At 43.5% G+C, this 107,539-nt stretch overlaps 1 long non-coding RNA gene across 1 annotated transcript; it reads right to left on the reverse strand.

The window, feature by feature from the left end:
* Window positions 1–5,885: 5,885 nt before the first annotated feature.
* Window positions 5,886–84,715, reverse strand: LOC112819885 (uncharacterized). Its single transcript, XR_003206988.2, has 4 exons — window positions 84,594–84,715; window positions 80,910–81,068; window positions 68,068–68,148; window positions 5,886–6,075 (listed from the first exon to the last, which is right to left on the reverse strand). It is a non-coding gene; the product is annotated as an uncharacterized lncRNA (long non-coding RNA).
* Window positions 84,716–107,539: the final 22,824 nt, after the last annotated feature.

A 107,539-nucleotide genomic window follows, 5' to 3' on the forward strand; every position in this document is an offset into this window, starting at 1 on the left:
TCTGTTCCATTGATCTATGTGTCTGTTTTTCTGCCAGTACCATACTGTCTTGATGATTACAGCTTTGTAATAGAACTTGAAGTCTGGAATTGGGATGCCACTTGCTTTTCTTTTTCAACATTCCTCTGGCTATTCGGAGTCTCTTCTGGTTCCATACAAATTTTAGGATTATTTGTTCCATTTCTTTGAAAAAAGAGGATGGTATTTTGATAGGGATTGCATTAAATGTGTGGATTGCTCTAGGTAGCATTGACATCTTCACAGTATTTGTTCTTCCAATCCATGAGCATGGAACCTTTTTCCATTTCTTTGTGTCTTCCTCAATTTCTTTCATGAGTATTTTATAGTTTTCTGAGTACAGATTCTTTGCCTCTTTGGTTAGATTTATTCCTAGGTATCTTATGGTTTTGGGTGCAATTGTAAATGGGATCGACTCCTTAATTTCTCTTCTGTCTTGTTGTTGGTGTATAGGAATGCCACTGATTTCTGTGCATTGATTTTATATCCTGCCACTTTACTGAATTCTCTAGTGTATTTTTAATTTCATTTATTGATTTCTTTGTCTCTGATTGGTTTTTCTATCTCTGTTTAAGGATCTCACTGAGGTCCTCCACTCTTCCCAAGTCCAGTGAGTATCTTTATGACCATTACTTTAAATTCTCTATCAGGCATATTATCTCCATTTTGTTTAGTTCTCTTGCTGTAAGTTTGTCCTGTTCTTTCATTTAGAATATAGTTCTCTGTCTTCTCATTCTGTCTAATTCTCTGCAAATGCTTTTATGTGTTAGGAAAGTCGGCTGAGTCTCCTGCTCTTGCTAGTAGTGGCATTATGAAGAAGTGGTCCTATAGTGCCCTGCAGTGCATTATTCCCTGTTCACCAGAATCTGGCACTTCAGCGGTGTCTCCTATATGTGTTGCAATGTGCCCTGTTCTTGTGGCTGAGCTGCTTTTGCCTTCATTGTCTGCAATGGCTCTCTTTGCCTGTTGTGGACAGAGTTTGGTCCCTGTGTTGTTAGTGGGCCAGTCTGGGGCCACCTTGGGCTTTTGTTTTGTGTCACACGAAGAATTTTCCAGAGATGTAATAGCACCAAACTGCAGGCCATTTTCCCTGTCTTGTCCCCTGAGCAGCTTTTGTTGGTAGGCGGGGCCTGCAGTCACACCAGATGTCCTCCCCCAGCCCACTGGTAGGGCTACAGTCTGACAGTGTGTGTGGTTGTCTTCCCCACTTCCTTGGGCAGAAGTCACTTTGCAGTGGTGCTATCCCTTCGGGGCTAGGGCTACTTGCACATTGCCAGGCTTGTGGCACTGCTTTGGATAGGCTCTGGCCAAGGGTGTATTGGAAGGGGCAGGACTCACAGTGTTAGCAAGGTTTGCATGGGCCTGCTGGGAAGGGGACCTGGAACCAAGGCCTGACTGGAGGGGACATGTCTGCTGAATGCAGGGACAAGGTGCACTGTTAGCAAGCTAGGTGAAGTGTGTTGTGCTATGCTGGCTCCCACAGGTATCTGTGTATCTAGGCTGGGGTGTGGGGGAGGGAAATGGCACCTGCCAGGTCCTTTGTTCCTGGCTTAGTCTCCCAATGACCCCTGCCCCTTCAGCACACCTCTGTGATCAGTAAACAAATCTCCCTCCTGTATACTCCAGGCATTTTTTAAACTGCTGTTTCTATGCTGTATCTCTGAGGGGCGATTTGCTGTGCTGTCTCTTTGAGGGTGGGGACTCAATTTCTTCTTGCCTCCCTGGCTCTCCCAGAGTTGAGCCCACTGATTTTTAAAGTTTCAGGTGGTAAACTGAAACCAGTTGCTGGGTCCCTCTGGTTTTCAAAGCCAAATGTTATGAGGATTTGTCTTCCCCATTCAGGCTCCCTGGTGTGAGAGCCTGTTTCTTTCCCCTCTGTGTCCAGGGCAACCCTCCCTCCTGTGGACAATCCCGTGTGTCATATAGCTTTCAACCGTGTCTCCGCTCTTCATACCCTCTTCGATATGGCCTCTTTTCTACATTTAACTGTGGAGACTCCACCAGTCTTCAGGTCATTTCCTGGATTATTTACACTGATGTGGGTGTTATCTAGTTGTATCCACGTGACATGGTGAGCTTTGGATTCTCCTACTCTGCCATCTTCCCAATTTTTCAGATATTTTTAACAAAAATTGAGATTATTGTCTAATACATGCATAATTCTTATATTGCCCTGCTCACTTCTCACTATATCATAAGCACTTAAGCAAATATTCTCATTTGTTTAATCATTGCATAATACTCCATTTTTCAGTCTATGAAAAATTGATTTATCCAAGCCCTCATTGCTGGATGTTTAGTTTGAATCCAATTTGTCAACTTCTACAGAAATTTCTTGAATCTCTGATAGATTCAAAAAAAAAAAACCAAAATCATTGGGTAGTTTTTAATGCTTCTTGAAGTCATTAATTATTAATTTCCTCAAGGGAGTCCTCAACAGCCATGAAATCCTTGTGGTCTTGAAGAGACCACAGACACAGAATAAAATACTGTGTATATTTGAAAATCATTAAGTGTTTTTTTAGATGTAAAGAATTATTTTCATCACCTGAGTAAAGTCATTCATGCTAATATGAATGAGATAATACTCTCAGAGGGCATTTTAATTTTATCATCAAATTAAGTACTCTGAAATCGGTGAGCTGACATGTGGGGGAAAAGAACTTTTAGAGAGGAGGGTTTTTTCCTGGTCCACACCTCCCTTGGTTCCCTTGCCCAAAGAATAAGGTATATGTCATCAGGCCACTCAGACTCTAGTTTTAGAATCTAAAATGCTAAATACAAGATTACCTGGCACACACTTTGGCAAGTTCACTAGTTTCTGGGCTTAATTTTTCACCTATAAAATGAGACTTGGTTCTCCCTGAGCAAGGCCAATGCATATGGTTGGGAGGGTTGCTCACTGCACAAGGACACCTGGCTCAAGTGTCTAGTGAGGGATGACATTAGTGCTCACAAGGTTACACATCCTCACTAGGGGCTGTATCTGCTCAAAGGAAGAAGGACCATTTTCCTAATTTAGACAAAGATGCCAAAGGGGCTACTAGAGGTTCTGTTTCTGAATGACCCTCACCTTAATCTGTGATTCAGGCATAGGAATCTGCCACCTCACATATTCCATCTCCCATGCTCTACCTCCCCCACTTTCAGGCCAGGTCCTGTGAATTGACTAGGTTGATCCACCATGATATACAGTCTGTATTATTTGTCTAGAGGTCACAAGCAGGGTAGATTCCCACAACCACACAACATGGATTTGACATTAGTTCTAAGGTAAGGCCTGTCAGCCTTCTGCTCTGGGCATGACCCCCAGAAACCCCCAGGTTCTAGACATTTGTGATGGCTGACTATGTGTGTCAACAAAGCTATAATGCCCAATTTTCACTGGTTTCCAAATAAAAGTATTTCTAGAAGAGACCCAGTTTCAAGATCAGTGGGTAATAGCGACTTTACAATTGTTTAGTGACTAAACAATTTCCAATGGTTTAAACACTAGTTTAGACATTGCTACGGAGGTATTTTTAAGATGTGATTAACATTTACAATCTGTAGACTTTATGTAAAGCAGATTGCCCTCGATAACGTAGGTGGACCTCATCCAATCTATTGAGGGGCTTAGACTTTAGAGCAAAGACTGAGGTTCCCTGAAGAAGGAGGAATTTGGTCTCCAGACTGCAACACATAAACCCTGCCTGAGTTTTCAGGCTGCTGGCCTGCACTACAGATTTCAGACTTGCTAGACACCACAATCTCAGGAGCCAATTCCTAAATAAATTTCTCTCTCTCTGCACACACACACACACACACACACACACACACACACAATCACACATATCAATAGGATACATTATATATCCTACTGATTCTGTTCTCTGGAGAACATTGACTAATACAGCATCTGAACACTGTGCCTTTCCACTGCTAAGAAACCCCCATGTTCTCACGAGGCCCCTCAGTGGAAGAAGCAAGCAGGAGCACAGTGATTCATGGCAGTCCAAAAAAGCAGAAACCTACATATGCAGAAACCCAACTTTAGCACTCATTTGAGAGGACTAATGATGAATACAAGCTCTGAACAGATCATTTTAAGAAAATATCAAAACAGAAAGGGTAAAGCTTTAAGAGTCAGGATCTTAAGGTAATTTCATGATCATTTTTAATGATTCAGAAACTGTTTTACATGCTTGACTTTCCTTGATCTGGCAGTATCTCTCAGGAATATAGTCTTAAACTCAATTCTCATTAAATTCTGGTCCTTTGAGATAAATGGAATAAAACATTGGGAGAAGCACATTGTATTCTTCCACTAAGACTATATGATTTCATAGGAGTTTCTTTAGATCCCTGGGCAGTGGGCATTTTAAATAATCCATGTCATTTAGTTGATATTAAAAGCAAAGTGAACATCTAAAAAATAGTCCAAACCAGAACATCTTCCCTTGGTTTTCATGAGCAGGCCCAGAGTTTGAAATGGCATGTAAAGTTTACCACAAAAAAAAAAAATCTATTTAGGAATTGCAATCAATCATTTTCTTTTCTCCCCTCCCTGTCCCCCTTAATCTTTCTGGCAGATTAATCTGAAGAACTCTGCCCAATCATCTCATTTCCTGTGTGCACACACCCTGTAGACACATACAAGCAGATCATTATCATTTAGGGAGTGATCACGGACCGAATGTTATTTTCATCTTCTCCAGCTTTGCACAGTCTCATTCTGAAGACTCTGGCTGTCAGTCTGTCCTTCACATCTTGGTGGTATTTTTAGCACCATTTCCTTTCAGGTGTGCCTTTCTTCTGTCAGAATTCCCTTGCAAAGAGATAGCTGCCTTCTAGCTTTTTCTACCTTCAGCAGTCAATGCGGAGAGGGAAAATTCTTAAGTCTTAGTAGAGTAGCCTCAGTTATCTGCTGTGTCCGCCTATGATGATGAAGATGAGGATGGAGAAAGAGGAGGAGGAGAAAGGGGCAGTAAAGAAACAAAGATAACTGCAAGTTGCAAGTTTCAAGTTTCTTGCAGATATGATCTGAGTCTTGCTATTTGTTGAATTCTTGCCTCTTAACATCATGCCTAGCACAGAGCATATATTTATTCAGTGTTTGAATAATTAAATAACATAAAGAAAATGAGCATAAATGGAAAATAATGAAGTCTGCAGAGAGAGGGGGAGAGAAGGAGAGAAAGAGGGAGGGAGGGAAGAAAAATTCACTTAAACCTGGAAATAAAAGGAGACAGTAAATAAAGCAGTTTCTAGAGTCAGAAAGATTGGTTTGAATCTCATTTCTGGAATTCACTAGCTGTGTCACCTTAGGCAAGTTTGTTAAGCTTTCTAAGCTCTAATTTCCGTACCAGTAAAATGAGGATTATTATAGCACCTACCTCATTGGGTTGTTCTGAGGACTAAGTGTAGTAATACATGTAAATAACATTCCACAAATATTAATTACTATTATTTCTTCAGCAGCAGCATCAAAGTCACTATTACCCATTGATCTTGAAACTGGGTCTCTTCTAGAAATATTATTTGGAAACCAGTGAAAATTCAGAAGTCCATTTTGTGGATACTCCTAGGTTTACTCAGGAGGAAATTCACCATGTCAGTTTCATGTTCTCACATGGTGGAGTACATTAGGAACTTCTGTTGCATTTTGATATTTTAATCAATTAATTTAACATTTCTTCTGAACGCTCAAGGCACAACCTAGAATGTGAAGCAGATGAATGCTGCGTCACAGTATTAGTCACATTACAGTGAACTTTACTCCCTGGGTTTACAGTGGAATGTTCCCTTACATCCCAGAATACTTCCAACAGCCAAACGTGAACAAGCTTAGCAGGTGGGTGCTCACTCACCTGATAAGCAATCACATTTCATTTGCAACAAGGAGGAACTCCCCTTCTGATGACAAATACACTTCAGGGACCCACCTGCTGGGTGGGCATTGTCTCATAACCACTCAGGGAAACTGACCCGACAAGCTTTCCCAAACAGCCATAAACCTCAGTCCCAGCCTATTCATTCACATCCTCAAGGAAATGAAGGCAGAGGGTAAGGGAGTTTCTAGGGAAGAGCAGAGGTGGGAAAAACCAAAAAGAGTCATTAGGGTCTATGTTTTAATCCCATGTCCATCCACCACTTTTTCCTTCCCACTTACCCATCCAAAAATAAAATATATACTTGCTGAAAAAAATAAAAGACTGATGCTGAATCACCATCTACTCATACACTTATTTTACAAAATCACTACCTAAGGCTATAATTTTTTATAGGTGCTTGGCCCTCCTCTTCCCTCTCCATTCCCATGGAGCAAGTCTAATGATATAATCTTTCACCTAGATCAGAATCATGGGCCTAATGATCAAGAATTTTTTTTAAAGATTTTATTTATCCATTTGGCAGAGAGAAAGAGAAGGAGCGCACAAGCAGGGGGGAACAGCAGGCAGAGGGAGAGGGAGAAGGCTCCCCGCTGAGCAGGGAGCCCAACGTAGGGCTCGATCCAGGACCCTGTGATCATGACCTGAGCCAAAGGCAGACACCTAACTGGTTGACTGAGCCACTCAGGGGCCCCTGATCAAGATTATTTTTCAAGTGAAAGAAAAAAATAATGACCATCTATGTTGTGGTACCACAGGGTTTACAAACTACAGAAAACACATTGCTGTTAGTGTTTGATTTTAACAAACCTTGTTCTGAATCTATGATTCCCATCATTCCAATAGTCTCTTTCTTTGCAACTCCAGGAATGAAGCTGTGAAGATAGCAGCTCATCTCAACTGTACATTAGTAATTATCATGACAGCATTTGTATTTGACAAGTTAAATTCACAAGCAAGGGACTCTATCTTCATTTACAAGAATTAAAAAAAAAAATGCTACCCAATAAAGCGCAGCACAATGAGAGAATTTTCCTTTAATGTAGACTGTCTGGAAAGGAGTTTACAGAGGAAGTCCTGGCCTCAGAAGCTCATCTAAGGTTGAGACGAAGTCAGTCAACCTGGAATTCACTAGCTGTAAGTTTCTGGAAAAATGCCCATCCTTTTTCACAGTGCCAGACAAGCTCAGCTTTGCAGTCCCAGCTTCAGGGACTTGTCTGTTCAGGCTGCCATAACAGAAATATCATAGATTGGTGGTTCACAACAATCATTTATTCCTCACAGCTCTGGAAGCTGGAAGTCCAAGATCAAGGATCCAGCAGATTTGGTGTCTGAGGAAGAATTCCTGGTTCATGGACGGCTGTCTTCTTGCAGGGTCTTCACATGGTGAGAGGAGCCAGGGAACTCTAGGGTGTCTTATATAAGGGCACTAATCCAAATCATGAGGGCTCCACCCTGGGCATCGGGTTTCAACATATGAATTCTGGGGAGACATGAATATTCAGTCTATTGCAGTGACTGAGTCCCACACCTGCAAGTGCTGGCTGAACGTGAGCAGCTCATTTAAACATGATGTCTTTTCTTTCCATCTGTGAAATGGAGATACTACCCACCTTACAGCACTGTCACGGGAACAAATGATTTCATGTGTGAGGGCATCTAGTAAACTAGCAATGATAACTTTCAGCTAGAGCATTGGGAAAGGCTCCATGACAGAGGGAGGCTCCCAACTGAGCCTTAAAAAAGAACAGGGTCTCAATAAGTAAGAGAAGGGGAACGACATGGCAGGTAATGATCATGACAATGGCAAAGACAATACAGGGACAAGGGGTGAATCAGACTAACAGCGGCAGGGGGGAGTGCTGGAGTCATGGGAAACAGGCCTCTGCTTGGTCCTTCTGTCTGAATGTCCACAAGAGTCTTGGGATCAATATTTTACAAAGTTGCATTTTGCATAAAAGTTTGATAAAATCTTAAACCATACAAAATGCTAATTTTCCATAAGAAATGCATTTTCCTGCCCAATTTTATTGACAAGCTGTCTTCCTCATAACTGTGCAGCCTCTAATCAGTCCCTCAAGTCACTAAACCAAAGGTTCTCAAAGTGTGGTCCCCAGGCCCACAGCATCGATCACCTGGTATGGTATGGGAAGAATAAAGGCCCCTCCAAAGATGTCCATATCTTAGTCCCTGAGACCTATGAATATATGTTTCACAGCAAAGAATTAAGTTTCAGGTGAAGTTAAGGCTGCCTATCAGTTCACTTTAGAATAAGGAATTATCCATGTGAGGCCAATGTAATCACAAGGATCATTAAATGCGGAAGATGGAAGCAGAGGAGTTAAGAAACAGAGAACATGGTGAGACTCAACCAGTCATTGCTGGCTTTGAAGATGGAAGACAGCCATGGGTGAAGAAATGCATGCAGCCTCTAGAAGCTAGAAAATGCAAGGAAACAGATTCTTCCCCTAGGACCTCCCCAAACCCTGCCAACACCTTGATTTTAGCCCAGTGAGACCCATTTTGGACTTCTGTCCTGCAGAACTATGGAGTAAAAAATTTGTGCTGCTTTAAGCCCTAAAGTCCTAATAATTTGTTACCGCAACATTAGAAAACTAATACATCTGGAAAGTTGCTAAAAAGGCAAATTCTCTGGCCACAACCCAGACCTACGGAGTCAGAAAATCTAAGGGTGGGGCCCAGAAATCTGCCCTTAAACAAGCCTTTGGGGGTAATTCTGATGCACACTAAAGTTTGAGAGCTACTCACTAGACTAAGCAAACACATTCAGAAACAGATCCCCAAGAAAAGTCAACACTAACAATTAATGACTTGGAATAACAGTGATAAAGTCTACTAGAGCCATGTCCTGCCTTGACAAGCAGAGAATAGGAAACCCAACTAAATCATTGGTGATTCAGATTCCTTCAGGACTCAGGGTCCTCTCTTGGAACAGCAGTGATGAACATACCCTAGTCCAAAACCTACCCAGAAGCTCCTTTTTAAATTCATTTCCGATTCCAAATAGGCTTTTATCAAGGGTGGAGTCATTTGCCTCTCATTTACTAAACTTGAGTAATGGGGGAGGGGTGAAATGTGGGTAGGTGAATGTCCAAGTAAATTGAGGATTTATGATGGCTCATTCCAGGAAGCAGAGGTAGACTTGATATACTCATAGACATGGAGGGGTGGGTGTTCTTATTTTCCATGAAGCCGGTCCTTCCATCTTGAGTGTAGGTTCTGCTCACTCCTCCCACCACAGCACTAATATCCCCAATGACAAGGACCTCACTACCTTCCATGGCAAAGTATTCCATTCAGAGATGGCTCTAACTGTGAGATCTAAATTCCTTTCACCCAGCAGCTGATTGTCTCTGGACCTCATGCTTGATTTCATATTGGCCTACACTGAATTATCTGAAGTCTCAGGTGCACACTCACATGCAAGACTGAAATACAGCTAGGTGGCAACCTCCACTGCATACATTGGCTTGTTTTCTCAGCACTATTAGCCTCTACTGACCTCAAAGGGAGGCATGTGTGTAAGCTAGGCAGGAGACAGACGTGGACCCGGTTAAAGGCAAAGTGCTTTAAAAGCCTTTGATGAAAGGCATTAAGGCTTGAAAGGGTTGTTTCTGAAATACTACACCTCCCTTTTAAGAACTCTTAAGATCTGGAGGGTGATACTCTCTCACCCCAGAAGAATTCAAGCATGAATGTTCTTTGAGCCTCCAATTAAGAGTCCAATTCTACCTCCCCAGATGCTCCTTTCCACCAAAATTACCTACTTGAGTTTTTTTAAAGGAACAGATGAAACCATGCTGAACAATATCTCAAAGCTAAGTAACTATTAGATAGGTGTTAACAAATTAAGGTATAAAAGCCCAATAGCTGTATTTAATACATAGAACTATAAACTAAAAGAAAACCCCAAAATCATTCTTGCATTACTTATTAAATAATCCAACTGCTGTGTGCACCCATTATGTATCAGCCACTAAAATAGGTACTAGAACATGATGATGAACTAGACAGACACAGTGCCTGCCCTCTTAAGGCTTGGAGATTCCATTTAAACATCAGCTCTTCTGTATTCATATGGTCCCGGGGCATTCAAGGTCAGATGTTTCTATCATTTATAATGTAATTTAGGGAAATGTGCCTGTTGGATTGGAATGCACCTAGATCCTTGAATCAGAAGGCTAAATGATGTTATATATTATTTTTAGAGAAGGGAGTTAAAAACCCAAGACAAAATAGTCTTTGGGGGCGCCTGGGTGTCTCAGGCAGTTAAGCGACTGCCTTCAGCTCAGGTCATGAACAAGGAGTCCCGGGATCGAGTCCCACATCGGGCTCCCTGCTCAGCAGGGAGTCTGCTTCTCCTTCTAACCCTACCCCCCTCTCATGCTCTCTCATTCTCTCTCTCAAATAAATAAATAATTTTTTTTTTTAAAAATGGTCTTTGAATTTTCTGGATGCTGCATGTTAAATACATTAGAGGATCTCATTCTTGTTCATTGTTATATTAGTTTCTTTATGGAAATGACGGGTGTCCAAGAGGGGCTTATGCTTTTTTTCTTTCTTACTTTATGTCTTGATCTTGATTCCATATGCACAGAGTCCAAACTTGTTGCTGGATAATCAGCAGTAATTGTGAGCCCACGGTATTCCCTGGGAGCTCTGCCAACCTCTAGGGGCTAGCTCCCCTCAATCTGCTTTTAGCAAAAAATAAGAACTACCAATGGCTGTCACAGTACCAGCTCTTATCACTACCCCAAATGCTAGCATCATCTGTGGATTCTCCTGTAAAACCAATCCTGGGAGACTAGAAGACATTTAAGACATACAAATTCTTCTATAAAAACAAAAGAGCTGCTCTTCTAGATCAAGATACTAATTGTGACAGAGATCCCAAGAAGCATCTTATGGAAGGACACAGTTGTCCTCTTTGATGTGAACTCAAAAAGTTAGATAAAAACCAAAAAAATTAAAGTCTCTGTTCCCTCCACAGCCAACTCCATCAACCATAAACAGAGAACCCTTGTATACTTGTATTTTTGGAGCTTGCTCAATTCTTAAGTAGTGAGAAACAAAAGTAACGTTACCCAATATGAAGTGGGACTTTTTTTTTTAAAGATTTTATTTATTTATTTATTTGAGAGAGAGAGAGAGAGAGAATGAGAGAGAGAGAGAGCACATGAGAAGGGGGAGGGTCAGAGGGAGAAGCAGACTCCCTGCCAAGCAGGGAGCCCGATGCGGGACTCGATCCCGGGACTCCAAGATCATGACCTGAGCCGAAGGCAGTCGCTTAACCAACTGAGCCACCCAGGCGCCCGAAGTGGGACTTTTTTTATATTAGGTTTGCCTTTCAAAGAATACTTCTTTAGAAATTTGGAACTTGTGTCATAGCAGCAATGTCCACAATAGCCAAACTGTGGAAAGAGCTGAGATGCCCTTCAACAGATAAACAGATAAAGCAGATGTGGTCCATATAGACAATGGAATATTACTCAGCCATCAGAAAGGATGAATACCCAACTTTTACATCAACATGGATGGGACTGGAGGAGATGATGCGAAGTGAAATAAGTCAAGCAGAGAAAGTCAATTATCATCTGGTTTCACTTATTTGTGGAACATGAGGAATAGCACGGAGGACATTAGGAGAAGGAAGGGAAACATGAAGGGGGGGAAATGGGAGGGGGAGACAAACCATGAGAGACTATGGACTCCGAGAAACAAACAGGGTTTTAGAGGGGAGGGGAGAGGGGGGATGAGTTAGCCTGGTGATGGGTATTAAGGAGGGCACGTACTGCATGGAGCACTGGGTGTTACACGAAAACAGTGAATCATGGAACACTACATCAAAAACTGATGATGTATTGTATGGTGACTAACATAACATAATAAAATTTAAAAAAAGAAAAGAAATTTGGAACTTATGAACTCTTCATCATTGTATCCTCTCAGCCTTTACTTTCATGGGCTAAATAATGTTGGCCTTTTCACTCGTTTTCATAAATACAGCCCCTGCCTCTCCCTGCCCCCTTCCATCTCCTTACCCTCCTATGTTCATGCTTAGATTTCATCTCCCCATAGCCTTCTATTCTGGCATCTTTTCTTTCTCATGGTGCAGTGCCTGTGTTCAAATATAGCACAAAGTCTGTCAGGGGTGAACCCATCTTTCTCTCCCACAATGGTAAGACAATGCTGTTCAGTTTCCAACATGCCTAATGATGGCCAGAATTTGGTTTTTCTTTTTACTTTGTTGGGGTTTTTGCAGCAAATGTCCTCATTGGCTCCTGTGCCCTTTTCCAGATTGTATTTGGTAATCCAGAACCTATTAATCCACCTAAATAGTTTATTTATTCTCCCACATATTCAAGATCTTTATCTATTTTGAACAAGAAAATGGAAAACGGTTAAGATTTTCATCATGTTATTCCTTGAGATGGCATCAAGCCTAGAAGAAACAATGGCTGGAATCTTCACTAAGGCAAGCTACCCTGTCATGGGGACACTCAACAGTCCTGTGAGGGAGCCCCCAGACATAGAGGCCAAATGGAGAGGAGCCAAACAGCCCCGCCTTGCCAGCCATGGGAGTGAGCCCCTTAGAAGTGGATCCTCCAGCCCCTATCCAGCCTTCAGATGATTCCAGCCCCCCAGGTTTTGAGTCTTTCAGCTGAGACCTCAGACATTCTGGAGCAGAGACAAGCCACCCCCACTGGGCCCTCTCTGAATTCCTGACCCACAGGAACTAGAAGATAATGACAGTTAGTGTTTAAAGACGCAGGCATTTTCGGTAATTTGGTACACCATGATTGGTAACTATCACAGCATATATGTATGCAAAAATAACTTTTCTTAAAAAAGTAAAATATATATATATTTTATATATATATTTTAAAGTAAAATATATATATATATACATATATATATATATATATATATATATATATATATATATAATTCAAAATAGTGATTACCTCTGCATGGGAGGGAAAAGGACAGGGTAGGATAAGAAGATACAAATAATTGCATCCAGGAAGCAGATGAATAGAGAAGACCCTGAATGGTCCAATGATAATAGTATGTCATGAGCAAAGAATTGTATTTAATCCATTTTAAACAGATGTGCAATGATAAGGAATGAAGAAAGGGAAGGAGAGAGAAGGCAAAGAGCAAGAGGTAAGGAAGGGAGGAAAGAAGGGAGGTGAGAAAGAAGGGAGGGAGGGGGGAAGGATGAAGGGAAGGAGAGAAGTTACTAGTTACTACTTGGTAAAATTTGAACATATTTCCATCCTTCACCCAGCACATCTACTCCTTCTCTAAGGAGAAGCTCTTACATTGGAAGACAGGCACAATATTCATGTAAACATTTTGTAAAAGCAAAAAAACTAGAACTATACTAAATATCCAGCAATTGTAAAATGAATAAATACATGGTGGTTATTCAGATAGCAGAACATTACACAGCAATGAATGCTAATGACCAACGTCTTGGATGAATCTCCACTCAACACCATGAATATCTAGAGATGTGCGGTCCAACAGAACTTTCTGCAATGATATAAATCTTCTAGAACATGATGCTGAGCAGAAGACATGACTCCATTTCAATGAAGTTAAAGACAAAAGTAAACAATATACTGATTAGAGATGTTTATATGGTGGTAAAACCAAAGTGAAAGGCAAGAAAATATGCCAAATTCACCCTGGTGGCTAGGGGAGGCAGGGGGATCCAATAGAACAGAGCACACACGGAGAGATTCAATAGTTTTGGAAATATTCTCATTCTTAAGTGGAGATGGAGATCCACGAGTGTTCATATTTTTATTCTTAAACTATACACAGACGTACATTTTTATATGTACTAGAAATTTACAAAATAAAACATATGTGTGCAAAGCAACAAAAGAGGGAGGGAACCACCATTCCGTGGATGGACTTAAGCAGAATTTCCTTCTAGCACAGTGTTACCCTTTATCTTTCCAGTCCCCAGAATCTAATCTGCAAGAAGCCTCACTGATCTAGGTGTCACCTTGTCCTCCTCTGAAGATAAAAAATCCCCACATGCAACACCACATCATGCCTTCCTGCCAACAGATCTCCAACTCAGCTTTGTCGACTATCAGTTTATTTAATGCCACATGGTGCAGTGGACAGGGTATTGGACAATCAGAGACCAAGACTGGGGCCTGCTGAGTCACTCCCCAGCTTCGATGACTTTGGGCAAATCATTTCATCTCTCTGCTCAGCCCCTTCAGAAGACCCCCTGGGGTTAACCAGCGCTGCTCCCTTTTTAAATGGTCTTATTGTTGGACTTCTTGGCTTGGTTTCTTTTGAAGAAAGGATTACACCGTTTTAAAAAAAAGTTCAAAAGCCTCTAGACCAAATGATCACTAAGAATTTTCTTGCTGGAACATTTTAGAATTCTGTGTTTTGTGAAAGCCATGTTGGGCCTGGCACACTGTTAGATAGATAGATGAAAAGGTACTAAAACTAGATCATAAACGTGGCACCTTACAGAAAAAAAGCTAAATGTGTTTTGCCTAGAATGACGGATTATTCCAGAAGTTCTCTCAGACTTGCCTTCTTTGCTCCCACTTCAGGACCCACCTCTTATCCTATGACCCTTACTTCTAGGCATTTGACAGCAAACCTGGCTCACTAGATCAATCACTATCAAAGAGAAATAATGCAAGTGGGACTGTAGATTAGGGGCATTTTCTGCAAGGGGCAGAATTGCATGGGAATTTTCATAGGAGTGCCTGGTGGCCCACAGCACTCTTCTCTGACCCTGTCCATCCTCTTTTGTCTCTAGTGCTCAGGGGACAGCTGCTCAGGCCCCTCAGCCATTCTGTCCTCAGGTCTTCTTCCTCCACCCGTTCTTGGGTTTCTCTTCCACTCTGGTTGGCCAATCATGTGTTAAGTGTTCCAGATTGGACACGGTCATTTAAACCCCTATCTTCTGGGCATGATTAATTTCAGGTACCAGGTAGAGATACAAAGTCAACTCTGCCAAGGACGGCTTGGCCTATAATACTCACCACTGCCTAACAGGACAGCATGGAAGATTTGTCCTCTGGTCAAGATTTCAACATTACTGTCTTCATAAAAGATTACCCTTTGGATCGTCACCCCACTTTGGGCCTCACTCTCTACTTTAACTCATTCTAATTTCCAAACCAAATGTGCCAGTTGTTCTAAAGATTAATAAAAGGAAATAGTAATTTTTAAGATATATGAGCTTGTTATATAGACTTATAACTAGCCTATAGTTCTGAGAAACTTGATTCAGTATCACAAAGATTTCTGCAAGGTGCAATTCTGATATGAAATCATGATACATGCTCTGGAGAAACAAAGGCTGTTGTTCCTTTTTCTCTTTTCCCTCTTGTACTTCACTCAAGGAAGTGGAGCTGAGCTCCCGTGAGAACCACACAGCCACACTGTGTCAATTTCTAGACATTCGCATTCAGTTTAAAATGAGATTTTAAGTGTTGCCAGTAAAGATAAGTAATTTTCTCCTTGGGAGAAAAAGTCAGCATAGGAAGAAACAAACTGTTTCTGCCTCAGCCATCCCAGAAACCAGCAGTTTCCTCAAATCGCAAAAATAAGTTCCCCTCCCTGTCTGCTCCTCTTGCAAAAAGGCATTTTCATTTGTTTATAGGATCACTACTAAACATACTGGCTTCCCCACCCATGGTCTGGAAAATAATTCTCCAGGAGTTTTATAAACAAGTTGAGTGGAGGAGGCTCAAAGTGATCCTCTCTCTAAAGGAAATTATACCCAGCCCCCAAACTCCAGCATGCATGAACTCAGTGCCCAGAGAATTCAAGCTAATACACCCCATTCTCAGTGGCTGGGTCTGGTGGTCCACATGCATATCCTCCAATCCAAGGGAAATGGGCACCGTCTCATTAGTGAGAAGGACTATACAAACTGGCATCCCTTCCATTGATCATATTGCCATTTTGTTTTAAAAAAAAAAAAGGTAACAAGTAACATTTGATGAGTCTCATTTTTTTAAAAATTTAACTCATTCTCCTTTGCCCAGCATTCTACACTATACCAGCAGCCTGTGGATGGCTATCCCAGCCTCATCAACCATTCCTCCCTAAGCCTTCTGCCAGAACCAAGTTATTTATTGATTTATTTATTTTTAAGTAGGCTCCATCCCTAGCATGGAGCACAACATGGGGCTTGAACTCATGACCCTGAGATCAAGACCTGAGCTGAAATCAAGAGTCGGATGCCCAACTGACTAAGCCACCCAGATGTCCCAGAACCATGCTATTTTAACCTCTATGCCCTAGGCTCCCTACACAGTTCCTACCTGGGATGCATTCCCTACCTCTGAAATTGTTTCCAATGTTCAAAGCCCAGCCAAATAAATGCTCACCACCTCCTTAAAGCCTTCTTAAGCATTCTGACCAGAAATCTCTACTTCCTATGAATGTTTATAGATCTTCTAGCTTCTACTCTTAACTTGCCATTTTTATATACTAATTTGCTGGATGAGATTTTGGCTTGTTTTGAACTTTAAAATAGTATCTGCCTGTCCTAGCCTGACATATCTACCTCCACTAGCCTGAAAGCTTCAAAGGCGAAGGGGGTTGTAAGGAAGATACCTTAAACTTTTGCGGGTCTCCTATAGCATCTACCACTTATCTTTACACAGAGTGGGTGATTCAATAAAAGTCTGTTGGTAATGTTTGAGAAGCAAAGATTCCAGACAAAGAAACCCAAAATATGTTGTCAAACATAGGAACAGACTCCTCTTTAGTAAAACAAACATCTGATCTACATATTCACATGGCATCCCTAAGACTGTTTGAGCCAAATCCCCAGAATTCTGTCTACATCAATTTCATACACATTAGCAGTCTCCCAGTTAACCCAAAAATCCAGCCCAAGGTGTCTGCAGAGCTCTAGGTTTACCATTCCAACTATATCATGACTGATCCAGAGGACCCTAAGAAATCCTTGAATTTGAGATTACCCAGGACCTGACTTTGTCCAGGTCAACCCAAAGGGGGTACTAGGAAGCAGATCCATCCCTTCCATCTCCCAGTATCCTCAGAACCCAAAGCCAGACCAGTTCTGACTTGCAGATGTTCAAGGATGGTCCAGTCTCAGACATTTATCTCATTGAATGGCTTCCATATTTGTTGCTTCATTGGCCAAATGAATAAATGAATAACATATCTATTTAATAGTTGGATAATCCATCAGTGGTCCCTATGATTATTACCTAATTTTATCTTTGCTGTTTTAATAAGAAGTAGGGCTTAGCTAAAGACTTTCTTTGAACTCTGAATCTTCAGGACTCAAGTCCTCCAACATCCAATAAAGATATAAATATATACACATCTACCATACAAATATCAATGTATCTATCAATACATATTATCAATAGAAAGTTACTAACTCTAGGTTGCTTGGGTGGATCAGTCAGTTAAGCATCTGACTTTTGATATCAGCGCAGGTCTTGATCTCATGGTCATGAATTCAAGCCCCATGTTGGGCTCCACACTGGATGTGGAGGAAAGGAGAGGAGAGGAGGGGAGGGGAGGGGAGGGAAAGAAAGAAAGAAAGAGAGAGAGAGAGAGAGGGAAAGAATGAAATAGAGAGAAAGAGGAAGGAAGGAAGGAAGGAAGGAAGGAAGGAAGGAAGGAAGGAAGGAAGGAAGGAAGGAAGGAAGATTGATTACCATCTCCTTTCTTGGGATGAACTGTCCATTATTCCTCATTTTTCATGTCAAAATATTTTTCTTAATAAATTATTAGTCTTAGAGACAGCTCTTGACTTTTTTTTTTAGTGGCATTACTTGACAAAATAAGAAGTCTGGCTACCTTGTTTCCTCAAAATTATTCAAAAATTATACCCTTCTATGAAATTCAAAGCTGGGGAACCACTGGCTGGAGAAGGTAGACCTAACTTCAGCATCACATCACGTCTCTTGCCCTTTATTCTCATTTGCAACTTTCTTTAAACCATTATTTATGGAGGCCCCCATTGGGTACCTGGCACTGTACCAGGGGTTGGGATTAGAGACATAGGATACAGATATGGTTATCAGTTTGCCTAAGATCTAGGGAAGAGGCAAGCAGACAAACTGTTATCCTACAAAAAAGTCATTGTTTCTGTGTTTCAACCATGGTGGGTTCTAGAAAAGGAACATCTGGTCCCCCAGAACTCAACCTCTCATTCTTTTGAAGGGCTCTGTCTACATTAAGGCATTTGTCCATTTTTTTCCAGGAACCTAAAAAAATGGAAATGCCCTGGGCCTCTCTCAACTCCGAGATGCTCTCCTTTGTTGCTCCGTCAACAAGTCCCAGGCTCACTTTAAACTTTAAGTTGCTTTCTTCAGCCTCAGTTAACATTCAATAAACCAAAACACATCATCCTTCATGTTCCACTATTTCCCTTTAAATTGTGGTATGTATATTTCTCTTATTACAAAACATCACCTTTCCGAAGGAGATTCCAATCAAGACAAAGAAGAAAACAATTAAGAGGTTATTCAAACAAGAAGTACATGGTGGATCATAATCATAAATCAGGGTAATCAAAAGGGTCATAAAATTTAATGAGGACAAAAGGGAAAAATGATAAAAGGGCTTCTGGTCTACAGAGAAAGTAAGAAGTTCCTCCACTCCAACTTCCAACTTCCATACCCCATACCCTGTGGCTAGGGAGCTTTTTTTTGTGACACATCACTTGGACACCTTCTAGCAAGTGAGGAGGGATAGGTGCAGTGACATGTTAGTAAGCTGGCTCTCTGAAGAAGAAAAAAAAAAATGATTTCTAACATTTACCAGTTTCCAATGAGACAAATACTCTTGCTATGGCCAATCACAAACTACTAACAGTTTACCAGCCAGATCAGAAAATTCCTAAATACTGAACTACTAGTTCTCATGAGCCCCTGTGACTAGCTCCTGCACCCCACCAGATGAGTGTCATTTGAGAAGTGACTGCTCCAATCCTGTATCCTCACTGGATGGTAAGAAGCAAGGCTTTTTAGGGGGGTTGAGCAACTCCCTGAGTTCAGTGAGAGCAAGCTAGCACATGAGCAAGGGTACATTTCTTCACTACTGTTACAGACCTGAAGATGGGAACCAATGGCTTTGGGACTTGAAAGAGGAAATTCCCCTGCCCAGTCAGCCATTGCCCAGTCACTGGTGGGCAGGGAGGGACTGATTACAGGCAAGCTGAGGGCATAAAGGGCCACAGAGAGGAGTTAGGGGAGAGAGAGAGGGAGAACCCAGGGGTGGAGAGGAGATGATGATGATACGCAGAGGTTCCCCCCAAAAAGCAGCCAAGTACAAAACAGGCTCATTTCACTTCACCTTCAACTGATACGTGTTTGCAGAATGGAGTTCCCTGAAAAGTTTCACTTGGTTTCCAAGGAAAACAACCATGAAGACATGGTTTTCTGTCCTGTGGTCTGTCCCCCCGCCCCAGGAACGTGATTGCAGGAATGTGAACTCAAGCTGATAGCTCCTTTCTACACATATGGAACAGCTTTGGGATGGGAAAAGATTTTTTTTAAAGACTGGAAAAAAAAATCCCTGAAGAGCAACTTGGCTTTTGGTTAATAGGTCTGATGAACAATTTGAGGGAAACGAGAACTGGGGCAAAATGGAGTGTTTGAAATTCTGAGTTTCTCCTTAGAACAGGGCTTTACCATTCAGTAGCCAGGCAGTGGGTTTCCTGGGCCCGTTAAGGCTCTTGATTACTTTTAATATAAAAATCTTAAACAAAAAATTTTCATTTTGGTGGGATGGATAGATAGATAGACGATAAATAGATAGAGGTGACTATCAAATACTAGGTTTCCCTCCTCGCTCCTATTGGTACCTTCCTCACCCTTGCTCTAGGGAATCCACATCCGCCCATCCTGAGTATTGAGAACTACTGAGATTCTAATCTGAGACAGATTCAGGCCCATACAGTGGCCAGGTCTGGTGGTATTTTTGCCAGTGTCTCGAAGAACCTGTCTGCAAGTCTTCTCAGTAGAGGTGGTAATTCATGCATTCAAGGTTCAGAGACAGAGACGCAGAGAGAGAAAGACACAGAGATGAGATATATATTTACATAAAGATATTTATATTAAGGACCTAGCTCACACAATTGTGGGGGCTGGCAAGTCTGAAATTTCTAGGGCAGACCAGGAAGCCAGAAGCTCAGCAGGAGTTAACTCTGCAATCCTGAGACAGAATTTCTTCTTCGCTGGAAACCTCAGTTTTTGCTCTTAAGGCATTCAGCTGATTAGATGCGGCCCATCCACATCATCAGGAGGAAATCTCCTTTAAAGTAAACTGACTGTAGATGTTAATCCCTTCCCCACAATATCTTTACAGCAACATCTAGACTGGTGTTCAACCAAACAACTGGGCACCATAGCCAAGTTGACACATAAAGTTAACCATCGCAGGTGGCATCCTAGCCCGCCTAGCTGGAATTTCCTCTCCACTGCTGCTCTAGCACTCTGGGGTCCCACCAACAGCATCTACGGTTGTGTTAACGTGATAGTTACCACAGTGGCCCACATCAGGTCTGTTCTCGGTGACTCCCAGATGCCCCCTACTGCCCTCTCATCCTCTTCTCTCAAATATGTTCTATTGGGAAGGAGGACTCTAGCCTCTTTGGAAGCTCAGGCTCTCCAATTTTTTGTTCTAATATCTGGGCCCACAGAGGCAAAATACCAAAACCCAGAGTGCCTGTCAGCCCCCTGTAAGGACCCACAAGCATATTCCACTTCTTCCGTCAAAGGATAGCATCCATTATAGGTCAGTGTAGGCTCTGGTCTGTGTCATCATTGCCCTAAGACCCAGATGGGTCTGCCATCCTTTGGAACCTTGCCAGTCACTGGGGCAGAGGGAACATGGAAAACCATGCCCTGGCTCTTAGAGCTTCTACCTGAAAATACCACTCATCCCTTTCAGTCACGTTTCATTGGCCAAAAGCATGTCACATGGCCATATGAGCCACAGGGGAGCAGGGCAAGTACCACCCCCTAGGTGCCCGGAAGGAGATCAGCTGGTCAATGTTTGGTGACCAGCGCTGACCATTACCCCAAGTTCTCTCAGCTCACCTGCAGAGCTGATGGGCATGCCTCAAGTGAGTTGTCAAATCTTCTCTGGATCAAATCACCAGTCCCTTCTCCCCACTTCCCCAGGTGCTTGTGGATCTCCATCTACCCAGTGCACACACAGCCTTCCTTCTCCATTCTTCTTTTTCTCTACCTTTCCTATACTGCCCACACTCAGAAATGACCTTCCAAAGTCCATGCTAGAATTCTATCATGGAAACACACTTTGCGCAATATTAATAGACAGTGTCTACCAAAGAGAAAGAGGGTTACTTCCCCAAGATTTCCTGATCCAACACCTTGACTCACTCATTGCAAACCACCCAAGACCAGTGGCTGCCTGGTACTTAAAAGTGTCCATGTGTTTCTAAGAACATACAGTTAATGATGAGAAAGAATTCTTATGATAAAATATGTAAATAAAAGAATTGCTGTAATATAGAATAATCTCAATTTTGTGAAACAAAATATTCATATGTGCAACTTTTAATGGGTCAAAAAAAATACTTCAAAATAATAGAGGATTTTTTTCTGGAAAGTGGAAGGAGAGTTGATTGATATGTTCTTAGGTTTTTGAAAGAAGAACATATGTATATTCTTTTAATTAGGACAACTATCTTTAAGCAGTTTTTAAAGGTTTTGAAGTCCACATGGATGGAAGTTTTTCATCCTCTTTTAATCAGTCTTGTAGGCAAGAATCTCCCCTTACATCTCATTAAACTCTCTTTTACAGTAATATAAATCTGTTTCATCCTGTCTAGGTAACCAAAAAAGGTGGGGATGGGGTTAAGAAGTATGGTGTCTCCTTAGATCACTGGAACATGCTGGAAAACTAACCAGGGTAACTGGCTCAATTCCCCATCCCCTCCTGTGGCTACACAGAACCCTCCCAGAGGAGGTCTTGGGCCCCCCTCCGCCCTGTTGAACTAAGGGCACCTGAACTTAGAGGGAACCCGGAGGTGGGGTGGGGCCGAGGATGGGCAGATGCCCTGCCTAAAGAGAAGGCACTCCTCCTCCAAGCCCTGACACCATCCCAGGTCCAGGCGTGCCAAGTCACGCCAGGGCTCCTCTAAGCAGCGTTATGGATTTATCCCATCATCTTCAAGTCCTCGGGCTGGGCAGAGTGTGTGGCTAGTGAAACTGTGCACGGGGCAGACTTGTGTTGGTTTTAAAACATGGATGCACCACATAAGCTTGAAAGGTGCTGTGTGGCCCCCATCAGAATTTGACCAGAGTCAGAAGGCACAAGGGACAACAGCACATTCATGCAGTTACTGTAAGCTCAAGAGTATTTTTTTCTTTTCTAATTTTATCTAGGAACATAATCCCGCCAGTCTTACCTACTTCCAATGGCCACAAAGAGGGGGCACAGGGAAAGACAGCTGGGAAAAAAAAAATTACTATTACAATGAACAGCAATAAGAACAAACACTTCTTGAGCACTTACTATTGCCAAACTCTGTACAAACATAGCATCTCAATCCCGCAGCAACCTCACACAGCAGGGGTTATGAAAGCACACGTTTTACGGATAAGGAGACAAAAGTTCTGCAAGTTCAAGAGCAATCGTGGAGCATCTGGGTTCAGACCATGGACTAAGGAGCCAGACTGCAAGGATCTGAATCCTGGTTCTGCCGTTTACGGAAGTGTCTGACCTTGGCGCATCACATAACCTCCCTGTGCCTCAGTTTCCTCATTGGCAAAATGGGGACAACATGTGTACCTTCCTCACCAGGTGACTGTGAGGACTAAAAGACACTCTACACAAAGAACTCAGGAAGAGTACCTGGCCCTTGACAAAAGCTGTAAAGCGTTAGCTCTTACTAAGTCATCTGCCCAAGGCCACACAGTTAGGAAGAGGCAGTGCTAAGAACTGAAGGTCAACAGTGTCACTCCAAAGCCCCCACACCTAAAATCTCCTCCACTCTGGACAATGAGCAATCTAGCTCCTAAAGTACAGCTTCCCCCAGCTGGTCCTTGTAATGCACCCAGGGGCATTCTATTTGGAATCTAAAGGGATCCTCTGGGCAAACGTTAAGGCACAACAATCTCCTTTCACATGACGTTCTAAAACAGATAGATGTTGAAGTTTTCAGTCACCACTGTGTCACCAACACACAGCAAGAGTTGGGGACTGTCCTTGCAGGGAAGGAAAGCAGCACAGAGACTCAATCTACGCTCACTCACCCTTGGGCCAAACACCCCACAATGGAGCTGATCCCCCAACCCGGGCCTCTCTCCACTGGGTTTGGGTTGAGTGTGCAGCTGTGGGCCCACTTCAGTGGGGGGCAGCCTGGCCACCTCCCAGCCCTCTCTGCTGCCCTTCAGGCTGCCCCCAAGCAGCTGCAAACATGTTAGATCTGTGGTGCCCCTGGGCTTTTAGGTCTCACCTTGGATTTTGATGCATGTCCAAATTGGAAGCTTAGTTTAAGGAAGAAAAAAAAATCAACTCTTCCAGCTGATACCAAGGCTGAATAAAGGAAGTGCAGGGATGATGAGCCCTAGCCCAGACAAGAACTTCCTTCTCTTTGCTTAGGCCTAATCACTGGGCTGCCTCAGGTGGCACACGGAACAAAAGCGATTCCTCTGTGAGATGCAGTAAACCTCCAGGGAACAATAGTAGAATTTGAGCATAAATCCCAACTCCATCAGTGGCCAGCTGTATGGCCTGGTACAAACTGTTTCAGTTTCTTCATCTGTAAAATGGGGATTATCACCACCACCCATCACTTTGCTGAGAAGAGTAAGGCAGGCATGTTATGGATGAAGAGCCTCTCAGAATTTTCTGTAGTCCAGTCCCTACAGAAATAAGGTCACGTTAATCATGTTTTTTTTTTTTTTTTAGTCTCTATATTTTATAATGCTTTGACATGTTGAGGACCTGGCTAGCTGAGAGAGACTGCCCCTCCAGGGTTAGCTAGTTCCTAGAGATAGCAAACAACTTGCCTGTGATGGTTTTCATATGTAAACCAACTGATCCAGAACCCTGGTCCCCAACCACCTCCACTATCTAACTCACACACACTAAGCCAATTTCCCCCCCACCCCCGCCCTCAATCGCTCCAGGGCCAGGTACTAGACAACTACAGACCACCCCTATAGCCCAGAGCCTGCCAAAATTATTCAAACTAATCAATCTTAAGATATTTATCCCTCCCTGTAAATGTCTCAAGGTAAATCTGATTGGCCAAAGATACTTATGTATTCTGAGTCCTTAATACTCTCAAAATCAAAGATACTGCTGGGAACCAGTAGCTATTTCCTCAAAGAGACAGCGCAAACTAGACAGCCAACAGAGCTACAAATGTGTGAAACCTCATGCTAGATACTCTCATAAAGGCATATAAGCTCTGCTCTTTGACTTTATTTTTTTTAAAGATTTTATTTATTTATTTATTTGAGAGAGAGCAGAAGCAGGGGGAGGGGCAGAGGGAGAGGGAGAAGCAGGCTCCCCGCTGAGCAGGGAGCCCGATGTGGGGCTCAATCCCAGGACCCTGGGACCATGACCTGAGCCAAAGGCAGACGCCCAACTGACTAAGCCACCCAGGCATCCCTCTGCTCTTTGACTTTAAAAAACACGTAAACCGGTTGTACAAATGACATTCAACTTCCCCAAATACATATTTATTATATATATTATATACAGGTGTACATGAGAAACACCACATGAATGTTATTTATGTACACTCAAAATTCAGGGTAGCAAGAAAGCACCAATAATACAAATAAAAATCAATAGTCAAGCATAACAGCTTAAAGAAAACGCGATGTTCTAGGTCCAAGTCCAACTCTGAAGTTCATTTCTATGGTGTTCCTATGCACCTGGGAAAACCCTCCACATGGCAATTACTGGCCTTCAGCCCCTTTGCCTCTCTAGCTGCTACTGCCTTCTCTGGAAAGCTCTCTCTGGCCTGAGCCCAGCCCCTTGGTTGTAGCTATTCCTTCAGTGGGCCATGATGTCACCCATACTTCCATGAAGCTTTGAGCAAGTCTTCCTTCCACCATCCACCTACTTCAAGGCATCACCTAATATGCCTGAATATCCAGCTGATTCATTCTGAGGGAAGGTGTTTCTGAGAACGCCATACCAAGGCCAGAGGCTGGGCCATGTGACCTTGCCTTGTCACTGATCATCAGTACATATTCACGGGGGCCACTAGGGAAACTGGTCCAGAAGTCAGCCCTACCAACCAGAACCAGGCCAAGCAAGCAGTGCTCCGGGCTGGCTTTCACTCTGGACTGTGGATGGAATTTTTGATGAAGGCACAGTATGTGACTGGCTTTTCCTCAAGAACTGTAAAGTTATCTGAAGAATTCCCCATTTCCCATTAATGCTAAAAACATGTTTCTAATTTTGCTTATTTACTTACATGTGTTCAGTGCTTATTTATTTATCCTTTACAAGGCTCATGATAGGAATGTCTGCTTTGACAGGAACCTCCCAGCAAAGCTTTCTTCATCTGTCACTCTTAGGTTTGCATGCGATGGAAAGGACTGAGCTTCAGAATCAGATCCGCTTAGGTTTGACTGCTGGTTCTTCCTCTTCCCAGAGGCTGGACCAGTGAGCAAGTTGCCTAAACCCCTCTGAGCCTCTTTCTCTTCCAAGAAAACTGTAACAGTCATTCCTACCTCACAGGATTGTTGTAAAAGATTAAACGAAATAACATGGGTAAAATCCTTAGCACAGTGCCAAGAACACTGATGCTAAGTGTTTTTTGATGCTCAAAAAAATACAAAGTCTTCTAGTCTAGCACTAGCTAACAAATGTTTTAAGTGCCCACTCATAAAAAGGATGCAATGATATAGTAGTCCTCAAAGAAATGGTAAATTGAGGTTGTTAAAAGAAAAGGTAATGACTATGATAAAAACATAGTAGTCAGGATAGATTAGGTTATGTTGCAGCAACAAACAACCTCAACATCTCAGTGGCTTAAAACAATAAAGGTTTATTTCTTGCTCATATTCTGTGTCCATCATGAGCAAATGCGGCGGGGGGAGGGAGGGGGCTGTGCTCTACTTCACCCTCATTCAGTTACACAGGCTAACAGAGACTCCATTCTTTGGATTATAGCTGGCAGTCTTGACAGATGGAGGAGATGGAGAATCATACTCCAACACTTAAATATACCTCAGCACAACTCCATTCATATATTGACCAGAGAGTCACCTGGCCATACATAATTTCAGAGAAACAGGGAAGTGTAATGTTTCTGAATGCCCAGAAGTAGAGTGGAATCCAAGCCTGAAGTTTCCCACAGAAGGTACAATGTATGATGAAGTCATAAAGAAAGGAAAGCATAAGGTTGCCTTGAGTGTCCAAAAGAACCTCTGTCAGGGAGGTAATTCTTGTGATGAAACTTTAAAAATTAAATTCAACTTGCCAGACAGGCAAAGGAACAGGAGGTGTACCAGACAGAGTGCAAAGAGTCAGAAACCTAAGAGAGCAGGACGCTCTCTGGGACAAGCTATTCAGTGTTATGGGGTGGGGGGGGAGGGGGGGCGATTTGGGAAGAAGTGGGAACTGAGTGCTAGACCAGTGCTAGATCATGTCATGATAAGAAACTCAGATTTTATCACAAGGGTGATGAGCAGCGGGGCATGGCCCTGAAGATCCATGGCAAGAGAGTGACAAAATCAGATTTGCTCACCTATTCAATCAAGAAATATTCATTGAGTGCCTGCTAAGAGCAAGGCACTGTTCAAAGAGTTGGGGATATATTGGTGAACAAAGACAAAAGTTCTTGCCCTCATAGAGTTCAAACCCCAATGTCAGAAAAGGCAGTGTGGCAGCATTATGGGGAATGGATTAGGAGTTGGTTGAGATGAGAAGCAAAGAAGCCAAAGAAGAGGTTACTGCAATATTATAGGTGAATAATAACATGGGCCTCAACTATACATAGCAGCAAGAGTGCTGAGTTGAGGACAGATAAGAGACATTGAAAGAATCAACAGAACTGGCTGGGGATCAATGCAATATAAAAGTAAAGAAGTGGGAGAAATTAAGAATGACTCTGTTTTCCTGCATGGACTAGATAAATGTCAGTGCCATTCACCAAAACAGCGCTGAGAAGGAAGAACAGTTTAGGAAGAGGTGATGGGTGTTGTCATGAGAGCACTGACCTTTGGGTGGAGTCTTTCCCACGCGAATTTGTATATCTGGAACTCAAGAGATGGCTATACACTGAAAAAATATATTGGGGAATAAACAGAAGGGAACAGAAATAATGGGGGAGAATGTAGAGTAATGGCAAATGTAGGTGTCCTCTCATTCCCAAGACCATGCTAGCATGATATTGGGGTACTGAAGAAGATACAAACACACAACAGCACAGTGCACAAGAAAGTGGATAGCACTGAAGAACAGAAAGTGGTTGGAGGAAGGCAAACTGATTTCACAAATGAAAAGGCTCAACTTAAAGCGCTTGCAAAGAGGCTGACCTGCCTTCCAAAAACCACTTAAGAAAATGCTGTTGGAAATAAAAAGGGATAATTAAAACAACCAGAAGTAAAGGAAGACAATGATGTTGAAGAAATCTCAAAACTGTATCAAAAGTCAGAGAGAAAGAAAATAAGAAAGAAAAGATTGAAGACTTAGATAATCAATCTTAGAGGTCCACCTGCTGACTAAAAGGAACTCTAGAAAGAGAATGGAAAGAGAGGATAAAGGAAATTATCAGGAAATCATACCCAGAAAATGTCTCAGAACTGAAAAACAAATTCCCAGTTTGAAAGGGCCCTCCAAGTACATACACAGGGACCAAATACAGGCATACATCAAAGCATGTAACAGTAAAATTTCAAAACACCTAGGTTATAAACATAAAACTAAAATCTCTCAGGGACATAACCATAGTCCATATACAAAGAAATAGGAATCATAATGATATCAGAAGGTAGACCATAGACCTAAATGTGAAATTAAAACAATACAGAATCCAGAAAAATCACAAGGAGAGTATCTTTGTGTCATTGTGATAGGCAAAGATTTCTTAAACAGGACACAGAACATACCACCTATTAAAAAGTGAATAAACTAGACTTTGGTAAAACTAAAACCATTAATAAACTGAACAAGCAAGTCAATGAGAAGATAATCTGATTACGTGTATCTGACAAATGACTTGTATACAGAATACAGAGAGAACTCCTTCAAATCCATAAAGATAAACAAGCTAATTTTTTTTAAATGGGCAAAAGAATTGAACAGACATTTCACCCCCCCCCCAAAAAAAGTATCTAATTGGCTGGTAAATGTATGAAAAAAATATTTAACGTGTGAGATTACTCATTAGGAAAATGCAAATGACAGCTTCAATGAGCTAGCACTACTCACCCACAAAGATGACTAAAGTTTAAAAGGCTGACAACTGCACATGTCAGGGAAGATATGGATCAACTAACTGGCAGTCTTATAATTGGGAAAAGCGGTTCATCTATTTTGGAAAACTGTCACACTGGCTGGTAGAATCTATAACCCCAGTATCCAGCAATTCCATTTCCAGGTATTAAAGTGTGTGTCCTCAAAACAAAATGCACAGAGTGTTCTTAACAGCTTTATTCATAGCAGCCAAACTCTGAAAACCACCAAAAAGTCCAACAACAGGGAAATGGATAGAAGTTGTGGAACACCACCTAGTATAAAAATAAATGAACAGCGGGGCACCTGGGTGGCTCAGTCGTTAAGCGTCTGCTTTTGGCTCAGGTCATGATCCCAGGGTCCTGGGATCGAGCCCCGCATCGGGCTCCCTGCTCAGTCTGCTCAGCAGGAAGCCTGCTTCTCCCTCTCCCACTCCCCCTGCTTGTGTTCCCTCTCTTGCTGTCTCTCTCTCTCTGTCAAATAAATAAATAAAATCTTTAAAAATAAATAAATAAAATAAATGAACAGCTAATAGGCACAACCACATGGATGTATCTCAGATATTTACTGAGCAGAAGCAGCCAGACACAAAGAGTACCACACAAGTCCATATATGAAGCTCAAGAACTAATACAGCTAATCTGTGTGAGAGAAGTCAGGTAAGTGGTTATCTCCGGGGGGGGGGGGGGGGGGGCGGGTGAAGTAGTATTGACAGGAAAGAGGTATCAAGGAACCTTCTCAGTTGGTGATCTGGATAGCATTACACAGGTAGATACATCTGTAAAAATCTATCAAGCTATATATTAAATATTTCTTTATATTTCCATAAGACATCATATTTTATAAGGTTATGCCCATTTTTTAGAAAAGAAAAACAATAGAATGGCATTAGGCTTATCACTTGCAACACAGGAATCTAAAAGACCTTGAAGGAATGTCTTCAAAATTCTGAGAGAAAATCTAGAATTCCAGACCCATCCAAACTTTCAATCAAGTGTGAGGGTAAATTAGAAAAATTTTAGATGAGGATGAGCAAGCACTCAAAAAAAATTTAATTCCCACGCATTCTTTTTAAGATTTTTTTTTTATTTTTTATTAGAGAGAGAGTACAAACAGGGGGAGTGCCAGGCAGAGGGAGAGGGAGAAGCAGGCTCCCCGCTGAGCAGGGAGCCCAATGTGGGGCTCAATCCCAGGACCCCGGGATCATGACCTGAGCTGAAGGCAGATGCTTAACCGTCTGAGCCACTCAGGTGCCCCCCCATGCATTCTTTCTTTGGAAGCTACAGAAGATTTCTCCGCCAAACATGGGAGTTCCCAGTGGATCCAGAGAACAAGGAATGTGACCAGAGTAGAAGGAGGGAGGGCTATGGTGGGAGTTATTCAGGAAAAAGGAAAGGAGAATTGAAATGTAACCGGATACACGTGAACATTTAGAAAAAAAATATGATAGGTTTGTGACAGACAGAATATGGCATTCAGGAACAAAGGAAGAAATGAACAGCGATATTTAAAAATCGACAAGTGAGAATTAGGAGCAGTTACTGACTCTAGTAGAAATAAAAATGATACTAGGAAGCAAATATCAGTAGTCTTCTACGTTGGTCTACAATGAATATTAATATAGTAATATTGTAAATGCTGATCATTGGCTTAATAAGAAATATAACTACCTGAGGAGGATGAGGGAGGGAAGTGTAGGGAGATGCAAGAGAGCTAAATCCTCATCAACACTGGAAGAAATTTGTTATTTTCAAGCACTGTCTGAAATTGATAAATGAAGAGCTAGTGGTATAAAATATTACAGAAATAAGGGGACAACTATGAAAAGAAACTGCCAAAAGAATTAAAAAGCACTGTCTGCACAAAGTGAAAATGGACACAAGATAAAGCTGTGTAGGAGGCGGGTTTGTGCATCTTAAGCCTTTCAAAACTATTTTTAAATAGAATTTTTAAGACACAGGAGAAAATAGAGACATGTATAAGATTACGCCGGGAGAGGAAAATGAATGAGAAGCGAAGGATCCTAAGAATTCTGAGGAACACCCACGTTTAAAAGGAAAACGAGGAGGAGCCCGCGTGACAGACTGAGGAGGCTAACACCAAAGAGGCAGCGAGAGAACCCCAAAAAGGGCTCCAGGGAAACCAGAGGCAGCGGCTGAGTTCTTACTTGCTGGGGAGTCAAAGCCGGGCGGGACTTTTACTGAGCAGCTACACTTGCTTCTATCCATGTACCACTCTCCTCTACATGGGTCAGCCAAGACCCAGCAGCAGTTCTGGAATTGTTGGGCACCAGGCCACAGCATCTGTTGTGGGACCGCCAGAGCAGGTGAATACACACCTGGCCCCAGGAAAGCTGCTTGAGCTGACAAAGTTGCTCAGAAACTGTTCAAGTGCCCCACACCCTCTCTGACCACCTGCTCTCCCCTGCCCCACAGGCTGTGAACTTGGGCCCCTGTTTCAGGGGAAGGGTTCTGGGACTCTCCTTCTCTGGCTCTCCGTGGCTTCCATTCAGATATTCAGATTCCTACTTATGATGAGACTCTGTCCTTTGCTTCTTGCACTGGACCTCACACTCACCAGCTGCCTGTCTAGGTGTCCCCACCTGCTCCCGTGGTCCATAAGGCATGCTGCTCGCACACACGACAGGAATAGCTCGTGAAGGAGACGCAGCTTCACCTTTCCTGAGAGAACACTCGCAGGCCGTGTCAAGGAGCATTCTCCAGTGAAGCTGGGTTCCGGCTGGGTAAGACGGCCACGGCTTCCTTAGAGATACGCTAATTGTCTAACTGGAAACACAAAGCATTAATTCTTTAGGGTAGGAAGGAGGGTGGTGAGAGCAGCGATGCCAGCGCTTCCAGGCCGATAAGTGAATGAGCCAGAAAGTTCTGGAGGTATGAAAAGGAAGGAAGGACACTCAAGGAAAACACCATACATAGCACTTCTGAAGCGAAGGACGTCCCAAAGACACGTGTGGCTGATCCCATCCCAGGGAGGATTTGGACAGACACGCAGTTAACCTGGAGTAGCAAATGGAATGGACAGAGCCACTGATGATGAGGGGAATCTGGTGAAATGTAGGCAAGTTATCGTTATAATAATAATAATGAGAATATATATCGAGTGCTTCCTATGCGTCGGGCTGTGAACACTACCTATATTAGCTTACTCAATCCCTACAAAGCCCTGGGAGGTCAGTATTACTGTTCGTCCCCTTTTACAGATGAGAAACTGAGGTAAAGAGAAGATACGTGACTTGCCCTAGGTCTCACAGCCGATAGCGCTGAGGTTGGAACCCAGGCAATAAGGGTCCAGAAACGCTCTGAGGAGCTTAAACCACAGCGTGAGGAACACACACCACATGATCTGGGTGTATTTCCAGGCTGGAAAGCAGTCCGGCCTCTGTGAGAAATAAGTTATAGTGCCCATAACAGAAAAAAACGGGAGCCTATTAAGGAAATGAACCCATCCACAAGTTCCCAGCTCCTGTGGAAGGTAAAATCCCAACAGGAAATCCTGTAGCCATGGCTACTGAGTAAGACTTACGAAGGGCTACCCTTACCTCAGCTGTAAGCACAGGAGGGGTCCAGCCAACCTTTCCACACTTCAGCAGAGAGAGCCCTGGGGTTTTGGTACCAACAGCCTAAAAGCTTACTTATCCTGACATAAATTATAGTCTCGAAAAGTCCAACGGTACAACATTCAGGGAGATTTGTAAAATATATACCAACAGACTGAGCCTGTCATTTAGGGGACTGTGCATCCATTTTTAAGAAAAATTCTTCACACAAGTACCCAAATCTGAACATGCAAGTCTGTAGCTAAATTTTACTCCAAGGGCAAAGAGCTTTCCTGGTGAACCACATGCATCCTTAGATCATTCCAAGAAATAATTCACATAAGAAGAACTGCAAGCTTTGTTGAAAAGGACTCCTGGTGTTTGTTCAGCATCAGCATGAGAGACCTCATTTCAAATTGTTCTCAAATCCTGATTGTTGAAAATCAATCCAAATGTCTCCTCACCAGCCCCATTTTCTTCTAGTGAGTTTTATTAAGCAATAAATTCACAAACATACATTCGGAAACTTCAGATGACGCTAGTCAAATTCACTATACAGTGAACGCTCCAAAGAAATCAACATTCCTCTTGCACATTTTTTCATAGGGAGGGCCAGAAAGATCTCCCCCGCCACCCCCACCCCGGGCATGAGTCCCAGGAAGGGGACTTGGCACAAATAAGAAGTGAAAGCTTGCAGAGCTGAGACTTGTGCATTAAAAACCCATGAGGCTCCAGCCATGCTGTGTTAGCTCCAGACCTGTGGTTATGTCCAGGCTTCATCACCCACTCCTAAAAGCACCAGCTACCAGCTTTCTTGCCAAAGATCCAAAGCAATGAGTTCAAGGTGCTTCCTGGCCCTGACCCAGCTTATGTGGAAGGACCCCGTGTCCACAGTGGTGCAGGAGCGCCTCTGAGCCTTCTCTATAAGTGCTCTGGAAAGCATTATCCTACCCAAAGGGGATGAAAGTCTCTTTGAAAACTCTTCTCCGAGGCTGCTCAGAGATGAAGACAAAAACCATAACACATGGGAAGGACCAATATCCTGCAAACTGCTGACTGATATTATCGGGGTATTCTGCTTTTGAAAATATTTTGTTTGTAAAAAGAAAAATGCGTTCCCATCACTGACTGTCCCTGGAGCAAGTCATCTGCCCTTGCATGAGCTCAAGGACCTCATCTGTAAAATGAAGAGCTGAATTAAGGGATTGCTGAGTTCCCATCCCATCTAGTAGTCCAGTTAACAACAGTAGTCCAAAGGGGTCCAATATGGCCCATCTCCTAGGGTCCACCATTGACACAGATTACACACACACGCGCACACACACACACACACACACACACACACACACTCACTGGGCATGTACCCTCACAAACATTTACTCATTCATTTGATGAATATTTACTGCCGGCTAGATGCCAAACACTCTTCTAGGCACTGAGGATATGGCAGCAAACAACGCAGCAAAAGCCCTGCTTGCGTGAAGATTACTTGCTAGGGCTGGCCAGATGCAAAATAGTCAACAAATACATGTCAGGCAGGAATAATGCTATGGAAAAAAAGAGACCATTGGTGGTGGGTAGGATGTTTTATGCGTGATTGGGAAAGGCCCCCTTGAATAGGACATTTGGGTAGAGCTCTGAAAGATACGTGGTGAGGAAAGGAGCCACTGGATATTCGTGGCAAGGAAGTTCCTGATAGAAGCATGTGTGAAAGCCCTGAGGGGGAACCATATCAACCTATTCAATATTCAAAAGACTGCAAGGAAATCAGTGGCCAAGAGAGAAGTGGTGCAATGATGGGAGTTCCCATTTCCTGAGCTGGGAGGGATTATGAAAGGGACCTATTTTGGGTGGTGGGAGATAGAAATCTGGATATGTCATTTTGGGCATGAGAAATCTGAGATGCCTTTTAGATATATTATGAAAGCATGATATTAATACCACCAGCTTCTAGAATCTTCTTTGGACAATAATTTAAAATATAATCCCCAGTGACAACACTCACGTCTTCTACTTGGGAACTGTCCAGAGAATACATGCTGGTTAATGTTTAATAATCTGCTCTGAGGGAGGGGTGATTCCCTAATTTGTTGCATTTGCCTATTTCCATGGTGTAAATACTCCCACCATGGCCAACTTCAAGCTACCAATGTGAAGCCACTGAGTGTGGCGAGGGGAGGAGATGGGTGCAACTGGCCCCCATGCCAGCACAAGCAATAGCCCCAGCACACTACTGCAGTGACCCCGCCCCTACCCCCCCCCCACATCCTTCAGAAGAGGAAGAAAGAGGGGAAGCAGGGACAATTTAGATGGCTTTAGGCAGTATCCTTTAAACACCTTTGCCGGCCTTTTGAAAAAACAGGTTCTAAGAAATACTGAGGCATTTGTATTATAACCAGCTGCCTTATTACTGCAACAAACTGATCCAAGATCTGACATTAATTATCTCTAATGCAAAACAAATTTACTCTCAGATTTCTGTGGGGGGGTGTAGAGCAGACAGGGGAAGATGGGGTCCCTGGTCCCCCAAGTCATTGGTGGAGGGAAGGAAGCTCCATCAGCTGTTTCAGTTTCCAAGCCCGTCATCCCTTTCTGAATCAGTCAGGGGCATATCTGGCTCACTTGCAAATCTGGGATGAGAGGAAAAAAAAAAAAAACTGCTCTAGGCTTTAATCTGCTCCTGGAGAGAACTATTTTCTCAGGGCAATAAAAAACATTAGGTTTGTGTTAGCAAACTGTTGTCCAGTCAGCAAATTAAAGATCCTTAAGGCAAAGCTTGCTTTCCTTCTCCACGCTAGAACAGGCGTTCTTTTTTTTTTTTAAGATTTTATTTATTTATTTAAGAGAGAGAATGAAAGAGAGAGAGCACATGAGAGGGGGGAGGGCCAGAGGGAGAAGCAGACTCCCCGCCGAGCAGGGAGCCCGATGCGGGACTCCATCCCGGGACTCCGGGATCATGACCTGAGCCGAAGGCAGTCGCCCAACCAACTGAGCCACCCAGGTGCCCTAGAACAGGCGTTCTTAATCCTCTCTGCTTTTTTAAAATCAGCTGGGGAAAGATGTTAGAGAATTCATGTGGGGGGTGGGCACCCAGAGATTCAGATCCAATTGATGGGTGAGACCTGGGTGTGGGTATTTTTAAATGCTCCCAGCTGATTCTAGTGTAACCAGGGCTAAGAAGCACCCACCCTGGAAGCTTGAGCAATGACTGGTTAGAATCCACCTGATCTAACTGGTTGTTCAAAGAGCACTCACACACAGAGTAGCCGCTAAGTGGGGTAGAAAAGCCTCCGGGCTAGGAACGGGTGAGTCCAGGGGTCCAGTCTTATTCCTGCCATTGGACAAGCTATTGCAGAGTGTGGGGCTCCTGAGGGTTAGGACAGATGGTCTCCAAGCTCACTCCTCCCCCTGACGTTCTGTGCCTGCCGACACGGGGGGTCACACCATAGGAGCTCCACTTTGGCTCCCACGAAGGAAGCCACCTGGATGATGTGAGGTCCTGTTTGTGGAAGAATGGCAGCTAAGGCTGTCGTTGCTTGCAACTATGCCAGAGCTGGCAAAACATCTTGATAAAGAAGGCCCGAGCAGAGCAAGCCTGGACAAAAGATGTGCCCAAAATAAAGCATCTTTGTCTGGGATGGAGACCTTGCCGGGTGGAAGGGCACGCCTAGCCTTTCCCGACTCCCGCACAGAAGTTTCCTGTCCTGGTTTTATTGCTGCACAAGGATGTGGCAGAACAAATGGGACCCAGCACTCTTCAAAACCCTGACATTTCACCACAGGATTCCTGACCAAACAGTAAGTCAATAAAAGTTCAATTAAGAAATCCATTCTAAAATCAAGCAATATTTAATTTTCCTTTGAACACAGGTAATTAATCATCAGCTGCACCAAACTCTCATTATAGTCTGTCTCCCTATTCTCTTTCCTGTCCTGCCGCCCCAATCCAGAACAATCCCACCCTCCCCCACTCACACAGATGCCCAACTGGGACGCAAAGGGACAGAGGGCACACGACAGCAAACAACACAGAGTGGCTGGAGGAGGCACAGCAAGGGCTGGTGGTCCCGTGGAAGGACCACCGCCCAGAAAATGAGCATTTCCAAGGAGATGAGGAAAATCTTCACTGGGGAGCAGAGCCCCGGCCGAGGGAAAGCGCCCCCAGGATATAGGGCCCGATGAGCCTGGAAGGACAGAGCCACAGAGGGAATCAGCACTGGCTCAGGGCCCGCCGCCTCGGCCTCCAGCCCGTCTCCCACCACCACATGCGTCCCTCGGGGAGGCCGGGAAGGAGGAAACACTCAACTGCTAGCGGCTGCACAGGCTTTTGATTAAGGGAAGTAAATGGAACAGAAGCTTTGTCTTTTCAATCCCTCAAAACAGTTTAAAAAAAAAAAAAAACAAAAGCCATGCAGATAGAAGAGGGGCACAAATGTTCAGGACTCCAGGCTGGAAGGCCAGATGGAAGAAGCAAATTCAATGTGTTCAGCAAGAGAACAGGGCGATGCTGCCAAGCTACGCAGGGGAGGGAATTCCCTGTTTTTCTCGCCTCTCTCCTCACTCGAGAACATGGTGATGCATTTCATGGAAATGGTTGGCAGAATGAGTCAGTTAAAGGTACCGGGTCACCCTTTTCCAAATACAACAGCCAGGCTGGCAAATCTGGTCTCTTGCTCATGCTGGTCCTTCATCCTGAGAAGCTCCTTCTTATCCCTCAGGACCCAGCTCAAATGTCACCTCTGCTGGGAAGTCCCCCTAGACTCACTCAGGCAGACCCTAGGGCTCCTCTCCTGTGTTCCTAAGGCCTTCATCCATACTCTCCACAGACACATTGTCATGTTGTCATCTAGTTATGTGTGTGTCTCCCCAAGTAAGCTCCCAGGGGTAAGAGCTAGACCTTGCTCATTTCCTCGTTCCCCAGTTCCTACTAAATGCTTACTAAGGGACCAGACTGGCAGACAGACACAAAGATACCAGGGGGATCCAGAAAGGCCCTGCTCTAAAAAGGAATCTTCATCTACAGGAGACAGAAGAGCTGCCAACCATGAGATAGACTTTTCTATAGGCAACGAGTCATCTTTTCTGGAAGTTTGGAAGGGCTGTCAGCAAGATCTCTGCCAGTCTCCTTTGTGTCTCTCTCTATTTATACCCTGGGGCCAGGAGACAGGAGGCGGCTGTCTGAACCCAGGGACAATGGTCTGCAAGCAATACCTCTTCTGCATTTATTCTTGGCAAGGATTCCCAGAGATTAGATTTCCTCCAGAAAGGAGCCACTAAGACAGGGAAATTCCAGTTTTTAAATTCTCCTGCTAGTCCCAAAGAAATGGACAGAAACTTTAAATATATTTTTGGTAGCCCTTAAGTCGCCAAAATTCACCCTTAAGCAAAAAGACTATCGGCGTTGCAGAAGTTGCGGACTCATATTTCAGGTTACTGGAAAGAGAAAAGCAATCAAGTAAAACTGAAGGGATCACTGAGAGAGCAAAAAAATTGGAGGGGGGTTAGAAAATCACCAGTCTATCCAAGCGTGTTAACTGCAAAATGGGGCAAAAAAAAAAAAAAAAAAGAGTTCAGTAAAATATTTGGGCTTTTACTCAATGGCTCTAGAAACAGGGGTGCCTGGGTGGCTCAGTTGTTGAGCATCTGCCTTCGGCTCAGGTCATGATCCCAGAGTCCTGGGATTGAGCCCCGCATCTGGCTCCCTGCTCCACGGGAAGCCTGCTTCTCCCTCTCCCTCTCCCCCTGCTTGTGTTCCCTCTCTCGCTGTGTCTCTCTCTGTCAAGTAAATAAATTCTTTAAAAAAAAAAAAAAAAGAAACAAATACAAATACACATACACATAGAGTAAAGCCACTATTAACCTAATTTGCTCCCTTTTAGGAAAAGGGGCAAAAGCCCCAGTGATTGAGAGCACACATTCAGATGTCAGACCTGAATGGAATCCCACCCTCCAGCCTTCCAGTTGTGAGACTGGAGCAAGTTACTCAAACTCCCTGAGCTCCAGTGTCTCTAGCTGGGAAATGGGCTGTGGTCAGGCTTCCTGGGGTGCTCTCGGCACAGGGCCAGGCCCAGAGAAAGGGCTCGGGAGTTGGTACACGGCAGTGATGGTAGCAGTCTCCAGAGTCCTGTCATCACAGTAACAAAAAAACAAAAGGACGTCAAGGATTTAGGAAAAAGTCCCAGGTATAGGAAGAATCTCCTGAACTTTCTTCAACAGCTTCCTCTTTTATTTATCAAATGCACTGGTCTCTCTCTAGAATCCTCAACCATGAAAGAAAGATCCAATTATGGTCATGGACTTTATAAGAAGGGTCATAAGACATTTGATCAAGCTTTTCAACCAAAGGGTTGAAACCAAAAAAGTTTTTCTGAACATTCAATTACCAGGAAAACCCCACACCCTAAGAGCTCAGCTCTAAGCTTGAATTGTTTATTACTTTCAGGAGGTCTGAGAGATTGCCTAAATACAGGTTTCTTTCTAGAAGTTACATCAGAGAGTTTCCACTTATTAATGTCCCCAACAGTCTATAGTAATTGAACATGCCTTTTTTTGGCATTAAAAATGTAGTACCAGTGTCAAGCACCAACTCCAAGTTCATGGACTTTGTAATAATACAGCCCATCATTGAGGACAGCACTCTGTCACCAGAGGCTTGAAAAACTCAGCAGGACAAAGTTGTCCTCAATTTTATTATAGCTTTTCAAGGGCTAAAGACCCGACATTTAAACACAAGTGTATGGTGTGTGTGTGTGTGTGTGTGTGTGTGTGTGTGTGTGTGTGTACGCATGCACGCGCGTGCATGAACGCACACACACACCAGAACAGATGTGAGGATTATGAGTCATGCCCTACACCTGGCTCTGCCTATCATGTCAAGGATGCTCCCAACTTGTACAAGTCAGTTCGTCTTGCCAGAAAGGAGGATAAAAAGGAAAAATGACTAAAGCACCAATGAAACCCAACCAACTTATTAACAGAATACCATAGACTGTGGAGATTATGAACAATTTATTTCTCACAGTTCTGGAGGCTGGGAAGTCTAAGATCAAGGCCCTGGCAGATTCCTGGTTCATAGACAGATATCCCCTCCCTGTGTGCTCAGGGGCAAGGGAGTTCGTGAGGGCTCTTTCATAAAGGCACTAATTCCATTCATGAAGGTTCCACTCTCATGACCTAATCACCTACGAAATGCCCCACCTCCTGTCTTACCGTTGCACTGGGGGTTAAGATTTCAACACATGAATTTTGCGGAGGGGGCACAAAACAGTCTATAACAAGTACCAATAATCAAGAAGATGCAAATAAATTCAAGTGACACATTCTACAAATTTCATTTTTATCTGACTTTAGAATAAATAATACAAGTTGGCATTTAGGTTAGGAATTCTGTTGTTCTTTTCTTCTGCAGTTAATCTTTAGCATTTGTGTTGGGGGGGAGTAGCAATTATAATTATATTCCATAAGCCCCCAACCAAGTGATGATTGCAGAATTATACTTGATAAAAGAAAGAAGCCATTCTCGGATGAAAAAGATGCTGGATAAAAGAGTGGATAATGATAGATAATTGGGAGTTGGCTTATTATGTGTGTGTCTCCATCTTATATATCTGAGTATGTATATACATACACATGTAGCAGATCAATGCCAGTATTATGTGGTACATATATATGTGTATATCTGAGTATATGTTCATGCTTCCTATAATGTGAGGTTGATGTGTATACGTTTCTATGTGTAAGGATGTGTATATGTGGACATATGTACATATACAGGCATTGAACAATGCATGTGTGTGAATGATATATGTGTGTGTTCTTATGAAGCTTCATCCTCACAAAAGAATTTGTCTCATGAGCCCCGGCTGTAGCTGACATACAGCCTTGTTTTAGGAAACATGTTTTCCATTTATATGGTTTATTATTCCCTGGTTGTTTCCTTCCTCCAGCAAAGAAATGATGAGACTTCAGCCCCTTCCCTCCTCTCCACAGATCACCTGCCCTTGCTGGGAAAAGCCCCGTCCCTCCCACTTTTGCAGGGCCATGACTCACACCATCCTTCTCTGGGGACAGCCCAAGGCAGCCCTAGCCTGGTCCGATAGGACTGTCTCTATCAGTCCCAACTTGTTCCTTTCGGGGGCCTTTTTCTGCCCAAGTAGAATACAGATTTTGGTGGTAAGTCTCACCCAGACTGCCTCTATCAGACATGTAACATCTGGGTCCAATAACACCTTATAATGAAGGACCTCCTGTAGCTGGGATCAAGTCACATCCCCCCCAGTCACAGTAAAAGTTATCTGTGTCCCTAGGTTACAAATTCTCTTAAGAAGCCATGGATTTAAGCTCTTTTATATACATACGACCCTGCTGGCCTTGAGAAAATGGGGGAAATTCTCTATGTGGTAAAGGGTTTGTGTCCCTGGATGTGCCCACTCTCCTGATGCCAGATGCACATTCCGCCATACCCTCGTTCTCCATCTCTCTAGCCTGGCAGACCTCTCCCGGGCACAGAATGTAGACCATCTCTACCACCCCCCACTTCCTTAGCCTCTTGAGAGACAAAGAGAATGAATTTCCTGCCCATGGCACTACCACCCCATTCAAGGCCATGCTAGGAGTACACAGCAGGGTCCCACGGTTCACCATTGTCATGCCCTAGGCAGCCAGTCCTCAAAATGCCTCCACCACTCCCTCCCCACTTCCACAGCATCTCTTCCAAGACCCTCTCTCCTATCCTCAATTGCCCAGTCTCAGCCCAGAGGCACTCCCCACGCCCAAGGGAGCCCAGTAATCCTGAATTCCCCCTAAACTTTCTTCAGGCTCATCAAAAACATATTGGTCTTCAAGAGTTCTACATCTCTAGAGATGATGGACGAGGGGGTTACTCAGTTCGTTTACTTATCACCTGATGCATTTGCTAGCTAATAGGTTCTCTCTTATCAAGAAGATCCATGGAAGATAAAACTAGAGGTGAGGTTCTAAGAATCCAATGTAGAGGAAAGAGGAGCCCCTGTGGGAGGAGTAAGATTTGGGTCCTCTTATGCCATCCCATACAAACAGTCACCAACTCTGTAGCCAGAGTTGGAGGGATAGATGACCACCAGAGAACAATTCTCCAGAAAGAAGAGGTTCTGTTCCCAGTCCTTAACCCCTAACACCTGACCTCTCTCAGAACCACCCATGGAGTCTCTCTCAGCTCCCACGTGGAGGGTGGGCTTCTTCACCCTGCGGGGGGAGAGTCCAGCAGACAAACAGCACTCGAGAGGCTGGGAAGGCTCCATGTGCTTCCCCAAGGGCACCACGGAAGAGCCGGAATCCATGCAACTGGGAGGCCAAGCAATCGAAAAACACTCTTGGCAGGAATACAAGGGCCATCAAGAAGCTAATTTAGATCCTGCCTGGCTGACTTGGGTCTGGAAGGAAGAGAAAGAACAAGAAAATTATGTAGTGAACTGTCAGAAGGCAGGAGAGACCCAAGGCCTTGGTCTTAATCATGTTCCATGTGAAGTTCTGGCATGGTACAAGCGTGAAACCTGCCAAACCTTGAGTAATGGGAACAAACGAGGGAGGAAAGAGAGAGCGGGCTGAGAGAGACTGGTGGGGAGAGGGAAATCAGGCTGTGTCTAGGTGGTGCCAAACATCTGGGTAAACTGTAAAATGTTTAAGCCAATAGCCAGCCATTTTGTCTACAAAATAACAACCATCGAATCTGAAAATGTCTAGGTCGCACCTTAGTGATTTTATTTTTCATTGTTGGTGCAGATGTCTGAAAGGTCCTTGAGGGCATAACCAAGGCTTATTTTCAGGTACCTCCACCTTCCAGTACTCAGTACATTTCTGGTACCTAGTAGCTATTCTACATGTGTTTAAGAAAGGGAAAGAGGGAAGGCAGAAGGGAGAAAGCCATGTGCAGGACTACCCCTCAACTCCTTAATGACATATAATTTTATTGCCCAAACTGGGACAACTTTGAGAGTAGCTAGAGGGGTGCTAGTACTGGCCCAAGCCAGGTAGCCACCCTACTTAGTGGCCAGTTACATATGGAAGAATGAGGCATTAGAAAGGAACGGCCTTTATTATTTTCCAAAAACTGTAATTTCGACAGGCTTGGAGTACACAAGAAATAGCAAGAAGGTCAATGTGGCTGGAGCAGAGAGAGAAAGAGAGAGAGCAGGGAAATGAGGCAGGAGAAGTCAGGAACTTGGACTTCACCGGAAGTGTGTGACGAGGTGCCACTGGCATGGGGGAGGGGGAGTTACCGGAGGGAATGACAAGATCTGATTTAGGTTTTAAAAGATCTCTATCCCGCTGCAGTATGGAGAATGAATTGTAGGGGGCAAAGGGAGCATCAGGTCACTGTGGTTGTCCAAGTGAGCGGACAGTGGCTCGAGCTAGGAGTGATGACTGCAGATGAGGTGGAAAGAAGGGCACAGTCTGAGGACAATTGGTCTAAGTTGAGTCACTGATGCGATGGACACAGGAGGTGAGTTAAGAGAGGCATCAAGGAGGACTGCTAGGTTTAGAGCTGGGTAGCTGGTAAGGTCCTTTATCTACCTGGGGAATCATAGCCTTTATGGATGTCTCTCTAAAAAAAAAAAAAGGCCCCCCCAAACCCTCAGCTATTCCTTGTCTTTTACCCCTGTTTACCTCCCTCATGGCTCTTATCACCATCTGTAACTTTATTTATGGGTTTATTTGGTTAATGACTTGTCTCCCCCACCAGATTGTTAAGTCCCATGAGGGTAGGGACTTTGCCTTGTTCACCAGTATGCCTAGCACAGCACCTAGCATCGAATACATGCTCAATATCTGCTTAAAGGAAAACCAAGAGGAGTTTTTAAAAATAGTACACTTGAGCCCAAGGACATGTTTTGGGACCAGGGAGCTGCAGAACCTTAGACAAGCCATCGGGCCTCCAGCTCTCATCATTACAATGACAGATTTGGAGGAGATGCTCACCAAGATCCCCTCCAGCTCGAACACTCCAGGACCACGATTGTGTCTCTTGATGCTCCCAGATGAGCTAGAATCAGCAAAACCAGAAAGTGGTATTCACAGCTCTCCAAACCAAGAAAACACTTTGAGCGAGAGCTCGGGAGGGACGTTCTCCCCAGTGCCCAAGCCCTCACACCAGTAAGTGAAGAGACAGCAACATCACAGGGAGGCAGCACAACAGGTAGAACGGGGGTCCCACTCCCTTGGGTCTGTAAGGAAGAGCGTAGCATGGCACCCCCATTACCAGCATGACCAGCACCCCCATGTATCAGACATGCCCATTTTTCCAGGATGATAGGTTGGGGTCCTACCCTTCGGTGAGTCAGTATCCCCTTTTCTTCTTCATGTTTGTTCCCATTATTCAAAGTTTGATGTGTGGTTTACACGCAATGAGTCAGATCCTTTTGCACGATAAAGGATGAAGCCTGCTATCCTCTGACAGTTTATTGCATGATGTTTTCTCCCCCTTCTTCCAGCCCCATGTCCAAGAGGGACCTTTGGAATGAGCCCTGTGAAGGCTATTGCTCTTCCAACAGCTCGGTGATCTTGGAGTCTCCCCGATTCCACATTTGGCATTTCCAGAGCCCAACAATCATGATGACCTTCCCTCCCTCCATGCCAACAGGAAAGAGGGAGCACGGATAAAGGCAACTGACAGATAACCTAAAACGCCATGTTAGTCATTCATTAAAACCTCCGGATCTGCTAACAGGAACCAGGACTCCTAAGAATGTTGAAAATCTGTGCACTTAGGCTGAGCTGGTATAGAGTTGCAACACTCACAGTGCCATGCCGCATGCCAATGGCTGGTTAGCCTGAAGGAAGCCTCCTGAAAATCAGGCCAGAGACCAAAGTAGTGAGTTCAACCATCAGGGCCCAGATGCACTCCTTGGGGGATGCACTCTGTTTCTCCAAACCTGGGACCCCAAGCCCTGTCCCATGTCCAAGCATGAGGACTCTGTTGCTCCGTCTCCATGAGCGGACTGGACCCCTGGCCGCCAGTGTCCGGCCACGCCCCGCCTGTGCCACTGGCCTGAGCACGCCTGCCTCTGGTTCCCTCGGGAGGCAGAGACCCACCCCCCTAAACCTTCACAAGTGTCTGCATAGTTCTCCCCCCCGCCATTTTGCATTTTTCTCCACCTTCCCAATTCGCAGCTGGAAGTCTGTCTCAGGTCCTCTCCTAACCTTTCTTAGGCTCGTCTGAGTCTCGAGTCTCCTGTCACCAAACTCCTGGTTCAAGGTTCCATTGGAAGCATGGTGAGCAGCCACACTGGTGACTGTTTTCTCTGCCAAACACATTCTCTTATTTACTCTGCTGCTTCTAAATCTGTCATTGAAGAGAGACCTGGCCAGGCCCTCCAAGTTACTCAGGCTTTGCCCAATTTGAAGAAAAATTGACATACTTGGTAGCAACTTCTAATGTAACTGCTGGATGCATAGATGCCTTCTGGGTCTGGTCTGAACCACCACCATCTCACCTGCGACAGGGCCTGGTCACATCTGTCTGTAATAATAGATAACTGCCCTTTCTGCTGTACAGTTCTCCTCCGTAACTATGATCCTGTTCAAATAGAAGTCTGATCATGTCACACCTGTGCTCAAAATCCTGCAACTTTTCTCCCACTCATCACAGGGTAAAAGCCAATGTCTTCCCAATGATCTAGAAGTCCCTTCAAAATTGGAGGTGTCCTCAATTGTTTCTCAAACATACCAGGCATGCTCCTGCCTCAGGGCCTTTGCACTGGCTTTTCCTCTGCCTGAAATAGTTACCTCCAGATAACATGGTTCACTCCTTCTACTCCTTCAAATCTTTGTTCAAATGGCTTATGCAGACCAATCCATTTATAATTTCAACTTTCATCCAGCCATCAAATCCCCCTTTCCCTGTTTTCCTAAATCAAATTCTAACATACTATGTAATCTAGTTATCTGCAGGATATTCCTTATTTCTGTCTCCTCTGCCAGAATTTAAACTCCAAGAAGGCAGGGATTTTTGTCTATCTTGTCCAGCAATGAATCCTCGGTGCCTAGAACAGTGCCTACACATATTATGGAACAGATGAAGTAATTAATTAATAAGAAGTGCATTTAGGATGCGTACGTGGCTCAATCAGTTAAGCATCTGACTCTTGATCTCAGCTCAAGTCCTGATCTCAGGGTTGTTGTGAGACTGAGCCCCGGGTCAGGCTCCATGCTGGGTGTGGAGCCCACTTGAGATTCTCTCTCTCCCTCTTCCTCTGCTCCTCCCCCCACCCAGAAAAATAAATAAATAAGAAGTTCATCAGTAAAGAGTCTAGATGCTGGTCTTACTTCTGAGTTCAAATCTCAGATTCAACTTCTACAAGCTGTGTGACTTTGAACAAGCTCTAACTTTTTTATACCTCAATTTACCCCATCTGTAAAAATGGAAGAAAAAAATAACTGCAACCACTTTGTAGGACTTTCATGAGAAAATTCATGTCGCACAGTGCTTAGAACATAGTAAGAACTCTGTGGATGATATCTATTCTCTTCAGCCTTGGTAGATGAATTAGACTTTTGGAAATAACCAAAAAGCCATGTGAACTAAAGCATGCTAAATAAAGTAATCGTATCTCTGCTGCAAAGATGGGAAGATAACACAACATGCACGGTTCTCTTTTCTGGTTCATAAGCCAGCTCTAATTCTGGGGGAAAATAATTCTGGGGGTAGAAAAAAGCAACATTCACGTTGTAAGCAATGGTACTCCCTATGTGGCCACTTGGAAGGGCAATATGTTCTGACATATTTGCTAATGCCCTGGAGTCCCAATAGTAGAAATAGAAATAGAAATAGCAGCCCTTAGAGGTGCTCTGCTATACCTCCCACTTCCCTGACTCACTTTATGTTGCTTTTCTGCCACGGAGAGCCAACTGCTCCGAGTATGTGGGTCAAGAACCTCTGGGGAGAGAGTGCCGAAGAGGCTTTATAGAGAGGATGTCACAGAAAGTGATACCCTGAACCAGGCTGAGACGTAACCTGAGTGTCGTGAAGGTCTAGAAACTCAATCTGGGGGAGAGCGAGCAGAGACGGAACAGCTCATTTGCAGCACAGACTTTCAGGGGCCCAGAGGAGAGGGAGGAGGAAGAGACTGACCCCCAAACGGGCTGACCACCAGCCCGGCTGTTAGAGCTCTGTGGTCTTCCTCCTCTTCCCCTTCCTCCGGCACCTCAGGAAAGAGGGGGTGAGAAGAGAGGGGAAGCTCAGGGCAACACCCTCAACCCTGCCACATGAGAAGATGCAAAGTAGAGGGCTCTCCCATTCCCGGGGTTCCTGCTGTCTGCCTCCAGGGCCAAGCATATTCTTCATATTGTAGTAGAAACTGTGCCTCCCTGTTTTACAAACGAAGGAGCTGAACCCCAGAGGGAAGGGAATGTGGCTGGCAGACAAATTGGTGGCCCAACCATATCCCCTCAGTCCAACCCAAAGTCACCTGCGGACAGGTTTACCTGGCAATGACTTCCTGCATCTCCCTGCCCCCGGGGGTGTCCTCTGGCTTCAGAAGCATGCTCAGCCCAGGGGCAAAGAGGCCAGGCATGCCAGGGAGTTATTACCCCAGAAGCGACCCTCAACCTACCAGGGAGAGCAATTTCAGATGCATGTCACGGCTTCTTAGAGTGATTTTCCCATCGAGCTCAGACCCCAAGTTTTAAAATAGGGGGACACACTTTCATATTTAAAAGAGAAGATGAAGGGAGAGTTTTTAAGCATTTTTGTTCCCCTGGACTCCTTTGGCAATTTGGTGAAGACTGTGGCCCATTCCTCAGGATCATTATTCTTAAGGCACAAAATAAAATCTATAAAGATTATAAAGGACACTAAATATGTTGAAAGACAATTATCAAAATAACTTAAAAATAATTTTGTGATAACACAGACTTATTTTAGAATAAGATCTAAAGGAGCAGCTCATAACTATCATAATCTTAAATGAGTGATGAGCACTAATATTTTCCGCAACAACTGTTATATGGAAATATGTGTGGGGGCACCTGGGTGGCTCAGTCGGTTAAGCGTCCAACTCTTTATCTCAGCTCAGGTGTTGATCTCAGGGTCATGAGTTCAAGCCCCACACTGGGCTCTATGCTGGGTGTGGAGCCTACTTAAAAAAACATTATGTGTTTGTGTATATACACATACACATAATGTTTTTTGCTAAGTCACAGTCACTGCTGATATAGTGTGGTGTGTTGCCCACATTCATACTGGAGGAAAACAGTAAAATGCAGTTATAAGTAAGAAAATAAAGATGTGATTTCTCAAAGTTGACAGACTCCCGAACTTTCTGCATCCACCTTCTGGGCACCTATAAACCCCAGAGAGAACCCCTGTGCTCTATGTGAGACTTACTAACTGGTGACTCAAAACTGGTTCAGTGGCCCCTTGAGCTCCTGTTCCCTTCCTGAACAAGTCAATCCTAAAGCCATCAGTTGGGGCAAAGCAAGGTAGTAGTTCCGGGGTGGGGGAAGCCACAGTGGCTCAGAATAGGGTTTCAGAGTTTCAACAGAGTGAGGAGGGCAGCCCTGCTGGGGAGGGGATGGCAGGAGAATTGGTTGGATACAAGGAAATTAATCAAATGAATAAATACATATATAACGAAAGCAAGGTTCCTCACTGTTGGGAGAGTTATAAATACAGAACGGGGGAAGACAAGCCTGAGCCATGGTGTTGGATTACAACTGGAGACATCTGTGTGAACTCGTGGTTTTCAAAAGATGGAGATGTTAATGTGTGTATACACCACCACGCGCGTGCGCATGCACGCACGCACGCACGCACGCACACACACACACACAGCTCTGGCTGTTGAGAAGGTCTGGGAACAGCAATCCCCCAAGAACGATGAGCATATTTAGCACTCAGATCTTGGCTTCTAAAATAACATTTTCTACCAAAAGAGCCCAGAGCTCCTTGAAGAAATGGCTGATTCCTGGGCTGGAGCACAAAAAAAGTACAGGTGAGCCAAGAACATCTTACTGAGCCAGAAAGCCAGGAAACACTCCAAGAATGACAGGGTTCTGTGAAAGGAATTCAGAATCCAGCCTTAGTGTGATCCCAATGGCCAAACCAGGGACAATCCGAGCATCAAAATACGTAAGAATTAAAATTCATTCAATGTAATGGGAAACCATGAGTCTGTATAGATGTAAATAAATAGATGAATTAATTGAATATGTGATAAGGAATGAGATGTTTATACAGTTTCAAAATACCTTCCCACAAAATATATATCAGTTACAGAGGAAGAGAGTAACTTTACAGTGGGAGAGCCTAGAAGACACCAACTTAATTAAGTGATCAAAGGTGACAGCACCAGGAAGAACATAAAGAGACATCTGTACCACTTGATAAGAGGCAATGAAAAGAACATAACCTAACTCCTGTGGTATTCCTGCCAAAAAATGCATAATCTGAATCTAGTCATGAGGAAACATCAGACAAATCTAAACTGAGGGATGTGCTACAAAATAATTGGCCTGTAAGTTTCAAACTGTCAAGGTGATAAAAATCAAAGTGTGTTCCAGACTGAAGGAGGCCTCAGAGATGACAACTAAATCCAGTACAGGATTCTGAACCAGATCCTATTGCTCTAAGGGTGTTATTAGGATAACTGGCAAACCTTGAATAGGGTGTGAGGTAAGATGATAGCAAGATATCAATGTGAATTTCCTGATTCTATTGGTTGTACTGTGGTTACATTTGTTTCTTTGTAGGAAACACCCTCTAAAATATTCTAGGATGAAAGGATACAGGTTGAAAACTTACTTTCAAAAAAAAAAAAGAAAGAAAATTTACTTTCAAAGTTTCGAGGTGCGGGAAGTTCTTTATAGTGACCTTCCAGGGTTTTTTGAAAGTTTGGGATTGTTTCACAATTTAACAAGAGGGAGAAAAGCTGGTTCTATGATCTGTATAGTCCACCACTTATCTGTAGCCAAAACGAGAAACTAAAAATAAGTAAAGGAAGATGGGGGAGCAAGGATTTCTTGGACTAGAGTGTGACCATGTATTTAGAGAATCCTGTTCATTTCAGTTGGGTGACATGGAGAGCCATTCCCACCTCCACTCAAGCCTTAGAGGGTGGGTGTATCTGCCTTAAAGAGATTAACATTTTGCCCTTCAGCGTGATGCATGTGAACCTGCAGAAACTCAGAGCTCTTAGCACTGCAACCAGCGCAGAGCATGAAAAGGTTTGAGCACAGCCTGCCCTTCCAGAGTTGGGTGAGCAGAAAATAGAAACTATCTCCCAGGAGCAGTGGACATCATGGAGGACAGCTCCATGTGAGCCACCTTAAAAAGATTCAACTCCAAAGGCAAAGTGATCCCAGCAGCAAGAAGCTCAAGGAAAGGGAACAGTCAACGGTCAGTAGGAAGGTGAGCCCGCAAGTCAGGGAACAATGCAGCAGGCAGTACCAGACACCCTTTTAGGGAAAGGGGTCCTAAAACCTATAAAGCTCCCCAAAAGAGAGAAAGCTAGCACCTGGGTATGACACCCAGGGGGCATCAACCTCAGAATACAAGTGCACAAGTATCAGACTAAAACTACAAAGCACTAGCAGCAGCGAAAAAACAGAAGAGAAATAAACAACAAGAAAGAGAAATCACAGAACAAAGCTCACTCCAATCCACCCCACCCCCACCCCAGCGCACGTTCCCAAGACTGGATCAGTCCCGGAGTTGGACGAAAACTTGAAATTTTGATTCGCATCATAATTGTTTAAAACCAGAAGGCAAAGCGAAAATACCTGAAAGCGAGCAAACATCTATCGATTCTTGCAGGGACAGGGAAGGAAAGGCCAAAGGAACCCATTTGAAAAGCAATGGCGAACAAGAATAATGTAACTCTCTGCTTCTCCCCCACGGAGTCCAGCTCATGCAAACTGCTGGTTCCACAAGGGTTGTCCTATGTATTCAGCATACGACACCCTAGAAAGGTGGCCTTTGCTGTAAAGCCTGCCTGAAAGGGACCTGAATGCAGGCTCATCAGTACTAAGTCATGGCACCCGGTGTGCCGGCCTTGCAGGGAACAGGGCATTGCACTGCACAACTTCATCCTTGGGGAATGAGTAAGCAGAGAGCAACACGAAAGCCAGTAGGTGGGCAGCAGAAACCAATGGAGAAAATGCAAAGAACAGTTGCAGGGAATTTGTTTTGCTTTTTAGTGGCTTCCTGGGAAAACCACAGCTACAGGGAAGATTAGCAATCAGGGATGGGGTGGTTCTTCCAGCACAGAGGCTCGGGCAGAAACATACTGTGGAAGCTACAAGCCCAACAAAGAAACCGCCCACATCGGGAATGTTCACAAATCAAGCTCATTGCAGTGATTCTTAACCTTGCTTATACATTAGAATCACCTGGGAGTTTTGTAAAGATCCTGATAGTGTGTCCTAACCTCAGAGATTCTAGCATTAGGATTTTTTTTTTAAGGTCCCTAGGTGATTCTAATGTGCAGCCCAGGTTGAGAACTATAGCAGTAGATTTTGTTGCTGAAGTTTGGGGGGGAGGAAAAGCTGTTTTATCTCAACTGCAATTATCAGCTCTAGAAAGGTTTGGCTTGAGCATGAACCTCAACCCTGAAAAGCAACTTGTTTGAAATATAAACACACTAATGAACATTCAGGCACAGCCTCATTTGCTAGCCTTAAATACAGATACGGATATGGAGACAGATATATACCCATCTTCCTGGTGCTAGTAGTACAATATGTATTTAAAAAGTATTTCTCTGGGATGGGCAGAGCAAGATGGCGGAGGAGTAGGAGACCTGGATTTCATCTGGTCTCACGAATTCAGCTGAATGGGGATCAAAACCATTCTGAACACCTACGAACTCAACAGGAGTTGAGTACACAAGAGAGTACCAACAACTCTCTGAACAGAGAAGCGACCACTTACTGGAAGGTAGGACGTGTGGAGAAGTGAATCCGAGGCGATAATCGGGAGGATAGACGGCGGGGGAGGGGGCCTCCATCGGCCGCTCCTGGCAAGTGCTAGAGCTGCGGAGCACAAAATCGGAACTTCTAGAAGTCGGCTCCGCTGAAGGACCTCACTCCAGTGACTAAGTGGGAGGTGGAACCCTCGCGGGACAGTGTGGTCTCAGGACCCTCGGGGTCACAGAGAGACCAGGGGTGCCTGAGTGCGGCAGAGCTCCCAGGTATCAGAGCGGGGAAGCCGGCTGCAGAGACGGAGCCGAGGTGCGGGCTCTCAGCTTGGGGTTGCCATAAACTGTGATCCACAGCCCAGTCGGGCCACTGCGCCTCCAGCAGGGACCCAACAAGCGGCAGAGCTGGGGAGACTCCCCTTCCTTCCCCGGGAGGAGTGGCGCGGGAGCGCACCACAGGGATCTGCTGGGTTTGGAGACTCCACACGGGGTCGGGTGCCAGAGATAGAAACGCTCAGTCACAGGCCGGGTGAGCACGAAGTGCGGCTGGAGACGGGGAGACGGGAGTGACTGACTGCTTTTCTCTAGGGGCGCACTGAGGAGCGGGGCCCCGAGTTCTCAGCTCCTCCGGGCAGAGAGTGGGAGGCCACCATTTTCACTCTCATCCTCCAAAGCTGTACCGAGAGCTTGCAGGGAACAAAAGCTCCTGAGAGCAAACTGGAGCAGCTTGCTTAGCCCGGACCGACAAGGGCGGGGCAATTCCGCCTCCGGCAAAGACCTTTGGGAACCACGGCAACAGGCCCCTCCCCCAGAAGATCCGCACGAACAGCCAGCAAACCAAGACCAAGTTTACCGATCAAGGAGAACGGGAGAACTCCAGCGCTAGGGGAATACTGCACATAGAATTCATGGCTTTTTTTATCATGATTCATTAGTTTTTCAAAGTTAATTTTTTTAACTGGTTTTTTTTTTAATTTTTCTTTTTCCCTTTTTCAACCAACATCTTATCAATCCCTTTTTAAAAAAAAATTTATTTTTCATTTTTAGAGTCATATTCTATCCCTTCATAGTAGTTACCCTTATTTTTTGGCATATATATATAAGTTCTTCTCTCTTTAAAATTTTGAGATACAGTTTCTTCTAACAGATCAAAATATACCCTAAATCTCTAGTGTATGGCTCTGTTCTAGTCTCCTGCCTGATCACATTCTCTCCCTTTTTTTTAATCTTCTTCTTTTTTCAAACAACTTATCAATTCCTTTTATAAAATCTTTTATAATTTTCATCTTTACAGTCATCTTCCTTCCCTTCATTGTATCAACCCTCATTTTGTACATATATATCTTTCTTTACAATTTTAGGAGGCACTATCTTCTAACAGACCAAAATACACCCAAAATCTAGTGTGTGGCACTGATCTATGCACCAGCCTGATCATATTTGATCATATTCTGTTTTTTTTTGTTTTGTCCTGTTTTTGTTTTTTTTATCTTTTTCTTTTTTTTTCTCTCTCTCTTTCTTTTTTCTTTCTTTCCCTTCTTTTCCCCTGGTTTCAGGTCTCTTCTGATTTGTTTAGAGTATATTTTCCGGGGACATTGTTAACCTGTTAGCATTTTTGTTCTCTCATTCATCTATTCTCCTCTGGACAAAATGACAAGATGAAAGAAATCACCTCAGGAAAAAGAACAAGAGGTAGTACCGTCTGCCAGGGACATACTCAATACGGACATTAGTACGATGTAGGACCTAGAGTTCAGATTCATGATTTTAAAATACTAGCTGGGCTTGATAAAAGCATGGAACTTATTAGAGACACCCTTCCTGGAGAAATAAAAGAACTAAAATCTAACCAAATTGAAATCAAAAAGGCTATTAATGAGGTGCAATAAAAAATGGGGGCACTAACTGCTAGGATAAATGAGGCAGAAGAGAGAATCAGCAATATAGAAGACCAAATGATGGAAAATAAGAAGCTGAGAAAAAGAAAGATAAACAACTACTGCATCACAAGGGCAGAATTCGAGAGATGAGCAATACCATAAGACGAAACAACATTAGAATAATTGGGATCCCAGAAGAAGAAGAAAGAGAGAGAGGGGCAGAAGGTATATTGGAGCAAATAATAGCAGAGAAATTCCCTAGTGTGGGGAAGGAAACGGGCATCAAAATCCAGGAGGCACAGAGAACCCCTCTCAAAATCAATAAAAACAGGTCAACATCCTGACATCTAATAGTAAAACTTAAGAGTCTCAGAGACAAAGAGAAAATCTTGAAAGCAGCTCGGGAGAAGAGATATGTAACCTATAAAGGTAGAAGCATTAGTTTGGCAACAGACCTATCCACAGAGACCTGGCAGGCCAGAAAGGACTGGCATGATATCTTCAGAGCACTAAATGAGAAAAATATGCAGCCAAGAATACTATATCCAGCTAGGCTCTCATTGAAAATTGAAGGAGAGAAAAAACCTTCCAGGACAAACAAAAACTAAAGGAATTTCCAAACATGAAACCAGCCCTCCAAGAAATATTGAAAGGGGTCCTCTAAGCAAAGAGAGAGCCTAAAAGCAGCATAGACCAGAAAGGAACACAGACAATATACAGTAACAGTCACCTTACAGGCAATACAATGGCACTAAATTCATATCTTTCAATAGTTACCCTGAATGTAATGGGCTAAATGCCCCAATCAAAAGACACAGGCTATCAGATTGGATTAAAAAACAAGACCCATCGATATGCTGTCTGCAAGAGACTCATTTTAGACCCAAAGACACCCCCATATTGAAAGTGAAGGGGTGGAAAACCATTTACCATGCTAATGGACACCAAAAGAAAGCTGGGGTGGCAATCCTTATATCAGACAAATTAGATTTTAAAACAAAGACTGTAATAAGAGATGAGGAAGGACACTATATCCTACTTAAAGGGTCTATCCACCAAGAAGATCTAACAATTGTAAATATCTATGCCCCTAACATAGGAGCAGCCAGTTATATAAGGCAATTAATAACAAAAGCAAAGAAACACATTGACAACAATACAATAATAGTGGGGGACTTTAACACCCCTCTCACTGAAATGGACAGATCATCTAAGCAAAAGATCAACAAGGAAATAAAGACTTTAAATGACACACTGGACCAAATGGACTTCACAGACATATTCAGAACATTCCATCCCAAAGCGACGGAATACACATTCTTCTCTAGTGCCCATGGAACATTCTCCAGAATAGATCACATCCTAGGTCACAAATCAGGTCTCAACCGGTACCAAAAGACTGGGATCATTCCCTGCATATTTTCAGACCACAGTGCTTTGAAACTAGAACTCAATCACAAGAGGAAAGTCGGAAAGAACTCAAAGACATGGAGGCTAAAGAGCATCCTACTAAAGAATGAATGGGTCAACCAGGAAATTAAAGAAGAATTTAAAAAATTCATGGAGACCAATGAAAATGAAAACACAACTGTTCAAAATCTTTGGGATACAGCAAAGGCAGTCCTAAGAGGAAAGTATATAGCAGTACAAGCCTTTCTCAAGAAACAAGAAAGGTCTCAAAAACACAACCTAACCCTACACCTAAAGGAGCTAGAGAAAAAACAGCAAATAAAGCCTAAACTCAGCAGAAGAGAAATAATAAAGATCAGAGCAGAAATCAATGAAATAGAAACCAAAAGAATAGTAGAACAGATCAACGAAACTAGGAGCTCATTCTTTGAAAGAACTAACAAGACTGATAAACCCCTGGCCAGACTTACCAAAAAGAAAAGAGAAATGACCCAAATCAACAAAATCATGAATGAAAGAGGAGAGATCACAACCAACACCAAAGAAATACAAACAATTATAAGAACATATTATGAGCAACTCTATGCCAGCAAATTAGATAACCTGGAAGAAATGGATGCATTCCTAGAGATGTATCAACTACCAAAATTGAACCAGGAAGAAATAGAAAACCTGAACAGACCTATAACCACTAAGGAAATTGAAGCAGTCATCAAACATCTCCCAACAAACAAAAGCCCAGGGCCAGATGGCTTCCCAGGGGAATTCTACCAAACATTTCAAGAAGAATTAATACCTATTCTCCTGAAAGTGTTCCAAAAAATAGAAATGGAAGGAAAACTTCCAAACTCATTTTATGAGGCCACCATTACCTTGATCCCAAAGCCAGACAAAGACCCCATCGAAAAGGAGAATTAGAGACCAATATCCTTGATGAACATGGATGCAAAAATTCTCACCAAAATACTAGCCAATAGAATCCAACAGGACATTAAAAGGATTATTCACCATGACCAAGTGGGATTTATCCCTGGGCTGCAAGGTTGGTTCAACATCCACAAATCAATCAACGTGATACAATACATTAACAAAAGAAAGAACAAGAATCATATGATCCTCTCAATAGATGCAGAAAAAGCATTTGACAAAGTACAACATCCTTTCTTGATCAAAACTCTTCAGAGTATAGGGATAGAGGGTACATACCTCAATATCATAAAAGCCATCTATGAAAAACCTACAGCGAATATCATTCTCAATGGGGAAAGGCTGAGAGCTTTTCCCCTAAGGTCAGGAACGCGGCAGGGATGTCCACTCTCACCACTGCTATTCAACATAGTATTAGAAGTCCTAGCCACAGCAATCAGACAACAAAAAGAAATCAAAGGCATCCAAATCGGCAAAGAGGAAGTCAAACTCTCACTCTTTGCAGATGATATGATACTGTATGTGGAAAACCCAAAAGACTCCACCCCAAAACTGCTAGAACTCATACAGGAACTCAGTCAAGTGGCAGGATACAAAATCAATGCACAGAAATCAGTGGCATTCCTATACACCAACAACAAAACAGAAGAGAGACAAATCAAGGAGTCGATCCCATTTACAATTGCACCCAAAACCATAAGATACCTAGGAATAAATTTAACCAAAGAGGCAAAGGATCTGTACTCAGAAAACTATAAAATACTCATGAAAGAAATTGAAGAAGACACAAAGAAATGGAAAAATGTTCCATGCTCATGGATTGGGAGAACAAACATTGTGAAGATGTCAGTGCTACCTAGAGCAATCTACACATTCAATGCAATCCCCATCAAAATACCATCCACCTTTTTCAAAGAAATGGAACAAATAACCCTAAAATTTGTATGGAACCAGAAGAGACCCCGAATAGCCAGAGGAATATTGAAAAAGAAAAGCAAAGCTGGCGGCATCACAATTCCAGACTTCCAGCTCTATTACAAAGCTGTCACCATCAAGACAGTATGGTACTGGCACAAAAACAGACACATAGATCAGTGGAACAGAATCAAGAGCCCAGAAATGGACCCTCAACTCTATGGTCAACTAATCTTTGACAAAGCAGGAAAGAATGTCCAATGGAAAAAAAGACAGTCTCTTCAACAAATGGTGTTGGGAAAATTGGACAGCCACATGCAAAAGAATGAAACTGGACCATTTCCTTACACCACACACAAAAATAGACTCCAAATGGTTGAAAGACCTAAACGCGAGACAGGAGTCCATCAAAATCCTAAAGAACACAGGCAGCAACCTCTTCGACCTCAACCGCAGCAACTTCTTCCTAGAAACATCGCCAAAGGCAAGAGAAGCAAGGGCAAAAATGAACTATTGGGATTTCATCAAGATAAAAAGCTTTTCTTTTTAAAGATTTTATTTATTTGAGAGAGAGAAAGAGAGAGATAGAGAGCACGAGAGGGAAGAGGGTCAGAGGGAGAAGCAGACCCCCCCGCTGAGCAGGGAGCCCGATGTGGGACTCGATCCCGGGACTCCAGGATCATGACCTGAGCCGAAGGCAGTCGCTTAACCAACTGAGCCACCCAGGCGCCCAAGATGAAAAGCTTTTGTACAGCAAAAGAAACAGTCCACAAAACCAAAAGACAACCGACAGAATGGGAGAAGATATTTGCAAATGACATATCAGATAAAGGGCTAGTATCCAAAATCTATAAAGAACTTATCAAACTCAACACCCAAAGAACAAATAATCCAATCAAGAAATGGGCAGACAACATGAACAGACATTTTTCCAAAGAAGACATCCAAATGGCCAACAGACACATGAAAAAGTGCTCAACATCGCTCGGCATCAGGGAAATCCAAATCAAAACCTCAATGAGATACCACCTCACACCAGTCAGAATGGCTAAAATGAACAAGTCAGGAAACGACAGATGTTGGTGGGGGTGTGGAGAAAGGGGAACCCTCCTACACTGTTGGTGGGAATGCAAGCTGGTGCAACCACTCTAGAAAACAGTATGGAGGCTCCTCAAACAGTTGAAAATAGAGCTACCATACGATCCAGCAATTGCACTACTGGGTATTTACCACAAAGATACAAATGTAGGGATCCGAAGGGGTACGTGCACCCCGATGTTTATAGCAGCAATGTCCACAATAGCTAAACTGTGGAAAGAGCCAAGATGTCCATCGACAGATGAATGGATAAAGAAGAAGTGGTATATATACACAATGGAATATTATGCAGCCATCAAAAGGAATGAGATCCTGCCATTTGCAAGACGTGGATGGAACTGGAGGGTGTTATGCTGAGTGAAATAAGTCAATCAGAGAAAGACATGTATCATATGACCTCACTGATATGAGGAATTCTTAAACTCAGGAAACAAACTGAGGGTGGCTGGAGTGGTGGGGGTGTGGGAGGGATGGGGTGGCTGGGTGATAGACATTGGGGAGGGTATGTGCTATGGTGAGTGCTGTGAATTGGGCAAGACTGTTGAATCACAGATCTGTACCTCTGAAACAAATAATGCAATATATGTTAAGAAAAAAAAGAAAAAGAAGAAGATAGCAGGAGGGGAAGAATGAAGGGGAGTAAATCGGAGGGGGAGATGAACCATGAGAGATGATGGACTCTGAAAAACAAACTGAGGGTTCTAGAGGGGAAGGGGGTGGGGGGATGGGTTAGCCTGGTGATGGGTATTAAAGAGGGCACGTTCTGTGTGGAGCACTGGGTTTTATGCACAAACAATGAATCATGGAACACTACATCAAAAACTAATGATGTAATGTATGGTGATTAACATAACAATAAAAAATGTTTAAAAAAAACTATTTCTCTGGGGCGCCTGAGTGGCTCCATTGGTTAAGCTGCCTTCAGCCCAGGTCATGATCCCAGGATCCTGGGATCCAGCCCCACCTTAGGCTCCCTGCTCAGGGGGTTGTGCTTCTCCCTCTGCCCCTCCTCCTACTTGTGCTCTCTGTCAAGTAAATAAAATCTTTTTAAAAAATTAAAAAATAAAAATAAATTTTTAAAAAATTAAAAAATAAAAGTGTTTTTCCTGGGGCGACTTGGTGGCTCAATGTGTTAAACCACTGACTCCTGATTTCATCTCAGAGTCCTGAGTTCTCAAGCCCTACATTTGGGGGTGGAGCCTACTGAAAAAAAAATAAAGTGTTTTTCCTGCGTTTGGAGGAGATGATCGCCAGTTCATCTTATCCACACTTACCCACTGGGTACTCCTTACAAAGAAAAACACACATTTACAGGGTAACTGTAGGACATTGGGTATGCAGGAAGTCGCTGAAAAGGGCAAAGCCATTGGACCCACCAAGAGACTGAACTGGGCGGGGAGAGGCGGGGAGGTTTTTGTTTCATGAAAACTGTTCTGGAGCCAGCTGAACCCCCCACACTACAGCATTTCCATCCACCTACTGACACTAGTGTTTCAATAAAGGAGAAAATAAACAAGCAATTAGACAAAGAGTCTTTCTTTTAAGGGACTTTTACATTATTTAACTCCAATGTCACTTTCAACTTTCAACCCCTGTTTTCAGATTATTCTTAATATTTCTCCATTACTCAACTGTAAAAGAAAAGGCCCAGCTCCACGGATCAATAGGTGGCACACACTTCCCCACGCCCTCACTCCCAGTTCCTGACTCGCTGCAACTACTCCACAGGGCCGGCACAAGCCAAGGCTTAAAAAGCCGGCCTCCAACGCTGGCTCCACTGTGGTCGCCTGGAGAACACGCCCAGGCTAGTCCATTGGAGGTTGAGAAGCACATGACCCAATGACGCCCAGCCAACAGCCAATCAACTGTCAGACTCAAGTGCGAGTCAACTCCGCTGAGACCAGAAGAGCCTAGCTGTTGAGTCTGTCCTAGATCAGCCAACCTTCGAGTCAATCCTGTTAGTGAGCCCGAGTAAGACCAGAAGAACTGCCCAGACAAACTCAGCCTAAACTGCCATCCTGCAAACGCAAAGGCTTAATCAAGACTGATTGTTTTCCTTTTTCTTTTTTCTTAAAATATGTTGCGTTATTTGTTTCAGAAGTACAGATCTGTGATTCCACAGTCTTGCACAATTCACAGTGCTCACCATAGCACATACCCTCCCCAATGTCTATGGGGAGTAAGTCAGAGGGGGAGACGAACCATGAGAGATGATGGACTCTGAAAAACAAACTGAGGCTTCTAGAGGGGAGGAGGGTAGGGGGATGGATTAGCCTGGTGATGGGTATTAAAGCGGGCACATTCTGCATGGAGCACTGGGTGTTATGAACAAACAATGAATGTTCCATGTACACATGGAACACTACATCAAAAACTAATGATGTAATATATGGTGATTAACAAAACAATAAAATTTTTTTAAATAAAAAGACTGATTGTTTTCCGTCACTGAGCCTCGGGGTGATTTGTTACATTATTATGGCAAAAGACGGATGATACAAGTGCCCAAATGAAAAACTGTATGGCAGTCATTTCAGTGAGGTGAAAACAAGTGGCCAGAGACTAGACTGCAAGACCCCTGCAGGCGGGGACTTAGGCTGGGTGGTTGACCACTGTATCGCCTTTACACAGCCCACCCACATAGCCACTGGTACTCAATCATGTGTGCTGCATGAAAGAAACATCTGGTTGAAACAGATCCTATGCTGTCACGCTTCTCAGAATGGTCCTGAAATCATTAATTTCCAAACTTTTAAAAAAATATAACTGACCCACTACTATCCTTTATTTACCTTTTTCCTTTCCAAGTCAGAATCCTGAGCCAGCACACATAAACCACACAGTAAAAAGGACTTCTGTAAAAGACTTCCCCCAAAGCACGCAGATGATTCTTTGCCCCATCACATAAAGCCATTTCTCTCCAACTGCCAGGCTGCTTCTGCAAGAGCCCAGCCAGTTACAGTAGCTGGTGTAAAAGCTAATCTTAGAAAGCACACATCACTTCTCCAACCCCGTAATTAAGACCAGAAATCTGTAACTGAGACATTCATAAAACGGGTTTCCAAGTGCCAGCTTTGCCTTAAAGCTCTGCAGAATGGGCCAGATTGGGGGAAGGCTGCCCAGAACAATCTGATGGGCAGAGGGATGGGAGAATGGGCTCCTGGATGTCCAAGAAAGCATGGGAGCAGGCCCCAGCCAGTAATTTCCAAATCCCCCCTCTCTGCCTAGTCAATGGCACAGAACTTCTCTGTCCACCTTTGATCATTATTAAGTGCCAGGGCCAACCAACTATTAGCAAACCTGCAGGAGAAGAACAGATTCCTATGGACAAGGGGAGGAATTTTGTTGGTTTTTAGATGAATGTCTCCAGTGGCTAGTTGTCAAAGAGTAGTCTTTTAACTTCTCAGTAGGATATTTCTATTGCACCAATTTTATCTTTCACAGAAGGGACCAGTTTCAACCAACTGTTTGCAGTCCTGATACTTGGATTCAAGTCAGGGAGGGTTATTAAACTTATTTACACAGTGCTTATGACTGAGTTCTGACTTATTGATGTGCTTATTTCTACACAGCCATAACAAGGACTGGGAAAACTATAGCCTCTCCTTCCCAAAATGCAAACATATGCATATGCCTCACCTCTGACTCCAGGCCTTGCATTTATCTGGACAAAGTGCTGATCTTGGCAGGTCACCCTTGAATACACTTTAGGAGTCTGTCTCTTTGATACAGCCAGCAGGATAAAACCGCCCTCTCCACATATGTCTTCAATGGCTGAGATAATCTTTTCCCACCACTTCCCACTGTGGGGACTTTTTCAATCTGTTTAATAGTAGGGAGGAGCCAGGTTGCTATTTTGGGTTTAACCATGAAATATTTATTGAGCTCTAACTTACCAGGAGCTATTTGAAACCCCAGGGCCTTCGGATTGTATCATTTTTATAAAAATGGTCCCGGAAATTGATCAGGTAATGAGAGGAGGGAAAAGAAAAGTCGCCCTGATTTGAAGGATCAGCAGGGCCAGGGGGTCTGGCTTATCAGCGCCCAGAGGATAGGAAGGGTAACATTTGAGTGTTTCATTCACTTTTATAGGCCCAGAGTGTAAAAACCAAGCAGTACCTTACAGGTCGGGTATTGTAAACTTTCCATTTTATATGAGGAAACTGAGGCCCAGGGTGCTTAAGTGACAAACCCAGGTCGCACACCTAATCAGTGGAAGAGTCAGAATCGATATATTTTACTCTTTTTGAAACTCCAGCAAATGACCATGAGTACCATTTACAAAGACAGGGCAGTATTACGGCGTTTGGTGGTGTACTTACATACAAGCTAGAGTTCAAAATCTTTTTTTTTTTAAGATTTTATTTATTTATTTGAGAGACAGAGAATGAGAGAGAGAGCACAAGAGAGGAGGGAGGGTCAGAGAGAGAAGAAGACTCCCCGCCGAGCAGGGAGCCCGACACGGAACTCGATTCAGGGACTCAAGGATCATGACCTGAGCTGAAGGCAGTCGCCCAACCAACTGAGCCACCCAGGCGCTCTAGAGTTCAAAATCTTGAATGTTCCTGCCTCCAGGGGCCCAAATTCAACACACTCATATCAGTGTAACATTTTTCATTATATGTTAGCTCTCAAAGGCGGAGAATCCATAATTTACAGCAGGGGTTCTCAACCTCAGCACTATTGATATTTTAATGTGGATAATTCTTTGTTAGAGTGGAGGTGAGACTATGCATTATAAAACATTTTGCAGCTATCCCTGGCCTCTACCCAGTAGATGCCAGTAGCCTATCTAGTTTGGTTCTCCAGACATTGCCAAATGTCCTCTGGGGAGCTAAATCGCCCCAGCTTGGAGCCACTGATTTTTTTTTTTTAAGGTGTTTATTTGACAGAGACAGACAGAGCAAGAGAGGGAACACAAGCAGGGGGAGTGGGAGAGGGAGAAGCAGGCTTCCCGCTGAGCAGGGTGCCCGATGCGGGGCTCAATCCCAGGACCCTGAAATCATGACCCAAGCCGAAGGCAGATGCTCAACTACTGAGCCACCCAGGCACCCGGGAGCCACTGGTTTAAAGTAAAATTAATATGACACCTGTGCAAGGCTCTATAAGCATCATTGAACCGCACAATATATTTCTATTAATGGTGACGAAGGTAGAAAGACCTAGAGATTTAAAGAGAAAGACCTGATATCATCATTGTATTATCCAGTACCTACAAGGCACAAAAAAACTTCTCTTCCATCTTCTTAGAAATTAATAGAATTAAAAATTGATATCTATTATTACTAATAAATGTTAATTTATTAATTAATAAAAATCTTCTGAATGCTTCAAGTTTACATTAAAATAATTTTCTTTCATTTATCCTACCCCCCACGTACAGCTGGAATTCTTTTCCTAATGGCCATTGCAGTTCTTTTAAAAAATCTACATCAGGGGTACCTGGGTGGCTCAGTCGTGAAGCATCTGCCTTCAGCTCAGGTCATGATCCCAGAGTCCTGGGATCGGGCCCCGCATTGGGCTCCCTGCTTGGCAGGAAGCCTGCTTCTCCCTCTTTCACTCCCCCTGTTTGTTTTCCTGTTCTTGCTATCTCTCTGTCAAATAAATAAATAAAATCTTTAAAATAAATAAATTAAAAATCTACATCAAACTCAAAAGCTTTGCATAATAAAAGAAATCATCAGCAAGACAAAAAGGCAACCTGAATCAGACGATATTTGCAAATGACACATCTGATAAGGGTCAATATCTGAAACATGTAAAGAACTCATAGGAGTCAACACCAGAAAAATAATGTGATTAAAATGGGCAGAAGACCAGAATAGATGTTTTTCCAAAGAAGACACATCCAGATGGCCAACAGACACATGAATAGGTGCTCAACATCCCTAACCATCAGGGAAATGAAAATCAAAACTACAATGAGCTATCACCTCACATCTGTCAGAATGGCTAGTATTAAAAAAACAAGAAATAATAAGTGTTGGCGAGGATATGGAGAAAAGGGAAGCCTCGTATACTGTTGGTGGGAATATAAACTGGTGCAGCCCCTCTGGAAAACAGCATGGTGGTGCCTCAAAAAGCTTAAAATAGAACTACCACACAATTCCATTGCTGGGAATTTACCCAAGGAAAACAAAAAGACTAATGCGTAAAGCTCTATGTACCCCCATGTGTACTGCAGCACGATTTACAATGGCCATTTTATGGAAGCAACCCAAATGTCCATTGATAGACGAATGATAAAGAAAATGTGGTATATATTTTCAATGGAATTTTTATTCAACCATAAAAAAAAATGAAATCTTGCCATTTGTGACAACATGGATGGACCTAGAGGTATTATGCTAAATAAAATAAGCCACACAGAGAAAGACAAGTACTATGTGATTTCACTTATATATGGAATCTAAAAAACAAACCAAACAAAAACAACAAAGACAGAAACAGAGAGAACAAACTGATGGTTACCACAGGGAAGAGCAGTGAGGGGATGTACAAAACAAGTGAAGGGGATTAAGAGATACAAACTTCCAGTGATAAAGTAAATGTCATGGGGATGAAAAGTACAGCACTGGGAATGTGGTCGATAAGACTGTAATACACTAATCATGGTGAGCATTTTGTAATGTGTGTAATTTTTGAATCACTATGTTGTACACCTGAGAATAATGTAATATTACATGTTGACTATACCTCAATGAAATATTTTTTTATTTTAAAAATCATAGCCTGAAGACTATACAAAGTACACAGATGTGGGATAAAAACAATCCCCACAAATAACAATTCAAAAAAAAAAAAAACCCCACCTCATTCACATTTGATCCTTTACCAAATTGAAACTCGTTTGGAGCAAACACCCTGAGGTGGATTAGCTTGCATTAGCTCAGACGGCTTTCCTAGCCACCAGCTCTAGCTCATGAAGAGTGAGTGGCTATGTGGGGTGCAGAGGAAGGATAAGACCTTGGCACCTCAGAATACCAGCTTCACTTCATTTATTTTTTTTTAAGATTTTATTTATTCATTTGAGAGAGAGAGAGAGAGAGAGAGAGAGAGAGAGAGCACACAAGCTGGGGGAGGGGCAGAGGGAGAAGCAGGCTCCCCTCTGAGCTAGAAGTCCGACATGGGGCTTGATCCCAGGACCCTGAGACCATGACCTGAGCTGAAGGCAGCCTCTCAACCATCTGAGCCACCCAGGCGCCCCACAGTTTGAAGTAACTCCAAAGTCCTAGGAAATGTAGCCGTTTGTAACTTTGTTAAGGTACCAACCGGAAGCTGATAGAAGGAGCCCCAACAGCTGAGCAGCAACCACAGCCAGACTCAGCCCCATTGCTCTCTTCTCACTGAACACAAGCGCAAAGTGACTCTGGCAGGTGATTTTTTTTAAATTTGTTTCTATGTGAAAAATGCCATCAGGTGAAAGAGAAAACTTCAGGGAAATTTGGAAAGGTGGTTAACTATAGTTAATGAGCACTGTAAAGGCAAGCACAAGGACATTTGACTCTCCATGGAAATACGAATTAAGAGAAAATCAAGAATTTGTACATTGTCTTACTCTCATTTTACTCTCAAATTTGGGGAGTCAGAAAGTACTGGAGTATCAACCTCCAGATTCTCAAGGGTCTATTGTAAATTCTTGCTTACCCAGGAGCACACGGGGTGGGGGTCCAATGAGTAAGGGTCCAGAGTGAAGGGCTTTGATCAGAGGCCATGGGCTTGCCATGAGGGTGGGTAGTAGTTGGAAGCCAAAGAGAGGCTCACTTGGCAATTCTGCCTTTCCAGAGCTGCCTTCCCAAGTGGCTCTCATTTAACTTCAGTGTGGGGGACAACAGGCTCCTACCATGGTGAGTCCACTCTAGAGTGGTAGGTATGAAAGAAACGCCTAGGGTCAAGGTTGGACGCCAGTCTTCTGCCTCCCAGATGCCATAAAATCACATTGGCTATAGAAGGACACTAATGTCAGGAAAACAGACCAGGTTTGGAGAGGCCCAGGCAGGGCTGTTCAGGGAGGTGGAAAGATGCCTGTTCTGTGGAGTCATTGGCCAGGGTGGCCCCAAGCTGTTCTGCTCTTCTTTCCTGCTAGAGCCACGCCTGAGGCCCCAAGAACCCAGTCCATCAATGCCTTGGGCTATGCAATTTCCCCTCTCACATCCTTTCCCTAAAACCTAAAGGAATAAATCATCTGTAGATCTTATTTCAAAAGGGCTAAGGAGTGGACTGCCTGCTCCAGTGCACTCTCAGCAGCTCTAAATCTCTGACTAACCTTGGCTCCCACATGAGCCAGCAGGAAGGAACTCATACTTGGTTCTACAACCATTCACCAAGCCGGAGAGAACCCCACAAATTGTCCTTCTTCAGAAAAACTCACTGTCCAATCCTGTGCCACATGCTTTCTATATTGTCTTTTTTATACTTTATAACAGCTCCCTTGATAACAACAATGGCAAAGTACATTTTCTAAGTGAGGAAACCGAGGCTAGAAGTTATGTAACTTGTCTGAGGTTGCACCAACATTAAGTGATCTGGCTGGGATGGAACAAAGACTAAGTCCTGTACTTTCTCCACAACAGCAAGGGGTATTCAAAACCCAAGAAAGATGCACTATTTCGGGGCGCCTGGGTAGCTCAGTCATTAAGCGTCTGCCTTCGGCTCAGGTCATGATCCCAGGGTCCTGGGATCGAGTCCCGCATCAGGCTCCCTGCTCCGCGGGAAGCCTGCTTCTCCCTCTCCCACTCCCCCTGCTTGTGTTCCCTCTCTCACTGTGTCTTTCTCTGTCAAATAAATGAATAAAATCTTTTAAAAAAAATTGTCTTTCCTTGGAAGTTTTCATAACACAGATCTAGTAGCTAATGTTGTTCACAAATTAAAAAAAAAAAAAAGACGATCTGTGTCTTCTTTGCTAGAACTGTCATATCACTCACCCTTACAGCCCCAGAGCCCCAGGTGCCCAGAATGGGGGAGAAGGCAGGGAGGTGAGCTGCCACCACCGCCCCAAGGGAGCCAAACCCCAGAGTCAGCTCCCAACCTGTGGTTCTCAAACTTTAGTGGGCATCAGAATCACCAGGAGGGCTTATTAATATACAGATTGCTGGCCCCAGCCCCCAAGTCTCTGACTCTAGTCAGTAGGTCGGTAGTTCATGGTGGTGGGATCTGAGAATTTGCATTTCTAACAAGTTTGCAGGTGATGCTGATGGCTGCTGGTGGGGACCACACCCTGGGACGTGTCGTGTGAACTGCTTTGGCCCCTGACTCCTAGACACAGTAGGAGTGAGGAGGGATCTGGGCTTCCTCCCACCCCTGTGGAATGTTCCGGGGTCTACAGGATGGCCAAATGCACCTTCTCCAGTGTTTCTGAGGACATTCTCTCAAGATCCTGCTGGGACTGTGATTTTTTGCAACAGAAGCGCTAGCCCTCTCTCCCCACCACAGCTGAGAGGAGGTCTTTTCTCTGAAAAGACACTAATCTTGAACACTTGCGGAGGATGCGAGCCACCTATTTGCCAACCTGCCACCAGCTTGGCACTGATGTTTGCTTAACCTCTGCTCAGCTGCCACCTCCTGAGGATTTTCTTGTCCCGCCCTTGGCCAGGTTCGTGTTTTTCAAGTTCAGTCCTGAGAAACCTCTTATTTACCAGTTTGAGGAATTTGGGTTTCTTTCCTGCACGTGCCTCTTCTGGATTCCCCATGTCTGTTGTTCTCTGTCCCACAGCACCAGTGGGGCCAGAGGGTAAAGGCCCGGCTGAACCAGCTGTTCGGGCAGGGAGGGGTCTTTTATCACCGCAGTGAATTGTTGGCACGTGATGATCATAAAAATCAGTTTGTTTCATTACTGCTTTTAAATTCTCAGGGCACCTGGGTGGCTCAGTCAGTTAAGCGACTGCCTTCGGCTTGGGTCATGATCCCAGGTAGGGGATTGAGCACCATGTCGGGCTCCCTGCTCGGCGGGGAGTCTGCTTCTCCCTCTCTCTCTGCCACTCCCTCTAGCTTGTGCTCTCCTGCTCTCTGTCAAATAAAGTCTTAAAAAAAATTCTCTATAGACAATGCACTCCCCTCCTCTACCCCTGTGGTCTGCACCTGGGACCGATGGCGCCCACCCACCCCCACCTCAGTACACCAAGGCCACACCAGGTTGCTCTTCTAGAAGCCTTTAAGTTGAGCACCATCCTTAAAAGGACCATTGTCACAAGGTTCCCTGGGAGCAGGAGTCAGGGTGGAGATACCAGTCCCCTTGTTGTCCTAGCAAATCTCATGCTACCTCCCCTTTCTACCACCTCCACCACCAACCTGCACAACCCATCAGCCTCAGTGCCCCAAAATCAGTCTTCTTCATGCCTGCTTGCTGTTCCCTTCTCTCCTCAGCCCACCACCCATCCAGACCTGCCAAACCTCCTGCCTTTGTGGTTAAATGATCTGCCAAACTCATCTACCCTAAGACCTTCATGGAAAGGCAGAACTTATCCCAGACCTTGCTGCACCCTAAATAGCAGGACTCCTAGGTAGAGGGGTGTCCCTTTGTGAAAGATTGTATTGGTAATAGTGACAATTAAGCAATTTGAGGCTTTAAGAAGGGTCAATATGGAAAAGGTAGCCTCTGGCCAGGACGCCTAGGATCAGCCTGTGTATGTGAATCCTGAATGTCCTGTGGCACCAGCCTTCTTTTACTATCCAAACAAAATGGCCTGATTCCCATCCCATGGGAGTACAGTGCCTTCCTCCAAATTCCCAAGGGAGGGCGTTGGGGGGGGGGGGGACTTGAGGTCTCCTAGCCACCCGCACGCACTTAAATTCTCGCTTCAAGGGACTTCTCGGTCTGCGCTCACCATCTTGCGCCCTGCATTTGTGGTCTCCTCTGCGCACCTGTATGCGCTCTCCTCCTCGGACGCTACCCCCTCCCCCAATCCTTTCCCCAAAAGAATGGCAAGTCACTGTCTCACATAATCATGCTTTCACTGAAGTGTGGGGAAAAAAGAACACAGCTTAAAATTGAATATTAGTCATCAGTGTTCTTAAAGTTGATGTTCTATCCCTGCCACTCTCACCCTCTCCAGCTGGACCTTTCCTTGCTCATCATCTCCCCATTTATCAGGCTCCAGATCTCTGTTCCTCCCTCCATGCTCAAACTGCCAAGGGAAAATGGAAATTTCTGTTACTTTATCATATAGACATGTTTAAGTCTGAACCACCCCCTTCTAGGGACTGGGGGGCCTCTTTCACGTCTGCCTAATAAGGTTTCCTTAACAAAAACCCACCTTCCCCCGGCATGAAATCCTCTCTTGCCTGCTCACGGGGAAGCTGCAACAGTCATTTCTGTTCCGAAAGAGCAATTTTTCCTTCCCTGTTACACAGGCAATTTCCGCTTCTGCCTACAGGCCTCACTTTGATTCCTAAACCATAAGAAGCTTTTCTTTGTGCCAATTCCGTTTTTCCAATTACTTACGTATTTTTTCATAATTTCATAAAACCATTTCGTATGTGATTGAAAACAAAGAGCATGATCCCATCACTCTTCCAGGCACTTTTCATTTTCAAATGCGCCGTTTTAGTCTCTATCCACCCATGCATATTTTAAGACATCTATGTTTTCCTCGTCTGCTTTTTGACTTGACGTACTATGACTTTCCATGTCTTCATTGCTATTTCTTAATGGCTGCTGAATATTCCATCTGGTTATTGCCCCACAGCTTAGCTACACATTCCCCATCACAAAAGGAGGGACTTTTGTCTGTCGTGTTCACTGATGAATCCCAAACAGTGGGAAATAATGCCTGGCATGTAATAGGATTTCAATAAATACCTGTTGAATTGAATGAATGAATGAGACAGATTGTTTCTAATTTCTTATTGCTATAGGCAGGATGTAATAAATATCTTCATGCATACCACATTTTTCTCTAGCTTACGATTTCCTTGATATAATTTTTTCCCTGATATTAAAAACTGCAGTGGCAGCAGTTTTAATAAAAATTGCTTTTAATAGTTAATAAAACCAGCAGCAGCAGCAGTGATTATAATAGCTAACATTTACTGAGCAGTTACTACATGCCAGGCTCTGTGCTAAGCACTTTATACCCAAAAAATCATTGACTCCTCACAACATCCCTATGCAAAAAGTACAACTTACCCTCATTTTACAGATGAAAAAGCAAAGGATTGTTATTTGCCCACAATCACATAGCTTGTACAGGGCAGAGATGGGATTTGAACTAAGGTCTATCCCACTCCACATTCTTGAGCTCTTAACTATGACTTATAAGATCAGAGGGTATAAATGAGCTTATGACTCTTGGTACATATCGCCCTGCGGCTTTTGAAAAGACTGTGGCTATTTAGAGAATCCTTATTTTAAGGTATATCACCTCATAAGGTGCATGTACTTGGGTATTGTTTTTTATTCAATATGACAACCTTTACCTTTCAATTGTAATGTTTAGCTCACTAACATTTAATGTAATAATGGGCTCACTTGTATGTAAATACCCACCCTTACCATTTGTCCAAACTGTTCTGTGTTCCTTTCCTCTTTTTTTCTTGCTTTATCCAGATTGGTGTTGTCTTTTTAAATTCCATCTTCCCTTTCTATTAGCTGGGTGGATATATATTCTTTTATTCTTTTTAGAGGTTATCAGAAAAGGGTCTTTATTATAAAATCTCCTGGCACTCAATAAATACTATTGGCACATTTTTTGCTAGATACTCATTAATCAACCTCAATTAAATCATCTCCCAGAGCTGTCTTCTCTGCACACAGCACTGTAGGTCATAGACTCCCCCAGAGCAAGACAGCAGAATTCCCTCTGTATAGGCAGTGTCAAATTCTGGCTGTAAAATATTAAGCAGCTCCTGTTGTCCTCAAAGGCGTTCACTCCAGTACAAACAAGCAAGCGAACCATTCGATACCCAAAATCAGATGGCCATCTGTGTAAGACACAACCTGAGCATGGGCTGATGGCAGAGATGGCCTCAAACCCACCCCCTGGCACAGACAAAGCCCAGCCTGCCTCGTGCTGGCCTCACAAAGCCCAGAAGACTCTCCCTGGGGAATAGAACCTTCTCCCAAAAGTCTGATCCAAAATGTTGTTCATCCTTGCCGGGGCTACCTACCTTCAAACATGATATGATAACACTTTAATTACGCATTCAAACAGAGGGCATACACATATCCCTTATTGTTGGCTTTGGATGATGATATTCATCATTTGAGATATTCTCAAAACTTTAAAATGAAACCATGTTGCCAAGGGCTGGAGCAAAATTGGCTTGAAAATAGCCTAAGACCTTCCTCCTCCCTCCATCCTGCAGCTCATAGATCCAGAGTTTGGGGTGGGGTGCCAGTTGTCTGAGACCCCAGGGTATCTATGCATGCATTTCGGCAGTAAAGTTGTCTAGGAATCCCTAAAAATTATCTCCCTGTGGTCACAGACACAAATAATGAGAACAGAAAATATCCTTCGCCAAGGAAGTAAGTTATTTCTGTTCTTTTAAAGTATGATTTTGAATCTGTTAACAAAGCTTTGCTGTCTTGTCTGGAGTCAGAAAGGTCAGTTTGAGGTTAAGCCCAAGTGAACGGTCCATGATGGAATAAACACAGCACAACCCAGGGCTATGTGCAATGTTATTCTTTTACCTTCTTCCTGGAATTTCAGAGGTTGTGCAAATGGAATACAAAAATGGACAAAACAGTGCAAAATAATACCAGGCGTGAAATCTGCTTACTTGAAGATTCAAAGAAATAAAACACACTTTAACAATGGATCTGCCCAGCTCTGCTCCCTGTTCCCTGATAACCATCCCTTCCCCCCAAAAAGAAAAACTTATAGTTTCTCTTTCTTTCCATGAGACTTTGGTTTCTAAAACTCTTTCTCCCTCTCTCTCGCTCCTATATACACACAGAAAAAGAAAAGTGGGATGTTCAGCTCTGGATGGGAGAGCTGAAAAAAATCAGCCAAGCCAGAGCTTTTCAAACTTCTTTTAAACCAAAGGATTTGATTATTGATTAAACCTCATTTGTAAGCTATATTGGCTCTGCCTGGAGTAATGCTGTGTAACAAACAACCGCCTAAAATAGAATGCTTTTAACATTTATTCTCCAGCTTACAGATCTGCAGGTTGAAGATAAGCTGGTCTAGTTGGAACTCAGGCTATGGGTTGGGTTTGGGTCTGCTACACACATCTCTCATTCTTTCTAGACCAGCTGCTACCTATAGGCCCATTCTCCTAGTAAATGGAAGAGCACAAAAGGCAAGAGAACTCTGGCAAGCTCATTTAAAACCTCTGTTCATGTCACATCCTTCCTCATTCCATTGGTCAAAGTAAATCACGTGGTCAAGCCCAAAGTCAGCAGGATAGGAGAATGTAGTCTGTTCCAGGAAAGACAGGGGAGGGAGTGATTACAGGCTAACCAATGATCCAATCTATCACAGAAATCAAATATATGAAATAGACATAGGTGATTCTTTGCTAGTTGAATGAGGGATGAAGGGAGCCTAGATCCCATGCTCTTCCCCACCCCCCAAAGTCCCAGTGAGTCCTCTGGCAACCCCAGGGGCTTCAAAGAACATGGCATGAATTTTGGGGCAACCCACTCATTTTGCAGATAAGAAAACTGAGGTGCAAATATTTGTAACAACTTGTCTACCACCTGAGAAGCATCGGGTAGGAGGCCACCCGTGAGAGGACCTTTTCTATGAGTTTTCACCTCTGATGACAACTGGTCATTTTCCAGTCTCTAGTCATAGTTACAGGGATTACAACAGTCACATGGTTTACAATTTGTGTAAATTGCTTGCAGGTGGAGAAAATGTCCACAAACCAGGTAGCATAGTAAATAAGAAAAAGAGGGAGAGGCGAATACAGTTCTGACTACCAAATCTCAAACTACTTATTTCACAGTACAAAACTCAAAACCAGCTCCTTCTATTCCTGGCTACCCATCCATGATTTGACGTAGGTTAGAGCAGTGACAGACAAAATGAGGGAGAACATGGTTGAGTTAAATTCTAAATGCATCTTTGATGAAGACAATCCTCAAATTAAAGAATAAAAATGATATCATAATTATATTTGTTGGTAAATGAAGCCTTCAGAAGCCAGAGTGTTAGGAAGAGGCTAGAAGCTTTCCCAAGGCTGTAACTCTGAGCACTCAAGGCACTGCAGGGATTACCCAGGGTTTGAGGATGTTGGCCACCAAGGAGACCTATAGGTCTGGCTAGAGACTTTAGCAGGTACAGGTGTCAGAAACATAGAGTAGGCTGAAAGCCATGAAAAGATTCACCACCGGGGTGAGGTCAGAGGCACACCAGAATCCCAAAGAGGGACAGGTGTTTCCAGTCTAACCCAGACCCTGATTGCAAAGTTGAGGATTGGTGTAAGAGATGTGAGCCCTCAGTGCTTAGGGGGTCAAAAGAGCCCAGCTTCTGGGGATAAGACAAAATGGCCAGGCTATTCCACGACCTGAGAGTGGAGAGGGCTCTGTGGTTCAGTGTCCAGCAGCCCCTGAGGTCGGCTTCCTTTATCCTAGCCTTTCCGAGCTTGAAGTGTTAAAGCTGAGCGTCAGGCACACGCCCCTCTTGGTTCTGAAGCTTTTACTCCATCTAAGCAGCATGAGGCCCCCCCACGGTGGTGGTGATCGTGTCCTGTGTCACAAGAGCCAAACAATGTCCCCGTGTTCCTTCCCTCTCTGGCTCCGATTTCAGGCGGGCAACACGAAAATCTGTGCGAGCTCTGGAAGGCAGCGTGAAGCTGTGACCCTCCGGAGGTCCGACTGGGGCACTCGCTGGCTCAGACCCGCTGCTCACCTTGGTGGGGTGGGCACTGGCTGGGCCCACAGCATCTCCACCGCCCACGGGGTCTCCTCCAGCTTCTCAGGGTCCTGGGCCAGGTGCACGTGAGCCTCCGTGATGATGGGCGTCCACTTGTCCTGCGGGCCACCTGTGTTATCAATATTGGAGGCGGCGAGAGTCCGATGCAAGCTCCAGTTTGTTCTTGCTCTCCCCCACGTCACATCCAACTTTCCACCCCACGTGTAGGCCCTGCTGACCTGTAGAAACTTTAGGCCCAACATCAGACACAGAGGCAACAGCCTTGCATAGACTTTTCCACTAGCTCTCAAATTGGGTAAGCCTAATCTCTGTAACAAATCCCTTATTCCAGGTCACCCAGAGTAGCTCTGCTTTCCTCACCAAAGGCTAACCGATACAACCAGCTATTCCCATTGCCTCAGCAAATACAAAGATCCTTCTGTTCCTCTGAACAGAACATTGATACCTCCTCCAAGCTTCTGCTTTCTTGATTGAACTTTCATCACCACCGAACTTTCATCACCACCAAACGCTCATCACCACCACCTCTACCGCCCCCAAATAACCAATACTGCTACCGCCATCCCCAACCCCACCAGCATTCCCGTTCCCCACCCCAGCACCACTGTCATGGTCCCCATCCCCACCACCAGCACCACTGCCTTGCCTTGTCACCACCAGCATAACTGTCACCCCTATTCCATCTCCGTGATTTTCATAGCCATACAATCATCTAGGTACGATGATTCTACTTTACAAATGAGGAACTGAGGCCCAGAGAGATTAAGTAAGTTGTCAGCAGCGAGGGAGAGGCTTAAACCCAGGTCCAGCTCCAAATCCCTGCTTCCTTCACGACACCCTGCAGCCTCAGGAACTACATGCGACAGAGCAAAAGAGGGTGGTGGTCAATGAACAAAACAGAGGAGGCAAAACTGTGCTGACCAGGAGGGGAGTGGCAGAGGAAGGTGTGGATTCAGACAAGACCACCAGAGCAGAGCTGGGGTGGGGGGACCAACGACGTGGGGTGGCACCTCTGACCCAAAGCTGCATGGGGTTCAGAGACCAGGTGGCTCTGCTTCTGCAGATCTCAAGGCCAGGGCCCCAGAGCAAAGTTTGCTCATGGCAGGAAGGTCAGCAATCAGGAGGACAGAAATCCCACCTGGCCTCCAAAGGCAGGGCCAGTAAGTTAAAAGGGGTGAGAGTCCAAACTGACAATGGGAAACACCTGCAAAGCCCGCTCTATGCTTTAGCCAGAATGGTTCTCAGCCCTTGCCACACATTAGAAGTATCTGGAGAGGGGTGCCTGGGTAGCTCAGTCATTAGGCATCTGCCTTCAGATTAGGTCAAGATCCTAGAGTCTTGGGATCGAGTCCCGCATTGAGCTCCCTGCTCATCCGGGAGCCTGCTTCTCCCTCTCCCCCTGCTTGCATTCTCTCTCTCTCTGTCAAATAAGTAAATAAAATCTTTTTTTTTTAAAGTATTTGGAGAGTTTTACACTTGCTAATCCCCAAGTTTACACTCAAAACCTCTATTATCTTTCTAATGTTCCCCCAGTTCATCTTCAAGTGCAAGAAGGATTGAGAAGCAATGCATTAAACCAGTACAATACTGGGCTCATGATTTTCTTCCACTTCAGTGCCCAGAATTCCCTCACACTCCAGTGGGACTTAGGTGGGCTCTTGAATTAAGTGACACTGGGGGCCAAGTGGTGGTAAAGCAGAGGAGAGAAAAGAATCCTCCCCAGAAGAGAGGGAAAAAAAAAATGACCGTAATTTTAGACAGAAAACTTCACCTGTTTCTTATTGGGGTGTGAAAGAAGTAGAGGATTCATCTACAAATTGAAGCAGTAAGAAAAGGAACATAAGCTGGAGGAGACCCCTGCAGTTGGAGTAAGGTGCTGCCCTTGTCCTCAGCCCCAAGGTGAAGCTGACTTATTTTCTACGATATCCAAAGGCTTAATGGAACAAGAAAAATCAACAATAGCAATTGTTAACATTTGCCCAACACTTACGTGCCCAGCACTGTGCCAAGTTCTTTACATGTAGTAACTCTTTTAATTCTCAAGGCAACTCTATGTGGTGGATGTTAATATTTTCCCCATCATACAGATGAAGAAACTGAGGCACAGAGAGACTAAAGAACTTGCCCAAGTTCACACAAGTATCAGAGCTCTGATGGTATCCCAGGAATATGCCTCCGGACTCTATACTCCTAACACCACACTGTACAGCATCTCAATCCCCATGGGCCCTTGGGTAGGTAATATCATTCCCACCTTACAGGTGGGGAGACTGAGGTTAAGCAAATTTCTCAAGCTGCCATATTTCCCCACTAGCACAGCCTGGACTTGGAACCTCCACAAGTAAAATACACCAGAGCGGCTTAGGGATAGTTTGACCCAGAGGCAGAGAGATATTTCTAAATGCCCATCTCTTCGCCAACACCACTCCATCCTTCACACTCAGAGGCTACACACGCAATTATCTTTCAAAATAACTGCCTTTTAAAAAATCTCCCCAAGACCAAAACCAGCATTGGCATGTATGGCACGTCTGAAAATGGCACATAAATAGAAGGAAAGGGTGAATCCAGCCTCGCTCTAGGTTAGGCAAAACATCTCAGATTATTTGTTTCAAACATTTTGCAATTGGCAAGACCCAAACCACATTTTTCCAAGCATTCCCTTCTCCACCCCAGCCCTACCCCCACTGCCCCGCTTTACATTGTAAGCCCATGTGTATTTCCCCAAAAATGGAATCCATATGTCTCTGATCCATTTACACTTAACTCATCAAATTGTAGTTTGCTAGGAGTTGTTTGTTGCCCATGAAGCCTTCTGAGACTGTCCGTGAGGCCTTCAAAAGGCTCTTTCAGCCTCTTTTCTTAGAAATAGGAAGCTACATTGAGCTAATGGCAAATGGAACTGGAAATATTGGCAATAGGAGGGAAGACGCTCTGCGACCAGAAAGTTGCTTCTTATTCTCCACTTGGCAGAAAAGCAAGGAGGATCCCCCTGAGGTCATACCGTCAAGGTCCTAGAAACTTGCTCTGGTTAGAACACCAAGGCCAGGGTTGGGTCCGATTTTGTTTTGAGCCACAGTCACAGTCCCTCTGTTGCCATGGCCTCTAGAGTGGCTCTGGAATGTAATGGAGAGCCAGCAGCACGTCCCTGCCCCGGGTCACCGGTGATCCTGATGGTATCAACGGCTTTGGTGGAACTAAACCCTGTATACTGGGTTTCTACCTTGTCAGGCAAAGATCTTGCAAGGTCTGTTTTTCCAACTGCCTTAACAAAACACGCACACATATAGACAACAGACCAAACACTTCTCAAAACAAACCATTACATCTGATATGGTTTAACTCATCCATGTTTTTTGGCTTTAGCAAAAGGTTCTAGTTTGGGGTTTGTTTTTTTTTTAATTGCTTAAATTCAGCTCACTTATGTCCTTTGGGAAAACTGATCTATGTAAATGTGATTTAACTAAAGGGGGTCTGAGCCATTCACATGTGTTTTACATTTCCTAATCATCCTGAGCTCTGTACATAGTGAGCAGACTGAAAAATGATGGTGGTCTCATTTCAACATCAGTTTTTAGCCATTCTATCTCCCAAGAATGCCGAACAATGCCTGGGGAGAATCTCACTTCCTATTTCCAGACGATCAGAAGTTGGTATATATGAAAACCCTGGACGTGTGTGAAGTTGATTGGATGGGCAGAAGACCCATTAAGAAGACACCAATTCTTTAAGATGTCTCCATTCTTAAAAATCGGCCAAAAGTTTAGCAGAGATTCACTTTAAATGTTCTATTCCCCTGATTAAATTAAATTCAATAAACATTTAAGAAATGCCTACTGTATTAGTTTTCTATTGTTGCATAACAAATTACCACAACTTCAGTGGCTTAAAACAACATACATTTACTATTTCATAGTTTCCATGGGTCAGGAGCCTGGGCATGGCTAAACTGGGTCTCTGCTCAGGCTTTCATAAGGTTGCAATTAAGGTGTCAGCCGGGCTACATTCCCATCCAGAGGCTTGACTGAGGAAAAATCAACTTCCAAGTTCATTTGACTTGTTGGCAGAATTCACTTCCTTGTGGCTATATGGCTGAGCTCCCCGTATTCTTGATAGCTGTTCGCCATGAACTGCGCTCAACTCCTCAAGTCCTTGCCTTGTGGGCCCATGTTCTTAAAACATGGATGTTTGTTTCTTCGAAGCCAGCAGAGGACTCTTTTCCTTTGGGAAGGTCTAGGCTGGCTTAAAGGCCTTTTCACCTGATTAAGGCAGGCCCAACAGCATACTCTCTATTAGGGTTAATCCAAAATCAACTGATTTGGAAACTTCATTATATCTGCAAAATCCCTTTCCTTAGCCACATAAGGTAACCTAATCAGGGGAGTGACATCCTTCATATTCACAGGTCCCATTCACATTCAAGGAGGGGGAATTATATAACGTGTGTATACCAGGAAGGTGGGAAGCTTAGGGGCCTGGGGAATCTAAGAACTCTGCACACCTGTACAAGAGTATGGTGCTACATAAGTTATGAACCCTACCTTCATGAAACTCATACCCTGACAAGGGCCGTGGGTATGCAACAAGTAATTAACTACTTCATGAGATATATTCTGTAATAGAGCTATGTTCGGTGTTCGGTGTTAAGCAATAGTACAAAAGTGGCCACACAGAAACTGGGATTTATGAGATAAATAGGTGATTGGTGAGATAAATAGGCAGCAAGTGTGGGGAAGGGGTGATTAAGTGGGATTGGCTTGAAAGAATATGGTGTGATTAACATTACCAGAAATTTGATTTTGCTAACAGTTAAGCAAATGTGCTGAGCATTTTTATTTGCTTTATTTTTATTTATCTTCTTAAAACAAAAAGAAAAAAATTAATTGCTTTATTTTTTAAAAGATATTTATTTATTTATTTATTTGAGAGAGAGCGTGAGAGCGAGAGAGCACGAGCAGGGGAGAAGGGTAGAGGGAGAGAGAGAGAAGCAAACTCCCCAGTGAGCAGGAAACCTGACTCAATCCCAAGACCCCGGGATCATGATCTGAGCCGAAGGCAGATGCTTAACTGACTGAGCCACCCAGGCACCCAAAAATGAGTTTCGTTAAAGCCTGGATGATGGACCATGTGTACGTGTGTGTGTGAGATATGCTGCATATGACTCAGCTATTTACAGCAACCATGAAAATAACACCAAGGGGGAAAATGTATCATAAATTAACACTGTAGCTGCGATGGACTGAATGTTTGTGTACCCTCAAAATTCTATACTGCAAGCCCTAATCTTCAGCATGATGGTATTTGGAGGTGGGATCTTTGAGAGGTAATTAAGTCACAAGGGTGGAGCCCTCATGGCAGGATTAGTGCCCTTATAAAAGGAAACATGAGAGAAATGATCTTTCTGCCATGCGAGGCTACAGTAAGAAGGCAGCCATCTATAAACCGGGAAGAGGGCCCTTGCTAAAACCCAACCATGCTGCCACTCTGACCTGACTTGTCACCTCCGGAACTGTGAGAAACAAATGTTTGTTGGTTAAGCCACTGGCTCATCTTGTTATAGCAGCCTGCACCGACTAGGGTAGCAGCCATATGAGAAAATACGCTCCTGGGTCTCCTTAGGGATGGATAGACCTTTATAAGCAGAAGTTCCCCTGAACTGGTGTTTCATTCCAGAAAGATGGGATAAGTCCACCCCTACAGACTTAACAACAAGAAGAGCCAAGGCAATTTCTGTACCCAGAGCACAAAGAACAGCAACTGAGGCTGGATGCAAAGTCAGGCCCATCCCAGCACCTGAGGTGCACGTGCTGACCTGCACCCCACATCCTGGCACTTTCATAACTTGAAACAGGATTCACTTTTGAAGCTGGAGGCCTCTGATTCTTCCACCACAATATATAAACATAGGCCAGAAAGGAAATGCCTCTAAAAAACACAGTAGTCTCTACGTCAACCTCAAAATACCTCTTGAGCCACTAGGAAGATGACAATATTGTAAACCAAACACAACCAGCATGCAGGTGGTTGGGTCCACGGGTTTCATTTCCATTGTCAAGTCTGCCCTGGGGTATTTCCTGGTGACTCAGACCTGCTCAGGTTGGTCTGCTTCTCTGTGGGCCTCTGAAAAACCCCACGGCAGAGGGAATGCTTGAGATACGACATGAGGAGGCCTGCACTCCTGTTTCCGTTTAATTTGTTCTTTCATTTACCCAGGATTGTTGGAGGACAAGTTTTCCACGAATTGGATAAATGGGTTTTCTAGACAACTGAAAAACTCACTAGCTACAAGATGTTTGCACTTTATTGTTTAAATTCTCCTAAGATATGGGCACATATTAAGAGCATGGGCCCTGGGGCCAAGATGCCTGGGTTTGAATCCCAGCTCCACCACACACTCACTGTGTGACATGGGGCAAGGGAACTAACTTTTCTGTGCCTCTGGGGACCATCCCTACTTCATAAAATAGTGGTAAGGGTTAAATAAATCAACTAGATAAAACACTCATGTACCTGGCACATAATAATCATCTCAATGAGTAGTACTGTTGTTACTATAAAACAAATGTAAAATATAAAAGATAAGGGAGACTTTATTTCTCCGGGTCATTTTCATAAACACTAAACAAAACACTGTATATATATATACACATAGGATATACTCTATACTACTCTACACCCACTCCCACTAAATATATATAAATACACACACACACACACATATAAATATATAAAACCATGCCTCTGTGACCCACTGGAACATATTAGGAAGATGACATTTACCCCAAATGACCTCAGAAGGTGGTTTTTTAATGCCTTGTGTTTGTCTTTTTAAGACATCTTTGCCAGGCACCTGGGTGGTTGGGTGACAGCCTTTGACGCAGGTCATGATCCTGGAGACCCAGGATCGAGTCCCATGTCAAGCTCCCTGCTCAGCGGGGAGCCTGCTTCTCCCTGTGATCCTACCCCTCTCATGCTCTCTCTCCCTCTCTCTCAAATAAATAAACAAAATCTTAAAAAAAATAAAACAGAAAACATCCTTGCCTCCTCTCGTTGGTCTCACTGTTATCCACGGTCATGTCTGGCTAGCGGTCTTCCCCTCTGAGTTCTTCTTCTACACTTCTGTGACTGGGCAACCAGATTACACAGCTTGCTCTAAGTGTGGTAGAATAAGAGCACAGAGATCCGAATAACATTGAGCTTGCTTTCTGGATCTTGAACATGTTCTAAATCTGTGGATTTCAGCCACCTGCACAGGTCCTTCCTGCTCTGTGAGCACATCGCAGGGGCCCCCATGGTGGGGGGAGGGGACCGGCCAGAGGGACGTTTACCCAGTAGGGCTCCAAGTCCTCCACTCCTACTTCAACCAGAGAAACTCTGTTAGAGGTTTGATGTAATGAAGTTCTGCATACAGCACTGTTTGAAGAAAAGCTTCCACTGCTAAGGCAATAAATAAACTGACAGCTTCTGTTCTCCAGAGTCACAGATGACATCTGGACACACACTCTTCTCCGTAAGTTTGAAGTATCTCAAATATTTAAAAAAAAAGAGTCACAAGCCAAACCATCACTGGGAATTAAACATAACAAGAATTCATATATGATAAATGAGATGAGACATCTATATAAAGCATTTTCAAATGTGCCACCATACGTATGATTTGTTTTGTTTTGTTTTTAAGATTTTATTTATTTATTCATGAGGGACAGAGAGATAGAGAGGCAGAGGGAGAAGCAGGCTCCCAAGGAGCAGGGAGCCCGATGCGGGACTCGATCCCAGGACCCTGGGATCACGACCTGAGCCAAAGGCAGATGCTTAACCATCTGAGCCACCCAGGCGCCCACCATACATAGGATTTGTAAAAAAAAAAAAAAAATTAATGAGATTAGGCTAACCTCATGTCTCACTGGAGATCCACCAAGTTAAAAGTAAATAAATGTAAAATGAGTTATACTTTTGAGAAGTCTAAACTGTTAACCGTGGATACATATTGATGGGAGTGAGTTGCACAGTTGGGAAAAGGAGAATTGTTCACAATCATTCATAAGAGTTTTTCTAGAACTCACCAAAAGAGAGTCCAACAGCTGAGGCCATGTTTCTACTCAGAAAAATCCTTTGAGTGAAGATGGGCACATTAGCATGACATAAATGACCTTTCAGCAACATCAAACTCCCTCTTGTTCAAACTCTATCCTTACTAACTGTAGCAGTTAGGACTGTTTTGGCTGCAAAAAAAGTAAAACACAAAAGAGACTTTTAAAAGCTTAAACAAGATCAAAATGTATTTCTCTCTCACATTCTGGAGGTAGTTAGCCCAGGGCAGACACAGCACTCCGTGATTTCAGGGATCCAGGCTTCATTGACCTGTTGCTCAGCCTTGAGTGGCTTCTGTTTTCAAGACCCCTTCTGACCCAAAATGGCTGCTAGAGCTCTAGACATTATGACTGTGTGCTAGACAGCAGGCAGGAGGAAGAAGAAGAGAAGGAAATTCCCCTTCCTTTCAGAAGATTTTTTCAAGTTTCACATACCCCTTCTGTTTTCATCATATTGGTCATAACTTAGTAATATGGCCACACTTAGTTGCACAGAAGACTGGGAAATATAGTCTTTACTCCAGACAGTTCTGTACCCAGCCAAATCAGGCAGTCCATCACTATGAAAGAAGGGAGAACAGATAATGGATGACAATAAAAGTCTCTACTATGCCAACTCACCTCCTGATTTCTATTTTAACTTCCTAAATGGACCTATTCAACAAAAATAGTGATATCCCCATTATCCACTCTTCCCCCAATTATATTTTTAAAAATTAATTTTCAAGTCAATGTAATGCCACAAACATTTGTTAAGTACCTATTATGATTCATATAATGGAATACTATTCAGCAATAAAAAGGATCAAGTTATTAATATATGGAACAACATCAATGAATCTCAAAATGATTATGCTGATTGAAAAGAGCCAGACCACAAAAAATAGAGTACATGTTATATGATTCCATATACATATAATTCTAGAAAATGCAAACTAATCTAGAGTGATGGAAAGAAAAAACTTGGTTGTCTGGAAACAGTGGGAGGAAGAGAAGAAGAATTGCAAAGAAAGCTTTGGGAGCAATGGATATGTTCATTATCTTGATTGTGGTGATGGTTTCATGGGTATATATATATATATATATCAAAACTCATCAAATGGAAAACTTTAAAAATGTGCAGTTAATTCTACATCACTTATACTTCAATAAAGCTATAAGATAATTTAAAAAAAAGAACCTATTACATGCCTGGCACTATGCTAGGCACTGAGGTTACAAAATAAGCTATGAGTTCTGTCCCCAAGGGGCTCAAAGTCCAGTAAACTGTTCTGATGAATAAAATAGGCTTATGGGTGTAGATGGGGTGATTGGCTCCCCCAACATCTGATTTAGTTCTCAACAAATGGACTAAAGCAAGCAATTCAGTCTACAACTGAGGACCAGATCCCAGCCCATGGGTCCAGTCAACCCCCAAAACCCAGCTTGAAGCCCATCAGTTTTAACCATTTTATAGTGAGAAGCCATGTACATGTACACACCATCCTTTAAATTTATTTCTGCGTATGGCTATGAATACATATGAGGAATAGTATTAATAGTTTAAAAGTCCCAGAGTTCATTGTATATTTTCCACTTTTAGAAATGAAATCCAAAGGCATGCTCTCTTCACTTTTCACATCTGTGTTGCAGAGCCAAGAAGGATCATATGACAAAGACAAGAAGCCGGCACAAATGAATCTTTAGAAGGAATAGTCTAGCGAGACAGCTATTTTGAACTGCTGTTTCCAATGACCAAGATTGTTCATGTCTTCACATCTCTTGGTAATACTCTTGTAGCACGGGTAACATTGCAAAAGTGCAGTGTTAAGCTCTGGAAGTGTTAAATGTTGGCTCAAGGGCAAATACTATACATCAAATTCTTTACTCTCTTTTCTCCTCAACTTTGCACCCCCTACTTCTTAGGGCTTATGAAGGTTAATAGGACATTTCCTTAGAACTGAAAGCCATTGCTACTACCTTTTCCACTTTGAGAAAAAAAATCATAAAAAACAGTGGTTGCCAGGGTTTGGGAGGGAAAGAGACAGATGAATAGGCAGAGCACAGAGAATTTTTATGGCAGTGAAGATGCTCTATATGATACCATAATGATGGGTACATGTCATTATACATTTGTCCAAATCTATAGATTATGCAACACCAAGAACAAACTGTAAACTATAGATCCTGAGTGATGATGATGCGTCAACGTAGGTACATCAATTGTAACAAATAACCACTCTAATAGGAGATGTTGGCAATGGGGGAGGCTATGCATGTTTTGGAATGGGGGTGTATGCGAAATCTCTGTACCTGCCTGTCAATTTTTTTGTGAACCTAAAACTTGTCTAAAAATATAAAGTCCTAATAAAAAAAATCAACATGCAAATGGTAATCAACCTCATTAGAGTTATATTAATCCTAATAAAAAGTGAGATATTACTGCCCAACATATTGACTTTTTAATTACAATAATCAAGGTGTTCCCATAGTAGGTAGGAGTGTATATTGGCATGTTCCTCTGGACAGTAATCTGGCGAGATGTATAATGAGCCTTTTGAAAAGTTCCTGACAATGTATGCATAAAATATTTCCAAAAGACTATACAATAAAGTATTAACCGCTTTTAAAAAAAAAAAAAATCACCAGTTGCTGAATAGATAGCTTCTTAAAAAGTAACAAGATTAGATCAATTCACAATCCATGCCAAAGAAAGAAAAAAATTTCCCATCACCCATGAGGCCTTTCCGGGGGAGCTGTGTGGCCTAAAGAGCCCTGAGCAGAGTTGTATCCAATGCTGCCCACAACCCAAAACACCTCCTCCTCTTACCCTAACCCACTGCTAACACTCCTGTATTATTGACCCTTTTAGATTCAGATGCTGAGACTGAATTGTCCTCTGGGAAAAGAAAGCAAAAATCCAAATGGCCCACATTGCCCAGAGAGTCTCAGAGGACCAATATAAGGTAACCCCAAGGGGTTGGTTTGCATGATCACCATGGACCTAGTGGGGGTACGACAAAGGCCAATGTGAGATGCATGAGGTGATGACAGTAAACTTTGGTTATGGGAAATTTTCTCGAGAACCAGTACATCATATTGTAAAAAACTAATCTGGAGTCAAGCGATGAATTATTCCATACATGATCACCAAATCTTAATTCTTTTCAAATATCAATGTGTTTTTAAAGATCCATGATTCAAAGCACTCCTTTCACTTTTATTCAATCTCCTAATAAAGGCAGACTTGCTGTCCTCATTAAGCTCAATTTATTGGCACTTGAAGCATACTGACTTCCTAGTATATGATTGCCTTAATTTCACTGGAAGTTCCAAAGCCAAGCAACTCCGCTGATGAAAATCATCCCTCCCCAATACTCCCTTTCTGACTGGGCACCTCTGTGCATTGAAAACACATTTTCAAAGCTAACTAGGAGGGACTTTCTCAGCTCTTATCACATTAATCTTGTGGTCTTAACTTTTTTACTGGACGTCCCTTTCTCCCATATGTCCTTTCCTTAAATCGCTTTGAGGATGGCGTGAGATACTTCATCAAGGAGAGGGCCCAGTGCAAATGTGGAAGGAAGGAGAGAGAAATCAGCAACAATCTTCAACATTTGTTCTCTAATGGCAAGCAGCCTGACCCTCCTGCATAGAACATTTGAACCAAATACTCACTTCTGAAGCTGATGGGAATCATTCTGCCTGAAACAGAAGTCCCTCATTGTAATGTGGCTTTCATGAGCAGACATTTCGGGGCAGGGGGAGGTTTGGAGCAGGAGGATGTCAAATATGGCCATGAAAACCTAACATTGTGAAGCCTACAAAACACTCATAGCTGCAATATGGCGTCAGTCCCAATTCCCAATATGTCACAGAGGCATTTACCACATCACCCAGTGACTCTCCCAAGCACATCTACTTTGTGCTTGCTTTGTGCCCTTGGACAGGTCACTCTTCACCTCTGAGTCTCATTTCTCATCCATACCAAGTAAAGCCTGGACCAGGGGACCTCTATCGTCCATTTTAAGTATCTATTCTGTTCTGGAATCCAGTCCGTGGAATTATCTTGATTCTCCCCTAGTGACCACGCTTTGTCTTGGTGCCTTAATTCTTCATGACATCACTATTCTTAAGACTCCTCAAGAAGTATAATCTGATTTTTAAAAAAAATCACTTCCAAAATGCCAGGAGAGAACCTCTTCAGGTGCAACGGAGAAAGTTGGTAAAAGCCTACGATCTGCTGAATGGACCTTCTAAACACCATCTATGCAGACGGGCCCAGAGCTGGGGGCTGATTTTGCCCTTCGGGGTACATTTGGCAATGTCTGGAGCCATTTTTGTCATAACTGGGGGCGGAAAGGGGCTCCTTTTATCCTCTAATAGATAGAAGCCAGAGATGCTGCTAAACATCCTGCAATACACAGGACAGCCACCGACAACCAAGAATTATCTGGCCCAAAGTGTCATTGTACCAAGGTCGCGAAGCCCTGGTGCAGTCCGTAGAATCAGTACTACAGTGCAGCCAGCTCCCCAGAGTCAACTGTGTGCATCTCTTTCCAGTTCCTCATTCATAAGATAACTTTAGCAGCTTGAAGTTGGCCAAGGGGGGAGTATTTACACCACAGACATCAGCACACTCTACAAAGCAAGGCAATTCTATTTCAGAGAGCCAGCTTAAACAGCTGCCAACACACCACTACTCGGAACCAACACCTGATAAAACTGACTCAAAACTCAAAAGTGCTTTCAGCAAGAAGGCTGCATTTTGGCAAAACTAGAGATGATTTTCCCTACGGGCAAGGAGTCTGACCTCATAGCGCCGCCATGACAACAACAAAGGTACACCGTGAGCAGGTGTTAGAAGCCTCTCCTGTCTTGTTTTGCTTGCTTCTTCATACACACCCTGCCTTCTTCCAGAAAGCATTTGAGGCGACAATTTAGGACATAAACCATATGCTTGTTTATTAAAATCCTCACAGGAAATGCATGATGGAATAATTCAAGACATTTAATTGCGAAAACTTGACATACAAAAATAAAGATCAACACACAACAGGTACAAAGCCTTGAGGAGCTAGTAAGTCAGTCTTTCCGTACCTGGCCCAGCAAACTGAGAGGTGCATTTCCTGGTGGGTCCTGGAAGTTGGCAAAGCTGGACTCTGCTAGATTCCCCCACAAGGAACCGCGGGGCCAACACTGCGACTCTCAAATTATCTTCGTGCAGATACTGGGTGCCCTACAGGGACTCAAGCCACGTTGGAGCGAAACCCTTTCCCGAGTTTGCTCCTTATTGCTGCCTTGATATTTGCCTCTGGTTGCTATGATGAAATCTGGCACTGGAATTTTTCTGGGAACAAATAGGAAATAGTTGTGGGAGGAGATTCAAGACCCCACGCACATTTAGGTTTGGTTATAAACATTCATGGTAAAACAAAGCATTGACTCATTAAACCCTCCCAAAAAGAAACCCCCCAGATATTTTTTTAATCCCCATTCAACACTCCTTTGTTCCAGAGGTGACCAGCTAGAAGCTATTTGTTCTAGACAAGGTCACCAGCAAGATGAACTAACAGGGTAGAGAACTGACCAGGGGAGGTCGGTTGGTCACCCTTTGCCAAGACACACTCTGCTTTCAGTGTGTTTGATTTCTGAAGCTGAAAGTGCTAACCCCACACAGTGGAAATTTCCCATTTGCTAGAGTTGATTATCTTGTCCAGCCTCACTGAAGAGAAAACCAGGGCTGCAGCCTTTCAAACCCTGGCACCGAGGGTCTGGGAGATCTTAGGAGAACATTCAGGCCTCTGACACGCCTTGGACTCAGATGTGCTGGGTGTCTCTTTGTCTTTGTCTGTATTTATTGAAGGCTTCTGTATCTAAAACTTTATTTCTGGGGGCGCCTGAGTGGCTCAGTCGGTTAAGCATCTGCCTTTGGCTCAGGTCATGATCCTGGGATCCTGGAATCGAGTCCCGCATCGGGCTCCTTGCTCATTGCGGAGCCTGCTTTTCCTTCCTTCTCTGCCTGCCACTCTGCCTACTTGTGCTCTCTCTCTCTGTCAAATAAATAAATAAAATCTTTTAAAAAATAAAATAAAATTTTGTTTCTGAATCTCCACTTCTGACTTAAGCCCAATTACTCTCTCAGTTCCCATCCACCAACTTGTCTTCTAGAGCCAACCTTATATGAGGGGAAGAAGCAGCCGCCGTCCCTATGGAGTGCTTTGAAGGGAGTGTGGAAGCCCACTCCACCCTATATGGGCTGGTCAGTGCCTTCTTATATTTGATGAAATATAAGAAGATGGATGTGGGGAGATGCGCTGAAGAAATAGCCTCCTGATCCTTTAAGGGGCCATCTGGCTCCAACCTATCTTGCCTGTCATATCCCCTAATGCTCCCCAATGAACACAGTCCACTCCAGTCAGGCTCATATCCCACCATCTCTTGCATCTACCATAGATGCCTCAGAAGTAGTGATTCAAATACAGCAATTTTTATCTCTCAGAACTCCTTGAAAGAGAAAACAGATCTGTTTGGAGGAAATATTTAAGTAAGCCAGCTGGGGAGGCCAGACAAGATCTCTAGGTTTGTTCAGAGAGCAAACAGTGGTCACTGAACTACGATTCATAAAATAAGTTATGAAGAAAAAGGCAACAGCTTAACACGGAGGCTGGGCCCATATGGGAGCGGACTAAGAGGAATAACTCTAAGACTATCTAGTGTTTACCTCTACCTGGCACTGTTCCAATCTCTCTCTATGTATCACTCATTTAACTCTTACAACAACCCTAAGAAGGAGTCAGTAATATTATTCCCATTTCACAGATGGGGAAACAAAGGTCCAGAGGGGTTCAGTAAGTTGCCCAAGGTCACTTGGTTAGTGAACGGTTGGAGCTAGTGAGCAACAGTCTGATGCTAGAATCTGCTTTGAACCCACTCTGCAACTGCCTCAGTGAGTAAGCCTCTGCGCACAGCTGAGGAAGGACGACAAAGCAGAAAGCTACAGGGATTTCATCAAATATAAGAAGGTGCCAGTGTAAGACCCGCCATTATTTTAGGTATCACCATGAGAATGGCTATGATATTTACTATTTTATATTATACTATGACACACTATCACAGTAAGACAGATTCTGGTTCAGAGATAACAAATATTCACATTTGAAAACGGTGCATCTCAGATTGGAAGTCAAGTATTGAAGGGGGATTATGATGACCCTGTTTGCTGGAGAGGATGCAATGAGATCTTCTCCATCTCTCCTTGAAATCCTCAGTGAAGTCTATGTTTCTCATTAGTGCTTTTGTGAGTATAGATTCTTGGGGGGAGGTGGTGGCAGGGAAAACCTGTAGAAGTGCTGTGTGTGGAGGTGTGTGTGCACACGCAAGCACGCACTTGTGCTCCCCGCGCACGCAAGCATCGGTGAACAGATGCGGGGCAAAGACAATTTTAGCAAGTTCAAAATTACCCTACATTTAGTGACACAAAGAAAATATAGCTTCATTATTTTCTATAATTGCTCTAATCTTTTTCCTGACCCTTCACTATACTATGTAGGGATGGAAAATTGAACATCATCCAATCCAATAATTTACACAGTCTCCTAGATATTTCGATCTTGCAGCACCCCCACCCCCGCCACTCTCCCATTTCTCTCCAAGGTGGCCCCTCGAGGAAGAGTTTACTTTACCTGGAGTTTACTTTACTTGGGGTGGCTTGACCCACATGATTCATAGGCACAGGTCCCTGTACCATTCTCTGGGTCCTCTGCATCCTCCCTAAAGACCCGGATGCTGAAACTGGTAGAGCTCTGTGCTCTCTTGGCAGGGCCCTGCTGCCTGAGCTCCACTTAGGTCCTCACAGGAGTCACAGACCCCCTGACGTCCGGCTACATTTCCCATTTCATCTCCATCCAGGGAGTCCCCATGGTGGCAACACCCTGCTAAGTTCAGCACAGCACTCTTGTTCAATGAGCCTGGGTGTGAGGTCCTTCCTGTCACCGCCCACTACGTTGACGTCAGCATATTAAATAAGCTAGAGCCAGCCTGGATCTACTGCTGATTCCCTAAGAGGCACCCCTGTTGGCCGTTACCTTGCCCAGGAGATAGTAATCACGTGAAGGGGGAACACAAGCATTAGACAGACATGCAGTTAGTACTGACTGAAGTAATATTTTTATCACCTACTGAACGTGTTAGCATGGGTGTTAGTCCTAATTCTAGTAAATCTTAAGCCACCAATCTTCCCCAAGAGAGAGAGGGGGACACATGCAACATGCGCATGTGCTGTTCAGGTCAGATATTCTTCTGGCTGACTCCCCCAGGATAACATGACCCAGTAGAGGCGAGCAGGCATGTGTGTGTGTGTGTCGGGAGTTTGTCCAGAACTTTGGGTTGTCATGGCCAGAGAAGTGATGGACTAAAGAGCTGATACTGAAATCTCATCCATGTCCAGAAGTCTGGATGAACCCACCCAGAGCCTAAGACAGAGCACCAGGCAGCCTGTCACCCCCTCTCTAGACTAGAGCCCCCAAACATGGAGAAGCCTGTCCAGGCCAGAGAGCGGCCCTTTGCCTCTTTCTCCACAATCCCGTTCTTCCTCTTCCCGGAATATCTACCATCTGTCACCTCAACTGACCTTCTCCCTCTGTTCAATGAGTGGAGTGTCTGAGTTCCGCATTTTCCAAAAAAAAAATCCTCAGAAGGCCAAAAAAAAAAAAAAAAAAAAGCATTCGAGAATGAGCTCTGAAGAGAGAAGAGGACAGAGAAGAGAAGTACCACTCCCCTCTCCCAGGAAAGAGGGTTCCCTGGACCTCACACTTCTGGCCCCCCCCTGGCTGGGCCCCTTTCCTGCCTGAGTGGTCCCGAGCCTACTTCCAGAGCCTTCCCGGGTGGGTTCTCTCCAGGGCCAACCACGTCTCCAGGGCACACACCCCTAAGCCCAAGAAGTGGCGGAAGGGTGGCTGTTTGCAGGGATGGACTTAGACGTGCAGGCGGGGAAGTCTACACGTGTGTGTGGCCTGTGCCTCTCGTGTGGGGCCACCGGGGAAAGAGGTGAGTCCCCAGGCCCTGAGCCATCGCATTCCTGCACGAGCCTACATAGTCTTGATTCAAACCTGCCCTCTGTGCAGGGATACTTGTCAAGGCAGGAGGGTGAAACATATTTTACTTAACGGTTTGTCCGCTTGATTTACAACTTTTAAATATTTAGACGTCGTATGTGAGCCTCCATTTTTACCTGTGCAGGGGCCCCATGAAAGTGAGGGGAGGACCTGGGGAAGGGAGGGACGGGCAACTCTCTGCATCAAAAAAGACCAAACCTGATTCTCTGCTGTGGGGTGCCTAGAAGAGTGCGTAGCACACCCTCAAATATGTGCTGAAAGAGAAAGGAAGTAAGGAAAGAAGGAAGAGGCAGCGAGAGGGAAAGGGACGGGCTTGTGTTAAACCGTTCACGTTTCAGGAGTTTTACGGATTCAGAAAAGCCGGAAATCAAAGCTGGCCTCCACCATCCCACTTGCACGTCTTTGGGTAGCAGTAGGCTATTTGACATCTCCAATCTCATTTCCTCACCTGGAAAATGGGGAGGTCATGCCTATGAAAAAGAGAAAACAGGTAAGTATGATCTACTTACATTATTCTCATCATCAATTTTTATTTTTATTATATACTTCATCTCCCCAATCTTGTTTAACTTATAAATCATATTCTGAGGACCAATTTGTTTCAAACAATCTCAGGAAGTTTACTGCTATTGATGGGCCCAACATGGAGGGAGAACTATTTCATGATCCCCATTTCAGCCCCACTAACAACCTCAAATTCTCCCCAACTACCATGGCAGATGTTGCTGGTGCCCCATCCATATGCCTGGGCACGGACCCCTTCAATACTCAGCAGCCTGACTTCCAATTGCCAGCACCAGCATTTCTTTACATAAAGGCATCCCCAGTCCTCCTCTTCTTTGCCACTTGAACGGCCAGACAGAAGTACCAGAGAATTAATGTCCAGGCAGCAGCCTTCAACCGATGTCGGATGGGAGTGAGTGTAAATACCCCAGCTCTCTCACTCCTACAGGAAGATAACTCCAGGGTACACGGTCTATACTGAATCCCAGCAGGATCACATTATAGTTGCCCTCAGTGGTAACTTGCTGGATAAGGAATCCTTTGGTTGCTACACAAATATGCATGAGGATGGTCATTCATGCCAGTTACTATGACCAGTGACTATCCCTTCTAATTGGTCAGTGCTCACGCCTTACTCCTTGTTAAATATTTTTAAAACCACCTCTTCACATTTAACCAGTAAGTTGCTCCTATAAGTGCTTCTTGAAAAATATCAATGTTCTATAAAACTAGATCCAGCAGCAATTTCACCTGATAAACTAATAAATATGCATGATTTCCTCCTTCCTACAACATGGCATTAAAATTCGATAGTTGAGTGGAACAGATGATATAAGATCATTCAATGCTTCCACCCACATTCAAAAGCCAGCAAACACCACGGGTTTTTTGGTTTTTTTTTTTAATTTTCCCATATGTTTAAATCAGTACCATGACCCCACACAGCCTATCAAATAGGGCATCTGCTCTTATGTACTTTTGTACTTGGCAGTGACCTCAGGGCTTGACAAATACGCTGTCTCGGTGTTTTTATTTATTATCTCATAATCCCTTGGATGGTGACACATTCTGAGATTCTATCAAATATAGTAAGATCCCTATATGAATGTAATGTAACAAAAAAAATAACCTAGATCTGGAGTGGGTGAATGCCAACCCAAACAGTGGCTAAACAAGGCAGCTGTTTGCAATTAGGTCCAATTAACACATATTAAACATGGCTGAGCTGGGAATCTCTTTGAAGTGTGTTGCTGGTGAAGGTTTTTCTTTAAAGGGGTTTCTGAGTAGGAACCAGTCAAAGCCCACAGCTGAACAACTCAACTTCCCATTTTGACTTAAGTGCCTTGCAGAGTTCACACTTTTAGAGTTCATTTTCCCCAGTTATGTGTGTAAATATTTCAAACATGTAATGAAATGCCTGGAAAGGCATCTTTGCTGAAAAGAACATTTTAAAGCCAGGAGGAGAGAGGAAAGCAAGGGCAGGGCTCCTGTGTTCTCAGCTGCATTCTGTCAAACTGCCAATCTCCACTTAAAACATAAATTGCAAAATATTTATTTATGTCATAAGCATATAAGAACATCGTCTACTCTGAAATAAAAGCTCCATGAGGGCAAAAACTTTGTCTCATTCATCACCATATCCCTAGGACCTAGACTGATGCACAGCAGGCCTACAGTGGATACTAGCTGAATGAATGGAGGGATGGATGTTTACGGAGTGAATAAACAAATGCATGAATGAAGTAATAAAGTGAATTAATTATATACATATGTTTGGAAAACACAAGCTAAAGTCCCTAACCCACATGTGTGTGACACAAAGGCACCACACATACACTGAGAAAGGGAGAAAATGGTCTTAATTCTCCTAATTGTTTTGCTGGTGCTGCCTATTTGGGGATAATTTGGGACTTAAATCTCAGCTTCACAAGGCGCCTGGCTGGCTCAGTCAGTAGAGTTTGTGACACTTGATGTCGGGGGTGTGAGTTCAAGCCCCACATTGGGTGTAGAGATTACTTAAAAATAATATCTTAAAAAAAAATCTCGGCTTCATTTTTCATATCTGACATAAAGCCAAGGACCCGTGCCTGGCTTATTTATTAAGTAAGCACTTAATAAGTATTTGAGGACTAGTGAGTGAAAAAACTAAATGGGGCTTGGTTCCACGGTCTCGGACCAGAAGAGGCCCGACATCTAAGTGCCTCACTCCTTGTGTATTTCCTGAGTCTTGTCCCTCCACTGACCTTCCCGCATGACCTTCTCATTGGCAGACACCAGGCCCAGCCACACAAGAAGAAGACACCGGGTCCAGCTTTGGAAGAAGAGGCAGGGAGACAACCTCCCTCCCGCCAGTCCTGTCTCTGAGATGGAAGGGTCTGTTGCTTTGTTCCAGGTGAGGCAGACAGGAGGTCGTGGGATATCTGCTAGGAGGCCAGGTTCGACAGCTGGGCTGCCCATTAAAAATGCAGATTCCCGGCTCTCAGCCCCCAAGGCTCCGACTCATAGTGAGTCTGGGATGTAACTCGGGAACCTGCATAAGAACTACCACTCCAGTAATTCCAATGTAGAGGATAAACTGTTAGGGACTCGGGTTAGAAGGAAAGCATTCTGAAAGGAGAAAACTTCCATCCCTGAGTGCCCCCTGGAAAGTAAGTCCATGTCTGGTTGGTTGATGCCATCCTGGGATACTGTTTCAGGGAAATTCTCAAACATTCTCTAAAAAGACCACAACATACTTTAATTTAAAAGAGAAAGGCGTAACACATATTCTCTCCTTGCTGTTGTGGCAGGTCTCTCACACACGCTCACATACACATTTCATCAACCAAAGCATTTTAGCTCCTGCAAAGTCTGAACACTAAAGAAAGAGCCCTTGAGCACAGTTTGAGAAACCACCCACTTCTTCTCAGAAAAAGTGTTTTCCTTCAAGGAAATTGAGAGTTTGCTATCACAGAAACAAACCAAAATAATAATAACAACAACAACAACAACACCTAGAAAATCGTAGTTGGGAATAACCATGCTAAAGAAAAGCAAGGCGGAGGAGCACAGACGCTGGTCTCTAGAAGCAGAAGAGGTCTGGAACCTGCCCATCAGGACAGAAGGGAGGGCCGGACCAGAGCAGGACTCCAGTCAAGCACTGGAATGACAAGTTCCTGCAGCCTGATAATTTAGAGACTTATAACATATCTGTCCACACAATAACTAATTTCAGAGTCAATGGTGTACTTCTTGAAGACAGCCTAGAAACCTGGAAAATTCGAGACAAACGGCCTGTTAGCATAAAGGAGCTCAATGGTTTAAATCCTCCATTTATCATGCCTGCATGAACGGCTTCCTCTGTAAACAGAAGAGCAAGACCACACTGCCTTGTATTAAGATATGCTCAGCTTGTTTAAAAGGGGGCATTATTTTCCACTGGGCATGTGGTTTCTTCATGATTTCACACACACACTGTGCACCGAGCAGACAACTTTTTTGACAGGCTCTTGAGCTTAGCCTTTTTGTGCTACCTTGGGAAGCTTAACCACAGACTAGATGGATAAATCTACAGTACCAACGGGTCAGAACTCCATCTCTCACTGGCCACCAATATCTCTCCCCTTCCCACTGCCTTCCCACCCTGCAACCATCAGTCTCTTTGTTCTTGGATCTCTCTGGATAGACAAAGGTACTTATGTTTTGTTTACTTGATAGCAAATAAAAAAATAAATGGTCATTGTGTTAAGCATGTATTGTATTATGACAATTACATAACAAGAGATTCTAATCATTTCTGTTGACTCCCAACCATTAGGCTCATGGCAAAGACGTTGTGACTATATGATGAATATGGGAGACTTCTCATAAACGTCAGGAGGGAAGAGAAGATACCACATTTTGTGCAGGCTAGTTTATGCTGTGGCAGCAAACACTACCCGAATCTCAAAGGCAAACAAAAAGCCTCTTTCTCATTCCAGCACATCTTCATCTGAGTAGCCAGGCACGTGGGAGAGAAGAAGAGAGCACAATCTCATACCAGCAATTACACACTGGGTCTGGTTGTGCCACACATCACCTCCATACACATCTTCTCGCCCAGAACTAATCATGTGGCCCAACCACTAGTCACCCAATGACAAGGGGGCCAGGAATAAAATCCTCTCCTGTGTCTGGAAGTCAAAGAGTCAGAAAGATCTAGAGAACAGCACTAATGACCACCAAGAGAAGAGGAAGGAAGGGAGAAGAATCCAGCAACTGAGTGCTATTGAGGAAGACACGCTGAAAAATCTCACCTACTGTCACGGACTATACCCTAGTCCTGATTCAGCGGCATCTCCCACTGCCTATAAAATCCTGCAAGTTTTGTAATTTAAAAAAAGATAACAAAGATTTGTTTAATCACCAGTTTTCATTTTATGTTTTCATTTGCCATGCATGAAATAGGCATTCTCATACATGACTTCTATGAACAAAGTTAATCAGGTCTTTCTGGAACATTACTGGTTATGTGTAGAAAAAACATTTAAGAGTTTCATTACCTTTGACTCTATAATTCTATATCTAGACATGAATCCTAAGGAAATAAGCAGAAATGCAGATAACAATTTATGTAATAGGATATTTTCTTAATCACATTATTATTAATGTTCCAAACTGGAAGTAGCAGAAATGTTCAATAAAAGAGGACTGGTCAAGGGGCGCCTGGTTGGCTCAGTCAGCTGACCATCGACTCTTGATTTCCACTCCAGTCATGACCTCAGAGTCAGGAGATTGAGCCCCGTGTAGGGCTCTGCGCTCAGCGTGGAGTCTGCTTGAGATTCTTTCCCTCTGCACCTGCCCCCCACCCCCCGACCCCCCGCTCACACACATGCAGGTGCGCTCTCTCTCTCTCTCAAATAAATAAATAAATCTTTTTTTTTTTTAAGAGGACTGGTCAAATAAATTCTGCTGCATCCATATGCTGGAAGAATGGATAGCTATTAGAAGAAATGGCTCAGCAGGCTGATGTGTCCATACAATGGACTGTTATATTGACATTCAGAATCGCGATTATGAGTGTGATCTAGAAATATGGGGAAAATACCTACATGAGGTAAGGATAACAGGACAAAATAGAACTTGATAATACACACATTAAAATTATATATAAAATAAATAAGTTCTATATTAAATTCAGAAGGGACTGGGGCATATATATGATGATTCAAGAGTTTGAGCTTTTCTGGTGATTTCAAATTTGTACCCAGATGTTTTGTTCAATGCTTGTTTAGTTGATGAAGGAGAAAAACAAGCAGGGCAAGGAGAAAAGGGAGAGTGAGGCGGGGAAAAAAAGGAGAGAAAGAGGGAACAGAAAGTGGAAGTAGAAGGAGCACAGAGGGAGAGGAGGACCGAAGAGACTTGCTGCATTCAGCATCCTGGGCTCCATCCCTGGCAAAGTCGGGAGGAGGCTCCTCTGTGAGCTACACAAGTACAGTGTGATTTTGGTCCACCTGAAGTATGTCTGCTGTTCATTAAATACACAGAACATGTAGAAGAGACCTTCAGTACCTCTACGTCACACAGGCAGACATTTCCCTCACAGAAGAAGCTTTGGCATCTAAGCAGTGTGGCCGGCCACCTGGAAGGTTCTCCAACTACCTCATTGGCTGGGTGTTTCTGGGGTACATGGTGCCTGGTTTGGCCAATTTCCAGTTGGTAGCATTGATGAGCAAGGCTGAGTGGCAAGTCTGGGTCTGGGCTTAGTCTAATTTCTTGTGCTCCATCCTTGAAGGCAAAACAAAGGACCTAGAAGTTAGTATTAGAAGTTCTCAAACAAGCATGAAACTTTTTGCAACTCAGTAGGCTACCAACCATCACACACCCAGCAAAATGGATTTAATTTAGGACTGACAGTATCAAGTGTTGGTGAGGATGTAGATGAACGAGAACTCTCAATCACTGCTAGTGTAAAATGGTACAGCCACTCTGGAAAATGGTTTGGCTGCTTTCAGTGTAATTTCACTCCTAGGTATATATACTTAAAACAAATACATGCATATACCCACAAAAAGACCTGCACAAGAATGTTCTTGGTGACCTCAGTCACAATATTTCACATTTGTTCCATCCATCTCCTTTCTGTGGGATGACTGACTGCCCAAGACAAGGTTTTCTCATGGTCGAGCCCAGGGGCACAAGAAAGCAGAGGAAAGACACCTGCCATGCCTCGTGAAGTCCCACCTAGAACTGACCCATGGCCACCTCTGTCCTCTTGCTGTTGCCACAAGCAAGACATGTGGCAAAGCATTTACTGAACATTTATTGCAGGTCTGACTCTTTTTGTGCATTTGAACATTTTCAACGATGCAATGAGGTGGGCACAAGTATTATCCCCTTTCATGGGTGATGAAAGGGAGACTCTGGGAAGTTAAACAAGTTTTCCAAGGTTACAAGGCTAACAAATAGCAAGGAGTTGAGTTGCAGAGTCAGACTCCACAGCCCCTCACCCTGAGCCAAGTTGGCAGATCCTAGATATGGATTGTTCTCGACTTGCACAGCTATCACAAAAGCCTGTGGGGTGAGTTGGGGCATAAATTTTTAAGTGGTTTGGAAAAAACAAAAATCACTTAACCTATCTGGCTTTCAATTTCTTCTCCCGTGAAATGAGAATTATATTGGATCTCTAAGCTCATTCCAGATATAAATTTAACACCAAGATTCTGTGAACACAGTGGAACATTTACAACAGCTGTAAATGGCTCATATGCTAATCACTAAAAGCAAGCCTACAAACTACTGGATTTTGGTATGAGCAACCGTCTTCTGGGAGGTCACAGGGAAATGGTGAAATTTCTTTATGTAGAACAGATACCAACTTAATTCTCATTTTTTAAATATTGAATTTCGTGTTGTGGTTGATTCTAAAAGCACTAGAAAAAAAAGGAACTCATTGTAAAATTAGATAAATTCCTCTCTTAATTCAGGATTTTGCTTCAGTTTCCATGGAAGTGTAGCTGGGCTTCTGGCAGTGGGTCTTATCCTCTGCACCTTCTCCATGGGCAAAACAACCAGGGTGGGGTTGATACCCAGGAGGGCTGCATCTGGGTGTTCACTCAGGCAAATTCCATTCCAGTAAGAGCCACAGTGAGCACTAAAATTGCCTTACATCTATCATTTCTTAAAATAACCTAACATTTTCTGAGGATTTTTTTAAACATACTTCTCTGGTCTCCCTAAATGGACTTACAGACTCAGAAAACAGAGAGCTTCTTCTGGTTTGCACGTCCACGATCCCCTAGTACCGTCCTGTCATCAAAGAGGAAGGATGGATGGATGGACGGATGGACAGGTGCACAGGTGAACACATACGGTACCTCTGTTAGAAATGCTCTTTCCATCCCACTCACCCCCTTCTCCTAATTAACTCCTAATCACATGTCGGTTCTTAGATCAAGCATTGCTTCCTCATAGAAGCCTTCGCTGACCCCCAGTCAAGGGAGGCAGCTTCCTGCATGGTCCTTTCATAGTGTGGTGCTCCTTTCCTCGGAGCACTCATCTGTGTATAGTTATACATTCATCAGTATAAGCAGATGTTTAATGTTGATCTCATCAAGGCTGTAAGTTCCATGAGAGCAGGAACAACGTGTGGGCTAAGATGATAGAGGATAGATAGATAGATAGATAGATAGATGATAGATAGATAGATAGATGATAGATGACAGATAGATAGATAGATAGAGACACAGACAGACACACACACACATATATGAACAAATAGATGAACAGAGAGGTGAATGTGTGGAGAGTGGGCTATGAGCTTGGAACTTGATTGTAAAGACATTTCTACAGTAACCACAGAATCGCCATATTTAAGAAAAGCAGAAACCTTCAAGGTTAAATGATGCTCACACAATGAAAGAATATTAGAGTTTTGAGGGACCTTTGGTTCAACCTCCTACATAATGTGGGAATCTGCACTGTAATGAGATTTGACCTCTGAAGAGAGTATATATTTTCAGTGAGGCTTTCTTTTTGGAGTAGGTATTTTTAATTCCCTGGAAAACATTATTTGCTCTGGTACCCTGAAGCTCTGAAATGTTTAATTTAACTCATATTAGTGTACATTTTATTCTAAAGGATTATTTTACTCATGCTCTTTCAATTAATCAGTTTATTGGTCTACCTAGCTTAATGTAATGCAATAGATACGTATGTGCATGTGTGTGTGTTTACACACACACGCACACACACACACACAAATTATGTGGAAGTCATACTTCCATCAGTGAAATCATTTAAAGTACACCAAAGTATTTTCTTCTATAAGATGGAGAATATTTTCTTTAAAGATTTTTTTATTTGAGAGATAGAATGACATAGAGAGAGAGCCTGAGAGGGGGGAGGGTCAGAGGGAGAAGCAGACTCCCTGCTGAGCAGAGATCCTGATGTGGGACTCGATCCTGGGACTCCAGGATCATGACCCTGAGCCGAAGGCAGTCACCTAACCAACAGAGCCACCCAGGCACCCAAGATGGAGAATATTTTAAACTTGAAAACTTTTATCCCCTAATTTGTGTTTTGTAAGTCCAGATTTTTAATCTGAGCTTCCTGAAAATGAGACACACCTACAAAGGTACCCCCAGTACCAGATTTTACAAAGAAAAGATTCCTCAGAAAAATGACTGTGGAGCATTTTATCATAATATAGAATAACATATGGGCATTAAACTGGTTTCCTCTACTATGTTCCAGAAGCCATATGGAGATGACCACCAAACCTCTCTTCTTCTACTTCCTTCTCAGGTTAGTGCAGGTCAGTGGGGAGATTCTGCCCTCACGCCATCTCAGCTCATAGCCTGACCCTGCCAGCTAACTACCATGGTCTTTGTCCATGCCTATGTGGACAGCTTGCCGGGCATCTGGAGGATTCATCTCTAAATGCCCTTAGGGAATTAACTCATCAGCTATTCCCCAACCTGATGCCAGCCACACACGGGTAAGAGGAAAGGAAAATCATGTGGCAGACCCCAGTAGTTGCTCTCACTCATCTTTGCTAGCAGAATCCTCACTGCTTAGGCAGCATTATATCCAATTGCAAAAGCTGACTCATGGTTGGTTTACACGCGGGCACATAGTCCTCTTCCCCTTTGCCAATGACGTGGCAAGGATGAGCCTGTGAACCAGCTCAACTCAATGAGATGGGAAGAGAAGGCTGCTGGGGGTGTGCCAGGAGAGATTTCCCTCCCTGATAAAATGAGAGAGGGCTGTAAGAAGATCCCTTTTCTCTCCATTCCCCCGTCCCCTTTCTTCTCATTTGGGACACCGCCAGGTGAGGACATTTTGGAGCTGTGACATCCATCTTGCACTGTGAAAGGAGGTACCGCCAATACCTGGATAACAGCAGAATGTAAAGAGCAAACATCAGCTCTTGAGTGACATCATGGAGCCACTGCACAAATCTTGGGGACCTTGCACATTCAGGTAAGTGAACAGTAAGTTTCTTTATAGTTTAAGCCACTGTTACTTCAGTTCTCAGCTACTTGTAACCAAATACATTCCTTTTTAAAAAAACATTTTATTTATTTATTTGAGAGAGAGACAGAGAGAATGCACAAGCACGAGCAGAGGGCACGAGCAGAAGGAGAGGGAGAAGCAGGCTCCATCCCAGGACCCTGGGACCATGACCCCAGCTGAAGGCAGACACTTAACCGACTGAGCCACCCAGGCGTCCCACCAAATATATTCCTGATACAAATAATAACATAGTGAATATCTTATATCAGCATGGCACTTCCCATTTTTCAAAATACTTTCACATCCATTACCTCATTTAATCCTGCCAACAATCCTGAGATTGAGTGCAGGAAGTCAGAGTCCAAAACCCCTCAAACTGAATGGGGAGTTAGAAGATCCTAGATCCTTGTTCTTGAGTTACACAGCCATCACAAAACCCTGTGGAGCAAGTTGGTGAAGAGATGGTTTATTATCCCTATTATCCCTCATTTTATAAATATATAGAAATGAAGATTTAAAAAGAATTAATCTTGTGAAAGAAAGAAAAAAAGGAAAGAAGAAAGAAAGAAAGAGAGAAAGAAGAAAGAAAAAGAAAAAGAAAGAAGAAAGAAAGAAAGAAAGAAAGAAAGAAAGAAAGAAAGAAAGAAAGAAAGAAAGAAAGAAAGAAAGAAAAAGAAAGAAAGAAAAAACAGGACTAAAACTGATTGGAGATGCTTTGCTTTAATCCAAGGGATAGCAAACTATGGTCCACAGGCCAAATAAATGGTGGACAAAGAGTATTTTTTGCATTTTTAAATGGCCGGGAAAAAATTTAAAAACAATAATATTTCCTGACATGGGAAAATTTTGTGAAATTCAAATGTCAATGTCCCCAGTAAAGTTTTATTGAAACACAGCCATGCTCATTCATTTACATACTATCTATGATTGTTTTAATGCTTAATGTTTAATGCCAAGCTGCATCATTGTGATGGGCTATATGGCCCCCAAAGCCTAAAATATTTACTACCTGGCCCTTTACAGAAAAAGTATGCTGACCCCTGTGCTAGCCCTATCAAGCCCACTCCAAAAAACTCATGTCCCCATAAAAACCACATAGGGTGGTCAGGACACCATATTTTACACGCTCACGTCATGATCTAAGGTTTTGTTTGCTGTTTGTCATTTTTTTCATCATCTGAGTCTAACCTACTGACAGCTTCATAGTCCCCAGACTACCCGGAGAGGAGCAGAGAAACGTCTTGCCTAACTGCTAATTAATCAGTCTGGCTTAAATTCTCCCCTCAGTAAACACCAGAACACATCTGTTTGAAACAATGTTTTGATGAAACAGCCCCTCCATCATAAAGCAAAAACTAACATCCCATGCATGCCACACTGCAGTAGGTTCTCTTCTCTGAGAGTGGTCATCGCATGAATGTAAATGAATTACGCTAAATCTGGTGTGAAGCATACAAAAGACTTCCTCTGCAGAGAGATTATGGGCAACCATATTATGCAAACCAAGATTATCCAAACCAGAAAAAGCAGATCTAAAACAAATACATCAATTTTACTTAATTTCTTTTGGTTTTGATCATTGTAACATAATATTTGATGAACAATTCATTCCACTGGATGAGAAAATACAAATATAAACATAGAATAGGGTACCTAGTATATATTTTGTACTCATTAAAAGTAGTTGAACCTGAAATTCCATGAATCACCGGGAGGAATATTTTTAAACTACTTAATTGTTAAGCTATTTTTTTTTGAAGTATGCATCTTTAGCATGTAAATGCTAGGAATCGCCAGTCTACTAAAATTCGTCTGAAAATAAATTTTTTCTCATTTTTGTGGCTTTGGTTTAAACCACTTCATAGAACCCCCACAAACATGCCTCGGAAGATACAACGCCAGCTTTATTCCAGCCAACATGGGTATGCTGACACAGTTTTGCCACAGTTCACAAATCTTCGCATTGTTCTAAAGCAGAAGCAACATACTGGTCTGTAAAGACTCCTTTAAGAGTTTTTATTAAAATTATACCCACTCACTATCATCATCACATAGAGGCATGGGTTCTCCATGATAAAAGTGTTTGGGTTTTGTTTTGTTTTGTTTTGTTTTTTTAGGGCTTCTGAGCTCCTGGCTCCCTGTCACCCCAGGGAACTCAATGTTTTGAGTTGATCTGCTCCCCCTGCTGCCTGGTTCCGTAGTAATTACCAGGCTCTTGGAGCTGGGCTTCTCATGTGATAGAAGTATATAAGCTAAGAAGTAAACACAAACAGCTGTGTTAATTCCAGCAGTGTTCAAACCTTAAGGCTGAGGGAAAGTTGCTGAATCAAAAAGGAACGAACTCCAGGGGGGATCGCTCTCCCAACATTCTAGCAAAGAACCGAAGGGCTACATCCAGTAGGGCCCAACCATCCAAAAGAAAGGAGACTGTAAAATGCACAGGCTTTTAAAAATACAATGGTTGAAAATCCTCTTTCTTTCCTAGACAAAAGCTTTATTTTAATAACTGCACATTCTCTGGAAGAATTCAGAAGAATCCAGTAATTGCGTTACCAGGGGAGTGGAGGGCTTAAAGACGGCATGTGAGAAAAGAATCGTTTATCACTGAAATTACCTTTGCACCTTATGAAAGGTATAACATGTGCGTGTGTAATTTCATCAAGTAACTGCATTAATTAATTTTTAAGATTACACATTACATACCAAACACATGTGACTAGACCAAACTTACTAAAAGCAAACAATGCAAGTTCTGACTTCTAATGGAATTCTTCACTTTCCCACCATTTAATACCATTTATGTGCTAAGTACTAGGGATGCAAAAATTAAAGATGTGATTCCTGGCCTTGCAGAACATTTGATCTGACAAAGCACGAATATGCATACAAGCAATTGCATATAGTAATTGGGTTGGGCCCTACTGGTGCAGTAGGAAGAGAGGCAGGATGCCCAATAAACACACGCACAGATATCCCCAAGTGTGTGTTACCACCTCCTAGCAGTTCCCTGGAGATACCATTCACTTATTCCAGGAATTCTATTGTTGTTCAGCATTGGGAGTTCCTCTTTTGGAATCAGTTTACAAGCTGTATTAGTTATCGATTAACAATGCTGTGTAACAACCACAGAAACCCAGGAGCATAAAACAAGAAGTATTTATTGCTCATCTACCTGGAGTGCTCAGTGAGGCAGCTCTGCTGATCTTTACTAAGCTCATTTACACGTCTAGGGGTGGAGTGTGAGCTAACTCTCAACAGATCAGAGCTGACCTTGGCTGTGATGAATGGAGCAGCACTACTCTGTTCCACGAGTCTCTCATCCTGCATCAGGCTAGCATGTTCTCATGGTAACGGCAGAGTCTGAAAGAGTAAGTGGGAACATGTCGGCCTTTGGGGTCCTAAGCTCAAAAGTGGGAGATGCTCACACCCATGGAATTCTGCTGGCCAAAACAAGTCACAGTTCCAGTTCAGACTCAAGGGATGCGGAAACGGACACTACCTTGTTAGTAAGAACATTTGCAAAGTCCCGTGACACAGGGCCTGGGCACAGAGAATGAAGAGGAAGAATTGAGGCCCTCGACCGCAATGTACCCCCAAGGCGTACCAGAAGAACAGTCTCCAAATTACCTTCTCTCGGTTTTAACCCACCTCTTCCACTAGAATTTATTTCAGGTGGCTTGGTCTTTGCCCGAAATTAAACCCATCCTCAAAAACCAGATAACTGCCACCACTGAATATAGGGGTGTTATCTCATGCCTTTTTATGTCCCTTGACAACTGCCCACACAAGTCCTTATGAAGCAAGGTGCCTGCACAACTCTTTGTTAGATGAATGAAGAAACACATTCACATATCATAAAAGTGTTTTTAAGCAATAGCTGCGTATTAGAATATGCAGATAGTTTCCTCAGGTGGCCATTTTAAAACAGATGACACATTCTGATATACTAGTGCTCCTATGTTTGTATAAAACATCAATCCACTATATTTAGGTCATATTCCTACCATTCAACATTGTAAAGCAGATATTTTATTATATTTACCTTACTTTTACCTCTTGTTTTTACTCCTATTTCTAAAATGAATCTTTCACCCATTATTTTTCAAATAGTGAAGTCATTCTACAAATATGCTATTCCCTAACCTCATGTTGGGTATATTATGGGCTGATCTTTCATTGGCTGGAGAATGACTCTGGGATAGGATAACCATGACCTACCCTACAGGATTGTTCTGGGAAGCTGCATGATGGATTTCGTAAAGAGTGGTCTGCAAATGTGCTTTTCGTAATATTAATTCTTTACATTTCTAGAGCTGATTTTCTCTCAAAGAACTCCAAACACCTCACAGATGGCAGGCCAGATCCTCTTGGAGTGTAAATTATGCCCCAGGAGTAAGTGAATTACTTGGAGGGAGGCACTAACTCTTTCAGGTCACCAGGGTTTCACTTAGAGCACAGCAGGAGGGCAGTAATTTATCAAATAGTACCCTGGTGGCCAGAAAGTATACGTGCAGTATAAGTTATTCCCAGGGAGTAATTTATGAACTCAGAAAATCTAGCTTATTATCTCATCTATTCACATAGTATCCAATGAGGGAGAGAAGGAGTAAAAAGAGAAAAACAGGCAGGGCTAGGGATGCTAGGAGTTTCTCATAGCTCATCCAGGGCAGAGGTCCAACTTGAATTGCCCGATCATTGGCATAACTTCCTCCTAATTAGTGACTTCAGGATTTGGGGCTCTCACCTTGACATTTCTACTAATCAGGGATGGGGACCCAGGTGAAGCAAGTGTGGTGCCCACCACGCAAATTGGGAGGCCCCAGCTGTCTCCCCCGGTCTCAGCCCTGCTACTGACTCATGAGGGGATATTTGGGTAGTTGCTTGAAATATCTAAAGACCACAGAATTACACTTACATTTACTACTTGCTTCTCATAAACCCATAAACACTGATGAGGATTCATTAGTTAATTAATTCATTTTCCCACACTGAGAAAATGTGGGAGTCAATAATGGTAGGGCAGAGAGGCTGTCCATATTGTTTTGTTGCCAGAGTTGGAAATGATCAAATAGCTCATCTATTTTAGGTAAGAGAAAAAATTGAATTCAATCTAGATTGAAATCTGTATGATGTAATTAATACATGGCAAAGAGGTCCCTTGGAATATTTTGGCTTGAAGGCCCAAATATGGAGTTTTTGTCCCTGAGTCAACTCTTTTATGGCAGTATCTTTAACTATCACCCACGCTTTCAACTCTTTAGAGGACACCAGAAGCTCTGCAGCAGGCTCTAGGTGGCCTACAAAAGAATTAGGATGCAGGTATCTTGATTCCCCACTCAAAACTCTCTCTCATACTCACACACACACACACACACACACACACACACACACACACACACACACACACTCACACACACACTCACACACACTCACACGACATATCTCTGTGCCTTTGTGATGAGATCCTGGGTAGCTGCTGTCTGAAAGCCAATCACAGGAATAAAATGGCCTTTTAAGGAGGAAAAAAAAATCTATTTAGTGTTCTGCTTTGCCTGGGAACTCTGCTATGCTCTAAAAGGCAGCAATCAACCTCTTTTCAAAGTTCTGTCCTCATTCAGCCTGACATTAGCCTCTGCCACCAATAAAGATTCCGACTGATTTCTCCATATTTTGACTCATTTCTTGCCTCAGTGAAATATACTAACTCACAATTTGAAAGAAAGGTGATACAACATACTCCCCATGGCTACCCCCCACTGCCATCATGCATACCATGAACACACACACACACACACACACACACACACACACACACCTGTGAAATAATTTGATCCCACATTTTCTTGGAGGGTAGGGGTATGTCACTCACTCAAAGAGTGGTTTTGGCTAAGTCACTTACTCACTCCCGGCCTCAGTTTTCTGGTCAAATGAGGAGATCGGACTAGAAGCCTCAGGTCCCTTTCAGCTTTGGTGTTTCATAACCCTAGAGCCCATCCATGTTCAAGTCACAACTTTAGCCAAAGCTGGAGCCAGCCAACTACAGCCTTTAGGTGAAATCCTGCCTACTGCCTGCTTCTGGATGATCTATGAGCTAAGAATGACTTTTATATTCTTAAACGGTTGGGGGGGGAAATCAAAAGAATAGTATTTCATGACAGGTGAAAATCATACAAAAATTCAAATTTCAGTTGTCTATAAAATGTTTATGGGAACACAGCTCTGCACATTCATTTACATATTATCAGTGTCTGCTTTTGTAATATAATGGTAGAGTTGAGTGATGGCAACAGAAACTGGGGACTACAAAGCCAAAAATATTTACTATCTTTACGGAAAACGCTCGCTCTTTACAAAAAAAGTTTGCCAATCCCAGATCTAAGCCATTAGACCACGTGCATAGTAACAAAGTCTGCCATAACCCTCCTACCTGATTCAAGTTTTACTTCTGGAAAACAGGAGTGTCAGAAAGTAATCTCAAGAACCAAGAATAAAATTAATGGATAGTCAATCGGATCCTTATAAAAGACATTGCTAGAAATCACTGATAAATCTACCATGTCGATGTTAGAATTGATTTCGTATGAGAAACAATTTACTCCAAAGAATTTATCCCTTACTACTACTTGGCAAAAAGGCCATTACAGTCCATTTTCCCCTTTTCTTTTTCTTTTTTTCTTTTCTCATCTTATAAGTGGTCTGAAGTATAGCAAATTTATCTTTTCTTTATGAGTAATAGTATCATTGGTGAAAATGACTGCAAAAGAACAATTTCACATGAAACAAATCCCTCCCTAATAAAGTGGTGACTTTGAAAAGGAAATTGCCCTGCTCAAGTGATGGATTCTATTTCAGCTGTCATGACCAATGTTATGAGGGAGTCCTGAGACATGGGGCCTGGCCCTTACAGGCAGACCAGCTGCAGAGCCCCACTGGGAGCTCCCCCAGGACGTTCTGTGAATGGCCAGAGGCTGACCCGCCACTCCACCACCCCTAAGGGCTGCTCACTGCTGAGCACTGAGTCTCCAGACACCCCTTCCACCTAGCCTGGAATGCTCCCCTCACCAACACCCCCCCACACTTACTTTCCCCAAGAAAGGCCTAGTTTGAGTTCCAAATATGGTAATAGTCGTGGCCCACAGCCTCATGATACCCTATATTACTTTTTCTCATTTGGTTTGTGTTTTCTCTTCCCTGGGACTGTAAGATCCTCCAGTACAGAGAGCATCCATCATTGAAACCTCTTTCAGTTAGAGATCTACATCAAATTCCAATGAAGATGATGATAATGAAATGGGAAATTAGGAGGGTTTTGAACCTTTCTTCTCCAAGAGGAGATGAGATGCTTGAACAATCCTCGCTTCTCTCTTTCTGATTCTCAGGCAGGTTTTCCCGGATGAAAGGCTGAGATCTAGGGCCAATGTAAGGATTCTTCGCAGTGTGTCGTTTTTACTTTATCAGGAGACAATCAACCTACTCCGAGCAAAAGTGGGGCTGCAGATTGTTCTCTCCTGGACTTTGCTGAGGAACAAC

Source organism: Callorhinus ursinus, unplaced genomic scaffold, assembly GCF_003265705.2.
Source record: "Callorhinus ursinus isolate GAN/ISIS: 27379988/994484 unplaced genomic scaffold, GSC_fseal_2.0 scaffold3, whole genome shotgun sequence".
Lineage (NCBI taxonomy): Eukaryota > Metazoa > Chordata > Mammalia > Carnivora > Otariidae > Callorhinus > Callorhinus ursinus.